The sequence below is a fragment of the Heterodontus francisci genome, chromosome 9 (genome assembly GCF_036365525.1).
Source record: "Heterodontus francisci isolate sHetFra1 chromosome 9, sHetFra1.hap1, whole genome shotgun sequence".
Taxonomy (NCBI): Eukaryota; Metazoa; Chordata; class Chondrichthyes; order Heterodontiformes; family Heterodontidae; genus Heterodontus; species Heterodontus francisci.
Window position 1 is genome coordinate 78735893 of NC_090379.1, and position 144179 is coordinate 78880071.

Below are 144179 nucleotides of genomic sequence, written 5' to 3' on the forward strand. Positions count from 1 at the left end.
GTAGAACGCCTTGGGATTTTCCTTAATCCTACCCGCCAAGACTTTTTCATGTCCCCTTCTAGCTCTCCTAAGTCCATTCTTCAGTTCCTTCCTGGCTACCTTGTAACCCTCTAGAGCCCTGTCTGATCCTTGCTTCCTCAACCTTAAGTAAGCTTCCTTCTTCCTCTTGACTAGCTGTTCCACATCTCTTGTCATCCAAGGTTCCTTCACCCTACCATCCCTTCCTTTCCTCATTGGGACAAACCTATCCAGCAGTCGCAGCAAGTGCTCCCTAAACAACCTCCACATTCCTGTCGTGCATTTCGCTGAGAACATCTGTTCCCAATTTAAGCTCCCCAGTTCCTGCCTAATAGCATTGTAATTCCTCCTCCCCCAATTAAATATTTTCCCATCCCGTCTGCTCCTATCCCTCTCCATGACTATAGTGAAGGTCAGGGAGTTGTGATCACTATCACCGAAATGCTCTCCCACCGAGAGATCTGTCACCTGGCCTGGTTCGTTGCCAAGCACCAAATCCAATATAGCCTCCCCTCTAGTCGGCCTATCTACATACTGAGTCAGGAAACCTTCCTGGACACACCTGACAAAATCTGCTCCATCCAAACTATTTGCACTCAGGAGGTTCCAATCAATATTAGGGAAGTTGAAGTCACCCAAGACAACAACCCTGTTACTTCTGCACTTTTCCAAAATCTGCCTCCCAATCTGTTCCTCCGTGTCTCTGTTGCTATTGGGGGGTCTATAGAAAACTCCCAATAAAGGGACTGCTCCTTTCCTGTTTCTGACTTCCACCCATACTGACTCAGTAGACAAACCCTCCTCGACGACCTCCCTTTCTGCAGCTGTGATACTATCCCTGATTAGCAATGCCACTCCCCCACCTCTTTTACCTCCCTCCCTATTCCTTTTGAAACATCTAAACCCCGGAACATCCAACATCCATTCCTGCCCCTGTGATATCCAAGTCTCCGTAATGGCCACAACATCGTAGCTCCAAGTACTGATCCATGCTCTAAGTTCATCACCCTTATTCCTGACACTTCTTGCGTTAAAATAGACACACTTCAACCCATCATACTGGCTGCAACTTTGCCCTGTCAACTGTCTAACCTTCCTCGCAGACTCTCTGCACTCTGTATCTGCCTGTTCAACAGCTACTCCATCCACTGATCCGTAGCTCCGGTTCCCATCCCCCTGCCAAACTAGTTTAAACCCTCCCGAAGAGCTCTAGCAAACCTCCCACCCAGGATATTGGTGCCCCTCCAGTTCAGATGTAACCCGTCCTTCTTGTACAGGTCCCACCTTCCCCAGAAGGTATCCCAATGATCCACATATCTGAATCCCTCCCTCCTACACCAGCTCTGTCGCCACGTGTTCAGCTGCACTCGCTCTCTGTTTCTAGCCTCATTAGCACATGGCACCGGTATCAATCCTGAGATTACTACTCTGCTCGTCCTGCCTTTCAGCTTCCAACCTAACTCCCTATATTCGCTTTTCAGGTCCTCATCCCTTTTCCTAACTATGTCATTGGTACCGATGTGTACCACGACTTCTGGCTGCTCCCCCTCCCCCTTAAGAATCCTGTAGACTCGATCCGAGACATCCCTGACCCTGGCACCTGGGAGGCAACATACCATCCGGGAGTCTCGTTCGCAACCACAGAATCTCCTGTCTGTTCCTCTAACTATTGAATCTCCTATCACTATCGCTCTCCTATTCTCCCCCCTTCCCTTCTGAGCCACAGAGCCAGGCTCAGTGCCAGAGACCTGGCCGCAGTGGCTTTCCCCTGGTAGGTCGTCCCCCCCATCAGTATCCAAAACGGTATACTTATTATCGAGGGGAACAGCCACAGGGGATCCCTGCACTGTGCGCCTGTTCCCTTTTCCTCCCCTGACGGTCACCTTTATCCTGTAACTTAGGTGTCACTACTTCCCTATAACTGCTCTCTATCACCCCCTCAGCCTCCTGAATGATCTGAAGTTCATCCAGCTCCAACTTCAGTTCCCTAACTCGGTCTGTGAGGAGCTGGAGTTGGGTGCACTTCTCGCAGGTGAAGTCAGCAGGGACACGTGGTGACCCTTACCTCCCACATCCTGCAAGAGGAGCATGCAACTGCCCTAGCTTCCATCCCCTCTGCTCTAAATTGACAAAAGAGAATTAAAAAAATAAATAAAGGAAAACCTTACCTTACCAAACCCTCCACACAAGAGTCCTTTTTTTTTGGTTAGAGGAGGAGGATGGGTGGGAGACACTACACGTGTAGTGTTTTGAGTTTAGCCACTGCCCGAATATATAAGTTCACTTACCCAGCAGTCCCCGTGTCCGCGTCCGCCGAATCACGAGGTAAGTACTTTATAGCTCAACTTACCTTCCCGTTTCTGGCGTGTTTTTTGAAACCTCTGGTCCTGCTGCTCCTCGGGCTGTTCTGGCTCCTCTCACTCTCTCCTTCACGGGCTTTGGCGCGCTTTTTGAAACCTCCGGTCCTGTTGCTCCTTGGGCTGTTCTGGCTCCTCTCTCTCTCTCTCTCACGGGTTTTGGCGCATTTTTTTTAAACCTCCGGTCCTGCTGCTCCTCGGGCTGTTCTGGCTCCTCTCACTCTCTCCCTCACGGGTTTTGGCGCGGTTTTTGAAACCTCCGGTCCTGTTGCTCCTCGGGCTGTTCTGGCTCCTCTCTCTCTCTCATGGGTTTTGGCGTGCTTTTTGAAACCTCCGGTCCTGTTGTAACAGGGTTTAATTTTAGAAACACCGTGTTTTTAGCTCCCCCTTAGTGAATCCTTGTTCACTGTTCCAATTGTAAGGCAAAGAAATCAGACAGATTTACTTAGATTTAAACAAGAAAGGTGGAAGCTTATTAATCTTAAACTCTAATCCCGTTAACAACTACGAATATGCGTCACAACCACGCTAGCATGCATATGCGATAAACACACATGCAGATAGAGACAGAAAAAGTAGAAAAGAATAAAGGGGAAAAGTTTGAGGCAATATCGGGATTATAATTACCGTCCTTTGAGTTCAATGTGGAGTCTTTGGTTGCCGGTAAGACCTGCTGTTCTTTGGGGTCCAGTTCACACTTCAACTTGTTTCGATGTCGGAGTCTTTTCTTGAGGTTTACGTGTCTTCCGTGAGTCCAGTGGCTTGAGAGAAAGTGAGAGAGAGACAGCCAGGAGAGAGGCTTCCTTGTTCCAGCTTCAGTTGCAAACTGCCTTCTGAATTCAAACTGTCCTATGGCTAGTTCAAAAAGCCTAGACCAGCCAGTTAGTCATGTGAGCAGCTGGTTTAACCAGTCCTGGTTTTGTGGATTGTATCATCTTAGCAGTCCCTGGAATGCGCTTCCTTACACCTTCAGTGTCTGGTGATCAAAATCCAGTTGGGTTAATTGGATCAAGAAGTAATTCTTTTGTCTCTCCATGCACTGTCCCTTAGTATGCAAATGTTCTTCCAGCCAAGTGTCTGGCGATCTTCAAACAAGTACTTTCTTCACTCCAGCAACAGTTTAAAATCAATGTTCATATGACAAAATTATTATGCCGTATTTTTGGCAGTTGGGGGTCTGCATGACACTACATTTACCTCAAACAAGAGTGACTGTGGTGAAAATATTCCATGACCCTGCAGGCAGCATTATGATGATTATTATCATTAAAATGCAGGAATAAGGATTGTCAAGATCTATGTAAATGCTATAAAATTCTCTCTCTGTCATTATCTCACACATGGATAAATCAGGTAATTCTACAAAGGTTATTTTTAAAACTAGAATAACCAATAGAGACACTGATCTCTTAGAGATTTTTTTCAATCTCCATCACAGTGGGATCATTTTCTAAGTTTGTGTCAGTGTACTAGGTCCCTCCCATGCTGGCAGCACTTTTATAGAAAATTCATGAGCTTGCTGCCTGCAATATTCCATCCACTGAAATTAATGCTGCTACTGCCTACTCAGAAAACTACCCCTGTAATGTCCTCTCTGTATGTTCAATACAGAGCTCTGCATGAGGCCCCTTTGAACTTCTTTTTCAGTATGTTGATAATGGCATTCATTTTTTTCAAAGAGCTCTTTTGAGCGAGGAATAAAAGTTTTAAGACAGGACAGTTTTTGATTTATACTCATTCTTATTTTCAATGGGGTAGAATTTTAGCTTCATCACATATGCAATAATTTGGCATGGCAGATCTTATGCCCTTTATGGAACACGTCTGATTTTCTCTCATTATGAGATTTCACTTCTCATTAGGAAAACTCAATTAAAATGCATTGGAAAGAGATGGTTTAATTTTAAAACAATACAGCGGACAATATCTATTTTGCCACATGGTAGACATCTACCTCTGTAATCGCATTAATTTTAGCCTAAGTACAGCTCAAGTTAAGCTGTGGACAAATTCAAATACTATAGGGAATAATAACTGATTCTTAATCTCGGGGCTGGATCTTGTTGTCCTCCCCGGCGTTGGGTTCTGTGGTGGGGGAGGCCTGAAGATGGGTCCGGATGAGGCCCACCATAGACTTAGATGCTGGGAGAACCCAGGCTGATCCTCCCGGCGGCGGCAAAGCTCCGTGGTGGCTCTCCGGCTGCTGCGCGACGGGACTGCAATTAAAATATTCAAATGAATAAAATTAATGAATTAACATGGACTTACCTGCGATCTTGAGGGCCTGCAGTGATCTTTGGTGTGGCGGCCGGCACACCCGCGCCTTCAAATCCCCGTCCGGGGAAAGGCGTGTGACACTGGTGGGGAGGGGGGAGCAGGTATGATTTTTGGTGCAGGGCTGGGGGGTGGTGGACAGGGTCAAATGCATGTAATGGGTCAAGGGGATGGTGGGAAGGATTGAACTTCAAACTTTGTGCAGTCTGAAGAGGGAAGGTCGGATGTAAAAGCTAAGTGTTTTGGGGAGGGAAGGGCAAATAGTTAATGTAATTGTTATTCGGGGGTGGGAATGGGGCATAAGAAATTTATTCATTTAATTTTGGGGGTTATGTGTTTAAAAAGTTAAATTAGGCAGCGCCTGCACACAGGCAGCTGATGCCATTGCTAGGGACTAACAGCCTGCCCCCTCCACAAGATTATGGGGGGAGGGGCGGGCTGACCTGGCTATTTAAATGAGCCACCGTGCTTGAGATTGCGGCGGCACTTTGGCGTGTGGCCCTCATGTGCGAGTCACCATTTTTTGAGTTCACTGCTGAGATTGGCTGTGGGCTCTTAAAATCTAGCCCTAGGTGTGTGGTTTTACAACCAATCCCTTTGGTTTCATAGAGGCTTGTTCATATTATCACTGATGGATTGATGTTCATTTAGCTCATTGGAGGAAATAATACATAGTTGAGACTACTGGCCTTGAGGCATCTGTTGTTGAGTCCACTTAGTATACTCAGCCTATGGGGAAGCATTAAGGAGATCAGTGATCTCCCAAGAATGTACCAGAAACACCCAACATCTGTATAAGTATCTGATAACTGATTGCTGTTACAGAAACTATTGATTTCAAATAGAGATGGACCTGACCATTGATCACAATAGAGATTATCCCTATGCTGAATTCTCCAGTCTAACTGATTTTCATATCCCATATGTATCAGAGTTTGACCAGCCAAAGAATATTCCATATGACCTCCTTCAATCACTGTTTTCCAAACCTATAATTAAGCCCATTATATTATGTCCAGTATGGGACTGATATTTCAGGTCCTGGTATATCCTCTGGGATGGAGTTTAGACATTATTGTGACATAAGTCACATGATGTACCGATAAAAAATGTTCACGGCTTGTACAATTATGCTTCAGACACACCAAACAAATACTCTCCAGCACTTCAGTTCCAGCATAAGCCACAGTAGCTCCTCTTATTAAAGATATCAGGAAGATACGTTCAAGCTGTAATTGCAATTATTCTGTGATTGATTAGATCGCTTAATAAATGATCACAAAAATGAAGTGAAATGAAATTGTAAATTGGTACTGCCATCATTTAAATTTTTAGAAGGCAAAGACAGACCAGCAGCATTCTTTGGGATCTCTTTGGGTGATGTATTCCAAATTATAAATGATAGAAACCCTTGAGATTGAGATTGTAATATTGGTGTAAAATCCTAATCAGTCACATATTAATATGAATTTTAGCAACATGTAAACTTGAATGAGTGACTTATGCATTGGCACAAGAGACTTTTTAACATTAGGATAACTGCTATAAATGTTAAGGTATCACAGTTACATAATTTCTTACTCTAGATTTATATCATATATTGTTGGCTTAATTATCTTTGGGCATCAGGAAGACATTGTGCAGAAATTAATCTTTAAAAAATTTCACCTATGGTTATTTGCCTCCGTAAGAAACTAAAGCAGATGGTGAATTGTGCATAGTCTATCGGAAGGATCAAGGTCAAAGATTGAATTGCCACTTCTCTTTATTTTCTTAGACCTTAGATGTTACTGTGCAGATATTTCAGAAGCTAAAGCAACGGAACTGTAGGTATATGGGGACTCAAAATGGTACACAAAGTCAAGAGACTTCCAATACAGCAGCCCTAAATGAGTGACAACCAGCAACTACTGTAGTTGCAATTTGCAAGAGACACTTGTGCAAATATGTTGAATCTATTAACAAATACCCTTGGACTTCTTTTGAAAGTGATCACAGTGTGAACATTAGATATGTGAACTTTAGATATCAGTGATGAAGGGTCACTGACCTGAAACATTAACTCTGCTTCTCTCTCCACAGGTGCTGCCAGAACTGCTGAGTATTTCCAGCATTTCTTGTTTTTATTTCATATTTCCAGCATCTGCAGTATTTTGCTTTTATATTAGATATGTGGGAACTAGATGTTCCGGGATATTTAACTTTTAGAGGAGGTAGGCAAAACGGAAAAGGAGGAGCGGTAACTCTGGTAATAAAGGATGGGAGAAAGACAGTAGAGAGAAATGATCTTAGCTTAGCAAATCAAGAAGTAGAATCAGTTTAGGTGGAGCCAAGAAACAACAAGGGGCAGGAAACATTGGTGGGAGTTGATCATAGGCCCCACAACAGAAGTTATGGTGTAGGGAAGAGTATGAATCAGGAAATTAGAGGCACATGTGATAAGGGTAATACAGTAATCATAGGGGACTTTAATCTTCATCCAAAATGGGCAATCCAAATTTGCAGTAATAGTGTGGAGGACATGTTCATGGAATGTATACAGGATAGTTTGAGATCCGTATATCGAGGAACCAACAAGGGTACAGGCTATTTTGAATCTAGTATTGTGCAATGAGAAAGATTTACTTAATAAACTTGTCATAAAGTGGCCTCTAGGGAAGAGTGACCATAATATGGTAGAATTTTCAATTGAGTTTGAAAGTGATTTAGTTAAGTCTGAAACTAGAGTATTAAATCTAAGCAAACTATGTAGGTATGAGGGGCAAGTTGGCTAAGATAGATTGGGAACCTACATTAAAAGATATGATGGTAGACAAGCAATGGCAAGTATTTAAGGAATTAATAAATAATTTGCAATATTCCTTTAAGGCACAAAACCCCACAGAGAAACTGGTCCACCTGTGGCTAACGAGGAGTTAAAGATAGTAATTAGATAAAAGGACGAGGCTTATAATGTTGCCAAAAAGAGAAGTAAGCATGAGGATAGGGAGGTTTTTAGAATTCAGCAAAGAAGGATCAAGAAATTGATAAGTAAAGAAAAAAGAGAATGAGTAGACTAGCAAGAGACACAAAAACAGAATGTAAACGTTTCCATCGGTATGTAAATAGGAAGAGAATAGTGAAAGTAAATGTAGCCCCATTAGAGGAAGAGACAAGTGAAATTATAATGGGGAATAAGGAAATTGCAGACTCATTAAACAAATACTTTGTATCTGTCTTCACTGTAGAAGATGCAAAAAAATTCTGGAAATAAAAGGGTGAAGAGAGAATGAGGAACTTAAAGAAACCAATATAAGTAAAGAAATAGTACAAGAGAAATTAATGGGACTAACCTCCTGGACCTGATGGCCTGCATGCATGGGGTTTTAAAAGAGGTAGCTGCAGAGATAGTGGATGCATTGGTTTTGATCTTCCAGAATTCCTTTGATTCTAGAACAGTTCCCAAGGATTGGAAGGTGGAAAACATAACCCTGCTATTTAGGAAAGGAGGAAGAAAGGAAGGGGGGAACTATTGGCCAGTTAGCCTAACATCTGCAGTAGGCAAAATGCTAGAATCCATTATTAGGGACGTGGTAACAAGGCATTTAGAAAATTATACTACAATTAAATAGGATCAACAGGGATTTATGAAAGGGAAAACGTGTTTGACAAATCTGTTAGACGTTTTTGCATATGTAACTAGTAGGATGGATAAGGAGGAACCAGTAGAGGTAGTGGGCTGAATTTTACTGACCCCTGGCTTCGGGGTTGTGGCGGGAGGGCCCGGAAAATACTTCCAGGAGAGGACCGCCGCGCTCCCTGACACCGAGAAAGCCCCGCCCCATTTTACCAACAGCGGTGGGACCTGGGAGCAGCTCCCCGTCTGCTGTGCGGCAGCGGCACCCCAATTACCATATGTAAAGCACTACTTATCTTGCCTGAATTTGCATCCCGCTGTCTGTCACTCTGCACTTCCGCATATTTCGCTGAACGGGTGGCTGTCACATGCCATCCCATTCACGAATGAGAAAAGCCGACGGGACAGCAGAAGTACACAAAAACACAAGAACACAAGAAATAGGAGCAGAAGTAGATCATATGGCTCATTGAGCCTGCTCTGCCATTCAATATGATCGTGGCTGATCTTGGGCTTCAATTCCTCTTTCCTGCCCACTCCCCATATCCCTCAATTCCCTGTGAGGCCAAAAATCTATCTATCCCAGCCTTAAATGTATTCAATGATGGATCATCCACAACCGTCTGGGGTAGAGAATTCCAAAGATTCACAACCCTTGAGTGTAGTAATTTCTCCTCATTTCAGTCCTGAATGATTGGCTCCTTATCCTGAGACTGTGTCCCTGTCTTCTAGATTCCCTGACCAGTGGGAACAATCTCTCAGCTTCTACCCCTATCAAGCTGTTTCAGGATCTTGTATCTCTCAATTAGATTGCCTCTCATTCTTCTAAACCCCAGAGAGTATAGGCCCAATTTACTTAGCCTCTCATCATAGGACAACCTCCTCATCCCAGGGATCAATTTAGTAAATCTTCGCCTCCAGTGCAAGTATATCCTTTCTTAAATGTGGAGACCAAAACTGCACACAGTATTCCATGCATGGGTCTCACCAAAGCCCTGTACAATTTCATTAAGACTTCTTTATTCCTGTACTCCAATCCCCTTGCTTTAAAGGTCAACATGCCATTTGCCTTCCTAATAGCATGCTGCACCTGCATGTTAACTTTGTGCATTCCTTGTACGAGTATCCCCAAGTCTCTCTGCACATCAACACTTAACAGTTTCACACCTTTTAAGAAATATTCTGCTTTTCTATTCTTACAACCTAAGTGAACAACTTCACACTTCGCTACATGATACTCCATTTGCCATCTTGTTGCCCACTCACTTAACCTGTCTATATCTCTTTGCAGCCTCTCTACATCCTCCCCGCAGCTTACCTTTCCACCAAGCTTTGTATCATCAGCAATCCTAGATAGATTTCTCTCTGTCTCTGCATCCAAGTCATTAATATAGAGTGTAAATAACTGAGGTTGCAGCACTGATCCTTGTGGCACCCTACTATTCACTGCCTGCCAACATGAAAATGCCCCATTTATGCCCATTCTCTGCTTCCTGTCTGTTAACCAATCCTCTAGCCACACTAATATATTACCCCCAACACCATGAGCCCTTATCTTGCCTATTCATGTTTTGTGTGACACTTTATCTGGGGAATTACTAATGGATAATAAGGAGATGGCAGATCAATTGAATAGATATTTTGCATCGCCCTTCACCATTGAGGATACAAGTAACATCCCAGTATTAGCTGTAAGTCAGGAAATGGAAGGGAAGGAGGAACTCAAGGAAATTACAATCACCAGGGAAGTAGTACTGAACAAATTGTTGGAGCTGCGGGCTGACAAGTCCCTGGGTCCTGATGGACTTCATCCTTGGGTGTTAAAAGAAGTGGCTAGTGAGATAATTGATGCATTAGTTTTAATTTTCCAAAATTCCCTAGATTCGGGGAAGGTTCCGTTAGATTGGAAAATTGCCAATGTAACTCCTTTATTCAAAAAGGAGGGAGACAACAAGTAGGAAACTACAGGCCAGTTAGTTTAACATCTGTCTTATGGAAAATGTTAGAAGCTGTTATTAAAGACGTTATAGCAGGGCATTTAGAAAAATTTAAGGTAATCAGGCGGAGTCAACATGGTTTTGTGAAAGGAAAATCATGTTTAACCAGTTTATTTGGAGTTCTTAGAGGGAGTTACATGTGCTGTGGATAAAGGGGAACCGGTGGGTGTATTGTACTTAGATTTCCAGAAGGCATTAGATAAGGTGCCACATCAAAGGTTATTTCAACAAAAAAATTTAATGGTGTAGGGGGTAATATATTGGTATGGATAGAAGATTTGCTAGCTAACAGGAAACAGAGCGTAGGCATAAATGGGTCATTTTTCGGTTGACAATTTATATAAATGACTTAGATGAAGGGACCGAAGGTATGGTTGCTAAATTTACTGATAGGTAAGAAAGTAACTTGTGAAGAGGACATAAGGAGGCTACAAAGGTTAAATAAGTGGGCAAAGACCTGGCAAATGGAGTATAACATGGGAAAGTATGAAATTGTCCACTTTGGCAGGAAGAATAAAAAAGAAACAAATTATCTAAATGATGAGAGATTGCAGAGCTCTGAGATGCAGAGGGATCTGGGTGGCAGAGTGCATGAATCGCAAAAGGTTAGAATGCAGGTACAGCCCGTAATTAGGAAAACAAATAGAAAGTTATCGTTTATCACAAGGGGAATTGAATACAAAAGTAGGGAGGTTCTGCTTCAGTTATACAGGGCATTGATGAGACCACATCTGGAGTACTGTGTACAGTACTGGCCTCCTTATTTAAGGAAGGATGTAAATGCGTTGGAGGCAGTACAGAGAAGGTTTACTAGACTAATACCTGGAATGGGTGGGTGTCTTATGAGGAAAGATTGGCCAGGCCAGACTTGTATCCACTGGAATCTAGAAGAGTAAGAGGCAACTTGATTGAAACATATAAGATCCTGAGGGGTCTTGACAGGGTGGATGTGGAAAGGATGTTTCCCCTTGTGGGAGAATCTAGAACTAGAGGTCACTGTTTAAAAATAAGGGACCGCCCATTTAAGACAGAGATGAGGTGAAATTTTTTCTCTCAGAGGGTCGTGACTCTCTGGAATTCTCTTCCTCAAAAGGTGGAAGCAAAGTATTTGAATATTTGTAAGGCAGAGGTAGATAGATTCTTGATAAGAAAGGGAGTGGAAGGTTATCAGGTGTAGGTGGAAATGTGGAGTAATCAGTTCAGCCATGAACTTATTGAATGGTGGAACAGGCTCGAAGAGCTGAGTAGCCTACTCCTGCTCCTAATTCGTATGTTTGTTTATTGAATGCCTTTTGAAAATCCAGGTATACTACATCTACTGGTTCCCCTTTATCGACCTTACTAGTTACAACCTCAAAAAACTCTAATAAATTTGTCAGACAGGAACTCCCTTTAGTAAAACTATGCTGACTTGTTCTAATCATACTATGCTTTTGTTAAGACTTCTTTAATAATAGTTTCCAGCATCTTCCCAATGACAGATGGTAGGCTAACTGGCCTGTAGTACCCTGTTTTCTCTCTACTTCCTTTCTTGAAAAGTGGTGTAACATTTGCCAACTTCCGATCTGACGACACCATTCCTGAATCTAAGGAATTCTGGAAAATCATAGCCAGCGCATCCACGTTCTCTGCAGTTATCTCTTTTAGAACCCTAGGAAGTAGGAGTACTCGCTCAGATTGCAGGTAAGTCTGGATATACCGGAGTCTCAACTCTGCATATTTGAAGGCAGGTGGGAGGGGGGGGTTTGTATGACTGTGGGCACAACTCTGTTGGCATGAAGACAGGTACTGCATACCCTCCCTCGGTAAACGGTGGTCACTCTGCGCCTTTGTTTGTTTGTGTGAGTGAAGGAGCAATGGCACTCCAGTCACCCTGTGTGTGGGGAGGGTGCCAGAAACAGTTGGCGTGTAAAGATTATCTGGCTGGTGGGGCAATCGCTGCAGCTGTTACAGTCTTAATGTGTTCATGCTGTGCTACTCTTAGTGGGAGCTAAGATGAGCAATGCCATGCCATGCCACATAGTTGATGCATGAAAGCACCTGATATACCAGTCAACATCAATGGCTGCCCTGTTAGGAACCTTCAAATAAGTGAAGGAACTGAGTTTAATTGCAACTTGGAGATGGGTATGGTTCATCCTGTACTATTTTATCCGTTTCTAGTGAGGATCCATATGCGCCACAGGCAAAACCATCAGGAAGGTGCAGCCCACATAGAGGCCCCTGGTTGTGAGCAGCAGCTGCCCCCAAGGAGAGCTCACCACTACAGATCACTGCTCATCTACAGGTCCCACATGACATACCTACAGATGTCAGAGCACCAGTGTCAGAGGTGACGGCAGATGTCTCTGTGCCCTGTTCAATGATGACCTGCAGCCCATGGGCTTCGGTGGACATCCTATGCCTGTGGCCCTCAAAGTGACAGTGGCTCTAAAATTTTACACCTCTGCATCATTTCAGGGGCCCACTGCAGACCTTTCTGGGGTCACTCAGTCAGCAGTGCACTGCTGTAGCAGGGAGGTCACCGATGCCCTGTACTGGAGGCCCGGTGACTATGTCCGCTTCACGACAGACCATGGGAGACAGGTCCTGAGGACCAGCAGTTCTGGCTCCATAGCAGGATTCCCGCAGGTGCAAGGGGTCATAGACTGCACCTATGTGGCCATCAAGGCTCCTGCTGGGTGGCCAGCTGCATAAGTAAACCGTAAGGGCTTCTACTCGCTCAACGTACAGTTAGTATGTGATCACCATAACCGCTTTATGCAAATCTGTGCCCGCTTTCCAGGCAGCTGCCATGACGCCTTCATCCTGTGCCAGTCCCAACTGATGCTGCTGCACATTGAACTTGCTCAGATGGAGGGGTGGCTTCTTGGAGACAAGGGCTACCCCTTGCAGACATGGCTTCTGACACCAGTGAGACACCCCATCAAGGCTGCGGAGGAGCGATACAACGTCAGCCATGGAGCTTCAGGAACCACCTTTGAGCAGGCAAGCAGCATGCTGAAAATGTGCTTCTGCTGCCTGCATAGATCGGGTGGTGTCCTGCAGTATGAGCCGGAAAGGGTAGCTCGTATCGTTGCTATTTGCTGTGCTTTGCTCAAGTACGCACTCAATAGAGGGGAGGCCTTGCAGGATAAGGACAAACATTAGCAGGACTCCTCCTTGGACGATGAGGACACTGTGAACTTGGAGCAGGAAAGGCACACAGGAGGACAGAGATCATCCAGGCGCCGCATGCAGGACGAGCAGCGAGCAAGAGATGCATGGCAATGCCTCATTGATGAAAGGTTCTCAAGCCGTAGGAACCGCCATGGGCTCTGCAAGCTACATAGCACCCTCGTTCACCTGTGTGCAGCAGTCCACACCTGCAACATCTTTGTGCCCACCATTACTGGCAGCAGCAGACTGAGCCATTGTCCATGTTACTGCATCTGTGTAGACGCACATGAGTGATACTGGCATAGCAATGATGTTATTCCATACATTCGCAGTTCTGAAAGGCCAATGATGTATTGGGAGGATACATGATCGGTACATGCTGGCACACGTCATTCACACAGTAAAAGCAAGACACATGTTAGTGAAGAAGATTTAGAGATTGAACTTTTTGTAGTGTCGTGTCACCCGTGGTGCTTTTTGGAAACACTTGCGGGTCCTCCTTCGCAGTGCCACTGCTTCGCTAGCAGCCTGACTGTAGGAAGGCTACTGATCAGATTGCCCTTTGGCTTGGATGACTTTGGCAGTCATACTCTGTGCGCATGAGGCCAGGAGGTCCGCAACTGGCTGGGGGAATGATCGTTCATCCTCTTCTGGCATTGGACTCTTTGACACCGGATGGCTCCATGGCTACTTACCTCCTCTGCCACCACCAGCCAAGCTGTCTTGGTCAGGCAGGAGGGTCTCTTCTTACCATCACTGGGGAAAAGGACCTCCCACCTAGCCTGCACAGCCTGGAGGAGACTGAGCAGGGAGCATCACTGAACCGTGGGCCACTGTGGAACGCCCCTCTGCCTTCTTTGATTTTTGGTCTGGTCCTTTATATGCAAAGATTATTCCACTGTGTAACTGCTCTAACTTCTAGCTGCAAGGTTTTTTTTTGAACATGTTTTAGAACTAATGCACGGCTAGTGAGGAAATCTGTGCTGTTGTCCTGGTTTTTCATCTATGACAGATAGACACAGATATACATGTATACATATATTTTGCTTCTGCACCAGTTGATCATAATTATTTATGTCATATTTCAGGTTTGCAATGCAGCTAGAAGAGAAACATTATTTCCTGTTTTTTTAAGAGATTGTTTTAATTCCAGTGACATGTCTTTTCGCAAAACAGTTAGCTGCAAAATGAATACAGATTCCAAATACGTATTAGTTTGCGGTTTTTCACATTCAGGAAATTAAAAGCCCATAGTATGTAGTTATTATTAAATGATGCTTTTATTTCTGAAAGTGTATTTGTCTTTTATGATACAATTCAGTCTCACTTTCTGTTATGTGCAAAAGTAAGATTTTTCACCCAGGTGCAGCAAGCTTACAAGAACAAATGTTACACTTGAATGGAAGAAGAGGATCTCAACTGCACAGGACACTGGGACAAATCAGGGTAAGTATGTGGCAGAAAAGCAGAAAGTGTTGGACCTTGGTCATAGACCTGAAAGTTAACTCTGCTTCTCTCTCCACAGATGCTGCCAGACCTGCTGAGTTTCTCCAGCACTTTCTGCTTTTCTGCCAGATTGCCAGCATCCCCCGTCTTCGATACTGAGGTAAGTATTTGGCAGCTGGCAGGAAGCAGGTCATAGAGTCATAGAGTTATACAGCACAGAAACAGGCCCTTCAGTCCTTTGTGTCCGTGCTGGCCATCAAGCACCTATCATTTTCCAGCACTTGGCCCATGGCCGTGTATGCTATGGCGTTTCAAGTGATCATCTAAATACTTCTTAAATGTTGTGAGGGTTCCTGCCTCTACCATCCCTTCAGGCAGTGTGTTCCAGATTCCAACCACCCTCTGGGTGAAAACATTTTCCTCAAATACCCTCTAAACCTCCTGCCCCTTATCTTAAATCTATGCCTCCTGGTTATTGACCCCTCCACTAAGGGAAAAAGTTTCTTCCTATCTACCCTATCTTTGCCCCTCATAATTTTGTATATCTCAATCAGGTCGTCCATCAGCCTTCTCTGCTCTGAGGAAAATAACCGTAGCCGATCCAGTCTCTCTTTATAGCTGAAATGCTCCAGCCCAGGCAACATCCTGGTGAATCTCCTCTACACCCTCAACAGTGCAATCACATCCTTCCTATAGTGCGGTGACCAAAACTATACACAGTACTCCAGCTGTGGTCTAACTAGCATTTTATACAGCTCCATCATAACCTCCATGCTCTTAAATTCCATGCCTCGGCTAATAAAGGCAAATATCCCATATGCCTTCCTAACCACCTTATCTACCTGTGCTGCTGCCTTCAGTGATCTATGGACAAGTACACCAAGGTCCCTCTGACCCTCTGTACCTCCTAGGGTCCTACCATCCACTGTGTATTCCCATGCCTTGTTAGTCCTCCCAAAATGCATCATCTCACACTTCTCAGGATTAAATTCTATCTGCCACAGCTGTGCCCATCTTACCAGCCCATCTATATCGTCCTGTAATCTCAGGCTTTCCTCCTCATTATTTACGGCACCACCAATTTTCGTGTCATCTGTGAACTTACTGATCATACCTCCTGTATTCACGTCCAAATCATTAATGTACACTACAAACAGCAAGGGTCCCAGCACTGATCCCTGCGGTACACCACTGGTCACAGGCTTCCAATCGCAAAAACAACCCTCGACCATCACCCTCTGCCTCCTGCCACTCAGCCTATTTTGGATCCAATTTGCCAAATCTTACCTTCTTAATCAATCTCCCATGTGGCACCTTATCAAAAGCCTTACTGAAGTCCATGTAAACTACATCAACTGTTATTTCCCCATCTACACACCTAGTCTCCTCCTTGAAGAATTCAATCAAATTTGTTAGAAACGATCTCCCCCTGACAAAGCCATGCTGACTATCCTTGATTAATCTCTGCCTCTCCAAGTGGAGAGTAATCCTGTCCCTCAGAATTTTTTCCAATAGTTTCCCTACCACTGATGTTAGAGTCACTGGCCTGTAATGACCTGGTTTATCCCTACTACCCTTCTTGAATAATGGTACCACATTCGCTGTCCTCCAGTCCACTGGTACCTCTCCTGTGGCCAGAGAGGATTTGAAAATTTGTGGCAGAGCCCGTGCAATCTCCTCCCTTGCCTCACATAGTAGCCTGGGATACATCTCATCTGGGCCTGGGGATTTATCCACTTTTAATCCCGCTAAAACCACCCTTACCTCCTCCCTTTCAATGCTAATTTGTTCAAGTATATCACAATCCGCCTCCCTGATCTCTGCACCTACATTGTCCTTCTCCATAGTGAACATAGATTAAAAGTAATCATTCAAAACCTCACCTACGTCCTCTGGCTCCACACACAGATTGCCACTTTGGTCCCTAATGGGCCCTACTCTTGCCCTTAATAAACATATAAAACGACTTGAGATTTTCCTTTACCTTGCCCGCCAGTGTTTTCTCATGCCCCCTCTTCACTCTCCTAATTACTTTTTAAAGTACACCCCTACACTTTCTATACTCCTTTCGGGCCTCTGCTGTTATCAGCCCTCTGAATCTGCCATAAGCCTCCTTTTTTTTTCTTATCCAATCCTCTATATCCTTTGACATCCAGGGTTCCCTGGACTTGTTGGTCCTACCCTTCATCTTTACGGGAACACGTTGGTCCTAAACTCTCATTGTTTCCTTTTTGAATGACTCCCACTGGTCTGATGTGGACTTTCCTACAAGTAGCTGCTCCCAGTCCACTTTGGCCAGATCCTGTTTTATCATATTGAAATCGGCCTTCCCCCAATTCAGTACCTTTATTTCCGGTCCATCTTTGTCCTTTTCCAAAATTACCTTAAACCTTACAGTTATGGTCACTGTCCCTGAAATGCTCCCCCACTGACTGTTTTGGAGGCCTGTAGTACACTCCCAGCAAAGTGATTGCCCCCTTTTTGTTTTTAAGTTCGACCCACATGGCCTCATTTGAGGAACCTTCTAAGATATCATCCCTCCTTACTGTAGTAATTGACTCCTTGATCAATAGTACAATGCCACCTCCTCTTTTATACCCCCCACTGTCACGCCTGAAGATTCCTATACCCTGGAATATTGAGCTGCCAGTCCTGCCCTTCCCGCAACCATGTCTCCGTGATAGCAATAATATCATATTCCCATGTGTTAATCAATGCCCTCAATTCATCTGCCTCACTAGTAAGACTTCTTGCATTAAAATAGATGCAATCCAGCCTTGCATTATTTGCATGTGCCTTAACAGGTCTATATTTGCTCTGCCTTCCAGACTGACTTAGTTCCTCTTCTATATTTGGCTGTGCTTCACCCCCTACTGTACCTCCGCTCTATATCCCATTCCCCTGCCAAATTAGTTTAAACCCACCCCCCCCCCTCCCCAAACAGCACTACCAAACCTTCTTGCAAGGTTGTTGGTCCTGTTCCGGTTCAGGTGCAACCCGGTGACTTGTACAGGTCCCACCTTCGCCAGAAACAGACCCAGTGATCCAGGAAATTAAAGCCCTCCCTCCTGCACCATCTCTTCAGCCACGCATTCATCTTCTCTCTCCTCCTATTCCTATACTCACTAGCACGTGGCGCCAGGAGTAATCCAGAGATTACAACCTTTGAGGTCCTGCTTTTTAATCTGCTACCTAGCTCCCTAAATTCTTGTTGCAGGACCTCATCCCTCTTTCTATCTATGTTGTTGGTACAAATATGTATCACGACCTCTGACTGTTCACCCTCCTCCTTCAGAATGTTCTGCAGCCACTTAGTGACATCCTTGACCCAAGGACCAGGGAGGCAACATACCATCCTGGAGTCACTTTTGCGGCCACAGGAACACCTATCTGTACCTCTTACGATAGAATCCCTTATCACTATAGCTCTCTCACTCCTTTTCCTCCCCTCCTGTGCAACTGAGCCACCCGTGGTGCCACAGACTTGGCTCTTGCTGCATTCCCCTGAGAAGCTATCGCCCTCAACAGTATCCAAAACGGAAAATCTGTTAGAGTGGGAGATGGACCCAGGGGACTCCTGCACTACCTGCCTAGTTCTTCTACTCTGCCTGGTGGTCACCCATTCCCTTCCTGTCTGAGCGGTTTTTACCTGCGGTGTGCTATCCACGATGATCTCAGCCTTGCGGATGCTCCACAGTGTCCCCAGCCACCACTCCAGATCCAAAAAGTGGATTTCGAGTAGCAGCAGCTGGAGACACTTCCTGCACACGTGTTCGCCCTGGACACTGGAAGTGTCCCTGACATCCCACATTGCACAGGAGGAGCACTCCATGCTGCTGAGCTGCCCTGCCATGACTTACCCTTAATTTACTCCATAAATTACTCAAAAATTAGAGATTATTTACACTAGGGACCTTAATTCCCTAAAAAACAGTACTTACTATATAAAAAAAACTATAGACCTTACCGTTCTCTTTACTTTAGTTACTAACTCAGCTATTTAGAGTTATTCCCCAACAGCAGTTACTCATCAACCAATCACCTGGCAGCTTTCCTGTGCATCACTGGTCACTTTGTTTTCAAACTCTCGCTCTCCCCCGGTCTCTTTATGCTCCGGCTCCCCTCCCGCTGTTTCCCGCTTTCTGAATGAACTCTCTCTCTCTCTCTCCCGGTTTCGTTATGCTCCGGCTCCGCTCTCGCTGTTTCTCGCTCGCTGAGTGAACTCTCCCTCTCTCTCTCGGTCTCTTTATGCTTCACTCCGTTCTCGCTGTTTCCCGCTCGCTTTAAATAAGACCCCAACATCTGCTCCTCAGCTGAGCTGACGTCCATCACAGCACCGGATGTCCTGCCTCCCGCCACATAATTTGGAGGGGGAGGGCGGCATGTCGCCATGATGCTAATGCGGGCGGACCTCCATCTTCAAAGTGGGCTGCTGCGATCGACGGCAGACTCATAAAATTCAGCCCAGCGTATTTTGATTTTCAAAAGCATTCGATATGTTACCACACAAGAGGTTGTTACACAAAATTAGGATTCAGGACTGTGGGTCATATATTGGTATGGATTGAGGATTGGTTAGTGGACAGAAAACAGAAAATGACAATAAATGTGACATTTTTGTGTTGGCAGACTTTAACGAGTGGGGTACCATGAGGATCGGTACTTGGGCCTCAGTTATTTACAATCTGTATTAATGACAGCTAAGTGAACTGAGTGTAACATATCCAAGTTTGCTGATGATATAAAGTTAGGAGGATGGAGAAAGGATACTGAGGGATATCGACAGGTTGGGTCAGTGAGAAAGAACAAGGCAGATGGAATACAATGTGGTGAAGTGTAAAGTTATCCACTTTGGTAGGAAAGTTAAGAAAAGCAGAATATTTTTCGAATGGTGAGAGACTGAGAAATGTTCGCATTTAGAGGGACCTGGATGTCCTTGTACTTAAATCACAGAAAGTTAACATGCAGTTACAGTAAGAAATTAGGAAGGCAAATGGTAGGAAAGTTTTTGTTACAAAAGGATTGGAGTATAAGAGTAAAGAAGTCTTACTACAATTATACAGGGCATTGGTGAGGCCACTCTTGGGGCTGAATTTTACAGACCCCCCCGACGTCAGGGGTCATGGCGGGGGGGCCGGAAAATGCCTCCGGGAGAGGGCGCTGCTGCGCACCCCGACGTCGTGAGGACCCAGCCCGATATTGCTGGCAGCGGCGAGGCGTCATGGCAGCCCCTCCACTGCTCGGCGACGGGACCGCCATTAACATAGTGAAATAAATTAAAATAAATGAATTAATTACTTTTACGTTCCCGCCATCTGTCCCGACGCAATATTCGTGCCGCTGGCTGCCACTCCTGCGCTTTCGGATCCCTGTCTGGGGAAACGAGGTGGAACACTGGTGGGGAGCGGGGAGGAGGTAGGTTTCTCAGTGTGGGAGGTGGGGGGAATGGGGTCAAAGTAATATCATTGGCGTAGGGGATGATGGGAAGGGTTATAGTTTAAAGTTTATGTACTTTGGGGAGGAAGGTCAGGTGGACAAGGTAAGTGTTTTGAGTGGGGGGAGAGGGCAAGTAATTATTTTAATTGTTATTGGGGGTGGGAGAGGGACAGAATAAATGTGGGCTGGATTTTACCAACCCCCCCACCCCCGTCATTGGGGGTCATGGTGGGGGGGGCCCAGAAAATTCCCCTGGGAGAGGCCCACCACGGGCCTCGATGCTGGGAAGTCCCCACCCTATATTACCGGCGGCACAAGGCCTCGTGCCATCCCCCCCACCCCGCTCAGCGATGGGAACCTAATTAGATATGTTGTAGTCATTTGGTAGTACTGAACTTGATTATTGCTGAAAACTGAGACATTTTATCTCAGCTTTTTGTCTTGCACTCATCAGGACAATTTGCAAGAATACCAATGTAAGGGAAACAACACATTTATACTATATGAGAAGAGAGTGCTGATTGGTTGGAAAGTGGACTCTGATTGTTAGAGGCATTGCCATGGCGAATGCATCAGTTTATAGTGACTGGCAATTAACTGCCAAGCTTTGTTTGAAATTTAAACCAGGCAGCTTGACTGTGATTAGTCAAGGCATTGTCCTGAGGAATGAACCAGCAAATGACTGTCACTTATTTTGTTTAGCTGAAACAGGTGCAATGTATATACATGTTCTTTCTGTCTGCAAAGAACAGGGCCTTGTGTATTAATATACATAGCTTCCAGTACGTGCAAATGCACTACACTGCGAGCCCTACTGACAATATTAAATTGTTGTCAGCATAATTCTTAGCACACTGAGGAATTTTAAACATAGCTCAATTACAACCAAAACCACTTACATTTCTGATTTCTTCAATCTTTTTGGCTGGTTCATGATTCAATTTGCTAGGATCAGGCCCCACCCAAAAAACTGGTCATGCCCCAGGTCAAAATTGTGCAATTCTGTTGATTGTGCTAGTTTGGGAACACTCATTTAAGCTCTTTTTTTGGACACACAGGCACTAAGAAGCATCTTTTTTTCGTATCAAATAATTTAATTTACAAAGAAACCGATGCGTGTATACTGTTATAACAGTGCTTCTATATTTTTTAAAAGTTTTTTTTTGAGGACTATATTTAAATTGTGGAGATGGATTTGTGGAGAAGACTGAAGATTTCATAAAAGCTGAACTTTGCTTTGTTGTTGAAAGTTCGTTGAAAGGACACTTGACTGAAAACTCTTACTAGAAGAATCAAGGAGTGCTAAAAACAAACTCTATTGGAGACCACCTGTCACCAATTACGATAAATAAACAACAGGAACCTTGGACTAAGGGGAGATGTTTAAAGAGAAGTGATAGGCCAAGATTTATAGGGGTCTGGAGGCTTGACTCTTGAGATATTGTTTTTGGTTTCGCATTGGACAGTGTGTTGGGGTGTGAACTGTTTTGAAGGCGATTGGAGAAAACCAGCCAAGAGAGCAGTCATCATCAGCACCCTCTTCCATCTCTTTGAGAACTTCCTGAGAATCAAGTGTAAGAAATAGAGAAACTAATGCACATTTCTCCAGGAAAGCCTGCAAAACTGATCTTCAACGTCGCCTGCAAAGAACTGTTCTAGAAAGATCCCAACGACAGCTGTCTATGTGTATTTGGGACGACAAACCAAAAAGGGACAACTGACATCTTTCCATATCTTCTCTTTTTTCTTCAAGAATTATCAAGTATTTGGCCAAAGTAGTCTTTTTGTCTTTGTTTTTGTAACAGAGCTCTAAAGACAAAAAAATCTATTTTTTTTTATTAATCAGGATGTGTGTGTGTGTAAGGAGCCCAGGTTAAAGGGAACTTTCATATTTCATTCTGTTTGTTAATGCTTTGCTTCATTACTGGTTATGTCTTGTTTTATAATAAACTGATAATTTTGTTGTTTATTAAAGAAAGCTGGTTGATGTATTTTATTCTGGGATAAAGAGTAGAGTCTATGATTAACCGAAGCAGTAACTGGGTAAACACTTAAATATATGTTGTGCCTGTGAAGAAGAGGAACTAGAAAAGACAGTGCACTCCTCCCACCTCGGTCATAACAATACCAATGAAACTATTAAATGGTTTAATGTCGTTCTTTTTAAGTTATTTTCAGTGATTTTCAATTCGGATACTCACAGGCTGACAATTGGATATTCTTATTAAAAATGCTTACTTCATCTGTACTAATAAAACTGCACCAGGTTACCACTCTTAAATACATCAAGGAGTACTGATTAATGCAAAGAAAAAGAAATTACTTGTTGTATTATGCTGCTCAATTGCACTGATTCATAGAAGACTTTATATTTATGATTATGCAAATGAATTTTATTGGAAATTTCAGCTGTCGCAATTTCAAGTGCATTTTAGATGGAATTTCCTAATTGCATCTAAAGTGGAATCTCTACCCCAATATATCTTGTGCACTGTTTGTCTTTTATTAGACTTCACTACTGTAGTGCTTCCATAGCTGGAGGTAGGTCGACACCTGTGGAAAATGTTTTGACTTTAATAAGAAGGAATAAAGGGATCGTTAGAGTTGTTCAGACTGAAAACTAATGGCTCTGTGGTAATTTTTTCACTAAGGTGCTACATAATTCAAAAGAAGCCAGAAAACCTAGAAATATTCTACAAATACCAACAAGGATCCGCTTTGTCTTGCAAACACATGTTCTTTGCCCCTTTAATAATCCTAAATATATCAAAATTTCTGAAAGATACTTTAAAAAACCGAACAAGTAATTCTCATAGGGTCACTGTACCAATTTAGATGCTATACCCTGGATTTAGTTAAATCAGTTCTGATTAAAATTCTGTGCAGACTCACTATTCCACAGAGACTGGAGATGAATGGCAGCCCAGTGGCTGAGAAGAACAGCACGCTAACAAATGAGATCCAAGCACTCCACAGAGAACAGAATAAATTACTTCAACAATAGAATAGAAGTTATATCTAGAAGATGGTAAATTAAATCTGAGCTAACTTAATAACTTAGCTTGTTATAATAAGTTGCTCTGCCTAAGCTACAGCAGCACACAGACCTATATGCGTTTTATGCCCATTTGGTACAAATATACCTTAGCCTCACTTAGACACAATCTCAAACTAATTTAGAAGTCTGTATTTAGCTTTGGATCCTACAGTAGCTACTACATAACATTGATTTACCAATTTGATAAATACACAGCTGCGCAATTCGCTGGAGGTGTTTGGTTATAAAACTAAATAAACAAGCATTTCAAAGACAAAGGAACATTAGGGAAATGAAGCATTGTTGCTGAAGGCTGACTTGAAACATTTTGCTTTCAGTGAAGGATGTAGCTACCCAAGGCAAGTTAAGTTTTAACAAATAACAGATAAATGCAAATTTAGACCTTATGAGAAAATCTGTTCTTTGTTCCTTGTGAATAGTGCTATTTGCTAAAAAAATAGATTTCGTAACAACGTTTTTAAAAATTATTATTTATTCATGTAGACTGAGAAGTTTCTTAACTGTAGACACAGGCAACAATCTAGAAATTCAGGTGTAGAAAATATCACCTGGTATTTTATCGTTTTATTTTGGACCTCAGACTGAACTTTCACTGAAGCATTGAGACATTCTTCTGGAGGGGATTTTTCCTCCACTCTGAGACTCCTCACAGTACTGTTCCTTTTATTTAAGCTGAAGAAGGACGCCTTTGTGAGCACCTCCATTTTGAGGTGCCCCCTAGGTCTCCATCTGCTCCAGCAGTGCTCACCTCTGCTGGTGGGGCTGCCGGCCAGACATCGCTGCTTGTCCTCCTATTGGGCCTCCCACTTCCCTGTTCTGTCTACCATCTCTAATTGGACAGCAAACGCAGAGACAGCCAATTAGGAAGCTGCCTCATGTAAAATGGCACCACCGGGCGTGCTGCCTGCAAGTGTGGGCTCGGGAACCCCCAGATGGTCCCAACGTTGGTGTCCTGATGCCTGCAGGAAAATTCCAGTGTGGCAGTGTGAGTGGCTTCCGCCTGTGCTGCAATGGAAGCTGAGATATAGGCCATCAGATGTTGCATCATGGGTGGGTCCGCAAGTGCTGTCATGGAGTTGGCCAGCACTGGAAAGGATAGGCTCCAAGCTTGGAACTGTACTCCTCCATGCTCCTGGAATTGACAAAATGCTGTCTTGCAGGCCTGAAAATGCACCAAGATCTTGGTGCACATGAACATCAGCATTCTCCTGTATGCCACTCCATTGAAGTCCTCATCTGAATCCCCTGAAGCAGAACCTGATTGTGACATCTCCCTCTGATATGCTGGCACACAAACTATCCTTTCTGCAGCTTACTCATGCCCACTGACACACCACGTGCAAATCCAGACTTTATACTACCCTCTACGGTAAGTGCCGTGCTCGTATCTGAGCTGATGGCTGCGAGTGTCAGATCAAGTGGCACTGCTTCTTCATCACAGGTCATGTGTAGCTATTGTGCTTCCTCATGAAGTTGCAATGGCTGGTCAGATGGCAGTGCTTGGGTATCTGAAAGCAGAAATACAGAAGGGGAGGTTTGGGGTGAGGGACGGTAGATGGGGTGGAAAGTGAGATGTCCATGGTCACACTATCTGTAGCTTGCACTTCATGCCAGACAGCAGGACAAGAGTGACGTGGGATTTGATAAGGGGCATGAAAAAGGAACATACCATCATCCTCAATGTTCCCCAGACACCAGATGCAACGGCCTCAGACACAGGTGGTCTCATGATGTGGAGCACTTTCTTCTCCAAAGGGCTCAGGTGATGCAGGCGTGCCTACCTTCACTGGTTCTACTGTGCTCCCTCGTGTTATGGGCCACCTTGTTCTGCAAGACAGAGCGAGAATATCAGTGAGTGTGTTGCAATATGTTTGGGTGTTATGCCTGGCATAGATGAATTGCTGGGGTTATGTGGAATCAGTGAGAGGTGGGTGTGAAGCTGTCAGCATTGGTAAATGGGTGAACCCTGTCTGTTAGATATTTCTGATGGATAAGTGATGGCAGTGTGGTTCATTGACCAGTGAGACAGATTGGTGGAGAAGTGGAGAGGTGACATCGTTTGAAGATGCATTCACTGACCTTGATCATCTCTATGAGTCATTGAACATCTTGCAACATTGCAGCCAGGTCCTTGGGGCCAGAGTCCAGGAATTGATCTCCCTGGCCACCTGAACCCATTCCCTTCTCAGAGTTTGCCTTAAGGGCCTCCTTGTCCCCTGCAGAAACATTGATTCACTTCTCCTTTCCACACCCTGGACTAATGTCTCTGGTGTTGCACCAGAAAATGTAGGAGCCCCCTAACTTGCCTGTTGATTCATTTTCTGCTTCTGTTGCAGCCCTCCACCTTTGGCTGCAACAACTTCTGTACAATGAGCGTAGCTCCCCTTTAAGAAACACGTGGTAGCCACACACACTACTGGGCCCCCTGTTGAGCATGCATTCAGTCAGCAGGACTTTGTGTCCTGGGCTGCATGCTGAAAGTATTAGGATGAGGAGACAACACAAAGTTTCCATGCTGCCTGCCTCAATTGGGCTGGGTGGAGGGTGATTGTGCAATGCAAGCCCTGTGCCTGAACTTTGATAAATCTTTCCATCTGGTCTTTGTCTGAAGGTACCTGCATGCAGAGATTACAATTCTGAAAGACTACCACCAAACTTAGCACACTCGTACAGCCAAATTTAGATAGTGATTCCAGGGCATTTACAGCTTTGTCAGTGGCTGTCAAAGCATGGCTGCTTTGAGTGTTTGCATCACTGTGCAATTCTAAGCAATATGTATCTGCCAAATATCCCAACTGCAGTGCACAGATGCTTTGTTTGCCTGGGCTGCTCTTCTCATCAATTCCCCTTGGAAAACGTCCAACAATCAAAAAAAAAAAGAACCCTACACTTTTACTATCTAACTGCCTTCACCAAAGTGCAGTACATTATGGATGGCACTTGTATCCATGCTGGCCTTGCTCCCAAAGGGGGTCATGAACAGAATAGATATTTTGTCTGCTGACATGTATCTTCTCTGTGACAATAGGCACAAAATAATGAGCATAGATGCTCACTGCCCTAGCAATTGCCATGATTTGCTCATTTTACCCAAAGTATAGTGTTACCATTATTTCAAGGCCCAGGAAAGCTGGATGGCTGGATGTTGGAGGTGCAAGGCCATTCACTACAACCAATCTGCTTACTCCATTGATGTGCCCAAGGGCAAAATCTGATCAGAAAAGAGGTGCATGCTGCTAATAAGATCTAGGTGGAGTAAACCACTGACATTGGACATTGTTAACAAAGGTTCAGATCCCTGGAATGAGCAGAAGGAGTGCCAAGGAGTCCAGCATTATTGTAGCTTGCTATTTCTTACATTACCTTGAAAAGGGACCTTGTTGTGGAGCAGACAGGAGGAGATAAATAATCACAGCCTGAGGAGGAAGACAACCTGTACTAGGAGACTTGTCTGCACAGAGTTGGTGACTTACCAACAGTGAACTCTAATAGAACAACAACAATAACTTGTATTTAACATAATAAAACGTCCCAAGGTGCTTCATACAGACATTATAAAACAAGATATGACACTGAGGCACATGAGGAGATAATAGGGTAGATGACCAAAAGCTTGGTTAAGGAGGTAGGTTTTAAGGAGTGTCTTAAAGGAGGAAAGCAAGGTAGAGAGGTGGAGAGGTTTAGAGAGGGAATTCCAGAGCTTAGGACCTTGGCAGCTAATGGTGGAGTACAGCTCCCAATGGTGGAGTGATTAAAATCAGAAAACCACCATCTGTGGTTATTTTGGTGGGTGGATGACGCAGAAGAGTCGATATCCTGAGATATACCTTCATCATCTGTGCCTGCTCCTTCCATTGATGCTGGAAATTGTTCAGCATGTCAAGACGTCTCCATGGAAACATATTTCTGGGCAATGATGAGATTGTTGAAGACCTATATTATTTGGTTCCCCAACATGTTGAATCCAGACAAGACAGACAGTCACAGATTGGAGCGTAAGGGCTTCAGAGTCCCAGTCAAAATATTGGTAATGAATGCTATGTCTAAGCTTAAGACCTCGATCAAGGGCAGGGGAGAACATTACAGGGGGACCTGGAATGGCCATATACGTCATGGTGGTCTGCAGTTCAGTCAGGAGTTCATACAACACTGCATAGATGAAGTCTATGGATCTTGCATAAAAGCCCCAAACTGTAAGATTGTTAGACACGCTCTCAGATGACTACGTGAACTATTGACGCTGATTTACCAAACTCTATCTGTAGGCCATAAAGATCTGATTTCTTGAACTCAACAGCTGAAGAAGCATTTAAGCACAGATTCTTTCTTCTGTAACTCAGTCCACAAATGCTTCTTCTCATTTGTGCTCGGTGCTTCAACAAGTGCTTCTTCCTTCAACTCATGAACTGACCAGCACCCACTCCCCAAAAAACTTTTGCCCCAGTTTGCATGGAGTGGACTTTGTTAAGTCATTAGGTCATTAAACACGATGATGAGAATTTTACATTTGGAAGCAGGAGCAAATATATGTCACGAAGGACAGGGATGATGGCCAAGTGGAAATTGGTGCAGAATAAGATACAGACAGCAAAGAACAAGTTGCAGTTTATCAAAGATGTAGAATGGAAGGCTGGCCGGGAGTGGACTGGAGATGACAAAAGTATGGATGAGGGTTTCATTGACAGATGGGCTGAGATGTTAAAGAGGTGGAAGTAGATGCTCTTTATGATGGAGAGGATATGTGATTGGAATTTCAACACAGGATCAAATAGGATGCCAAGGTTACATACAGTCTGACTTAATCAGAGACATTAGCAGAGGAAGAGGATGGAGTTGGTGATGAGGAAATAAAGTTTATGGAAGGGGAAAAAAATGATGCCTTTGGTCATCTCAATTATTAGCTGGAGGAAATTGTGGCTTATACAAAATTGGATGTTGGATAAGTAGCTTGGCAGCACAGTGCAGTGAATAGGTTGAGAGAGAGTTGGTGGAGAGGTACAGCTGGGTGTCATCAGAACATATATTGGAGTTGACGTCTTGTCTGCAGATGATATCATCAAGAGGCAGCATCTAGATTAAGAAGAGAAGGGAACCTTATTCTTCAGTAAGCAGGTAGGAAGGGCAAATGCTGGAATCAGAAATATACAAGCTGTGTCTTCCAAGTGCTTAGACTAGCAGCCACCTTATGTGAGTGCATGAACATGCTGTATGCAGATACCATTTGTGGGCAGCAAGCTTGGTGTTGCTTGCTGCATTTCATAGGGCACAGGGCAAATATCTTTTGGTGGCAGCAATATGGAATGACCTAAGTGATGGTTATGCATTAGAAAAGTAATTAAGAACATTGTACCTTGTCTCCACTGTTTCTAATGGAGTATAAAATTGGGTAGGGTGTAAAATGAGCTTCTGCCCTGAACTTACACCATTATTGCCGAGTGGGTTAGGCTACAATTGGGGCTACATGTCAAGAAATAGAAGTAGGAGGCTCTGATGTGTGAATTAATAAAGCTGATACTTTTCTATTTATGGGGGTGAGTGTGCATTTTTCTACTGAAGTCTCTGGATCATGCTTGGGATGAATTGGAATGAATTGTTTTGGTAAATAATGACCAATCGTGACCAAATACAAAGGATGTCCCAGGGATAATTGTTTGTGAGGCAGGCAAGTATTACAATTCGTGAAAGCAGTTGTTGATGGTTTGCTCTTTGATTTCTTTAGCTGTTGACCATGGGTCTCATATGCCATCTCCTCTCTCTCACAAGCAACCTCTCCATGCTCTGCAGATGTCTGTTACTTCTTCCTCATCATCATTTACAACTGGGAAGATCACTCCTTTCTGAATTGAGTAATTGTGCAACAGGTCACCATAATTCTTGACACCCTTGCTGAGCTATACTCCAAGGGTCATCTCAATCTGTCAAGGCACCTGAAGTAGCAGTTCAGAATCCTGACTGTCAGCTCAATGATGATGTGAGTAGTTTCAAGAGCTTCATTTTGCTAGTTTTTACTGCTAAGCCTGGATGCTTGAGTAAAGTTATCAGCTTGGTTTGCAATGGTCTCCAAGCAACCATCTGAGAATATTGCTTTGGCTGAACGATGATGGTGTCATGGATTTACATTGTACAAAATAACTATGACACCATCCATGATAGCAAGAGATCTGTATACTTTAGGAATGACAACTCTATTCATCAGTGAATTTGAGGGGGTTTTCAGTGTTGACACCTTGTAACTCTTCTTGCTTCCATCCACTTCCCTTCCATGTCCTCATTATCATTCTCCTTAAAACAGAGGAACAAGTGAATTCATGTATGGAGACATATAATGAGAACAGAAAGTAAACTTTAAGGAGTTAGATTTTACCTTCACCTCTTTGCCAGTAAACTGGCGGAACAGATTGCCTGTTCATTCTAGAACCCATCTGATTTTCATCTCTATTGCTTTTAATGAAAGTGAAAATCAGATGGGCTTAGTATTGTTGGGCAATCCACTCTGCCAGTTTATCACATAAGCAGTCAAGATGAAAATGATGCAACTGCCTGAAATCTTACTTGGTTGAATGATTCACAATCCCTTCCAGTTTTCCACTCTGCTAAAGATCTGAAGGTTTAAAGATGTAGAAGGTTATTTTGGGGACAGGATGAAAATAGGTGTGAGGTGGCTGCTGTGCTAATAAGATACACCTGTTTAAAAGTTTGATTTTAGCCTGCAATTTTGAGGCTAATTTCTGATTACCATGACTTAAACGTGCCTGGAGGCGCGAAACTGGAGACCTACAATCTTCCTGGTGCAGGATATGTGGCCTCCATGCACCAACGGCCACTGAAGTTGTAGAGTACGCTGGCTAACTGACAATGCCATGCATCAGGATGGCTCAGGGACTGAGGGAGAGGGCTGACAGGTTCTCAGAGGTGGCACTGGTGGTCCTGGTGGAGGAGGTACAGCAGAGAAGGGATGTTCTGTACCCACAGGGGGGAAGGAGGCCACAGAGGCAACTAATGGGATGGATGTGAGAGGAGAGCGCAGACGGTCACGGTCAGGAGTCCACCCACATCATGGCCCCAAATGCAGCAGAATATTTAACAATTTCACATGAGTGGTCAAGATAACTCACAAGCACTTCTCTCAATAACTGCATCACTACCAGCATCACAACCTCAATACACTTCATCCTTTATCTAACTATACAATGATATTCACACAACTCACATTTTTGCCTCCTTCACAGCACTATTCCCACCTCAGACACATCTCATAGCTCTTCATCCATGTGAGGCATCACATACATGCAATCACTCACAATAAGATAGCACATAATAGGCACCAGCAGGACCTGACTGGTGGGGGGCAAGGAGAAACATCACTGCATGAGATCATTCCTCTTGATGGGCCAGTGCTGGCAGTGATCAGGAGGGAGTGGCAGATACCATGGCCACAAGAAGACTAGGGGACATACCACTTCCTTACATATTTACAACTACTCCTGATCCCTATTATCTCAAACCTATCTTCAATCACAAGCTCCTTACGATCCCATCGCACACATCTTCTGGTAGTGGTACCACCTGCTACTCCCCAACCCTATTAGCTTTATCATTGCAGGCTTTCAGGAGCAAGATACCGGAGAACACCTCACCCTCTGGAGGAACTGGAAGAGGAGGAAAAGCCATCTCACTCCTCAGAAGAAGAGGACGAGCAGGAGAAGAGTGAGGAAGAAGGCATTGCATTAGTCACTACTGTTGTTGCAGGCACCAGCTCAGAGACTGGCACCATGCATATCCTAGTAGTCTAGAACAAGGATCCTCACAGTGGTGTGCACTATTCAACAGTGGGCAGCAGTCATACTGGGTGGATGAAACACCACAGTTGCCATCTTACTGGGGTGGGGGGGAGCGGTGACGGGATGGAGGGAGGGGGGGGGGTGTTGTTGGTGGGGCATGGTCTCATATTCAATTGCAGCATAGATTAGATACAGATAAAGCTCTCTCTACACTGTGCTTTCAAACACGACCAGGGCAGGTACAGTACGGGTTAGATACTGACTAAATTGTATACAGGTATGGCCTCACCAAGACCTTACATATAATTGTAGGAAAACTTCTTTACTGCTATACTTCATTCCCTTTGCAACAAAACCTATCATACTATTTGCCTTCCTAATTGCTTGCTCTGCCTGAATGTTAACTTTCTGTGATTCATGTACAAGGACACCCAGGTCCCTCTGAATATCAGCATTTCTCATTCGCTCACTATTTAATAAAATATTCTGCTTTTCTATTTTTCCTTCCAAAGTGCATCACTTCACACTTCCCCACATCATATTCCATCTGCTCTGTTCTTGCCCAATCACTCAAACCTGTCCACATCCCTTTGCAACTCCTCACAGCTTACTTTCTCACCTAACTTTCTATGAAACGAAAAGTTATATACATTACACTTGGTCCTTTCATCTAAGTCATTGACATAGATTGTAAATATCTGAGGCCCAAGCACTGATCCTTGAGGTAACCCACTAGTTACAGCCTGCCAACCCGAAAATGATCTGATAATTCCAATCCTCTGTTTTCTGTCCATTAACCAATCCTCAACCCTACTAATCTATTACCCCTAAGCCCATGAGTCCTAATTTTGTGTAACAACCTCTTGTGTGGCACATTATCAACTGCTTTTTGAAAATCCAAATACACTGTATCCACTTATCTACTCTACCAGTTACAACCACAGAAAACTCTTAACAGATTTGTCAAACACAATTTCCCTTCCATAAATCCATGTTGACTCTGCCTAATCATATTACAATTTTCTTAGTACCCTGTTATCACCTCCCTAATAATGGACTCGAGCATTTTCCTGATGACTGCTATCAGGATAACTTGCCTATTGTTCCATGTTTTCTGTCTCCCTCCTTTCTTGATTAGTGGGGTCATGTTTGCTACTTTGAAGTCCTGGGAAACTGTTCTAGAATCTAGGGAATTCTGGAAGATCAAAACTAATGCATCCAATATCTCTGCAGTCACCTCTTTTAAAACCCATGATGCAAGCCATCAGGTCCAGGGGATTTGTCAACTTTTAGTTCTATTAATTGCTCCAGTGCTATTTCTTCAATATTACTAATTTCTTTAAGTTTCTCATTCTCTTGGTTCCCCACTATTAGACACAGAATGCCACAGAATTGCAGTTAACATAAAAGGGAATCCCAAAATCTTCTACTGGCATGCAAGCGGTAAGTGGGTAGTGTTAACAGTCCCTAACGGAATTGTAATGTTTAAAAAGAGAAAGTTGAATTTCCAGTTATTACTGAAAGAATTACGCCACAAGATTTCACTTTACTGTACAAGGGTTAAACAAAGCAAAACACTACTAACTTAAGACTACAACTTGAGAAACGTTTTCCCTTAGTAGAGGGGTCAATAACCAGGGGCATAGATTTAAGGTAAGGAGCAGGAGGTTTAGAGGGGAGTTGAGGAAAATTTTTTTCACCCAGAGGATGGTTAGAATCTGGAATACACTGCCTGAAGAGGTGGTAGAGGCAGGAAACCTGACAACATTTAAGAAGTATTTATCTGAGCACTTGAAACGCCATAGCATACAAGGCTACAGGCCAAGTGCGGGAAAATGGGATTAGATTGGATGGGTGCTTGATGGTCGGCACAGACGCATTGGGCCAAAGGGCCTGTTTCTGTGCTATATAACTCTATGACTCTATGACAACGTGAAACATTTATATTTTAAAGTTAAAATGTTAAGAGAACATGAAGTCGAATGCTGTGAACTGTAAGGCCGGGATTTTTTCCTCGGCGGACAGGAGCCTTCCACTGAGTGAAAAGTTGGTGGCGAATCCGCTTCCACCTGGCCTGGGGATTTGACCCACATTTTCCGGTTCCCTGAGGGAAAACTCCCGGCCTTAGAGTTTACAGCATATGACTTCATGTTCTGTTAACATTTTAAATTTAAAATATAAATGTTTCAAGTTGTAGTGTTAAGTTAATTGTTCTGAGATGGGACCTCAACCCACTTGAGGCAGGAAGTCCTGCCTAATGGAGCTGTCAGCCAATCAGCGGGCCAGCAGCTCTTAGGCAGAGCAGTGCCACCAGGAGCGGTGGCCATTGCTAGGACTGCAGCCCAACTTCAAGAAAAAGATATCGGGGAGCCCCTGAACCAAGGTAAGGTTTTGTTGCCTCGCTGGAAGTAATCGATCAGGCCCCGGCGAGGCAAGGGTGGTCAATTGGGGGGATAGGGGGGTGCTGGGTGTTGGAGATGGTTGGGGCAGTGGGGGAAGCCCTCCATTGGGCACAGGGTGCCTAATCATGAGGGCCCCACCTCCTAGGCCATCAGAGATCCACCTGCTTTCACCAGGTCACTTTTCTGGGGCCTGAGCCGCCTGACTAGCCACGAGTAAAATCCCCGGGGTCATTTAAGGGCCTTGATCGACCTGGGTGGGCGGGCCGTTTTTCGATGTCGCCGCCCTGCGTAAAGTGGCAGTGGACGCAGGAATGGGTCGAGAAGGGCTCCCCAAGCCTCCCGCTCCATTTTATGCACCTCCCACCCCCATACGCACCTTCCCACTCTTTGGGGGAGCAAAGAATTCCAGCCTAAATCTCAACAGAACACTTCTTTTTGACTGTTACTTCCACCCCAAGAATCCCCTATATGCTACAGGATCTTGGTGATTTGTTCACTTCTCCTGGGACCAATCCAAAGTGTACCACAGTGCTTAAGAATTCCCTTTAATTCCTTATTTTGCCAGCTATCCTTAAATATGAGATCTGCTCCCGAATCTGGACTTCCCAGCTTGAGCATGGTCCTTACTCAAAACAGTTCCTGATGGCCTCTTTCTTCCTGAATCCAGCTGCTCCTGAGGCCAACAGATTTCCAAAAGTCAACTTGCTTTTCCAAAAGTCACTGCTTGTCCAAAAGCCAACTGACTGACTGTGTCAGCAAGCACACAGATCAAAAACCCAACAGGCATCACCTGCATCATCTATCTACACATAAAGCTGGTACATGTGGGAAGTCCCAGATAGCAATTTAAACTAATTATCTCCCCAACTCCTGAAACATCTCTTTGATTTCTGATATCCACATGAATAATTAATATTACTAACAATGACTGAGCAATTTCTTCTAAAGTTTCTTGTTCCAACTTCCCAGCTAAATAATCCACCTGCGGTTTTATGGCTCTCATCTCTCTAACTCTGTCTCTGTAAGCACTCATGGAGAGATTTTAAATTTTAAATCTTCACTTTGTTCTGGGAAATCATATGAATAACTTAAACTCCTGATTGAGGTAGCTGCAGACACACTGTCTCCATCAAGACATTCCGAGGATCCCATTGTGAAGGGTCTTCACACTTCCCATTCTGACCTTACTAAATAAACATGGGCCACCCTTTGATTTGTAATCACCCTCGGTTTGTTTGCCAGCTACGCAAACTTGGTGTTTTAATTTGTCTCACATTAAAAAAAATCAATTCTCAAATTAAAAGTTATTTCTAGAAAATGAATACAAACCATGAACTAGGTAATTGTAACAGTAGTAAGAGGTTCTATTAGGGATAAACAGGGTGATGTATGCTCAGAGGCACAGGGCAAGGCTAGAATACATAATGGGTACTTTGTATCTGTGTTTACTAAGGAAGAGGATGCTGACAAAATATTGGTAAAGTGGAGATGGCATAGGTAATGGATGAGGAGTACAGAGAAGGGCTGCAAGGGGAACAGGGTGCTACCCAAGACTTTAAGTATACTGCCCAAGAGTCAGCTACCTGCAAATAACAGAGCGCCAGTGCCATCGTAGGCTATGCCTATCCAGACAGATGATCTCAGTCATTTGTGCTCACAGCCCCCATGGCTGTCCCCTACCTGCAGCTGTCAAGGTCACCGTGGTGATGAACTTTTATGCATCTGGGTCAATCCAGGGATCAGCTGCAGACCTGGGTCGCATCTCGCAGTAGGCAGCTCATCATGCTATGTCACCTGCGATACTGTGCAAGCCCCTTACAAATGAGGAGTCCAGAACCACCATTGCAACTGCCTGAGCTTCCATTGAAGCACTTTGCCATTCCATGGAAGCTGCTATAACAGCAGTAGAAGCTGCAACCTCAGTCAACAGAGGCTCTGTGGTGTTGGGATCCACAGGTCACTGGGTGAAATTGGTCAGTCTCTCCATGTTGGCGAGGATGGATTCCAAGCTCTGTCAAGACCTAGCTGGAGGGAGATTCCTCCATCCTCCTAACCATGATCCATAAACTTTCAGGAAAGCTGTCCATTATACCAAACACTTGGTTTGCCAAACCCAACAGCTTTCTTCTGAAGCTTGGCCCTGCGAGGTCCTCATTTCTCTCAGCACCACGGTGACCTTGACAGCTGCAGGTAGGGGACAGCCATGGGGGCTGTGAGCACAAATGACTGAGATCATCTGTCTGGATAGGCATAGCCTACGATGGCACTGGCGCTCTGTTATTTGCAGGTAGCTGACTCTTGGGCAGTATACTTAAAGTCTTGGGTAGCACCCTGTTCCCCTTGCAGCCCCTCTCTGTACTCCTCTGGCCTCCTCGTGACCAGGAGGACGCATCTGCTGAGGCTCCTTCTTGCTACTCTGTCCAATGTCAAAGTAACCTGCTCTCATCTCAACTCCCCCACTTGCCGCTTGTTGGTTTATCAAGGCTTCCTCTACCCACCTCTGATTCCCAAGTGATGCCAGCAGCCTCATGTATCTCTCAAGAGTCCAGCCACTCATTGTTCACAAATGCAAGCCTCTCAGCACCAGCAATGGCAACTCTGTGCCACTTTTTGAGCAGCTGAGTTTAAATCTCCCATTTCTCACCTCAGGGCTTATGGCGATCAGCAGTCTGGCATGCTTGCAAGGGCCATGCTAATTCACCAGCATTTCACTTGAGCAGCTCCAAGCCCTTATGATAGATGACTCTGGGTTGAATTTTATAAGTGGGCTTAAACAATGGCGGTCGCCCTTGCAGGTTGCGTGCCAAAGAGCCGCTGCAATTCCAAGCAAAGCGACTCATTTTAATAGCTGGGGCGGCCTGCTCCCCCCGATCATGTGGAGGGGGCAGGTTGGCTGTCCCTGACAATGGTGACAGCTGCCTGTGCGCAGGCATTGATGGCATTTTCAAAGGGCTGTTAGCCTTACATGTAAAGTTAAATATTACATTTTTTTAAATGTTTAAAAAATATTTTAAAATTAAATAAAAAAATTAAAGAAACATTAAATGAAAGAAAATTTCTTTTGCTCCTCTCCCACCCACCAATATCAATTAAATTAATTATTTGCCCTTTCCCCCCATCCCACCCCAAACTTTCAACCATAACCCTTCCCACCATCCCCTATATCCGTGACATTCATTTGACCCCATCCCTCCCTCCCCCCTCACTGCACTGATAAACTTACCTCCTCCCCCCTCCCCACCATTGTTGCACCTCCTTTCCATGGATGGGGATCTGAAGACTCGGCAGTTCCGGCTGCCAGGATGTAGATCGCGGCGGCACTTCAGGAGGTGACGGAGAAGTCATTAACGCAGGTAAGTAAATTTATCTGAATATTTAAATTACAGTCCCGTCGCCAAGTGGCGGAGGGGGACACCACGAGGCCTTGTCACCGCTGGCAATATCGGGATGGGCCCTGCTGATGTGGCAGTCCTCATCCGGGGCAATCTTCACACCCCCCCCGCCCCCCCCACCACCACCTCCATAGATCCCGACATCGAGGCCTCTATAAAGTCCAACCTCTGTCACTCACCTTCTATCACAATAATCCCATTGTCGCTCACATTGATGGAAATGGGGGTCTCCACCGCCAACAGTCTCCCCCACACTACATGAAGCCCAGCACCACCCACATCCCCCCAACTCCGGCCCTTCACTCTCTGGCCCTTTTGACATCAAGCAATGATAATACACAAGTCTGCTTGTTGGCATAATCAATAATATAATAAACGAAATGTCAATGAACAACAAACTCGAAAAACATCACCCGAGTGACCCATAAAGTGCAATTAACAATGTGGCGCCTTGCATTCACATCCGCTCCTATGGGGTGCTCCCACTGTAGGTGAGGATGACGTGGAGGCAGCCTGCTCCCTTGTTGGTGCTTGCGGCTGAGATGCCTATGGCTTTCGCCCACGTCACAGAGGAGCCTGTGGGGCTTCCTCCACAGGTTGCTGCGCCTGTGTCATTACAGGGGCAGCCTCTGTCATAGGGCCTTGCTGCATGGTTTGTTCTTGAGTCAGAAGGGCTGAGGAGACAAGGGATGATGGTGGTGTCCCCTGATGGCTGGCTCCCTCATCAGTCTCTTCAACTACCTCAGCCCTTTCCTAGTGCCCTTGAATGCTGGATAATGGGACGCAGCTGGCATCCACTCCGAGCAGCTCAGTGCTATCAGTGACACTGAACGGTCAGTGTGACAGAGAGTTTCACTTTTTCAGCGCAAATCAGCATGCTGCTCCTGCATCCACTCAGAGTGGTGCTGCATATGGGTCCCAAGAGTTGGAGGAGCTCATGCGCTCAAAACCCTGAGACATAAAGGAACACAGGTGCTGCATAGAATCCTCCATTGTCTGCCCATGGCTCCGCAATGCCTCAGGGATCTCCGACATGCAAGAACTCATCTGCCTCAGATGCTCCAGAAAGACCCTCCTTGTGTGTGACATGCGGCGCCCAGCATCTCCGCCCAGTGGAGCATGGCTGTGACTTTCCTCGTCCTTCGAGGAGGACTGGCCACTGCTGACTCTACCTCAGCTTCCTCCTCCTGCTCACTTGTGAGGTGCGGTTCACTCAGTGCTCCCCGTTCTAAGCTAGACTGAGGCCCAACCGATGTGAGTGCGTCTACACTGGTGGACGGTGCTGCCTCAGGAATAAGTCTTCTCACTGAGGAGGTCGGCAACAACTGAGCTGCTACATCTTGCTCCCCCTCTACAACTGACCCTGTGGGAAACACAAGAAGATGATAGTGAGAACTCGGGCTACTCAGCAGGTGCCTCAGCACAACCAACCCACTAGATGACAGTGGTTGTATAGCCATAGCGTGCATTGGGCAGGAGTGATGTCCATAGTCTTCACCTGTAGACTGAGCTATCAAATGACCCTGCTCCGGATGACATCTTATCACGCCATTGCCCATGGCTTGACGCAATGACATCTTTGCCATCTCCAGGGCTGCCTCCTCTATGGGGGTTCGTGTGTAGAGCTGCAGCACACCGCCACCAGTCTGAGACATCTCTCTGGAATTATGCACTCTCTTCTCCTACAGGATGAAAAGAAGAAGATTTTTGAGAAGGCTGCCCTCCCTCATCCATTTGAACATGACGTACACAAGATTTTGTGTTCCTCAGTGATGCCCCCGGCTCAATTGCGGCCCGTATGTGAGGGGTCCTGACATCTTATTGATGTAAATGGCCACTTGATCTGACAATGTTAAGGAGAACTATGGGCACCCAGTCTGCTCAGCTCATGTGCATGCTGGCATCTACGGAGTTAGAGGCCTGTTGCCTGTTGCTTGCCACTCACTTTTCCAAACATTAGCAAATCATTGAAGTGCTTTCTGCACTGCACCCACATCCTCCTAATGACTCCCTGGCTGTTAACCTCCATGGCTACCTCCTTCCATGCCCTTTTGGCCTGGCTGGGAGAGAATAGCACATCTCTCCTCTCAGAGAAAGCATCCGTCAAAGCCTCAAGGGAGGCATTGGAAAAGCATGGCACTCTGAGCTCCCTGCTGCTCCATTCCTTCAGGCAATGGCAAGCCCAGCAATGGCTGCCATTTGCCTTTTAAAACTTCCCTCTGTAACAAGGCCCCACCTCCAGGCTGCTCCCCGAACCACGAATTGGACACAGAACCCAACTCTGGGCCGATTAGGGCCTTTGCAATTAAAAATCATGCCTTGTCATTGTCACTGACGCTGCATGGTGTTATGGCCAGGTGTGGAAGGGGTCTCAGGCTCCCTTCTTGCCCCTTCCTCTTATTTGACCACAACAGGGTATATTCCTTTTAAAGAGTGGTTGTGATTACCACCTCAGTGAGTGTTTTACCTTTTACCTTTACTGTGATTGCGAAAGAACCAATCGGACAGGTTTTCTTGAGTTTAAACAAGAAAGAGGTAAGTTTATTATACTTAACACTGTAATTCCGATGTAAAAATACTAAAGATATGCTACACATTCGCGTGCACATTCACACGAGAATCCCACACATGCAGCGTCAGTGACAAACACACGGCATGATTTTTAATTGCACTGGTCATCTTGGCTGCTATTTTTCAAAAGGTTAACTTGTAGGATTTTTTTTCCATTAAGAATCTAAGGTAAGTTTCCAACCGATGAAATTAATATTTCCTAATTGGCATATAGGGTTTTCCTGACAATGGTGTTGGGACCTGGAAATGATCCAGCCGTTGGGTTCCCGACCCCGGATTGAAAATCCAGCCTGTACAGTCTGAGGCAGGGCAATCATGGCCCACAGCCTCTCAAGGGCATCCCCTGATGACATCTTCAGATTCTCAGCAGCCATCCACTTCACATGCTACTGCCAAATGGGTTGTACATCATATAAGCATCAGAGTAGACGAGAGCACTTATAGGATAGCCCCATGAGGCCAAGTACCCAGGGTGAATAGTTCATTACTTGTAAGTAATGTTAGTTGCATCACCTTTACACTGTTATTTTTCTCTAGACAAAGAGTGATGATGGTAATTGGGTAGTGCTGGAATTGGTCATCTTTTTGTTATGTTCTTCATGGGGAGGGACTGAAAGGATTGGGTGCAGTTGATGGACTCCTTGATGGATCCTGAGTTATGGAAGGCAAGGCAGGTGGCAACAGTGCACCAAAGTCTAATGTTGGAGGACGTCCCTCAAAAGTGGCCTTCAATTTGATGGTGGCATGAGTCCCTCCCAGGTGTGGGCCATCAACCTGGAACCCTCTGGTGCTCCACCTGATCCCCCTCATCTTCCAGCTCCTCCTTGTGTTTCCTGAGTTTGGCCCTCAGGCATAATTGCTAGTGGTAACAGCTGGTCTTTTATGAGCGCCAGCATGTGGAGCATGCAGCAAGTCAGTGCAAAGCTGGAGCCCTCCTCGTCCTTCTGTCGCTCCTGTACTTCTCTCCTCCAGCAACTGGTGCTGCTCTGCCTGGCCTCATCTCTCCTTTCTCCTCCAGACTAAGTCAGACCCCTATCAAAATCCCCATGGCCAACTGCTGCCTTTCCCTTGGTGACTCCTATAAAGCACAGGAACACTGCAATCACTCCCTTCAGGTGAAATCCTCAGAGACGTTCCAGAATAAATGTTGATAGTGTTGTTGACGTCTTGACAAAGTACCCCAAAAAGTCTGTAGATTTATATCAAAAGCCTTCTTTAAATACACTGCAGTAAGTCGATCTCACTCAGGGAAAGCTGAACGTGTCTTTAAGTAGCACACACAATCCTCACCAACAACTTCTTTTATTGCTGATCAGCTGGTTGTGGTTAGAAGAAGTTAGTTAGCCAACAAACTGGTGGGCAACCTCTTTAATGAGGGGTAGGAGCCAATTTAATTGGTAATCAGAGGCTTAATCATTCTTGGGGTAGCCATTCCTAACATACTTTTAAACTGCTTTACCAAGTTAGCATCTTGCATTGAAGGCTTTGCAGCTCAAAACACATCTAGGTCACCTCGGAGGCCACCTAAATTATCTCGGGAAAGTAATCCCATGGTCTCTGCATGCTCTCCCAACCCTGTGACACTGTATTGGTTGTTACAATACTAGCTTTGCAGTGCCATTGATCCTGGAAGCTAAATCGGAGAATGCTAAAGAACAATAAATCACGCCAACATGCTGTTGCTTCCATGCAGCAGGATGGGATTAGTGCCAGTAGCCTACCTGACTGCTAGATTCAGTGGGTCAGAATTCTGAAGTGAATGTTTTGGATGGGTTTGGGGATCATATTTACCTGTCCCATCTCTTCTATTTTATTACTGCAATGCCACCTGGAATCAGGCAGACACTAAAGAAAATCCAAGTCCCTTTCTCCAGGAATCATTCGTCCATTCATTCAAACTGTTGGATTATATTCACAAAATTACATTAAAATTGAGGCAGTCTTCTCTCTGAGTCAAATTTATGCATCTATTCTTTGTTCTGACAAAATATAACCAAGTCCAATTTTGAATGCATGGATCAGAGCATAGGTTGTAGATGAAAAGCATCTCATATTAATGTGGTTATTCAACCAGTCAAGGGATAATGTGAAAGTGAATAAAACAAATAAACCCACCAGACAGGTTCAATTTCAATAAGAAAGATAGTATATAAATTTTACCACGGCCAAAAGCAATTCTTAACAGTGGTTTACCATTACAATAAGTTGCAAACGACATATTGTACTTTATGATATCATGCTAGTCAATCTATATTCTTGAATTTATGCTCTTCATGCTCTTATTCAAGATATTTTTGCGACAGTATTGTACCCTTACATCATCTGCAGCAGATTAAGTTTTGGCTATATGAGACTGCAGGGGTACTTTTAAGTTGCGTTGTCTGATGGGAATGGGGCAGTGGTAGCCTGAAAAATCAGTGCTGTATGTAACCTTCATGCTACTGCTTGCCACCATGTTCCTGGGAGCCTCTGCATGGGCAGCCCAGGTGCCCATCTGTTTCAGGCAGGAGACTCTTTAAATTAGGCAATTTTAGGTACCAACTACATAGGAATACATTGAATATAATTACATTATAATGGGATTGGCAATAAATGCTGGCATAGCCAGCGACACCCATATCCCTCGAACGAATAAAAAAAATTACATAGGATTACATTACATAGGGTATACAGCACAAAAACAGGTCATTCACTCCAACCAGTCCAGGTTAGCATTTATGCCTCACTTGAGTCCCCTCTCATCCTTTCTCATCTAACTCTATTAGCATAACCCTTTTTCCCTTTCCCCTCACATGTTTATCTAGCCTCCCCTTAATTCCATCTATACCATTTGCTTCAACGACTGCCTGTGGTAGCGAGTTCCACATACCACTCTCTGGGCAAAGAAGTTTCTTCTGAATTCCCTATTTGATTTCTTGGTGACTATCTTATATTCATGGCCTCTAGTTTTGCTCTTCCCACAAGTGGAAACATTCCCTCTGCGTCTACTCTATCAAAACCTTTCATAATTTTAAAAACCTGTATTAGGTCACCCCCTCAGCCTTGTCTTTTCCAGACATCCTTTCCTGATATGTACAGCCTCGCATATCTGGTATTATCCTTGTAAATCTTTTTTGCACCCTCTCCAGTATCTCTATATCATTGTTATAATATGGTGACCAGTTCTGTACCCATTACTCCAGGTGTGGTCCGACCAAGCTTTGATACAAATTTAGCATAACTTGTTTACTTTTCAATTCTATCCCTCTGGAAATAAACCCAAGTGCTTGTTAGCCTGTGTCCCTACTTTTAGTGATTGGTGTATTTATACTCCCAGATTCCTTGGGTAATTATTAATGGATGAAGCATGAAATGTTGTTACCTAACAGCCTAACCAATAGCCCTTAAAGGCACTGCTGCATGTTGCTCGGGAGAAAGTACATTTTGTTATTTTTGCGGAGGAGGGACATTAATGCTCCTACCAGTTCACAAAAATCTTCTGGCCCACAGGCAGCTCACCTGCCCTCACTGAGATTGCCTCCTCCAGTGAAGGACAACAATTCTTGCTCTGTTTCACATTGGTGAACACTGGAACCGTATTGCATCTCATTGATGTAATGTAAATGACAAGTGTACTTATTCTTTGAAGATGTCTAGTATCTTGTGAAAGAAGTGAATAACCAATCGCAATATCCAATGATCTACATTCCGTAGGGGCAATAGTGGATGTGCACTTTATCCTTGGCTGCCTAATGTTGGAGATATGCTCAAAGACAGAATTGATGCTGTAGCTTTGTAACTCTAATTCTCTGGCCTGTGCTCCTTTTGACTGTATCTCATTGCTGGAAATGGTGATCTTAATTAATTCATGGGTGGCACAGTGGCGCAGTGGTTAGCACTGCAGCCTCACAGCTCCAGCGACCCGGGTTCAATTCTGGGTACTGCCTGTGTGGAGTTTGCAAGTTCTCCCTGTGTCTGCGTGGGTTTCCTCCGGGTGCTCCGGTTTCCTCCCACATGCCAAAGACTTGCAGGTTGATAGGTAAATTGGCTATTAGCAATTGCCCCTAGTATAGGTAGGTGGTAGGGAAATATAGGGACAGGTGGGGATGTGGTAGGAATATGGAATTAGTGTAGGATTAGTATAAATGGGTGGTTGATGGTCGGCACAGACTCGGTGGGCCGAAGGGCCTGTTTCAGTGCTGTATCTCTAAACTAAACTAAACTAAGTATTACTATCATGTTCTGCTAAGGGCAATTAGGGATGGGCAACATATGCAGGCCTTGCCAGCAACTCCCACGTCCCATAAAAAAATTTAAAAAAAAGAAATGATCCATTCTCAACTGTTAGGATATGTGAGTATTGTTATGTATCTCTTGCTGAGAGAAATGGATCTTGGATTTGGTCCCTTGAGATCAAGACAAACCATATTGACCAACAGTTCATCTGTTTCACTTTTGTACATTGACAATGTCGATTAAAATATTCAAGTAGAAGTGATAATAATTGGTGGTAGCTGCACAACTAGGGGTAATTCACATCCGGAGCTAGTTCTTACAAAGTAATTAAAGGCTGGTTTTTGGTTTCCCACCACCAGGAGTGGCGGCGGGTGCAGAAAATTGTGGCCGCTGCGCACGGGAGCCGCGCTATCGCAATTCCATGGCAGGCGGCCACTTAACATATTGACGGTGGCCACCACCACCCCCCACCCACCCCCAATCACGTGGCAGAGACAGCATTGGTGACTCCGTTCATGGTGTCACCTGATGCCGGAGCAGGTGCTGGTGCCATGTTTAAAAGACTGCCAGACCTGCAAACAGTTCAAAATAATGCAGAGTTGACCCTGTTCCTTCCCTCATAACCAGAAAATATGGCAGAGTTGCCCCTTCCCCCTCCCCCATTATCCCTACACACAATGTAGAGTTGACCCCTTGCCCCCACCATCTATACACAGACAGCAGAGTTGACCACTTCACCCTCCCCAATCTATAAGCAAAATGCAGCCGTGACCCTTTCCCCCTCCTCGGTGGCGCCAGCTTCTCCTGTCATGCAGAACATTCGGAATGGATGGGTAGATCGCGGCAGATGATGTGTTAATGTATCCAGACAGGTATGTTAAATATTTAAACCAGGGTCTCATCGCAGAGCGGCAGAGCGGCAGAGCGGCAGCCATGAATCGTCCCCACTGCCGGGAAGATCAGGCCTGGCAGTTCCGGCGTCGGGTTCCGTAGCAGCCCCTGCTGCTCCGATTCTCCAGCTCCACCTCCCCAACCCCCCATCCCCTGCCACAATGCCCGACGTCGGGCTGGGAACAAAATCTGGCCCTTGGTCTTAGATTCTTAGAATTGTACAGCACGGAAGGAGGCCACTTGGCTTAATGTGTCTATGCCAGCTCTTTTAAAAGCTATCCAATAAGTCCCACTCCCTTGCTCTTTCCCCCAAACCCTGCAAATATTACCTTTACAAGTATGTAACCAAATCCCTTTTGAAAGTTACTTTTGAATCTTCTTCCACCATCCTTTCAGCCGGTGGGTTCCAGATCATAACAACTTGCTGCCAATGTTCTCTCTAATCTGCATCGGTGTGCAGCAGTCCAGAACTTATCATGCAGAGGACTAACAGGCCGCGCACAAGAAGCGGTCCCTTGAAGATGTGCGCATGTGAGGTCGCACAGCAATCTTAAATGGAACCACACAGTATAACAATAGGGCCACACGCAACGCAGGGAAATCAGAGTGAATGTTGCTCACTGCATTAAACAAAAATCTCCTTATCTCTCCTCTGGTTCTTCATCAATCATATGGAAGTAATGAAGCTTTTTTTGGACTGTTGACCAAAAAATTATTAAATTCAAGATTACCTGGCACTAAGAACTGGCACAAAAATAAACTTCAAAGGAATGCAGGAAGAGCTTCCAGACATTGATAGGAAAATATTGTTGAAAAGTATCTCTGAGGAAAAATGAAACTGGCAGTAGCAATGTGGACAGACAAGAAAACGGCACTGCGGTCACCGCCCAATTTGGATTTGTTAATGAGGCTTCCACCTGTTTCCAATGGAGCTCTGGCTACTTAGATCATAATCAGCAAGAGAATCAGAGCAGGGGGAAAGCAAGTGGTATGGCACTTCAGCAGGATGCACGAATTTGATCTGGCTAATGGCCCAATAATAGTGCAAATGAGGCAGCAGAAACACGAAAATGACACACTACTTATCTTGTTATGAACTAAACTGGACCCAGACTGTATGTGAAAAGACCTAAATATATCAAAGAGACAGAATATCATGGAGTGTGGGAAGAGAGAGTGAGAGAGACATGGGAAGATACTGAAATCTGGACTGATTAGAGTCTGCTGTTCTTTTCTGGTTCATTAATTTGCTGAGTGTCTAGCTACTGTATATATGTTCGTATGGCTGGGGAAGCAGTTATTGTTCAATGTCGAGGTTAACAATCCATTCAATAGCTTCAGCTGATGCAGTGTGAATGGATGTGGTGCCAGCAGGAGTGGATCTCTCAGGGAAAGAGTTCAATATGTGGGCGATGGTCTGACCTGGATGGCCACAGTCACAATTTGAGCTGGTCCTCATGGTCCACTTGTGGAGCAAGTGGCCACATCTTCCCTGGCCCGACCTCAAGTGCTGAGCGTTGTCCAGATTTTCCGCGGGAGGTTGAAACCTGGGACTTCACCGCTCGGGTCAGTTACCAGGTTGTGGTTGGTGATGTTAGCAGTCAACCAGGAGGTGCACCGTCAAGACGTGAGGTTTTCATCATTTTGTAGGGTGTGGAGTGTGTTCCAGTAAGGGTACGAGACTTCAGGTGAGTGTGTGGGTTTTTTTATTTGAGGTCCTGTATCAATGGGAGTGCTTTGTTAGCTGTCAGTCAGTGGTGTTCTTTGAGGAGAATGGTTTCCCTGTGGACGTCAGGAGGTTCAATGTGTGCTAGCACAGGAAGCCACTCGAGCTGTGTTGATCTCAATGTTCCAGAAATAATCTTCATGATTTCCCGGAAGAGGACATCTACCATGTTTGTGTGGTAGCTCTTGGGCAAGGTTGAGCAGCAGTACTCTGCTGTTGGGTAGACCAGGGTGAGTGAAGGACTGCATAGTGTGTTGGTTCTGCTGCCCCAGGTGGTACCTACCAGTTTCCTTATGAGATTCACTCTCGTCTTGACCTTCACTCCGGTATTTTGGAGGTTCAAGCTACTGTAACTATCATATTCTGATTTCTTGAAAAATGCCATTATATTGTTAAGATAAAGCTGCTTCTTTACAAGTAAATTAATGTTCTCCTACAGCAAACATTATATCTCCTTATATAAAAGCAAAATACTGCGGATGCTGGAAATCTGAAACAAAAACAAGAAATGCTGGATTCACTCAGCAGGTCTGGCAGCATCTGTGGAAAGAGAAGCAGAGTTAACGTTTCGGGTCAGTGACCCTTCTTCGGAACTGACAAATATTAGAAAAGTCACAGATTATAAACAAGTGAGGTGGGGGTTGGGCAAGAGATAACAAAGGAGAAGGTGCGGATTGGACCAGGCCACATAGCTGACCAAAAGGTCACGGAGCAAAGGCAAACAATATGTTAATGGTGTGTTGAAAGACAAAGCATTAGTACAGATTAGGTGTGGATATACTGAATATTGAACATCAGCAAGTGCAAACCTGAAGAAAAACAACCTGAAAAAATTAAATCTCCTTAAATGTACACTCCTGTAAAGTAAAAGCAAACCTCAGAACATCAGTTACACACTCAACAGAAGTGGACTGCAATATTTTTAAAAGATTGGTTATGTAACTATTTGTTATATTTTATATGCAGTACATCCAAAGGCCATGTGTTGTAAAAATAAATGAGAATCCAAATGTAAATCTTCAGTTCTGTTTGAGCAGGATTAACGTACACTTGTCAATGAGATTGTGCTCTCTAACCTGATATAAATCTTATGTCGGAAATGGAGTTCTCTGGCAAGGATTGAGGGCAATTAAACTGTTCCTGGAAAATAAAGAAAGAAGAGGGGATGAGCAGATTTGCAAAATTAATTTAAATCATGGTCACATCAAGAAAGAACATTACGCCATTGTTGAAATGCAATAAGGAAGAAAGATTAAACAGAAAGATTAAGACCTCTGACTGCTATGTGTTTATTTGAATTAAAAGTTAATTGTTGAGTGACCTTCACTCTTTGCTTTAATATATCATTGGATAATAATTGTGAAATTAACCAGCCCCAGCATATAGTACAAATGCGGCAAATCTACTTTAATGAAATTTGTTACTGTTCAAGTATTCATTCACAGTCTGAGCTCAAAAACATATTCCCACTGCTGAAGACAAGGGACCCTGAAATTCTTGGATTTGAGAGGATGGAAAGCCAGATTTCTTCTGTTGTGTGTGTGGGGGGAGGGGTGGGGGGTTGGGGTTGGAGGTGGACAGGCAAGATTAGGGAGGAACCTGGTTATGTCAAACTTCTACTCATTTTTCTCTGGCTCTTTAGCTTCCGGTAGGTCGGGCTGTAGGTGGATCTTTTGCCAGCCATGTGAAGGAGGCATGTTTGGCAGATGTTTCTGGATTAACACAGAATTCTGCTCTCTATGCCCTTAAAAGGCCTCTAAAAGTTAAGAGCTGGCATGAGTCTCAATGAGATCGTTAAGAAAGCTAGAGTCTTTACTATGGACAGATAATTGATAACAAGAGGGTAGGGTGGGGTGGGTTTAACTACATTTCCCTGGAGGCCTGTTTGCTCCACTGGGAGCAGAAGATGTGAAGAGTACGAGTTTCTTGGGGCCCTTTCTGGGCCTCCTCTCAGCATAGCACCATTCCAATACCCTAGGTCACAGTCACTGCAGATGCCCCAGTCCCTGGTCCAAGACCCTACCACAGTAGGCACTGCATCACACCCATGTCACAGATTGCCCAGAATATTGAGACCAAGATTTTCTGTTAACATTTTCATGCATTTTATTAAAGTCGTTTACAGCCTAGTTGCAACAATGGATAGGCATTGTCAGAATACAGGAGTTAAATAAAGGATGTACAGCATTCTACTTATTCAATAAAGACATTGATGAAGCAACAAGACTCAGGGAAACTATGCAACATTAAGATTCCTCTGGGGACAACGTGACATTGTTCAGTGACTGCAGTGCATGCTGTACATAGGGTGCTGACACCCCTTACTACTGGGTGCTGAAGACTGAGGCTTGCTTCATTGCGCATATCGCTTCATAATGTGATCCACACACATCTATGACACTCAAAGGCTGTATAGCTGTTTTGGTGGCTGGGTTCATTAAGCTTGCCCCCCCCCCCCCACCAAAATAAAGTACAAAGGAGACCATAGCTCCACACAAGACTGAGAGAATCTTTGACCATTCCCCCTCAGCCACCCTCACCTCACCCACCACTTGGTGCCATACTGTCATGTCCTAAGCACTCCTACTGACCCATGCCTGCTACCCCTCCCTCATCTAAGAAAGTGCCTGGCACATGGCAGGCCTTCACTAGCAGCTGGTACCTGAGAATGTGGCACTGGCACTCCTGGTACATCTCAACCCCCCAGTGAATTATCTAAATGGACCAACTTGCTTTATTATTAGATCATAAGATAATTATAGACAAAGAGAGCCATTCAACCCATCTTGACTCATACATCTGGAAACAACTAGCTTCTGTCCATTGCAACAAACCATTATCGCTTAAATGATTCTAGGGTTTTTGCCTCTGAGAGTGCATTCCATGTGTTGATCATTTTTTGCCGGAAGAATTCTCTGAGTTTATTTGCTACTAATTTCATGTCCCCTTGTCCTTCTCAAATTTCATTTGAAGTAATCACAATCAAACTCTCTGACGTTAAGGGTTAATGGTTTGGATCAGGTGAATCCAGAATATTACTGATAAACAGTTTAGTCAGGGAAATAGATATTATTCTCTGCAACTACGACCGGGAGAACCAACAGTTGTGTTGCTTGCCCAGTGCCGGGTTAAAGACATCTCCTTGTAGCTGCTGAAGAACTTGGAGTGGGAGGGGAAGAATTCTGTTGTCATGGTCCACGTAGGATCCAACGACATAGGTAGAACTAGGAATGATGTTCTGCTGAGACAGTTTGAGGAATTAGGATCCAAATTGTAAAGCAGAATTTCAAAGATAATAATCTCTGAATTATTACCTGAACCATGTGCCAATTGGCATAGAGATAAGCAGATGAGAAGGTTAAATGCATGGCTGAAAGAGAGGTGTGAGAGACAGTGGTTTCACTTTGTGGGCCACTGGTACCAGTACTGGGAATGAGGGAGTTGTTCTGTTGGGATGAGTTCCACTTAAACTGGGCAGGGACCAATATCCTGGTGAATCGGTTAACTGGGGCAGTAGATGGGGCTTTAAACTAATAAAGGGGGTTAGGAGGATTCAAAGAACAAGGAACAAAAAACAGTACAGCACAGGAACAGGCCATTCGGCCCTCCAAGCCTGCGCCGATCTTGATGCCTGCCTAAACTAAAACCTTCTGCACTTCTGGGGACCGTATCCCTCCATTCCCATCCTATTCATGTATTTGTCAAGATGCCTCTTAAACGTCGCTATTGTACCTGCCTCCACCACCTCCCCCGGCAGCAAGTTCCAGGCACTCACCACCCTCTGTGTAAAGAACTTGCCTCGCACATCCCCTCTAAACGTTGCCCCTCTCACCTTAAACCTATGCCCCCTAGTAACTGACTCTTGCATCCTGTGAAAAGGCTTCTGACTATCCACTCTGTCCATGCCGCTCATAACTTTGTAAACCTCTATCATGTCGCCCCTCCACCTCCGTCGTTCCAGTGAAAACAATCCGGGTTTATCCAACCTCTCCTCATAGCTAATGCCCTCCAGACCAGACAACATCCTGGTAAACCTCTTCTGTACCCTCTCCAAAGCCTCCACGTCCTTCTGGTAGTGTGGCGACCAGAATTGCACGCAATATTCTAAGTGTGGCCGAACTAAAGTTCTGTACAGCTGCAGCATGACTTGCCAATTTTTATACTCTATGCCCCGACCGATGAAGGCAAGCATGCCATATGCCTTCTTGACTACTTTATCCACCTGCGTTGCCACTTTCAGTGACCTGTGGACCTGTACGCCCAGATCTCTCTGCCTGTCAATACTCCTAAGGGTTCTGCCATTTACTGTATACTTCCCACTTGCATTAGACCTTCCAAAATGCATTACCTCACATTTGTCTGGATTAAACGCCATCTTCCATTTCTCCACCCAAGTCTCCAACCGATCTATATCCTGCTGTATCCTCTGACAATCCTCATCACTATCCGCAACTCCACCAACCTTTGTGTCGTCTGCAAACTTACTAATCACACCAGCTACATTTTCCTCCAAATCATTTATATATACTACAAACAGCACAGGTCCCACCACTGATCCCTGCGGAACACCACTAGTCACATTCCTCCATTCAGAAAAGCACCCTTCCACTGCTACCCTCTGTCTTCTATGACCGAGCCAGTTCTGTATCCATCTTGCCAGCTCACCTCTGATCCCGTGTGACTTCACCTTTTGTACCAGTCTGCCATGAGGGACCTTGTCAAAGGCTTTACTGAAGTCCCTATAGATAACATCCACTGCCCTTCCTTCATCAATCATCTTTGTCACTTCCTCAAAAAACTCAATCAAATTAGTGAGACATGTCCTCCCCTTCACAAAACCATGCTGCCTCTCGCTAATAAGTTTGTTTGTTTCCAAATGGGAGTAAATCCTGTCCTGAAGAATCCTCTCTAATAATTTCCCTACCATTGACGTAAGGGTCACCGGCCTATAATTTCCTGGATTATCCTTGCTACCCTTCTTAAACAAAGGAACAACATTGGCTATTCTCCAGTCCTCTGGGACCTCACCTGCAGCCAATGAGGATGCAAAGATTTCTGTCAAGACCCCAGAAATTTCTTCCCTTGCCTCCCTCAGTATTCTGGGGTAGATCCCATCAGGCCCTGGGGACTTATTTACCTTAATGCTTTGCAAGACACCCAACACCTCCTCCTTTTTGATAATGAGATGACTGAGACTATCTACACTCCCTTCAGGAAAAGACAAGTCCAAAACCAGCAAGGGAAATGTCAAGACCCTAGATCAAAACAGCATTTTGAGCAAAAGTAAGCAGAGTGGGTCAGGAAGGGACAGTGAGAGTACCAAAGCTAATAGGGTATTAGTGACTAAGATGACATGAGGTAAAATCAGAAAAATGTCAAAGCTAAAGACATTATATCTGAATGCAAAAAGCATTCACAACAAATTAGATAAATTAATAGCATGGATAAAAATTAATGGGTTTGATCTAATAGCCATTACAGAGACACAGTTGCAAAGTGACCAAGATTGCAAAGAGATAAGCAAAATGGAAAAGGGGGAGGGGTATCCCTGATAGTAAAGGATGGGATAAAGACTGTAGAAAGGATCTTAGCTTAGCAAATCAAGAAGTAGAATCAGTTTAGGTGGAGTCAAGAAACAGCAAAGGGCAGAAAATATTGGTGGGAGTTGTTTATAGGCTTCACAACAGAAGTTATAGTGTATGGCAGAGTATAAATCAGGAAATTAGAGGCACGTGTAATAAGGGTAATACTGTAATCATGGGGGAATTTAATCTTCATATAGACTAGGAAAACCAAATCTGCAGTAATAGTGTGGAGGATGAGTTCATGGAAAGTATACAAGATAGTTTTTTAGATCCATATATCAAGGAACAAACTAGGGAACAGGTTATTTTAGATCTAGTATTGTGCAATGAGAAATTTTTTATTAATAACCTTGTAGTAAAGGGACCTCTAGGGAAGAGTGACCATAACTGCTACAATTTTATATTGAGTTTGAAAGTGATTTTGTTAAGTCCGAAACTAGGGGTCTTAAATCTAAACAAAGCAAACTATGCAGGTATGAGGGGTGAATGTGATGTTTTCCACTTTGTTGGAAGGATAGAAAAGTAGAATATTATTTCAATGGAGAAAGACTGCAGAATGCTGCAGTACAGAGGGATCTGGGTGCCCTTGAACATGAATCACAAAAAGTTAGCATGCAGGAACAGCAAATATTTTGGAAGGCAAAAGAAATGTTGGCCTTTATTACAAGGGGAATGGAGTATAAAAGTAGGGAAGTCTTGTTACAACTGTAAAGGGTATTGGTGAGACCAGAACTAGAGTACTGCATACAGTTTTGTCTCCTTATTTAAAGAGGGAATTACTTGCATTGGAGGCAGTTCAGAGAAGTTTCACTGGATTGATTCCTGGGATGAAGGTTTTGCCTTATGAAGAAAGGTTGAGCAGGTTGGGCCGATACTCATTGGAGCTTAGAAGGATGAGAGGTGATCTTATTGAAACATATAAAATTCTGAGACGGCTTGACCGGGTATATGCTGAGAGGATGTTTCGTGGGGCAATCTAAAACTAGGGGCAAAGTTTCAAAATAAGGGGTCTCCCATTTAAGATGGAAATGAGAAGGAATTTCTTCTGTCAGAGGGTCGTTGATCTTTGGAATTTTCTACCCCAGAGAGCAGTGGAAGCTGGGTCATTGAATATATTCAAGGCTGAGCTAGACAGATTTTTGATCGACAAGGAAGTCAAGGGTTATGGGGGGCAGCCAGGAAAGTGGAGTTAAGGCCACAATCAGATCAGTCATGATCTCAGTGAATGATGTAGCCGGCACGTGGAGCCAAATCGCTCCTATTTCTGATGTTCTTATGGGACATGGTAACAAGGCATTTAGGAAATCATAATATGACTAAGCAGAGTCAACATGGATTTTTGAAATAGAAATTGGGTTTGTCAAATCTGTTAGCGTTTTTTTGAGTATGTAACTAGTAGGATGGATAATGAGGAACCAGTGAAGTTAGTGTATTTGGATTTTCAAAAAGCATTTGATAAGGTGCCACACAAGAGGTTATTACATAAAATTAAGATTGATAGGATTGGGGGTAATTTATTAGCATGGATTGAGGGTTGGTTAATGGATAGAAAACAGAGAGTGGGAATAAATGGGACATTTTTGGGTTGGCAGGCTGTAACTAGCTTGGTACCACAAGGATCAGGTGATGGGGGAACCAACATGAGGGATAAACATACTTGACCCGTCCTCACCAATCTGGCTGCTGCAGATGCTTCTGTCCATGACTGTATTGGTAGAGTGACCAACGCACAGTCCTTGTGGAGACAAAGTCCTGCCTTCACATTGAGGATACTGTCCATCGTGTTGTGTGGCACTATCGCCATGCTAAATGGGATAGATTTTGAACAGATCTAGCAGTGCAAAACTGAGCATCCATGAGGCGCTGTGGGCCATCAGCAGCAGCAGAATTCTACTCAGCCACAATCTGTAACCTCATGGCCCAGCATATTCCCCCACTCTACCATTACCATCAAGCCAGGAGACCAACCCTGGTTCAATAAAGAGTGCAGGAGAGCATGCCAGGAGCAGCACCAGGCATACCTTAAAATGTGGTGTCAACGTGGTGAAGCTACAACCCAGGACTACTTGCATGCCAAACTGCATAAGCAGCATGCAATAGACAGAGCTAAGCGATCCCATAACCAACGGATCAGATCTAAGCTCTGCAGTCCTGCCACATCCAGCTGTGAATGGTGGTGGACAATTAAACAACTAACTGGAGGAGGTGGCTTCACAAATATCCCCATCCTCAATGATGGGGGAGCCCAGCACATCAGTGCGAAAGATAAGGCAGAAGCATTTGCAACAATCTTCAGCCAGAAGTGCCGAATTGATGATCCATCTCGGCCCCCTCCTGAAGTCCCCAGCATTACAGATACCAGACTTCAGCCAATTTGTTTTACTCCGCGTGACATCAAGAAACGACTGAAGGCACTGGATACTGCAAAGGCGATGGGTCCTGACAATATTCCGGCAATAATACTGAAGACCTGTGCTCCAGAACTTGCCGCACCCTTAGCCAAGCTGTTCCAGTATAGCTACAACACTGGCATCTCCCCTGCAATGTGGAAAATTGCCCAGGGCCACTCAGCTCCTGACATCATTACAGCCTTGGTTCAAACATGGATAAAAGAGCTGAACTCAAGAGGTGAGATGAGAGTGACTGCCCTTGACATCAAGGCAGCATTTGACCGGGTATGGCATTGAGGAGCCCTAGCAAAACTGAAGTCAGTGGGACTCAGGGGGAAAACTCCCCGCTGGTTGGAGTCATACCTAGTGCAAAGGAAGATGGTCGTGGTTGTTGGAGGTCAATCATCTGAGCTCCAGGACATCACTGCAGGAGTTCCTCAGGGTAGTGTCCTAGGCGCAACCATCTTCAGCTGCTTCATCAATGACTTTCCTTCAATCACAAGGTCAGAAGTGGGGATGTTCGCTGATGATTGCACAATGTTCAGCACCATTCGCGACTCCTCAAATACTGAAGCAGTCCGTGTAGAAACGCAGCAAGACCCGGACAATATCCAGGCTTGGGTTGATAGTTGGAAGTAACATTTGCGCCACAAAAGTGGCAGGCAATGACCATCTCCAACAAGAGAGAATCTAACCATCTCCCCTTTACATTCAATGGCATTACCATCGCTGAATCCCCCACTATCAACATCCTAGGGGCTACCATTGACCGGAAACTGAACTGGAGTAGCCATATAAATACCGTGGCTACAAGTGCAGGTCAGAGGCTAGGAATCCTGCAGCGAGTAACTCACCTTCTGACTCCCCAAAGCCTGTCTGCCATCTACAAGGCACAAGTCAGGAGTGTGATGGAATACTCTCCACTTGCCTGGATGGGTGCAGCTCCAACAACACACAAGAAGCTCGACACCATCCAGGACAAAGCAACCCGCTTGATTGGCACACCATCCACAAGCATTCACTCCATCCACCACCGACACTCAGTGGCAGCAGTGTGTACCATCTACAAGATGCACTGCAGCAATGCACCAAGGCTCCTCAGACAGCACCTTCCAAACCAGCGACCTCTACCACCTCGAAGGACAAGAGCAGCAGATGCATGGGAACATCACCACCTGCAAGTTCCTGTCCAAGTCACACATCATCCTGATTTGGAACTATATCGCCATTCCTTCACTGTCGCTGGGTCAAAATCCTGGAACTCCCTTCCTAACAGCACTGTGGGTGTACCTACCTCACTTGACTGCAGCGATTTAAGAAGGCAGCTCACCACCACCTTCTCAAGGGCAATTAAGGATGGGCAATAAATGCACAGCCAGTGACGCCCACATCCCATGAATGCATAAAACAAAAACTTGGGCCTCAGCTATTTACAATCTATATTAATGACTTAGATGAGAGGACTGATTGTAACTATCCAAGTTTTCTGATGATACAAAGTTAGATGGGAAAGTAAGCGGTGAGGAGGAAGCAAAGATACTGCAGAGAGATATAGACAGGGTGGGTGAGTAGGCAAGAACATGGCAGATGGAATACAATGTAGTGAAGTGTGAAGTTATCTACTTACATAGGAAAAATCAAAAAAGCATAGTATTTTTAAATGCTGAGAGATTGGGAAATGCTTACATTCATAGCGACCTCAGTGTCCTTGTAAATGAATCACAGAAAGTTAACATGTAGGTACAGTAAGCAATTAGGAAGGTGAATGGTATGTTACAAAGGGATTGAAGTTTTACTACAATTGTACAGGGCATTTGTGAGGCCACACCTGGAATGCTGTGCGCAGTTTTGGTCTTCTTTTCTAAGGAAGGGCATACTTGCCCCAGAGGGAGTGCAACAAAGGTTCCCTAGACAGGTTCTTGGGATGAGGGGATTATCATATAAGGGGAGATTGAATAGAATAGGCCTATTATTCCTGCAGTTTAGAAGAGTGAGAAGTGATCTAATTGAAACATATAAAATCCTGGCTGAGGAATCAAGAGCATGGGGTTACAGTCCCAGAATAAGGGGTCGCCATTTAGGACTGAGATAAGGAGAAATTTCTTCACTGAAAGAGTGTGAATCTTTGGAATTCTCTACGCCAGAGAGCTGTGGATGCTCAGTCATTGAGTATATTCAAAACAGAGGTTGATAAATTCTTGGGTACTAAGGGAATTAAGAGATATGAGGATAGTGCAGGAAGGTGGAATTGAGGTTGAAGATCAGCCATGGTCTTTTTGATTGGGGAGCAGGCTCGAAGGGCCAAATGGCCAAATCCTGCTCCTATTTCTTATTTCCTTATGTTCTTATAAAATTTGAGAAGGACAAGGGGTGACTGGTCCAACTAGTAGGTGGTAAACTCAGCAAATTAATCTTCACGCAAAAAGTTTATCACCTGCATGATTAAGTTCCTACGCCTTTTCACCAGGTAAATACTGAAAAGACAGTGTGAATCATATGATGATTCATTGGACTGGTAACAACATAAATCAAAGATGAAAAAGGGCTTGTCAGTTGAATTTGCACTTTATCCACAGATGTAATTATGAAGGATCATACATATTAAGCTGGTCTGAAATATTTAGGAATATAAATATTTTTTTCCATAGAAACCAATCAATGTTAAATAGAAGTGAATGGTTTGTTAGAACTGTGGTTCCTGTGAAAAGGAGTGTGACTCCATTTTTCAAGGTTATGTATTAATCATCACAGAATAGCTCTCAATTCCCAATTGATTTAATGTGAAAAGACAGAACAAAACAAAAGTTATGAATTGCTAAAGAAACATCAGTATTCAGGTTAGATTCTAAGAAATGTAGAAATGGAAAAATGCAAGCAGGCATAGCGATTTTTCAAATGAGAAGTATTTTGAAATAAAAGTATGTTTTTCATTTAGAACTACAGAAGAGGAAATTGACAGAACATTGTGTACTTTCAGATTTCATGCCATGGTTCAGCCATTATTTTTATTATGTTTCATTTGGAACTCCCAGTTGCAGCACTGCTTCCCAGGATTAACTCCCTGTTCTTTTTCTTCGATTGTGTTAACTTTCATGATATGACTAATAATACTCAAAAAGTCAATACAATTCTTTACATTCAGCAATTGACCAAGATAGAAATTGGTTTGTAATTTTTTTCATAGCAACACAAATCTCCTAAATTCAGCAGTAACTCAATGATTTTCCTTCCCACCCTATTGTATTTCCAACTTTCCAAGCTAAACTTAGGTGGCATGGGCAATCTGCGGGGCAGATTTGCTCAATGTGATATGCGTAACAAAGTTGTAAGCTCCTTTATAAAGAATAGATTTATGATTTCATTATACACAGTGAACAGAAGAACTCTGCCCCACTGGTGGCTTCTTGAATGTGAGAAAGTGCTAAAACAGCTTGTGACTCAGAAGGCTGGAATTTACATCGGGCAGACGGGAGCTGGCCACCGACGTAAAAGTCAGTGGCGAACCCGCTTCCGCCTAGTCTGGGGATCCGTCCCGCATTTTACAGGTTCCCGGGCTTTAATTGTTCTGAGGCAGGACTTCAACCCACTTGAGGGAGGAAGTCCCACCTCATTGAGCTGCTGGCCAGTCATCGGGGACATGGAGCCAGAACTGCAGGTAAGTTGGGGTTGCCTTGCCGGGGGTAATCGGTCATACCCCAGCGAGGCAAGGGTGGTTGTTTGGGAGGAAGGGGGGGGTGTCTTGGGCTCTGGGGGTGGTTGGGGAAGCAGGGGCAGCCCTCAATCTGGCACCCTGTGCCCGATTGTCAGGGCATCGCCGCGGTGTGCTGAGAGGCCGCCAAGTTTCACTGAGCAGCCTTTCATGTCTCACGGATGCCCGCTTGCCATGGGTACAATCCCCGTGGAGGCGGGCGAAGGCCCTTAAGTGGCCATTAAGTGACCACTTAAGGTCCTTGATTGGCCTGGGGCGGGTGGCCTGTTTCTCACCTTCCCACCCTACGTAAAGTGGGGCGGAGGCGGGAGCGGATCGGGAAGGCCTCCCGGAGCCTCCCGCTCAATTTTCCCCCACCCCACCACCACCATTCAGCTCGCTGGGGTGGCATAAAATTCTAGCTAGACTATGGACTGCTTCTTCCTCTGCTCCACCAACTATTTACAGCAGTCAACTGCTTCCTTTCTCTGCATTATATCTCCTCTGATATTAATCCAACTCTTTCGGATTCCAGCCACTTCACCACTGTTCTGTGAGATAAGAGGGGTTCTCCCCGGCAATATTTCTCCCTTAACTAATATCCCTAAAACAGATCGTCTGGCCATTATCTCATTGCTGTTTGTGGGGCCTTGTCCATGCCAATTACATTACATTACAACAGTGACAACTTCAAAAGTACTTGATTGGCCGTAAAGCACTTTGGGACATCTTGAGGTTGTGAAAGGCACTACATCAATGCTAGTTCTTTTTTTAAAACTTTCTTCCAGAGTGGAGACCCAGCAACAGTCCAGCACTGGCTCTGGAGCTGGTTGCCAATAATGTTAGGGATCCTGTAATGAAGACAGGGACATACATGGCAGTTCAGTGTTCCATCTCACAAGATGAGCAACATGTGTCCGAGGTTGTAGCCAAGAATCTTTGTGATATCATCTTAAGGATTCCCACTGATGCATAACATTCAGGAGCTATTGGCAGCTGAAAGAACACCTGCACCCATCCCTATTCGAGGCAGGTCTCCAGGCCATTGAGAGACTTGCACATGGAAGCATTTACTAATGACTTGGAGTCCTTCTGGCACTGAATTGAAAGAGTAATGAGTGATTCTGGTGAATTTTCACCCAATGGAAATTTAAAAGGCTGGTTTCCTATAGCAATCAATCATGAAATAATCAGTTGAAATACAGAAACTGCCGTGTTAGAAATGGGCTGTGCATTTGAAGATTTTAGCTGGTACAACTGTTACCCTAATGCTGTGCAATAGCTCTGCAGACAGTTTCCTTCCACCCTCAGCAGGTGATCAAGTTGCACTTCAAACTGCATGGGCACATTACTCAATTCCCCAATCCCAGAAAGTTACAAATTGATGTCAGTAGAAAAGACAATTGGGGTGGAGGGGAATTTAAAGCAAGTTGCTGATTTGCTATCACCCATACTGCACCCCAAGTCTAACTTCGCCCTCAAAGAGTCCATTAGTATATCACTTTAAGGCTATAAATACATTTAGGTAAATGCACTTTGCTCTAGAGATATGGATGGTTTGTGTAAGGATAGGTGTGATAAAGTCACCAAAGGTGACCTTCCTCTCAGGATCCTCAGAACCTTTTGCAAAACCAATAACTAGGTATAGCATACAGGATTCCAACCTGCAGAACTGTAGTTATGGCAACTTAAATTGCAGCTGCCAGCAAACCACATGAAAAATGGAGCACCTCAAGTAAACTTAAAACTAGGCCACAAATGAAAATGAAATGAAAATAATACAAATAAAATGAATAGGCAACTAATACCACTGCAAAACAAAATTCTGCAGCTAATATTGGAATTCCCCTTTAAGAGTACAATATTAGAACTGGCTGATGGTCCATTCAATACAATTGCACTGAAATTGCAATCAGTCCCTGAGTGAAACATGGCTTGGCCACAGAACAGCAGTCTCTGCATTATGTGAATAATAGGCCTAAGGCCTGTTTGCCAATTTGTTATCTCCTGTTTGCCTAATTTGTGCTGGTGTTACTGGTGCATTTTTCAGCATCATTGACCCTAATAGTTTCTTGTATTTAGAAATGCTGCAGGATTGTTGATGCATGTGCAAATAGCTACATGTTAAATGATGACTTGTACCTTGTGAAAAGCCACTGATTTGGAAAAAAAATCTATAGCTAGCTGTATTGCTGTTGCTGGTTGCCACTGAGATTCACGTAAGTGGCAAATGACAAAACAAAGCTTCACTATCCTCCTTAATGCAACAGGCCTTGAAAAGTGTCTGAGTCCTCGTGTATCCTGTATGGGTGCTTGGAAGTGGATTGGCGATACTTAGTTTTATGAGTCCTTTGCCTGATGTCTTTTATGCTCCTGGAACGCGAGCTCTTCCTACTGCACGAAGAAAAAGCCAGCAATGTTACAGCAATCTGTTTCTGCCCTAGAAAATGACTTTGAACTGACTAATGCCATGTGTGAACAGGAGTTCCAAACTCATTTCTCCTTTGCATTCTCCCCTTCTGACTCCTGTATGAGTTTCTCATGATAGCTGGATCTGGATGGCACTTTTGAACAGAAATGATGCTGAGAGCACCAACCAAAGACCAATAGGTGCCTAGTTATTTCCACTCATACTGCACCACTGTATGAACATTTCAGCTTAATATTATTTGTATGGTCATTCATACCATTCCTAAAGAAATATTGATCCAACTGTTCTTGCTGTGAGTTAATCCCCCATTACCACTACTGTGGCGGAAATAACTCTATCCGACGTGGAGAATGTTGCCAATTTGATCTGTCAGATAAAAACAAAAAATGCTGGAAATACTCAGCAGGTCAGGCAGCATCTGTGGATAGAGAAGCAGAGTTAACGTTTCAGGTCAATGACCTTTCATCAGAACTGGAACAGTTACAAATGTAATAGGTTCTAAGCAAGTGAAAAAGTGGTGGGGGGAAAATAATAAAAGGAAAGGTTTGTGATAGGGTAGAAGACAGGAGAGATTAAATGACAAAAGAATTGGTGGAACAAGGCCAGAGGGAGTGTTAATGGGACAAGTAAAGAAACAAAAGATGTGCCTACAGGAGGTTTGAATGGCAGAATAGTGAACAGCTGCTGTCCGCAAACAAAAACCAAAAGTAAAACCAAAACCTAGAAAGAAAAAGTAAACAAAATGGGGGCAAAGATTACAGTGAGAAATAGCTGAAGTTAATGTTGAGTCCGAAAGGCTGTAAAGTGTCTAATCAACAGATAAAGAGCTGTTCCTCGAGCTTATGTTGAGCTTCATTGGAACACTGCAGGAGGCTGAGGTCAGAGAGGTCAGTGTGAGAGCAAGGTAGAGAATTAAAATGACAGGTGACAGAAAGTTCGGGGTCACGCTTGCATACTGAATAGAGATGTTCCGCTAAGCGGTCACTAGCTTTAGGTTTGGTGATGACAACACATTGAAGTCGCTGAAGAGAGTAGTAATTTCATGTAAAATAGCTGGAGTAAGCCACTTTATCAGTACTGATGTCGTCTCTTGTGAGATACCTTTACCGTTGAGTAAGCCTTCAATGAAAAAGGCACAAATGAAACTTGATGTAGATGGAGCATGATCAGGCAATTGTTTTTGGAATAAAAGCAAAATACTGCGGATGCTGGAAATCTGAAACAAAAACAAGAAATGCTGGATTCACTCAGCAGGTCTGGCAGCATCTGTGGAAAGAGAAGCAGAGTTAACGTTTCGGGTCAGTGACCCTTCTTCGGAACTGACAAATATTAGAAAAGTCACAGATTATAAACAAGTGAGGTGGGGGTTGGGCAAGAGATAACAAAGGAGAAGGTGCAGATTGGACCAGGCCACATAGCTGACCAAAAGGTCACGGAGCAAAGGCAAACAATATGTTAATGGTGTGTTGAAAGACAAAGCATTAGTACAGATTAGGTGTGAATATACTGAATATTGAACATCAGCAAGTGCAAACCTGAAGAAAAACAACCTGAAAAAAACAAAAGCAAAATACTGCGGATGCTGGAAATCTGAAACAAAAACAAGAAATGCTGGATTCACTCAGCAGGTCTGGCAGCATCTGTGGAAAGAGAAGCAGAGTTAACGTTTCGGGTCAGTGACCCTTCTTCGGAACTGACAAATATTAGAAAAGTCACAGATTATAAACAAGTGAGGTGGGGGTGGGGCAAGAGATAACAAAGGAGAAGGTGCAGATTGGACCAGGCCACATAGCTGACCAAAAGGTCACGGAGCAAAGGCAAACAATATGTTAATGGTGTGTTGAAAGACAAAACATTAGTACAGATTAGGTGTGAATATACTGAATATTGAACATCAGCAAGTGCAAACCTGAAGAAAAACAACCTGAAAAAAACAGTGGGTAAGCAAACTGAACAAACTAAGATGAAATGAAATAAATGCAAAAAAAGATTGTAAAAAATGTAAAAAGGAATGCAAAAAAAGGAAGAAAAAATAACTAAAAATGACTGAAAAAGAAAGTAAAGTGGGGGGCTGTCATGCTCTGAAATTATTGAACTCAGTGGGTAAGCAAACTGAACAAACTAAGATGAAATGAAATAAATGCAAAAAAAGATTGTAAAAAATGTAAAAAGGAATGCAAAAAAAAGGAAGAAAAAATAACTAAAAATGACTGAAAAAGAAAGTAAAGTGGGGGGCTGTCATGCTCTGAAATTATTGAACTCAATGTTCAGTCCGGCAGGCTGTAGTGTGCCTAATCGGTAGCTGAGATGCTGTTCCTCGAGCTTGCGTTGATGTTCACTGGAACACTGCAGCAATCCCAGGACAGAGATGTGAGCATGAGAGCAGGGGGGAGTGTTGAAATGGCAAGCAACCGGAAGCTCAGGGTCCTGCTTGCGGACTGAATTGTTTTTGGAAAGTCAGTGAATTTGCAGTTTCCCCAGTCAGGACATTATTGTATCCCCTTAACAAAACCTGATGTTTCTATTCAGTGTCAGAGAAGTATTAATGGCATCAGGTGTTAAGAATCAGAGAAATAAAAAGCAATTGTCTTAAGGTTATACAGACAATTTGCCCACCCTTCTTGTCAGAGATTAAAAACCCTGCTAAAGGCTGCAAGTGTGATTGATGAAGAGTATATGAGGATAATAGAAGAGATTAGTGAAAAGTGTGAAAAGTATCGGAGGACACCATCACGTCCTATTGTCAGCCTTCCATTGGCATGTGACTTTAACGAGGTAGTTGCCATGGATTTAATGGTGTGGGACAAAGACAAGAATATTTTCATTCTACATTTTATAGACCTAGCAACTAGATTTAGTCTTTCTACAATAATGGGAAAAAAAGGGTGATTATAGACAAAATTATGGAGAAATGGATAGGAACTGGACTTGGGGCACCTGCTAAGTTTCTGACTAATAATGGAGGGGAATTTGCCAATGATGAGTTCAGATACATGTGTGAAAACATGAACATTGTGGTTCTGAATACTGCAGCTGAAAGTCCTTTCAGCAATGGGCTTTGTGAAAGGAACCACACAGTGGTTGATGAAATGCTGTATAAAATCTTAGCTGACCAGCCAAACTGCAAGTTGACAACTGTCCTGGCATAGGCGGTTCATCTGAAGAATTCACTTCAGATGGTTGGAGAATATCAATTGGTCGATGGGCGGAATCCCAAATTGCCTTTGTACTGTGCGACAGTCCTCCTCCTCTAGAAGGTACTACAATTAGTTCAATTTTTTTCTGCACATTTGAATGCTTTGCATGCTGGGAGATGGGCTTTCATCAACGCTGAGGTCTCTGAAAAAATTCGGAGAGCTCTGAGGCATCATGTAAAGCCAAATGAGGCGGAATTTAATTCAGGAAATTTGGTGTATTATAAAAGAGAGGGTCATAGGGAATGGAAGGACCCTTTTAAGGTAATCGGTCGTGATGATAAGACAGTTGTTATCAAGCATGGAAATCAAACTGTTCAGGTTCATTCCTTGTGATTGATCGGGGATGATTACAAAATTTTAGAATCTGAGCAGTTGATAGAGGGAAACAATGCACCTTGTACCTCAAATACTCATGTGTTTTGTGATGAAGGTCCTGAGGAACAGAATGAAGTAGATCAAGGGTTGAATAGTAATGTGAGGGATCATGACGCTCAAGAAAGAGCTATCGCATCCAAAGGACAATTTACCTTGAGTAGGTATTCAGGTGACATATTCCAGAGGGGTCTAATAGATGGAGGGATGCAACAATTGTGGGACGTGCAGGAAAATCTACAGGCAAGTTTAAATATTGGTTAAAAATAGGATGATGGCCAAGAAGCAAGGTCCATGGACTGGCAGAATGGGGTGACAGAGTAGAGGGTAAGAAAGTGCAGTGCAAGTTCCAATAGTGGGTCTGGAAGTGACTCTTGCGTAAGGAGTCGATCACGTACTGGAGAAAAAGCCTCCTATAATGTGCGAGGGAGATCTTCTAGCAATAGTCCTGAAAGTCATCAAAGTGCTAATAGAGGCCATAGTTTGAGCAAATTCCACAATGAAATGAAGGCTAGAGAGCAGTCACGGGATAGAACTAGAAGCAGAAGTCCTCATGATCATGAAATTCTAGTGGTCACCAATAAACTTGAGGATAAACTAGTAAGAGAAGCAAAACACAAGGAATTAGAGAGTTGGAGAGAGTTTGGTGTTTATCCTGAGGTACCAGATAGGGGACAGCCAACCTTGTCACAGAGATGGATTTATACTGAAAAAGTTCTTCCTGATGCAACTTATAAGACTAAAGCAAAGCTAGTTGCAAGGGGTTTTGAAGAGCGAATGGGTGATACCAATATTAGAGTGGACTCTCTTACAGCTGGAAAAGTAATCTTGAACATCTTTTGAGCTCTTTTGCCCACACATTCATGGCAATGTAGATCCATTGACATAAAAGCTGCATTTCTGCAGGGTGATACTTTTCAGAGAGAAGTGTTTCTGAATCCACCCAAAGAGGCAGCAGATGCAGAGGGAGAACTGTGGAAACTGAACAAATACGTCTATGGCCTTAATGATGCTTCCAGGGTGTGGTATTTCTCTGTGAGATCTGTTTTATTGAAAATTGGTTATGTTCAACTAAAAGCAGATCCTGCAATGTTTTATTGGTATCATAAAAGGGAACTTTCAGGCATCTTCATGATGCATGTTGATGATTTCTTTTAGGATGGTACTGTGGAATTTGAGAAATATGTTATTAATAAGATTAGGGCAGAATTTCAGATTGGGAGTCAGGCTTGTGGGGCTTTAAATATATTGGTTTAGATATTAAGCAGACTAAGTCTGGAATAACTTCAAATCAATTTTTAGAGAATGTTACTGCCATCCTGGTTAATTGTGTTAGGTCATCACATAGATGATGATACATCTAAAGCAGAGAGTGAGCAATTGCAAAGCTTGATTGGTCAATTAAATTGGTTGTGCTCTCAAACTAGGCCTGATGCTAGTTTTGATGTGCTGGAGCTAAGTACAATGATGAAACATCCGAAAGTTGAGAATGTTATAAGGACAAATAAAACAATTTAAAAAAAATCTGGAGAAATGTGTACTGAAGTTACCAACCTTAGGTGACCCAAAGAACATGAAGCTAATAATTTTTAGTGATGCTTCGCATGCTAACCTTGCTGATGGGTATTTGAGTGCAGCTGGTTTCATAATATTTCTGATGGGTGAAAATGGGAAATCTTGTCCTTTAGCTTGGGAGGCTAAGAAAATAAAACAGGTCATTAAAAGCACTTTAGCTGCGGAAACACTGGGTCTTGTGGAGGCAGTGGATATGGGGTTCTATTGGTCAAATATTTTGGGTGAAATTCTGAACTAAGAACATATTGAAGATAGGAGACCACTGAATGTTACGTGAATAATCGTTCTTTGTGGGACATTGTGCACTCTACAATAAGTGCGAGTGAGAAAAGACTACATACTGACCTTGCTGGATTGAAACAAATGCTGGAGAGAAAGGAAATCTCCAACGTTAAATGGGTAGATGCAAGTCATCAGCTATCGGATTGTTTCACAATAAGAAATGCTGGTACAAATAAATTATGAGGGGTGTTTGATGAGGGACGTCTCACAATGTAATACTTTGTACCCAATATGGAATTTATTTTGATTTATATTGAAATGTTCTTTCAGCATGTTAATCCATGTTGTATTATAAAATAGTACGGTAATAGTACTGAAGACCTGTGCTCCAGAACTTGCCACGCCCCTAGCCAAGCTGTTCCAGTACAGCTACAACACTGGCATCTACCCTGCAATGTGGAAAATTGCCCAGATATGTCCTGGACACAAAAAGCAGGACAAGTCCAACCTGGCCAATGACTGCCCCATCAGCCTACTCTCAATCATCAGTAAAGTGATGGAAGGTGTCATCAACAGTGCTATCAAGTGGCACTTGCTGAGCAATAACCTGCTCAGTGACGCTCAGTTTGGGTTTTGCCAAGGTCACTCAGCTCCTGACCTCATTACAGCCTGGGTTCAAACATGGACAAAAGAGATGAACTCCAGAGGTGAGGTGAGAGTGACATTGACATTAAGGCAGCATTTGACCGGGTATGGCATTGAGGAGCCCTAGCAAAACTGAGGTCAGTGGGACTCAGGGGGAAAACTCCCCGCTGGTTGGAGTCATACCTAGCGAAAAGGAAGATGGTTGTGGTTGTTGGAGGTCAATCATCTGAGCTCCAGGACATCACTGCAGGAGTTCCTCAGGGTAGTGTCCTAGGCCCAACCATCTTCAACTGCTTTATCAATGACCTTTCTTCAATCATAAAGTCAGAAATGGGGATGTTCGCTGATGATTGCATAACGTTCAGCACCATTCGCAACTCCTCAGATACTGAAGCAGTCCATGTAAAAATGCAGCAAGACTTGGACAATATCCAGGCTTGGGCTGATAAGTTGCAAGTTACATTCACGCCACACAAGTGCCAGGCAATGACCATCTCCAACAAGAGAGAATCTAACCATCTCCCCTTGACGTTCAATGGTATTACCATCGCTGAATCCCCCACTATCAACATCCTAGGGGCTACCATTGACCGGAAACTGAACTGGAGTAGCCATATAAATACCGTGGCTACAAGAACAGGTCAGAGGCTAGGAATCCTGCGGCGAGCAACTCACTTCCTGACTCCTCAAAGCCTGTCCACCATCTACAAGGCACAAGTCAGGAATGTGAAGGAATACTCTCCACTTGCCTGGATGGGTGCAGCTCCAACAACACTCAAGAAGCTTGACACCACCCAGGACAAAGCAGCCTGCTTGATTGGCAAACCAACCACCACCTTAAACATTCACTCCCTCCACCACCGACGCACAGTGGCAGCAGTGTGTAACATCCACAAGATGCACTGCAGCAACGCACCAGGGCTCCTTAGACAGCACCTTCCAAACCCACGACCTCTACCAACTAGAAGGACAAGGGCAGCAAATGCATGGGAACACCGCAGCCTGCAAGTTCCCCTCCAAGTCACACACCATCCTGACTTGGAACCATATCGCCGTTCCTTCACTGGGTCAAAAGCCTGGAACTCCCTTCCTAACAGCACTGTGGGTGCACCTACCCTAAATGGACTGCAGCGGTTCAAGAAGGCAGCTCACCACCACCTTCTCAAGGGCAATTAGGGATGGGCGATGAATGCTGGCCTGGCCAGCGACGCCCACATTCCATGAATGAATAAGAAAAAAATTCAGCTCTGCGAGGTTAAGAGAGAGCATTGGCTGGAGCTTGCCGTTCCTAAATAGCAGTGCTTGCATCAAATCTGCATTGCACACTGACTGACTTCATAATCTGCCTGCTCTACATGCTGCCAGTGGTCATTGGGTGTACATGCACAAAACCTTTTACCAAGATGGCATCAGGAACATTTCCCTCGGATATGCGCATGTGCACCTCAGAGCCCATTTTCAAGCATTAGGAAGCTGCCGAGGGCCAAAACAATGAGTGCTACTGAGCCCAATTTTCCCCCAGAATGACTTATGGTACAAGTTTAAATTATAATTCACAAACATACTACAGTTACAGGCTTATTTCCCATAATGCTATGCTGAGCTATTAATCTGGTCAATTTAGGGACAGGCTGAGGTCATTGAATTTAACAGTTCTTCCTGAGGAAGCTGCCCAGGCACTGGTCTGCATTGCCAAAAAGAGAACTCAGCAATGTGGCAGTTCTTCAAATCACATGTTAAATGGCAGGAGCACTTTGAGCAGTCCTATTCACTGATCATGGCAGAGAATTTACAGCAACTGTCACGAAACCTACAATCCTTCTGTCCTTATTGGAGGAGAAAACACAGAGATTAAATCATGCAACTTCAAGAGTCAGATAATTAGGGATACAGTGCAGAAAATTTGGTCTATGAGTTTACAGGAGCCCATGAATATAGGGGTCCAAATACACTGCAGGCCAGGTGTACTGAATATCAAATATATTGTAGCCCAGATGTACTGGCACCTATGCATCTTAGAGGACAGGTATGCTAGAGCCCAGGCGTATGGGAGCCCAGGTATACTCCAGCCTAGGTACACTGGAGATCAGGTAAACTGGAGGCCTGGATACTGGAGTGCAGGAATAATGGAATGCATGGATATTGGAGATCAGGTATATAGGAGCATGGGTACACTGGAGATCAGTTATATTGAAGCCCATGTATACTGGAATCCAGGTATACTTGAGACAAGGTATACCAGAATGCTGGTATACTGGAGATCAGGTGTACTATGGCCCAGGCATACTGGAGACCATGTATACTGGAGATCAGGTATACTGGAGCCAAGTTATACTGGAGACCTTATGGAACCCTCATCAAAGTTAGCATCACATCTTAATTTCTGCTCAGCATGTTTGGCTGGAAACCATTCTTCAGCCTTTTGATCCACTTTTCACTTTTATTAATTTACTATTTTGAAAACACATTTTTTGATTTGCTTTCCTTTAGTTTTTTTGGTTTGAAAGTGCCACATTTGATTGTCTGGATTCATACTCCCTTGTTATTCATTATTCTCTTTCATTGCTCTTCAATTTTTTGACTTTTTACTCCTCGAGTGTGTTCACATTATTTCTTGCTGTTTAGCTTTTAGTTTTATCCTTGATCTCTCTCTCTATCTTTCTGGTTCTGTACTATTTCAAATATTTTTGCTTTTACCTTTATGTTTCTTTTGATGCTTATTATTTATGTAATTTACTTTCTGGCATAATTTTTCTTCTATACTGGAGGCCACATATACTGGAGCCCTGTATAGTGGAACCTGGGTTTACTGGTGCCGGGTGTACTGGAACCCAGGTGTACTGGAGTCTGGGTATATTGGAGTGCAGATATACTGTAGTCTGGGTGTATTGGATCATAGGTATACTGGAGATCAGGTACACTGAATGTTCTATTTCAGAAACCAGTTGGTGAAGAATAGAACTGGAACTAATCTTTACACACTTTCATATTTATTTACAGAGTTTACACATTGCATGAATGCATCTCCTAGACCCCAGCAACTAAAGTTTTAGAAAAGCAAAGTACTGCGGATTATGGAAATTTAATTTAAAAAGAGAAAATGCTGAAGTTTGGGCTAAAAATGCAGCCACTGTTAGAATCAGGGGAACTTAAACAGAAGAGAAGATTTAGTGGGGAGAAAGAGCAACGGATAGCAGCAGATGGCCGCAGATAAACGTGAACAGTGAGGAGCTCACTAGGGAGCTGACTGCCCAGGACCCATCTTTACACTCCTGTATACCTATACACCAATATACCTAGGCTCCAGCATACTTGCGCTTCAGTATGCTTGGGCTCCAGTATACTTGGGAAACATTATACCCAGTCTCCAGCATATCTGATTTCCAGTATCCCTGTTCTTCTGTATACCTGGCCTTCAGTATACCTGGGATCCTGTATCCCCCGGGCTCCAGTATGCCTGATCTCCTGTATTCCTGGTATCCTGTATACCTTATCTCCACATACCTGGGTCCAGTACACCTGGTCTCTGGTATACCCAGTCTCCAGAATTTATGGGCTCCAATAAAGATACACTCCAGTATACCTGGCATCCAGTATACCTGGGTTCAGTAAAACAGTACTGTAATATAGCTGATCTCCAGTACACCAAGGTTCCACCATACCTGATCTCCAGTATATGCAGGCTCCAGTATACCCAGACTTCAGTACACTTAAGCTCTGTACACCTGGGCTACACATCCATTCAGTCTGCAACTATAATCCTGAGCTTCCAGTCACCTGCCATTTTAATTCTCCACCTTGCTCTCACACTGACATCTCTGTCCTGGGCTTCCTGTAATGTTCCAATGAAGATCAATGTAAGCTTGAGGAACAGCACCTCATATTTCAATTTGGCACTTTACAGCCTTCTGGACTCAATATTGAGTTCAAAAATTTCAGGCCATATTCTCTGTCCCCCATTTTGTTTCCTTTCTCTTTTAAGGTTTCGGTTTTACTTTTGTTTTTCACTTGATTTTTGCTTGTGGATGGCAGCTGTTCATCATTCTGCTATTCGCACCTCTGCTTGACACATCTTTTGTTCCACTGCCACTCCCTTTGGCCCTGCATCACCAACTCTTATCATTTAATCTCTCCTGTCTTCCATCCTGTTACACCTTTCCTTTTGCTCTTTTCCCACCCTCCCACCTTCCATTTGCTTAAAACTTATTTCTTTCTAACTTTTCCCAGTTTTGATGAAAGGTCATTGACCTGAAATATTAACTCAGTTTCTCTCTCCACAGATGCTGCCTGGAGTGGAGTCCTATTATGTAGTGGGTGTTTCCCTCAAGCTAGCGTCTTCTGACAACTCCTGCAACCGAATAGGCCCCAGACCTTTCATCTTTCTCTGGATCACCAGCCGACAATGTTGTGGGGGGGTAGGGGGGGTGCGGGGAGGGGTGCAGATGCTAGGCAAGTCTGCACCTCCTAAAACCATGCCTAGGCTACACAGCAAACAAAGGAACGTAACCTTTCAGCTTGGAAGCTGGAATGTGAGGACTATGTGTTATGGAATGAACAGCGACCACACACCACAGATACTGTATGCAAGACAGCCCTGATTGACCGTGAGCTACATAAGCTTGGTATCGACATTGCCGCTCTACAAGAAACCAGATTAGCCGACACAGGTTCTATTCGAGAGGCTAATTACATCTTCTCCTGGCATGGAAAGAGTGCTGAAGATCGCCTGAGCATGGTGTAGGCTTTGCAGTGAGCACCATCTGACACGGTCAATTGAGCCACCAGTAGCAACCTCGGAGCGCCTCATCTTTCTGTGGTTATCATTTGATGGAGGCACAATCAACATTATATGCGTCTACACACCAACTCCGAACGCCAGCATCTCAGATAAAGAACATTTCTATGACTCCCCAGGTGACGTTCTGAGGAACATCCCAAAGTGTGAGAGACTATTCATCCTGGGTGACTTCAATGCACGTGTTGGGGTAGACAGTGATTCATGACCAACGTGCCTCGGTTGTTATGGGCTGGATTTAAGATCAATGATAATGGACAAGGTCTTATTGAGCTTAATGGACTCTGCGTCACCAACACCTTCTTCCAGGGCAGACAGCGCCACAAAGTATCATGGCGTCACCCAAGTTCTGGTCATTGGCACCAACTAGACCTAGTCATCATGAGGAGGTGTGATCTGCCCAGTGTTCTTCACACCCGCACCTACCATAGCGCAGATTACGACACCGAACACTCTCTTATCAGCAGCAGAGTGAAGATGAACCCCTGAAAGTTCCACAGTTCCAAACACGATGGCCTGCCACGCATCAACATCCTTTGCATACGCAATGATGCCAAATATCAGCACTTCGCACTGTCGCTAGAATGCTTGCTACCAACCAAAGCCTCAACAGGAAGCACCGATGCCGGCATTGATGAAGCTGGGAAGTCACTAAGCTCAATCATCTATGAAGCAGGAGAAGCATCATTTGGTAAAGGCGGAACCTGCAACAAGGGCTGGTTTGAGACCTACTCAGCTGAGATAATATCTGTCATTGATGCAAAAAACAGGCCTACATAATGCACAACATAAACCCAACAGCTGAGACACAGCATGACCTGAAAGTAGCCGATCTCGATGGCAAGCTTCCAAGATGGCTGGGCGTACACCTGCGATTTACTCCGCAGAGCTACTGCGTTGTTTAGCGTGGTAGCTCATTTACATGGTGGGGTGGAACGCACCCCCCCCCTCCTCCCCGATGACATGGGAAGGGGCGGGTGCTCCATCCCTGGCAACGGCATCCGGCACCACCCTGCATGTGGCAGCAGCATTTTTAAAGGGCTTCAAGCCCTTAAAATCCATTTAAATGTTTAAAATTATAGGAAGTGTGAATTAAAAATGAAAAACTTAATAAATGCTTCGATACCCTCTCCCACCCCCCAAGGACAAAACAAATTATTACTTGCCCGTCCCCCCACCCCCACCGACCCCACAAAAAAACTTACCTTTCGGTCCTGACCTTCCCCCTTAAAGTTTATAAACTTTGAACCTCACCCCTTCCCACCACACCCTAGACCAATCAGAAAGGTTTCACCCCACTCCCCCCACCTCCCGCCCTGAAAACTTACCTCCTCCTCCCTTCCCACCAGTGTCCCGCATTGGATCTCTAGTCAGACATCTGAAGGCGTGGGAGTCCCAGCAACCAGCCGGAATATGGCAGTGGGATGGCCAATGGGACCAGGTAGATCGTTAATTCATTAATTAACATATTTAAATCCTGCTCCCTTCGCGAGCAGCGGGGGTGGGGGCCACCACGAGGCCTCACTGCCCCCGGTAATATGGGGCGGGGCCTTCCCGGCATCGAGGCCCATGGTGGGCCTCTCTCCTGGAGGCATTTTCCAGGTCCCCCGCCATGACCCCCGACATCAGGGGACCAGTAAAATTTGCCCCAAGTGTATTGGAGACCAGGTATACTGGTGATCAGATATACTGGAGCCCAGGTATATGTTAACCTGGGTACAATGGAGCCCTGGTATACTGTAGCCTGGGTACACTGGAGCATTGGTGTACTGGAGCCTGGATATACTGGAGTGCATGTTCACTGAAGCACAGGTATACTGAAGTATGGGTACACTGGAGATCAGGTATACTGGAGACAAGGTGTACTGTAGTCCAGGTATATTGGTGCCCAGGTATAGTGGAAATCAGATATACTTGAGATTAGGTGTACTGAAGCACAGTTATGCTTGAGCCCTGGTATACTGGACTGGGTACACTGGTATCCAGGCATACTGGAACCCAGGTATACAGGACCCAGTTATGCCAGAGGCTATGTATACTGGAGATCGAATATACTAGAAATCAGGTATACTGGAAACCAGATATACAGGAGCCAAATATAGTGGAGCCCAAGTATACTGGAGGGCAGGAACACTGGAGGTGTGTTATGGAGATCAGTTATACTGGAGGTCAGGGATCCTGGAACCCGGGGTATATTGGAGCCCAACTTATATTGCAGCCGAGTTATACTGGAGGCCTTAAGGAACCCTCATCAAAGTTAACATCACGGGCTGCATTTTAAAAGCCTGCCACCGAAATAGGCGGCAGGTGAAAAAATTTGCGGCCCGCACACACGGCGCGCATGTCGCAGAGCCACTGCGATTCCAAACATGGCGGCTCATTAGCATAGCCAGGGCGGCCGCACCCCCTGTTGCTGTAGAGGGGCGGGCGAGCTGTCTCTGGCAATGGCGTCCGGCACCAATGTGCAGGCACTGGCGCCATTTGTAAGGGGCTTACAGCCCTCAATGATCATTTACATTTTTAAAGAAACAGTGACTGTATAGTTTAAAGAAATGAATAAAATAATCTTACCATGCCCTCTCCCACCTCTCCCCCTGCCAATGGCATTACACATCATTCCTGCCCTTTCCCCCCTCCGCTGGAATACCTACCGTGAATATTTGACCTTTCTCCCCCACAAAGTTCGGAACCTTTGTCCTTTACACCTTCCCATCACCCCCTTGACCAAAACGAAAAGTTTGACCCTGCTCCCCCCTCCCGCATTGAGAAAATTACCTCCTCCCCCCTTCGCACAGGTGTCGCACCTCCTTTCCCCGAATAGGGATTCGAAGGCACGGCATTGCCGGCCGCCAGAATGAAGATCTCAACCTGATGTCATAATTGCTGCAGCTTGCATATTAATTAATGGTAAGTCCCCATCTGCATATTGTAATGCGGGTCCTGTCGCCGAGCAGCAGGGGGGCCGCTACGAGGCCTTGCCGCCATCTCCGAGATTGGGCCTCATCTGTTGTAATCTGCATGCACCCCCCCCTCACCCCCCGCCACTGTTCCCGGCGTCGTGGACCCTTTAAAATTCAGCCCCACATCTCAATTTCTGCTCAGGTGTGTTTGGCTGGAAACCATTCTTCAGCCTTTTAATCCACTTTTCACTTTAATTTAATTTAATTTTTGCAAAAATGTTTTTTGATTTGCTTTCCTTTAGTTTTTTTTTCAGTTTGAAAGTATCACATTTGATTGTCTAGATTCATTGTCACTTGTTATTCATTATTCTTTTACTTTGCTCTTTAATTTTTTGACATTTTACTCCTCGAGTGTGTTCATTTTATTTCTTGCTGTTTTGCTTCTAGTTTAACCCTTGATCTCTCTCTCTATCCTTCTTGTTCTGTCCTATCTCAAATATTTTTGCTTCTGCTTTTATGTTTCTTTTGACTCTTCGCATTTTTGCTATTCAGTTTCTGGCATTATTTTTCTTCTTTTTCTGTAGTTTTTCTCTGGGCTTCTGTTTCTCAGTACTCCCACTTTTCCATTCTCTGCTTTTCTCCTACTACCTGCACAGCTTCAGAAAGTGTCAGCAGCACTCTAACAACCACAGAAGTGACTCAGTTACATTGAAACTGCTCTATGATCTATATAAGCTAAGCTCTCCGAGGAGGATCAGCGTGTCTAAAAGTTGACTGGTCTTCTGCTGTGATTTCATAAGAAGGAGATACAGTGCAACAATCTTAATTTCTATGTTCATCTACATTAGTGTCATATCTTGAGGGGTATAGACAAAGCAGATGGAGAGAAACTGTTCCCATTGGCAGAAGGGTCCAGAACCAGAGGACACTGATTTAAGGTGATTGGCAAAAGAAGCAACGGAGAAATGAGGAAAAGTTTTTTTTTTCTGAAGTCAGTGGTTACTGTCTGGAATGCCCTGCCTGAGAGTGTGGTGGAGGTAGATCCAATTGATGCCTTCAAAAGAGGATTGGATAATTATCTGAAGTGGAAAAAAAAATGCAGGGCTATGGGGTAAAGGCAGGGAGTGGAACTAGCTGAGTTGCTCTTCTGCAGCGCTGGGCTAAATGGCCTCAAAAACACATGAACACAGGAAATCTGAGCCGAAGTCGAGCCTGCTCCGCCATTCAATATGATCATGGCTGATTTTGGACTTCAACTCCACTTTCCTGCCCACTCTCCATATCCCTCGATTCCCTGCGAGACCAAAAATCTATCTATCCCAGCCTTAAACGTATTCAACGATGGACAACAACCCTCTGGGGTAGAGAATTCCAAACATTCACAACCCTTGAGTGAAGTAATTTCTCCTCATCTCAGTCCTGTATGATCGGCCCGTTATCCTGAGACTGTGTCCCCGTGTTCTAGATTCCCTGACCAGTGGGAACAATCTCTCAGTTTCTATCCTGTCAAGCCCTTTCAGAATCTTGGTATGTCTCAATTAGATCGCCTCTTATTCTTCTAAACTCCAGAGAATATAGGCCCAATTTACTCAGTAACTCATCATAGGACAACTCCCTCATCCTAGGAACCAATTTAGTAAATCTTCGCTGCACCGCCTCCAGTGTAAGTATATTGTTTCTCAAATGTGGAGACCAAAACTGCACACAGTATTCCAGGTGAGGTCTCACCAAAGCCCTGTACAATTTAGTATGACTTGTTTATTCCTGTACTCCAATCCCCTTGCAATAAAGGCCAACATGCCATTTTCCTTCCTAATAGCCTGTTGCACCTGCATGTTAACTTTCTGTGTTCCTTGTACGAGTATCCCCAAGTCTCTCTGAACATCAACACTTAACAGTTTCACACCTTTTAAAAAACATTTTACTTTTCTATTTTTACAACCAAAGTGAACAACTCCACACTTCCCTACATTATACTCCATTTGCCATCTGTTGCCCACTCACTTAATCTGTCTATATCTCTTTGCAGCCTCTCTACATCCTCGCTGCAGCTTACCTTTCTGCCGAGCTTTGTATCATCAGCAAACCGAGATACATTACTCTTAGTCTCTTCATCCAAGTCATTAATATAGAGTGTAAATAGCTGAGGCCCCAGCACTGATCCTTGCGGCACCCCATTATTCACTGCCTGCCAACTTGAAAATGCCCCATTTATGCCCACTCTCTGCTTCCTGTCTGTTAACCAATCCTCTATCCATGCTAATATATTACCCCCAACACCATGGGCCCTTATCTTGCAGATTAATCTTTTATGTGGCATCTTATCGAATGCCTTTTGAAAATCCAGGTATACTGCATCTACTGGTTCCCCTTTATCTACCCTAGTAGTTACATCCTCAAAAAAACTTGAATAAATTTGTCAAACAGGATCTCCCTTTAGTAAAACCATGCTGACCTGTTCTAATCATACTATGCTTTTCCAAGTGCAATGTCAAGACTTCCTTAATAATAGTTTCCAGCATCTTCGCAACGATTGATGTAGTTCCCTGTTTTCTCTCCTTTCTTGAAAAGCAGTGTAACATTTGCTAATTTCCGATCTGACGGGACCATTCCTGAATCTGAGGAATTCTGGAAAATCATAGCCAGCGCATCCACTGTCTCTGAAGCTATCTCTTTTAGAACCTTAGGGTGTTGGCCATCTGGTCCCGGGGGACTTGTCAGATTTTAGTCCCTCAAGTTTCTCCAATACTTTTTCTCAACTGATATCAATATCTTTAATTTCCTTACTCTTTTTAGCCCTAGGTTACTGCCTATTTCTGCTATGGAACTTGTGCCTTCTACTGTGAAGACAGACATAAAATATTTGTTCAATGATTCTGCCATTTCCTCATTCCCCATGATGATTTCTCCTGTCTCTGCCTCTAAAGGAACATCGTCTACTTTAGCTACTCTCTTCCTTTTTATGTACTTATAAAAGCTCTTACAATCTGTTTCCATATAGCTGGCTAGTTTACTCTCATATTCTATTTTTTCCCTTTTTAGCAATGTTTTGGTAGCCCTTTGCTGGTTTCTAAAACACTCCCAATCCTCAGACTTGCTACATTGTAAGCCTCTTCTTTTAGTCTAATACTCTCCTTAACCTCCAGAGTGAGCCATGGATGAGTCTTTCTTGATGAGTTTTTGTTTTTGAATGGAATATACTTTTGTTGAACCCTTTGAATTATTTCTTTATATGATTCCCACTGTTCATTTACCGCCATAACTTCCAGTCAATTTACCCAATTAACCTGTGGGGCGGCACAGTGGTGCAGCGGTTAGCACTGCAGCCTCACAGCTCCAGCGACCTGGGTTCGATTCTGGGTGCTGCCTGTGCAGAGTTTGCAAGTTCTCCCTATGACCGTGTGGGTTTTCGCCGGGTGCTCTGGTTTCCTCCCACAGCCAAAGACTTGCAGGTTGATAGGTAAATTGGCCATTATAAATTGCCCCTAGTATAGGTAGGTGGTAGGGAAATTGAGGAAAGGTGGGGACGTGAAAGGGTAATGGGATTAATGTCGGATTAGTTTAAATGGGTGGTTGATGGTCAGCACAGACTCGGTGGGCCAAAGGGCCTGTTTCAGTGCTGTATCTCTAAATAAAATCAATAAAAACCTCAGCTAGTTCTCACCTCAAACCTTCGTAATCGGCTTTAAGCTTGAGATTCTTGTTTGTGATTGAAATGTGTCACTTTCAAACTTAACATGAAATTCAATAGTATTATGATCACTATTTCCCAATGGATCTTTTACTATGACATTGCTTATTAACCCTGCTTCATTACACAATACGAGATCTAAGATAGCTTTATCTCTTTAGTTCTACAACGTATTGCTCCAAGAAACTGTCACAAAAGCATTCTACAAATTCATCTTCTAGACCACTGTTGCCAATTTGATTGTCCCTGTCTATATGCAGATTAAACTCCCCGACAATTAATACATTACCTTTTTTACATGCTCCAATAATTTCCCATTTAATGTTCTGTCCAATAATATAACTACTGCTAGGGGGCCTGTAAATTACTCCCAAAAGCATCTTTTGAATCTTGCTAAACCTAATTTCCACCCAAATTTCTGCCTCCTTCTGTACTTTAACCATTCCATGATTCTATGATTCTTTATCAATTACCATTCATTTTTCTGTAATCAGCTGGAACTATAAACAAGAGGAAAGTTGATTTACATGTTTTGAAAGGAATAAAGTAACTTCTTGAATATAGAAATTAAGGGGTGATTTGGTTGAGGTTTTCAGGATTTTAGAAGCAATTAAACGGGTCAATAGGGAGAATTATTTTCTGCTGGTGGGGGAGAAGAGGACAAGGGGACATAACCTTAACATCAGAGCCAGATATTCAGGAGAGAAGTTCGGAAATTCTTCTTCATACAAAGAGTATTATAAGCGTCGGCCTCTTTCCCACAAAAGGCTGTAGATGCTAGCTCAATTAATAATTTTAAATCTGAGATTGCTAGGTTTTTTCTAGCCAAGGGTATAAAAGGATATGGAGCTAAGATAGGTAGATGGAATTAGTATACTGATCAACCATGATCTCATTGAATGGTGGAACAGGCTCGAGAGGCTGAATGGCCTACTTCTGTTCCTGCAATCCTATGTTCCTATTGTTACGAAAGTGCTTCAGTCTGGTAATATTTGTTGATGACTCAAGTTTAAAAATTGTGGAAATGGATTCATTTGAACAACTCAAGAGATTCCATGGATGCTGGACTTTGTTTTTTTTTAAAATAGGTCACTGGAAGGACTTGAGATTTTGTTTTTAAAAAAACCCTGACTGGATATCACATGTCTTAAGCTAAATAAACAGCAGGCGCCTTGGTGACTAGGGGAGTTGTTTACAGAGAAGTAATATGTCAAGATTTATAGTCAAGAGTTGGTTTCATTTTGGATATTGTTTTGGGTCAGTTGGGGGTAAGCCTTCTAAGAGAGAGGCCACCAGCTCATCCTTTTCCACCCCTTTGAGAAACCCTGAGAATCCAGAATTGGATGCCACATTTGTCCTGAAATGCCTGCCACACTAATTCTCGATGTCACCTGAAGAGAACAGCTCCAAAAAAGATCCCAGTGACAGCGTCTATGAGTATCTGGACGCCAGACTAAAAGAGCCAGTGGAGAACATCATTTATCTTGTTCTGAAGAAGGGTCACTGACCTGAAACTGCTTCTCTCTCCACAGATGCTGCCAGACCTGCTGAGTATTTCCAGCATTTCTTGCTTTTATTTCAGATTTCCAGTGTCTGCAGTATTTTGCTTTTATCATATATCTTGTCCTTTTTTCCTTCAAGAATTAACAAGTATTTCACAAAGTATTTGTCTTTTTGTAAACAGATCTCTGCAGAGAAAACTTTTTTTTTTCTTTAACTGGTGTGTGTGAGAGTGAGTGAGTGTTGGGCTAATTTAGATGGGAACTTTTATATTTCAGCCTGCGTGTTAATGCTTTGCATCTTTGAATAAATCTTGTTTTATAATAAATTAATAATTTTGTTGTTTATTAAAGAGGCCTGTTTGGTGGATTTTATTCTGAAATAAAAATAGAGTATATAATTGGCTGTATCAGTAACTGGGTAAAACATTTAAATATATGTTGTGACCGTGGAGAAGTGGAACTAGAGAAAGACAGTGCACTCCTCTAGCCTCGGTCATAGCACTATGTATACAGCAGTACGCTGAAGCTTAATGCGTGACCAATTTGGAAAAATGATCTCATCTCTGATTTACATATGATCACTTTCAGTCATCTTGTTTCAGTAGTTCTCAGTCAGATCACTAGATGGCATCATTTGCACTAGAATAATGCTGAAGCTACCAGAAATACAGCCAAAAAGCATTATTTGAAGCTTCAATAATTGAATACAGTAAGTAGACTAAACCATTTACAGCAAAAGAATCTGCCCATTATGGTCCAGAGAAATATACTTACTTCTGACAAAGATTTTCCACTAATATTGTATTAATTCTTCACACATTAATTCTTCAAGTGCTTTGTACCTATACACCCCCATGCAAGAAGATTGATAAGGTGTCAGTAGATCATATGAGCATTGTTGTATACTCAGATGATCTTAAATAAAAGAAAGCAATTGCATTTGTGCAGCACCTTTTCACGTCCTCAGAATGCCCTAAAGTGTTTCACAGACAATAAATTAGTGGAGTTGTTGTTTCGTTTTTGGTAAACGTGGCAGTCAGCAAACAGTAATGAGAAAAAATTGTTTTAACGGTTTTGGTTGAGGGATGAATGTTGGCTAAGGCACCGGGCGAATTCCCTGCTTTTCTTTGAATTGTGCCATGGAATCTTTTATGTTCAGCTGAACACACACTTGCTTTAACCCCGGGGGTAATTTTCATCTCCCAATCAACGCCTAAAAATGAGGTGGAAGTGGGACAAAACTGGGTCGTGGATTGATTCCCTTGTTCTGATTAAAACTGGTGGGGCTCTGGTTAATATAAGCAAATGAAAGACAAATATAACAATTCGGGCGGCACAGTGGCGCAGTGGTTAGCACCGCAGCCTCACAGCTCCAGCAACCCGGGTTTGATTCTGGGTACTGCCTATGTGGAGTTTGCAAGTTCTCCCTGTGACTGTGTGGGTTTCCTCCGGGTGCTCCGGTTTCCTCCCACAGCCAAAGACTTGCAGGTTGATAGGTAAATTGGTCATTATAAATTGCCCCTAGTATAGGTAGGTGGTAATGGAATTGAGGAAAGGTGGGGATGTGAGAGGGTAATGGGATTAATGTAGGATTAGTATAAATGGGTGGTTGATGGTCGGCACAGACTCAGTGGGCTGAAGGGCCTGTTTCAGTGCTGTATCTCTAAAATTAAAATAAACCCCCATTGCCATGTTCATCTCTACTTTGCTACTGCCAAAACCATGGCTGGTACAAGCTGGGAAACCTCCTTTTTTTAAATTATTCTTTCATGGGATGTGGGTGTCGCAGGCCAGGCCAGGCCAGCATTTATTGCCCATTCCTAATTGCCCTTGAACTGAGTGGCTTGCTTGGCCATTTCAAGGGCATGTAAGAGTCTGTGGATCTGGAGTCACATGTAGGCCAGACCAGGTTAGGACAGCCTTCCTTAAGAGACATTCCAGATTTTTTAAAAATTGAATTCAAATTCCACCTTCTGCTGTGGCGGGATTCAAACCCATGTCCCCAGAGCAATACCTGGGTCTCTGAGTTACTAGTCCAGTGACAATACCAGTACACCACCACCTCCCCATTTTCAGCACTATTTAAAAGTATCCTCATCTGCTCTTAGCTGAAATGCTGGAAACTTTTGGGAAACATTTTGCTTCTGTTTAATTGTTCTCACTTTAAAGTGTTCACACTGACTATACAATGTTTTGAACTCTTAAGGGGCTCCTGGCAAGGCATTTTTTAAAAATGGGGGTCTTGGTAATTCCACTGTGGAGGAGGAGTAGCAGCTATAGAAGGAAGGAGCAAGCAGAGCTGCAGATTCATAGCAAGCAAATAGGAGTGTGCTCACAGGAATCCATACCATCTGCCCAGGATAACAAACTTGTACAGCTGTGAGGTGCAGTGTATAAGGGGGCTGTGTTTTCCAGGGAATCTTCTGCAACAAGACCTATAACCAACTATCACAGCTAGCACACTATTGCCTGTCACTGTTGAGGTCACTGTCAACCTCAACTGCTTTTCCTCTAGCTCCTTTCAAGTTGCCTGAGGTAACATAAGCAACTTCAGTCAGTCTGCAGTTCATGCTTGCATTAAGCAATGTATGCCATATTTTCTGGAGCAGACATTTTCATTACTTTCCACATGGATATCTGGAAACAGAAGAATGGAGCTTTGGGGTTTGCACAGTTTCCAGTATTCTCCCAAGTTCAGAGCACAGAATCGTTACAGTGCAGAAGGAGGCCATTCGGCCCATTGTGTCTGCACTGGCTCTCCAAAAGAGCACATTCCTGCAGTTCCATTCCACTGCCTTCTCCCCATAACCCTGCACATTCTTCCTTTTCATATAACTGTCTAATTCCCTTTTGAATGCTTCAATTGAACCTGCCTCCACCACGTTCTCAGGCAGTGTATTCCAGACCTTAACCATTCACTGTGTGAAAAAGTTTCTCTTCATGTCACTTTTGCTTCTCTTACCAAATACTTGAAATCTGTGCCCTCTTGTTCTCGATCCTTTCACGAGTGAGAACAGTTGCTATCTACTCTGTCCAGACCCCTCATGATTTTGAATACCTCTATCAAATCACCTCTCAGCCTTCTCTTCTCCAAGGAAAACAGTCCTAACTTCTCCAATCTATCTGCATAACTGAAATTCCTCATCATTGGAACCATTCTAACCATTCTTGTGAATCTTTTCTTTACTCTCTCCAATGCCCTCACATCTTTCCTAAAGTGTGGCACCCAGAACTGGACGCAATACTCCAGCTGAGGCCGACCTAATGTCTTATACAAGTTCAACATAACTTCCTTGCTTTTGTACTCTATGCCCCTATTAATAAAGCCCAGAATGCTTAATGCTTTATTAACCGCGCTGTCAACCTGTCCTGCCACCTTCAATGACTTGTGCACATATATACCCAGGTCCCTCTGCTTCTGCACCCCCTTTAGAATTGTACCCTTTATTCTATATTGTCTCTCCCTGTTCTTCATACCAAAATGAATCACTTCACAATTCTCTGCATTGAACTTCATCTGCCCATTCTACCAACTTGTCTATGTCCTTTTGATGTTCTACACTAACCTCCTCACAGTTCACAGTGCTTCCAAGTTTCGTATCATCTGCAAACTTTGAAATTGTGCCCTTTTCATCTTTGACTGGGCCCATGTTGTCCAGCAGGCTCTTTCACGTAAACCACATTGCCTTCAAAAGTCACAGAGACTTCTACTCCATTAATGTGCAACTGGTGTGTGATGGCCAGCAGTGCATCATGCAGGTGTATGCCTGCTTTGCTGCCAGTTGTCATGACATTTTTATATTGCAGCAATTCTTCATTCCCAACTCTTTGCCACTGCACAGGCAAATGAGAGGCTGGCTGACCAAGGGGGGGGTGGGGGGGCGGCGTGGGGGGAGTAATTTTGCAGGCAGTAGCATATATTAAGGGTGTGATTCCAGCAAGAATAAGATGCAGTGAAGTGTTCTGCTGTGACTGGAGGAGTGTCACGGAAATGAAATTGCAAATAATTGATAATACTGAGGCTAAAGTAGAGCAGTACAATGTTTTTCAGAGAATAAGAGAGATGTGAAGGGGACTCTTATCTTGACAGTCCTGGTGAGGTTGTTAAATTTCTTCCTTCTCTGCAACCAGGTCCTGGTAACGATGTTGCTGACTTTGAAGTGCTGTGTCACTTCTCTCTGTTGCTGCTCACTCATTTGTCCTGTTGCTCATTAGAGAGAAAGATAACAGCTTTCTGCTCTTCACTTATTCTATAAGCCTCTTCAATGATTGTATCAGAGAATTTTGGACCCTGGATGAAGCCGTGCTATTTGCTACTCAGGAAGTTATTTTCCAACAACCATCACTGAAATATGCACCTCCTGTTTAAGGGTCACAGACTGTCTTTATTAATATCTGCTCCACTAGATTTCCCATCTTCCCAATTGGCAAGCTGCCTATAAGGAGCACAATTAGAGCTGGCAGCTTATCGATTACATTTAAAGGAGCTCCGGCCATGAAAATTGATGGGGCCTCCTGTCAACTGAATTGGGTAGGCAGAGTGCCATCCATCTGACATGCGCCCAAATTGAAAATCAGCGCCAGCATCTCCAACAATATAGTACTCTCTCACAAGTGAATTAGAACATCAGCCTGAACTATCAACTTAGCTCCTGGAGTGGGACTTGGATCCACAACTTTTAACTCATAGGCAAGAATGCTGAAACAATCTGATGCTATTTAACACACTTGTTGTGGCGGAAGATATATTATCTGCTCTTTCCTCTCAAATAGACTATACTTTATAGAAAACTACAATTTGTTAAAATTTTCAATTTTTTTCCAAATGGCAGATGAAGGTAAAAGTCTACTTCTGTCCAACAACAAATAATGCCATACTTGTATTTGGTAGCCAATTTGAAAGTTGATCTCTGCCAGGAGCAGTATTGGGTTGGATATGGAGCTGATAGGGAAAGCCCCTATGTGGCTTAATACCTCTTTAGAAATCTACTGATAGGAAGGCTGCTGTGTTTCTGCAAAGAAGAGGTAAATTCTTCATACAACATTAGATTAATAAATTGATGTTTATGACAGAAAGGTGAAGCTGAAAAAAAGAGTGGTTTTGTATATGCCGTACATACTCATATGATTAAAGAACTGTTGGGTGGTGACTAGGCATACAACAGAAACCCTTTTCTGTTCTCTGATTTCATATTAAGAAAGTGTTTATTTAGCAAGCAGAACTGGATCAAGCATTCCATTTTCTTAACACTTACTGTAGTGCATTAGATCCAACAAAAATTTACAGTCTGTTACTTAGGTTGTTTATACAACTCCTTCATTCACTGTCCTATCTGGCATCACTGCATATTACAACAGCAAAACATATCAATATATCAGCCAGTTTGAAACAACCAGAAGCAGAGTGTAGATTATTTTCTAATAAACCAACAAGCTTTGATAAGGCTTTTGACCGCCTCAATGTTAACAAAAGATTAAAATATTTGGTCGAAATAGAATGAATAATCCTGTTAAAAGCCTCAGATGGGCATTAGAAAACAAAAGAACAATCTCTTGATGAGACATCCTGTAAACATTTTTGATTCTGTTACCTATCGCTCCAAGATATTTTCATTATTGAAAATGCAATGCATCTGCTTTTCCTTCATTTAAATATATCTTCAAGTTGATAAACACTTATCACAACTTGTTGGATACTTCATTAGTCTGACAGACTAAATTTTAAAATCTGTTTTGCATAGCATTGTAGCTTTATATTCAGAGAGTGCTAGCTTCAAAATTAATCCCTTTGACTCCAAAATAAAACAAAAGTTAAATATTTAACATTGTTACAACCAGGTGAGAAAGGTGTCTAGGGGTCCCTTTTAGTCTTCAAATGGTCTTATTGTAACAGGGTTTATTTTTTAAACACACTCTGCTTTGAGCTCCCCCTTGGTGAATCCTTGTTCACCGCTTTCCAATTATAAGGCAAAGAAATGAGCACAAACAGGTTTCCTTAGGTTTAAAGAAGAAAAGTGAAATTTATTAAAACAAACTCTAATTCAGTTAACGCCTACGGATACACGCTGTGCCCCACACTTGCATGCATACGCTCTACATACTTGCAAATAGAGACAGAAAAGAGCAGAAGAAAAATAAAGTAGAAAGGTTTGAGACAATATCAGAAGAGTTTCTTGTTACTGTGCTTTGAGCTCACTGTAGTTCTTTTGTAGGTAGTTTTGCTTTTCATTAGGGCCCAGTATTCTTCTTAAACCTTGTTCAATGTAGGAGACTTTTCTCTCTTGTGGTTCATGTATCTTCAATGGGTCTTCGGTTACATGAGAAAGAGATGGGAGCAGACAGGAGAGAGGTCTTTTCAGTCCAGGAGCAAACAGCTTTCTGAGTTTTAATACTCTGTGGCAAGTTCAAATTCAAAAAACTCCAACCGCCTGTTAGTCATGTGACTAAACTGGTCTGACCAGGTCTTCTGTGTATTGGGGAAGCAGGGACTGGTTCCTTTGTTCCAACACTGTCAGCCAATATGCAAAAAATGTCTTTCCAGTGAGGGGCCTGGCAATTCCTTGTGATAGGCCCTCTTTTCTACCCAGCAACAATTGTAAGTTTTAATGTTCATGTGGCAAAATAATGTGTGTCTCATTCTTGGCAGGTGGGTTCCTGCATGGCAACATATATACTTGAGGGTAAGTGGAAAATTTTACCATTTCATCAGTTTGTGAATCATCAGTGGCTTCTGAGCAGATCTGAAAGATGTAGCTTCTTTAAAATATGTAAGTTAATAATATGGTTTTATATAGATCTTTTTCAATATGGTGGGCCATCTGCCAGAATGAATGACAAAAAAGAAATGCTAGGTTTGCATCTTCAAATTCTTGAATTGAATTGTATTTGTATAGACAGGAAGTAGTAGAGTTAGGAAACTGTTTCATAAAATAGGCACCGTGGGTTGACAATTGGATGAGAAGTGAATGGAAGGCAATTATTGTGTTGAGAATTAAATTTATCATCTTTATCACATTTCGCACGTTGGCATGCAATCTGCTTTCATAACAGCTTCTGAGTATGGATTATCAGTATGTCCTTAATATAGATTTGGCTGAATGGGTTCAATGTTCTTTAATGCAGGATTAAGGGAGTGATCTAACAAGGGCTGTTAATGCATAGGGGCTGTGCACACTTTCAGTGGAGAAGACTGATCGAGCCACCAGAATTACTGAGTAATTAACTCATTCCTCACATCTCTTGCTGCAAAGTATTGAGGTGGGCCTCCTTTGTCTACTGCTTCCTCTCCTTCCGCTTGATCTTCCTCACCTGATGAGGACTGTGCTGCTGCTGTTCCTCCTTCAAATGAAGGCCCCACTAGGTTGTGCAGTGTACAGCATACCACTATTATGTGGGAGACCTTGGGGGAGGCATATTATAGGGAGCCCCAGGCCTGAGGAGAGACCTAAACATCTACTTCAACAGCTATGGTGCATTGAGTCATCCTGATCGTCCCCTAGCTTTATCGTTGTGTTGCTTGGGTGTGGTGGGGCTGTGGAGGGGTGTCATGGACACTTGTCATCTGGCAGTTATCTGGCCACCTTTCCGGAAGTATTGAGTACTGGTGGGGTAGGTGGTAGACTGTTGCAGGATAAATGCATTGTGACAGTGGCCTAGGTACCTTGGACATATTGGCATGATCCTGTTTCTGTAATTGAAGACTACTTGGACATGAATGGAGTGATTCCCTCTTCAATTGATGAATTCTGCTGGTTGGTGTTCAGGTGCCCTGATCGCAACATATGCACAATCAATGACGCCCTGGACACGAGAAAAGAGAGCAACTGCTGCAAATGCCAAGTTCCCTTGTGTTGACTGTTGAGGTCAATGGGGATGGCGATGTACTGGTTGGTGGTAGTGAACAGGGTGTTGATGACCTGCTTAATGCAGCTGTGAACTGCAGACTTGAGATGCAGCTAATGTCCCTTGTAACAGCTTGAAAGAAGCTGGGGCAAAAATGTTAGTTGGATTCCCTGGTCCAGCAGGTAGCAGTTTCTGTTGTAGGAGGTTGCAGAGATCTGCAACAGCCTGCTGGAGAAGTACAATTTCCTGCTGCACTGCTCCTTGGATAGATCCAAGAAAATGACACTTGGCCTGTGCACCTTATGTGCTGGGTAAGGCCTCCTATGAGCAGTCCCCTCATCTGCTGACTTCTAATCGGCCCAATTGCTGGTTGCTGATGCTGTTGCTCCTCTTCCCCCAGCTGTTCCTCTAACTAAATTAAACTGATGATGATAGCACCCATGACAAGTAGACAAAGCTTACTACGAGTAAGTAAGGCAACAAAAAAAAATCTGGAGGCTGGAACCTCTCCTCCCAATCCAAATATCACAAAGACTATGAACCACTTACATGCAGTTCAGCGTCTCTTTAAATACTGCTTCAGAGGCTCTGGAGACTAACCCACTAGGTTTTAATGGTGGGTTGGGCACTGAGTAAAAGTGGTGTTGGGATCCTAATTGATCATAGGATCACAATTTACATGTATTCATGAGGCTCCCACCTTCCTCTGGTAAGCAGGTGCTCAGCCAACTCTGAAAGCTGCTCGGTTAACATGGTGGTGGATGGGAGTGCGTCGGGAATGCAACAGTAAGTACTCTATCACTGGTTTCCCTAAAACCAGTAACAGGGCCACAATCAGCACATTTATACCTGCCTGGGGTGCCCATGTTAGATTTTTGCTTACGCCAGTGTTCTCAATGAACCATCTGAGTCTCAAGTTGTGCGAACAGTTGATGTGTAAGGACTCAGAATGAGCAGCTCTCATATATAAGGAATAAGTAACCAAAGCACAAGCTGAGTAAAGAGCCCTTTTGTGTGAGGCTTGATAACCACAAGCAAGAAAAAGAGGCTGATGAGCAGTTAGTGACTCATGCCATAGCTGTCCCATCAGCAAGGAATTCTATTAATGTGAGTAACGCAGATGGATGTTTTGTCGAATTAATATAAAATGTGTCATAGTGATAAATGTTAGTTTATCCTGAAATCTGATCTTTATGGACCAATATGGACTGTCTGAATTAAATAAAGAACTGGCATTAATGAAATTCACCTCAGGGGTATCTTGGTGCTGAGTCAGACACATGTGAGTAAAATGCCAGTGTAAACTGTGGACTTGCAACCTGAATTCTACCCAATACTTGCCAACTTTTGGTCCTTTTGGCTACTGCATTCCTCTACCACCTGTTTATCTCCATCACCCCCATCCCTTGCAGATTTGATTTGCTGCTGGGCAAAAAATTATAATTTTAGTAATAGTTACATTGAACATATACACCTTTCCTGAATAAGTTAAGAAAAGGAAGTGTGGCTGTGGTGTATACAGGTTGACTGCACAGATTTGCCCGAATAATTTTCAGTGGTAAATCTTGATTAGAGCGTTGGATCTCAACATATTCCAAGTGTGACAGTACTTTACATTCATACCAAAAACACTGCAAGTTACACTGGATGCTGTTCTTTAAGTTTCACTTCCTTCTGCATTGAAACATTTCTCAGTTTTTATTTTAAAATAGAAGGAATTGTCTATGCAGATACTGCTGACAAAACCATCTTGTACTATTTAAAATTAATTCAGCTGTTACTGCCTAATGAACTTTAGCTTAATTTTTTTCATTTTTTAATTTAATGTTTTCAATCTTTTCTTTGTAAAATTATGAAGCAATTCATTGAGTTGACCAATCCAGACTCAAAGTTGTGATATGTGGATTTAGGAAACAGCTTCTTATCTTTCAAACTAGAAGGTTTTGCTTATTTACAATCTTCTGCACCATGTGGGATCTTTGAAGGAAATGCTGCCCTTCTCCTAAAGTGGATGATGAATCACTGCTGTCACTCTGCTTCCAGTATAAACACTCTGCCAAAGCCATGGGAGTTCTGCACAAAAGCAGATTCAAGGTAGAGTAGGTCCCTCTGGTGCTGCAAGTGTTGCTGCCTGAACACCCTGATAGATAACTAGTTAACATTCATGTAATTAACCTTATAGGGTTAATATCAATGTACTGCTTGGTAGAGAAATCCACTCTTAGACAGCAACAAGCACATTCTTAATTCCCTGATGGGTCAGTGAGTTCATACAGTGAATAGCTCACAGGTTGCACTTCACCACCTTTGTTACATTAGATAACCTCAACTGGGGCAATATTAACACCACAACTGCCTTCAGTGCCATTGGGTTAGGCAGAAGAAAATTAGGCAAGATTCTCTTTCTTGCAAACTTGAAGAATCCCTGCAGAAAGTGCATGTGTTGGGATATTGGGTGAAGACAAGATCAAACAAGACTGTTGTGTCCCTACTTGTGTTCATGTAGCTTGCTCACATGAGTGGTCGAGACCTGAGTGTCTCCATTAGTGATTGTGTAGCTTGCTGACACTTGCGGTCAAGACTGTAGCTTGCTAACACTAATGGTCAAGGCTTACACATAAATAATAGTCACTTATTCATAGGTATAAGTGGTGTGATTAGATGGGAACATAGGAACAGGAGTAGGCCATTCAATCCCTTGAGCATCTACCACCACGCAATTAAATTGTGGCTGATCTGTATCTTAACTCCATTGGCTACCATGGTACCATATCCCTTACCTAAGAAAAACGGTCTCAGTTTTGAAATTTTCAATTGGCTTAGTTTCAGCAACATTTTGGGGGAGAGGGTTCCAGACTTTCACTATCCTATGTGTGAAGAAGTACTTCCTGACATCACCTCTGACAGCCCTAGCTCTAATTTTAAGGTTATGCCCCCTTGTTCAGGACTCCACACCAGAGGAGATAGTTTCCCTGTATCCACCCTGTCAAATCCTTTAATCATCTCAAACACCTCAATTAGGTGACCCCTTAACCACCTATACTCAAGGAAATGTTTATGCAACCTGTCCTCATGATCTAACACATTTAGCCCCATTTTCATTCTGATGAATCTACACTGCAGCCCCTCCAAGCCAATATATCCCTTCTACGTAAGATACATACATACCCTTTATACACCAAAAAAAACATATTCAGCAAACAGTCAATGTTTTCAGCAGAAGAGAAGACAAATTTAGTCAGGAAAAACAACTGCAACAAGTGCCTAAGAATTGAGAAATGGCAGTGTCTGTAATAATTTGTAAAGCAATCTTGTATGTATAGTTTAAAGGATTAATTAGAATGGGTGTGATTATATTTTCAGCTGGTGGAAACTAATTTCAAAATGATGGTCGCTGTAAAAACTCACGAATGGCAAGAGTTCAAATTTGCCATTTTACTTAGTAAAGCAATGCTATGTGACTCAGGGATAGCAGCACGCCATCTCACAAGGGGATACTGCTATCTAAGTATCCGATTTTCCCCAGAAGTTGGATGAGCTATCAGCAAAGTTGAAAGCAGTAAGAGGCTCATCTTATCACATCTTGGTACTTAACAGGAATATCCTGAGCACCAAGTTCCAGCAGCAAACATGCCAACAGAGGTCGAGCCTCAGCATGTTGGGATGCCAGGTATATATTCCAAAATGTTTTACATGCTGGATGCTCCTCAAAATATATAATCAAATGCATGGAACAGTCACAAGTGACAGGTCTGATGAACACATAGCAAAAGCGCTGCAATGTATGAACTGTGAGCAGTGGATCTCTGAATATTTTAATATTTCATTTTGAGTATTTACTGCCTTCAGGGAAAATTACAGGAATACAGCTGGCACTCGATTTTCTGCCAATTTTTGTGAAGTGGAAAAAGGCTACTGGCCATGCCCAGGCAATGTTATGGCCAATATGTCTCATCTGTCGTAACAGTGTTAGAAAGCTCTATTTCTTTCGCTCACTTTCACAAAAGATTTAAAGTGCTCTTAAAAATTATGATATAATAGTGCAATTGTACAACAAAATATCAAATACACAGTACAGTATTAAATCATTCCTGAATTTTGATATTTAGCAAACTTACCTGATGGAATGAGCCCTAATTTAAGTATGGGAAATTGAGGATCACAAGACACTTGCGATTATTATATAATATTTGCAATTATATGGAGCTTGAAATAGAAAAATATTACGTCGGCAAACATAATGGTGAGCCGTCCCACAAACAAGATAAAGAACTAGGTAAATTGTTTCTTTGGTACTTATCTTTCACAATGTTCTGCTCATCTTCAAATAGTCTCATGGAAGCAAGTGCTTTTCAAATATGCAAAAGGAAAAGAGAGTAATAACTTGCTTTTATATAGTTTCTTTCATGACCTCAAAATGTCCATAAGGGACTTCGTAGCCTATGAAGTATTTTGAAGTGTAGATTATGAGTTTATATGCTGATATGATACTCAAACTCCCAACCTTTTGAAGCTGCTAGCAAAAGTGAGCCTAGCTGACACATAGAAAACTGTTAAAACAGAGAGGGCTGGATTTTGTTGTCCTGCTGCCAGGAACAGCGGCGGGTGCAGAAAATGGCAGCTGCCCCACACAGGACCCATGCCACCGCACCATCACGATGCTGCAGCAGGTGCCACCTGATGCAGGGGAAGGTGCTGGTGCCATTTTTAAAAGGCTGCCAGCCCTGCAAACAGTTCAAAATCATGCAGCATTGACCCCTTTCCCCCCCTTCCCCATACAAGTCCTGCAGAGTTGACCCCTTCCCCCCTTCTCCATACAAATCATGCAGATTTGACCCCTTCCCCACCTCGGTGGCGCCAGCTTCTCCTGGACGGGAAATGAAGGCGCGTGAGTGCCACACAACATGCTCAAGATTGGAACTGAAGGTAAGATCATAGGGATTTAAATCTAAATTTATGCAGAGTGGTATTTTAAATATGTAAAGTAGGGTCCTGTCGCAGAGCGGTGGAGGTGCTGCCATGGAGCCTCGCTACCGCCGGGAACTTCGGGCCCGGCAATCCTGGCGTCGGGCTCCGTCGTGGCCACTGCCGCTCTGATTCTGTGGCCCTCCCCCGCCATGAAATCTGATGTTGGAGTGAGAACTAAATATGTGGGTGAAGAGTTCAGCTGGAATTTGAGAAAGTCTAAGATTATGCATAGATACTGAGAGCAGGATTAAAAGTTTGAATGATGCTACATGTGCCATTCTCTTTATATGAGCTTCCATTGCATAATATTGTTCTTAATAAATTGATATTATTACAGTTCTCCAACTCGTATTACAGTAATAATAGAACAGAGTGCTTCCTGCATTGCCTGATATTTTGTGGAGAAATATTTTCTATTTCATCATAAAGTTCCATTAAAAATGGAAAACTGCAAGGCAGTGCAGCAGTGTTTCCCGTGGCAACCGGCTGCCATTCAATTCCTTTGTACTGCTGATTCTGACACTGCAGCTGCTCTATACACAGCTCTCCTGCCCTTTTTCAATCAGAAACACATTTACTGTCTCAGTTTTGGCGGAAGCAAAAAGAGAAGGTGAATTAAAAGCAAACGCGCAGTTAAATAAAAATCTAAGTCTAATATTGAAAATCCTACAAAAAAATTAGAACATGAAAATTATCAATAATGATCTCCCCAACATCTGGCGTCAGTACTGCTGACCATAAGAAAGGAAAAAAATGATGATTCCGTGTTTCAAAGGTTTTGCCTAAAGCTCATGTGTTATTTTAATATTCATTTGCACGCTCAAGTTTTTCTTTATGTTTTTCACTCTCACTGTTTGCTGATTATTTTGTCTTTCTCTGCGCCTCCTCCTACAGTTTGTTCTTTCTCGGTTTTTAGTATTTTTTTTGCAAAGCAGGTTTTCCAGTTTTCTCTGCAGGCTGACCAAGCAGGTAGCCTGCTGGGATTCCTGTTATTAGAATGCACTAAAAGACAACAAGGAAGTTCTTCCACCATGCCATCCTCCTACGATCTTGATTCGTCATCCTTCAGTCTAGCTCCTGTTTGTCTGTCATCTCTCACTTCCCTCATTGTCTTTGGTATTAGGTGCATGGCCTCTTCACTTACACAATTGTACATCTCTACTCCATCTAATCGACTGGGGAGATGTCATTTAAGAGAATACTTTTCATTACAGTTTATTAATTAGCATGGCGAGATGAGCAACAAGATTATGAGGGGTGGAGGTATTTTTCATGTTACTACACATATGATGCCTTAAATTAATGAAAGGTTGTGAGACATAATACATACTCTCCATTTATGTAGCTGATCAAGGGTGCAAAATTAATTGCCAGCAGCACTGCAGAGACCTAGTGCTGCTTTACCAGGGCACAATGTACCACTAGCCACTTCCTGTTTGTGATCCTGAACCTTTCTCTCTTGACCTTTTATCCCCACACTTCGCAAGGGGGTTTTAGGCTTGAATACTGTTCTTGAAGCACTACAAGAACAAAGTTGAGAGCATGTGCACTCATGGCCCTCCTGTTGCGAGTTCTGCTTAAACCTGTGAGCCACAGGTTACCTTGATATCCTGATCACCAGAGGCCTCTACAGCATCTTGGGGCATCTTGATCTCTCAGGCTTCTGTGCCCCCTAGCTAGTCCTCTGTGGCCTTTGGTAGCTGTATGCATACCCCAATTCTCCCTTGCCGGTACCGTTTCCCACAGACCTTGAGCTGCTCCCTCCAGCTCTTTTTTCTCCTGCTCCCGTTTCAACCTACTGCTGTGGCTCTCTGGCTCCAGCCCGAGCCCACCAAAGACACTGTTCCAGACTCCAAACGGATTTCCAGATGCCAAAAACTGTCCCAGCCCAGCACTCTCCACCGTCACTGCCACCTACTAGCCTGGAGGTGTGCACCCTGAGGAGAATGTCCGATGAAACAGAAGCTGCTCCAAACTCTGAAGAAGTGCTTGTTCATTGGTTCACAGCAGGTGACAAGGTGACAGTGCGATTGTCAATGTAAATTGAATTCTCATCATCATGATATAATTGAGGAACATTTACACATTTACAATGAGAGCTGATTAAGAGAAAAATTCAGTGCTCACATTTGAACTTGCGAAATATATATATTAGGTTTATGTGGATCATGGTCTGATTTAATGTGTGTGATATAGTCAACCATTTTGTATATGAATAGAATTAGAAATGGGATCTTTCTTAGCTTTACTTTCCTTCCGAAACTGCAAATGTGTTAACATGTCTACTCACCGAAATATGAATGTAACTCCACCACTAACAACAACACTATTTTCTTTGCAAATTGATTGGACTAAAATCATTAGTTATGCATGGTGCGGGCTAAAATATATTTGTATTTCTTTTATATAAGATTAACTGTGGACATAATGTAATAAGGTATTAGCTTTACTTGTTTAATAAAACAGAAAATGCTGGAAATACTCAGCAGGTCTGGCAGCATCTGTGGAGTGAGAAACAGAGTTAACAGCCAGGATTTTCTTGGAAGGAGATAAATCCCGATGTCCGGACCATATGGGGGCTCCGAGCCCACACTGGCGGGCAACGGGGCCACAGCAGCAATCCTGGAGGTGGCCTCTTAATTGGCCGCTGCCGGGCCCGTCATCCAGTAAAGGACAGCAGGCTGGCTCTCCACGTTGCTGGCCTGATCAGAGGATCGGCAGCTCTGCAGCCTGAGCAGCACCACAGAGAGGGGCGGCCACTGCTGAGGCTACAAAGAGAACGAGAGGGTACCTCCACTTTGAGATATCCTCGCAGGGGAGTGAGAACTTTTTTTTTGCTGAGGCCAGGCAGGCCCTGGCGATCGGGGTGGAGGGTGGTGGGTGTGGGTAACCCCACTTGTGGCGGCGTTGGGGCCACTCAGGCAGCCTTTGCTGCCAGAGGCCCCTTCTTTGCGCCATAGAGCCTGTGGCTTCAATGGCACCCCCACCCCAGGAAGCTGCCTCCTTGCAGCTGGTGGCCTCTGCATGTGGCAGATGGCCCCTCAAAATGGCCCTTGAAAGACATTTAAATTAGTTGCCTGTTAATCTATTAATTGTGTGTCAATGGTTTGATTATATGCAGGTGAAGGGTGCTAATTGGGGCCTTAGTTGGGCACTTATAAGCAGACACTCATTGAGATTGGTGAAAGGGTTTGAATGTGGAGTTACATGTTTGTAATCCTTTTATTATGCACAATAAATATGAAACTGAGTAAATATAGGCTCCAGCATTATCCTTCCATAACAAGCTTTCTGGAATTTAACACTGCCCTCTTCCTGTAGGCGGGCAGCCGCTACTCTATTGGTTCCACCACTGGTAAAATGGGCCGGCTGCGGGACTGCGTCAGGGAGCCGTACCAAAATGGCTCCCGGCATTTTTCCAGACCTTCCACCTCCTTGCTTACCGCCCGGGGGCTGGTAAAATTCCTCCCACGGTTTCAGATCGATGAGTCTGTGACCTTTCATCAAGGTCAAACATGAAACGTTGGGCTGAATTTTCATTCCCGGGTCCCCTACTGCCATCGGGATAAATGCAGGTTGGAACCTGGAAATGCTGGCAGTGGGACTCCGAGGGAGATTTTCGAGGCGGTGTCTCTGGGAGCCTGGTCCGATTAAGGGTGGTGAGCAGGCTCCACAGCTAGGAGAGCCAATCTGAGCACCTGAGGATCTGGGTAGCCAGCAGCCCCAACGGGAGAGTTGGGCTCTGCCGATATAGATGGGGGAATGAGAGGGCACGTCAAGATGGAGGCGGTCTCTGAAGAGTTTTGAAACTTTTAAAATAAAAAGTAACCACAGCTGCCAGGCCAGCATGGTAGAGGGGGAGCCCCTCCACAGGATGGCCTGCAGCCGCAGCTGTGGCCCTCTAACAATTGTGGCTGCCAGGTGAGGTTGGGCGGGGATGCTAAATGAGGCCTCATTGGTCCCCTGGTCTGCTGCCCAGAGGCAGTCTCCACTCATTGGCCGGGCTTCAGCCTCAGCAAGGGGGCTCACCTACCTTCTGGAAAATTCCAGATGGCGTCTGATGACTGCCCTCAATAGGCACTTTCATTTGCCTCATTAGCTGCACACCTCTGGCAGGTGGGTAGTCGTCACCCCTCCAAAGCAGCCTCCATGAAAATATGGCATTGGTAGGAACTAGCCAGCAGACCAGCATGCTGGCTGGTAATGCAAAATTGCCGGCACACCCACCTCCAGTCCCATCTCCTCAGCTGAACGAAAATTCAGTTCGTTAACTCTGTTTCTCTCTCCAAATTTGCTGCCAGACCAGCTAAGTATTTTCAGCATTTTCTGTTTTTATTTCAGTATTTGCTTTTTGTCTTTTTACTTGGTTTTTGGATGAGCTGCATTTTCCTCCAGCTAAGGACTAGGAAGATCAAAGCCATTATCCTAAGGCCTGCCAAAATCTCTGTACCCTTGTCACTGATTCCTTCTCATCCCTGACCATTGTCTCAGACAGAAACAGACATTGTCAAAGCCTCAGAGTCTTACTCAACCACAAGCTGCCTACCTCCACCCTTGGAACATTGCTTGCCTCTATCACTGTCTCAGCACATTTTCTACTGAAATCCTCATCCACACCTTTTCTCACCACCAGTCTTGACTGTTCCAATGACCTCCTGGCTGGCCTCTCATTCATAACCCTCCTTAAACTTCAATTAATCCAAAATTCTTCTGCTTATATCTTATCCCACACCAATTCCTGCTCACCCATTATCCCAGTCCTCACTGATCTGCAATAGCAACCAGATCGCAATCCCGCCAATTTCAAATTCTCACCCCAATCTTTAAATATCTTCATGGCTTTACCACTCTACCTTTGTAACCTTCTCCAGTGTGTGAAATCCTTCATTCTACCTCTGACTTTGGTCTCTCATGCATCCCTCCTCCCTTCGCCCCACTGTTCCTCTCCACCCCTCTCTCTTCCTTTAAGACCATTCTAAACAACCAACTCATTTCCCACATTTTTGGTCGTCTCAACTGATAGCTCATTCTTTGGCTTGCTTTTTATTTAATTTTTCCATAGGCCTTTGAGTTGTTTGTCTGCATTAGAGATGCTGTCTAAATGCATGTTGTGTAGAATTCGGGAGAGGAGAAAGTTAATGAGTGGATGAAAAAGAAGTCAACGCATCTGTCTCACAGTTGTTACACCTCAGATATGCAGCTTTGGCACAACTCCACAGTATCAGGCCTGCCAGGTGCACACAACATCATCACCAGCGATGGCTGGGGCAGACCCTCCATTTATGTTAACAACAGGACTAGATTTTTATCATGTTGTTGCACATAATTGACAATTTTACATAATGCTGGATACCTCTCAGATTTCTTGTTCCACAGGGCAAAGGAATATAGTGGGCAAATTCATGCAAAGATTCACAGCAGACTGATTATGGTCTCTTACAGCTTGGATTTGTGTTTGAAAGCAGCTGCTTGCAAAAAGTGAAACTTTATCAGGAGCTGTAACTCAGCTGAAAGGCACAGCCTCTTTGTTTTAAGTTTCACCCAAATATTCACACAGATTTATACGAAGAACGATGGACACAGAAACACCCTCTTGCCCATCCAACCTGTCCCACACAACTTGTCATGTCTTTTGTATCACAGTGTATACATCTAATACCCCACCTGAAACCATGTGATTGTCAGGGAGAGGCAAGAAAACAGATGAAAAACACAACATCAGCATCTAGAAGGTCTCAGTCTCTGAGAGTAGACATGTAGCTGCAAGCCACAGTACCTCAAGGCTGTAAATGACTAGACAGGAAATACTAGTGCTCTGAGACCCAGCCAGGTGTCATGCACTTCGGGTGTGCTTTTCCTGTACAATACCTGGGTCGGGATGGGGGAAAGGCAAGAAAATGAACCCTAATATAGATGATCCTTGAATTAAAATAAAATCTGTTCTTTTTAAAGAATATCAAAGTTAGGAGTCTGATGGCAGTTGCTGAGCTGGCCCGACGTGTTATGCGTGTTAAGTCATCATGCAATTTTCCATCACAGTGTAAGTTGTTGATATGCTGAACTGGATCGGCCCACTTGGAAGCTTACCAACAGAGCTGAAGTTTTGGTTGCAGATTTGGGAGACACAAAAAAAGGAGAAAACATTTTGAACACGAGTTCTCATCAGGATTCCAAGCCTTGCTTTAGTTTACTTCCCATCCAAATCATACAAAAATAATTTTGGTTTTGTGCAAAAGCCCATTGTGCCAGGTTCATTGAAAGCTGGGACTTAATTGCATAGCAGATTATTTTATTCAGTAATTTTTTTAGGTGCAACAACAATTTACAGGGCTGTAGCATTACTGTTATGGTTCTTTAAGCATTTCAGTTATGACTTGGGTATGTGCCACAGTGGCAATTGTAAGTATTTCCGATTCCACTGGTATTTTCACCATGTGAGTCTAATTACTGGGTTGGATCTAATTACTTAATTAGAAATTTTTGTGCAATTTCTGGGTCTCTAGATTACTACAATATTCGCCTCAGCAGGGTTTCTAGTTTACAAATAGAATCTTAATGTTCTTCCTCCCTCAAATTTTAAGTATTTTGAATTTTGTGGGGAACTAAAATCAATTCTTCAACCAATGCACTCAGTCTGCAGCATGCAGTAGCTGAAATTTATTGAGCGCCTGAGCTAGAAGGGACCTTACAAATATGATGTTCTGATTCTGTACCCAGATGTCTTCATATTGCCATGGGGAATCTCTGCTATAACTTCAGGTAAGCCATACACATGATTGTAGGTGGAGGTTTAAATAAGTTATATATGAAGCATAATGGTTGGGTTAGAGACAGAAAACATTGAAATAAAAAATAAACAGTATAAACAGTTAAAGCAACAAGCACTTGGAATAAAACCTAGAAAATTTAGATTTGTATTGTTTCAGATATGCAACACATTTGGTAAATGGCTGATAACCAAAATGTTTTATCCAAGCTACTATCATAAGAAGCAATGCAGGAGGATCTGTTAAATAAAATAAACATGAGGAACTGAACAAGATAGTGATTTAGCTCACCGGCTTTAACCTCTGAAACCTAAGTAAGAACTGGACCCAATCTGAAAGGTTGTAAGTTAACATGACTGCTACATAAAGTGGTTAGGGGAGTTTCTACCAAGCTGCTACAGCAGAAATCTGTTCTAAGTTGGCAGTTTCACAGAGGCCACAAGATGGCTGATGTAGGAAGTGTAAAATATCACAGGAGTGAACAGTGCTCTTCTATGGTTGGGTTTAGGCTGATTATTGGGACAGAGTTAAAGCCCCATTCACCTTCAATCTAATTGTGCTCTGCCAGACATAAACAAAAACAAAAGCAAAATACTACAGATGCTGGAAATTTGAAATAAAAACAGAAAAGGCTGGAAATACTCAGCAGGTCAGGCAGCATCTGTGGAGAGAGAAACAGAGTTAATTATTGGGCCCTATTTTAACTCTGTGTAATTGAATGGGTTTGTATTTGGGTTAAAATCTCTCCCAATGTTTTAGCTCAATGACCTTTCATCAGAACTAGAGAAAGTTAGAGATGTAACAGCAAGTACAGAGGCAGGGAAAGGGGGAAGGGGAGGAAAGAGTATTAGAACATAAAACATAGAAGCAGGGGTAGGCCAGACAGCTCCTCCATCCTTCTTCACCATTTAGTAAGATCATGATTAAACTTTTACATCAACTCTGCCATATCACATGATATGGGAATAATCAACTATTCAGCTGAAACGGAGGAGGAAGTTTTCTGTAAAATGTTAAATATAACATCTTTTTGAAATTTCATGCTGTTTTTCCATAACAATGCTTGTTTCTAAAAATATCTGCCTTTCCAACACAGCCAAAATATAGGTGAGATAGTGTGAAGACCATGGAGGCTAAGTTGGACAGCCCCAAAAATGGGTATGGGGATCGCAAAGCGCAATTAACCAATGCCTGTTGATTGAAATGCAGGCAGCATGCCATTTTCCTGCTGCCTGCTCATTAGCATGATTGGTGCATGCAGCCAGCGCTAGCCATGCTGTTCATTGGCTGCATGAGTCAGCCAGATGCCCAAAATTGTACCTTCGTAGTACCACTTAAAGTAGCACCAGGCATACCTAAACATTAGGTGTCAACCTGGTGTAGCTACAACACAGGACTACATGCATGCCAAACAGCACAAGCAGTATACGATAGACAGAGCAAAATGATCCCACAATGATCAGATCAAAGCTCTGCAGTTCTGTCACATCCAATCGTGAATGGTGGTGGTTAATTAAACAACTAACCAGAGGAGGAGGCTTCACAAACATCCCCATTCTCAATGATGAGGGAGCCCAGCACATCAATGCATAAGACAAGGCTGAAGTATTTGCATCCATCTTCAGACAGAAGTGCCGAGTGGATGATTCATCTCAACCTCCTCCTGAGGTCCCCATCAACACAGATGCCAGCCTTCAACCAATTCGATTCATTCCACGTGATATCAAGTAACGGCTGAAGGCACTGGATAGTGCAAAGGCTATGGGCCCTGACAACAGTCTACTGTCAATCATCAGCAAAATGATGGAAGATGTCATTGACAGTGCTGTCAAGCAATAACCTATTCAATGATGCTCAGTTTGGGTTCCACCAGGGCCACTCAGCTCCCGACCTGATTCCAGCCTTGGTCCAAAATTGGACAAAGGAGTTGAATTCCAGAGGTGAGGTGAGAGTGACTGCCCACCACTGCCCTTCTAGAGAACCACATCACGCATGGTTGGCATGGGCAGATCCATATTTAGCAGAACCCCTAAATATTTGTGTCTCCTCATGCAGATCATGGCATCTTGGAGGGAATTTCGTCTGCCAGCGCCACTGGAATCCCTGAGGCTGATGAGGAAGAATCCTCAGAGGGTGCACTGTCACATTGTTTCCTTCCATCTTCCACCAGTGCAGATACTCTCACCTTGGTGGGTATGCACTCGAGCAGTTTACAGAGGCCGTGACTGGTGAGGCCACTGACAGTCGGAGGATTGTTGGTGGCCAGGCCCATGCTGAGCCCCAGACTGATGACAACCTCTGGTGTCAGCAGCACAGAACATGCTGGAGTTGCAGAGAGAGGGAAGGGAACTTCTGGTGGGGTTGCCAGAGGCCGTGTGTAGACACGCGCGGATGATGGAGGAATCCAACAATGCCATGAGTGCTGCCATGTCTCAGGCATGCAAGCGCATGGCTTCCTCCATTGGGAGGTTGGCAACCCTCCTGGTGAGCCAGATCCCAGAGATGCGTGCAGATTTGCATACTCTTGCCTTGGCCATGAGTTCAACACAGCAGTGGCAGGGTGAGAGCAAGAGTGCATTGTCACCAAATTTGCTGACAAGACAAAGGTAGGTGGGAAAGCAAGTTGTGAGGAGGACACAAAGAGTCTGCAAAGGGATATAGATAGGTTAAGTGAATAGGCAAAAATTTAGCAGATGGAGTATAATGTGGGAAAATGTGAGGTTTTCCACTTCAGTAGGAAGAATGGAAAAGCAAAATATTATTTAAATAGAGAGAGACTGCAGAATGCTGTGGGACAGAGGTATCTTGGTGTCCTCATACATGAATCACAAGAAGTTAGCATGCAGGTACAGTGAGTAATTCGGAAGGCAAATGGAATGTTGACCTTTATTGCAAGGGGAGTGGAGTATAAAAGTAGGGATGTCTTGCTACAAATGTACAGGGCATTGGTGAGACCACACCTAGAGTACTGTGTACAGTTTTGGTCTCTTTATTTAAGGAGTGATATACTTGTATTGGCGGAAGTTCAGAGGAGGTTCACTGGGTTGATTCCTGGGATGAAAGGGTTGTTTTATGAGGAAAGGTTGAGCAGGATAGGCCTATACTCATTGGAGTCTAGAAGAATGAGAGGAGATCTTACTGAAACATATAAGATTCTGAGGGGGCTTGACAGAGTAAATGCTGAGAGGATGTTTCACCTCATGAGGGAATCTAGAAATAGGGGCAGTTTCAAAATAAGGGGTCTCCCATTTAAGACAGAGATGAGGAGGAATTTCTTCTCTCAGAGGGTCGTTAATCTTTGGAATTCTCTTCCCCAGCGAGCAGTGGAGGCTGGGTCATTGAATATATGCAAGGCTGAGTTAGATAGACTTTTGATCTACAAGGGAGTAAAGGGTTATGGGGCAGACAGAAAAGTGGAATTAAGGCCACAATAAGATCAGTCATGATCTAATCGAATGGTGGAGCAAGCTTGAGGGGCCAAATGGCCTACGCCTGCTCCTATTTTTTATGCTCTTATGAGTTGAGGCACCTGGTATCTTCTCCAGGTTCACGTCTGTCTATGGTCAGCAGTGAGGTGCAAGTGAACCTTGAAAGGCAAAAGGAAAGGCTGACCTCCACATCTGGGGGCTCCCCTCAGGGTGCTCTGAATGTGGACAGTGACTTCTCAGCCCCTTCGCCAGTGAGCCCAGCTCCAGTAGATATGACGACTGAGGAGGATCCTGCACCTGTGCAGGAACCCCTCAGCCAGGTCTCAGGCAGCCAGAGGACACCCACCAAGTCATCCTAGGCCAAGGGACAGCCCAATCAGCAGCCTACTTCCATGTCAGCTGCCAGCGCAGGGGGAGCACTTTGTAGAAACACATGGAAGTGCATGAGGAAGAGCACCTAGATGCATTTGGGGTTCCACGGATGTGTGCAACTTGATCTTGTTATTGGGTATTGTGAACATTTAAATAAATGGAGGTCAGCTTCATTGTTGAGAATCTCTTATGCTTTCCCTGCTGACCTGTCAGATATCACCTTCATACTTGCCCCCTCAATGGGCTGCCAGTATAGGGGCAGGCTGCATATGGGCTCCTTCTCAGCTTTGTACCTGCACCAATGGGCACAAGGTGCGGGAGTTTGATAGGAAAGAGGCAGCACGCAAAATACAATGAGATGAGTATATATTGAGTTCCCTTGGAACGGGCATCATAGTGGTAGATCCTACGTATGTAAGAGATTATCCTGAGCCTCCCTTACATGTTTGTCAATAGCGAGCTGTGGGCTGGAAAAGCTGTGGCATCTGGGACTGCTGAACTATGTAGGCATTGTGGCTGCTTCCCAGGAAATGGGCACACACCTGCAGGAAACGCTTTCCGTAGTCGAAGACCAGATGAACATTGATTGAATGGAAGCCCTTCCTGTTGATGAGGGTGGCTGGCTGCTCTGTGGGAGCCTTGATGCCCACATGAGTGCAATCTATCACACCTTGCACCCAGAGGAATCCAGCAATGGCCCCGAACCTGATGGCCCTCTTGGTCTGACTGTCAGGGTCGGTCCGGTAGCCCACATAGTCACCGGCCCTCTTGAACAGGGCATTGGTCACCTCCTTGATGCAGCAGTGGGCTACTACCTGGGAAACTCCAGGCAGCGCCTCCCATCCCAAATTTTCAGACCCTACCCCTCCATTCCCATTCCCGCTGGCTGGATAAAATCCAGTCCTCTGTTCCTCGCTGAGTTTCAGGTAGGAGAATTGCTCCTTGAATACTGTGAGCAGATATGGCCTCCTGCTGAGAGCTCTTCTCCCCCTCATCTTCCTCCCTCTTCCAGCAGCTTGTCCTGCTCTGCATGGCCTTTGCTCATTCTCTCAGTCGTGCTCTATTCCAAGGGGAATGGCTACTACTGCACCCATGTCATCAAGCAACTGGTTTGTTAGGAAGCCTTGAAATCAGCACAACATCCTTCATCACCTCCCACACAACTCCCTGTAGACTTATATTACTTGAAACAATTATGGAAAGCACCAAACACCTGTAGCATTGTAGCAACAGCCAGACGAAATCAATCAGCAACTAACCTGCAAGTAGTTGATGTTCCCTTTAAATAACACTGATCAGAGGATCCTTTATGCTGCTGAAAACGTGTACAGCTGTGCGAGTTTAAAATAGGGTATTAGCTGGAATGTGAAGCTACAAAATTGCAGTCCTCGCGTCAAATCAGCATTGCCCACTGATTGACATCATGATCTTCTTGCTCTGTATATGTATGGTGGAATTTAGTTGGGTGCATGCTAACACCTTCACCAAGATGGTGTCTGGTGCTATTCCTGCCGGAGGTGTACATGCGTACAGCAGATGCTATTTTGGTTCTTGAAAGGCTGGCTCAGGTCTACAAATGAAACCCGACCCGAGCCCGACAGAACCACATCTGACCTGAGCACGACCTGGCCCGAGTCCTTTCATTTTTTCCTGCACCCGACCTGACCCAACCATCAGTTAACCTAGCTTCCATTTATCACTTTGTTGCTTATCTGCACAAGCTTAAAAAAACTGTAACTAAACAACCTTTCAAGTCCAAAATGTACATTAACATTGCAGCCACGTACCGGAGGTGGTGATAGAGTGTGTCCGACCCAGCCCAACCTGATCCGAGCCCGAATGCTGGACCCGGAAGTGCGACCCGACCTGAACCCGACACACGTCATCGGTCCCATCAGGTTCGGGTTGGGTAGCCATGCTCTAATCCATAGAGCCTAAACATTGAGCGCCATCAGCCCATTTTTGTGATACCATTTCCTGTGGGATGAAACACCGTACTTCAGTCTTTAACATGTTATCTCTGGGAGAAGGTCCTTAATGACTGAAACAACTTGTGTACCATACGCTCCTCAAATACTTATGCACAATGTGTACATTTTAGTAACAGTATATCTGATGTCTTTATCTTTGTGGCGGATATCAGTAAAGTGAGGAGATTTTATGATACAACGGAAAATAATTATCATAACCAACTGATACAAACCAATTGTTTTTTGAAATTGTCTTACATTTAATCAGGAAACATTGTGTTCATTAGATGGTTGTTCCTTGTGAAATGAATCTTCCTTGCAATAACCTCAATCTACAGAAATATATCGAACCAATTTTGAAAGCAATGATTAACAGTTTCTAGTTTCAGGTTGTAAGATTGCAGACTATTTTAGTAATCACAAGAGAGAATCTAACCATCTCCCTTTGACATTCAATGGCATTACGATCGCTAAATCCCCCACTATCAACATCCTGGGGGGTACCATTGACCAGAAACTGAACTGGAGTAGTCATATAAATGGTATAGCTACAAGAGCAGGTCAGAGGCTGGGAATCCTGCAGCGAGTAACTTACCTCCTTTCTCCCCAAAGCCTGTCCACCATCTACAAGGCAAAAGTCAGGAGTGTGATGGAATACTCTCCACTTCCTTGGATGCGTGCAGCTCCAACAACACTCAAAAAGCTCGACGCCATTCAGGACAAAGCAGCCCGCTTGATTGGCACCTCATCCACCACCTTCGACATTCACTCCCTCCACCACCGACACACAGTGGCAGCAGTGTGTACCATCTACAAGATGCACTGCAGCAACTCACCAAGGCTCCTTAGACAGTACCTTCCAAACCCGCGACCTCTACCACCTAGAAGGACAAGGACAGCAGATGCATGGGAACATCACCACCTGCACGTTCCCCTCCAAGCCACACAGTATCCTGACTTGGAACTATATCACCATTCCTTCACTGTCGTTGGGTCAAAATCCTGGAACTCCCTTCCTAACAGCACTGTGGGTGTACCTACCTCACATGGACTGCAACAATTCAAGAAGGCAGCTCACCACCACCTTCTCAAGGGCAGTTAGGGATTGGCAATAAATCTGGCCTAGCCAGCGACGTCGACATCTCATGAACGAATGAAGAAAAGGAGCCACATTTGAACAGTCATCTCTAGAAAACTGGAGGCAACATTTATTTCATTATTATTCATTAACTCTGCTTCTCTTTCCACAGATGCTGCCAGACCTGCTGAGTGAATCCAGCATTTCTTGTTTTTGTTTCAGATTTCCAGCATCCGCAGTATTTTGCTTTTATTTATTTCATTATATTGGTGACAGTCAAACAGTACTTAATACACATGGGGCTGGATTTTACATCGGGCAACGGGAGCTGGCCACTGGCCTAAAAGTCTGTGGCGAACCCGCTTCCGCCTAGCCTTGGGATCCGTCCCGTATTTTACGGGTCTCCAGGCTTTAATTGGTCCGAGGCGGGGCTTCCACCTGCTTGAGGGAGGAGGTCCCGCCTCATTGAGCTGCCAACCAATCATCGGGCCAGCAGCTCTTAGTCCTAGCAACGCCACCAGAAGTGGTGGCCACTGCTGGGACTGCAGCCCAGCCGAGGACATGGAGCCAGAACTGTAGGTAAGTTTGGGTTGCCTCACTGGGGTAATCAGTCGGGCCCCGATGAGGCAAGGGTGGTCATTTGGAGGGAAAGGGTGGGGGGGCGTCTTGGCTCCCGGGGGTGGTTGGGGAAGCAGGGGTGGCCCTCAATCGGCCAATTGTCAGGGCCCCCCCCCCCCACCCCAGGGCGTGGAGAGGCCGACAACATTCACCAGGCGGCCTTTCCCGGCTCCAGGTTGCCCGCTTGCCATGGGTAAAATCCCCGTTGAGGCGGGCGAAGGACCTTAAGTGGTTGCTAAGTGGCCTCCCGCTCTAATTTACACCACTCCCTGTCACCATCCGGCTCGCTGAGGTGGTGTAAAATCTCGGCATTGGATTCTCTTCATTGAGTACCTCAGACAGCAGTACTCTGTGCAGTGACACCTGAGGTTAACAGGTCACTCTAATTGTATTACTCTGAGATTTTATAGCTGCTTGAAGTTACTCCTTAAAGAATATGACTTTTAATGACAGCTGTGTAATACTAGCAAATACTAATTTAACCAATCACCTTTCAAGTTCTAGCCCATGAGTCCCAGTAATCAAAGTAGTCCCTTGCTATGAGGCCTAAATGTGATTGTAGCCAAAGGTGCAGTAAAACTGCTTTTTATAACTGTCCTTATGAAGAAGATCTTTCAAATTCATATATAAATATATAGATGTTTAATAATTATAAACATATACGTACCACATGGACCTTAAAAGAGAATGCTGGTTCACCCGAAGTTTGAAAAATACCGTACTACATTCTATCTCTATTGCAGCCTAATCACATCCTTTGTCAAAAATAATTATCCAATTCTTTCTGGAGTTTGCCAACAACAGCTTTGTCCTCACTGTGTCCCGGGGCTGCCTGCTCCACACAATCACCATTCTTTTTGTGAAGTCGTTAAATCTTCTGAGCTTGTGCCCAGCCATTCTGATTATGCCAAACAATTTATTCTGGTGACTTTAAAATCATGATGAATTCAGTAAGATTTCCCTTTTTCCCAGTGCAAACATTCCCTGTTTCTGAGAGTTTCATCATAGCCCAGATACCAAACAACAACTCAGGCACCTACTCTCTATTCTCATTTTAGTTATCCTTCTCTGGACAACTTGACTGGGTTTTAGGTGGGGGGGAGATGGTGGTGAGTGCAGGGACTCCCTCAGCCATATGTTCCCACTTCACTGATTCTTACAGTCAGAATAGGTTTAAGGGATTAAATGGCCTATGCCTTTTCCTATGGTCTTATGTTCCTATGTTCCAGACATAGTTATCTGCCAAATGGTGGGAGTAGTGCTCACCTGAAGGTCCAGGCTGGCATTGCGGCCTTATCCTGCGAAGAAATATTTTATTTTTAAAAGCATTTTACTGTAGCTGTTTCACAGAGGCGGGGTGGGGGTTAGATTTGTAGGTAGGTGAACCTGCACCTCCACTCTTATACTCTTAACTCTAAAGTCCGACCTGAACCCATCCGGGTGAGGAACATGGTTAAAGCTCACAACTCAGTATGCTTGGTATTCTATTAACAGTTTATTGTCCCACCGATAACTTATAAATATCAGTACCCTGTTCCCTTCAAGTTAAATCAATAATCACAAACACTGTCCCTTAATTTCCAAACTGCACTCACCCTGTCGATCACTCAGAGGAGTATGTTCCCATCTGTGTGGATGATCAAGTCCACCCACTGTTATCCTTGCAAGTTGCTCTTCTTGTCCCTGAATACATGTTCCTTATGGTACAAAAGTCACACCCATGACAATGATTGATGCAAACCCCTCTCATTTTTGACTGTAACTTCTTAAATCTTGCAACAATTCCACATCCTGGGTTGGTGAATAATCCATTAATATATGAAGGTGTGTCGATGGAGAAGACTGTGGTTTATCAGCATCATCAGATTAGTGAATGAGTTTCGTGCTAATGGAACAGTTTTTGGCATTAGCACTTCTGAGGGATGTGAGTGCCCACCCAGACACACTGGAACCCACAATTCGTTAGTCTGTAAGTGCTTTTAACAGTTTGGCTATACGAGTTCAATGGTTGAGATTAGTCACTTAAACCTCGATAGACAAATACCATTGTGTTGGTCTGATTGCATCAGCTATCTCTTGACTAGTATATTCATGAAATCACTCGATTCTGTTGTATGATCAATTTAGGAGTGATGTCCCTTTAAGAATTCAGTATGTTAAGGAGCTACGTAGCAGGATGTAGTCTTGTGACGAGAAGCTGCAAGCACTCTGCATTGCAACACCTTGGACCCATGTTCTGTGTATAGTTTGCTCTGTATTGTATGTATTAGTTTTAGCTATTAATAAACCTTCTAGAGAATTCAAGAAACTGGAATCCACGTACCTCATGGTGTTGCTTAAGATAACACAAAGAAACACATGACAGATTGTGTCTGTGTCTCTGTGTGAATAATTTCAGTTCAGGTCCCAGTTTATTTTAAGAGTTCAGTTAAAAGTCCTATTGGTTCCTGGGAAACAAAACTTGGCCCATTTCTGGCGATTGTTAATTTACAAACTACCTTTGCAGTATCCTTTAATGCAGCTTGATCCTTTAATGTCAGTTTACTTTAAGTTAAATGCGTTCTTGCTTAAGGACTGGCCACAGAGTTTAACTTCTTTCTGGTATTTACCCACCTACCCCAATGCCTACGCACAGGACATGCTGGTTGCAGCAGATCTTTTGGCTTCTGTCTTTTATCTGGTGCCTTAGGTGCACGTCTATAAGTATGGATTCTGGCCATTGGCATGAAAATTTCAGGTTAGCTGCAGAGGTGGGCACATCTTGACACCTACACCAGGATGAGCATATTTTTGGCCCCTGGATATTTCCACTGCAGTACAGTGACCAGAATTGCACATATCAGGCCCCCCACCCCCGGAGCGATCCTTCAATGTTTTTCAATTAAAGAGTCATGAGCCGGGATCCCCAACCCTTTAAAGATGGGGATCCTGCCTCCATGAGCTACCGGCCAATCAGAGGGCCAGCAGCTCAGCAGTATCGGCAGTGTCACTGGGAGCGGTGGCTACTGCCTGTACTGCAGCGGCCTCGGACCCAGGCCCAGCGCTGGAACTTAGGACAAGAGAAAGGTGAGGCGGGATCACCAGGGCCAGTCCAGAAGGCCCCAGTGAGGGGGGTTGGGGAGGGGTGGTAGTGAAGTCCAGAGGGAGGGGAGACCCGGGGGGTAAAGTTGTTTGTGGTGGGGCTCCCCTGTGGACCACAAATTGCCCATGAAGGAGAGAACCCACTCCCACTAAGCCCACAGGGAGGGCGCCTCATCTTGCAAGGCGTCCTCCCCACGCAGTGGAAGCCTCTACCGTTGCCGCTGGTAAGATCACTTAAGGGCCTCAATTAGCCTCTGGGCAGGAAGGCTGGCATCGGCCTAACATGCACCCCGGGAAGATCACTTGGCGAAGGGCCCTCTGCCCCACTGCCCCACCACCCATCGCGATACTCGGTGCCTCCTCCCCCACCCGCCTCCTTCCCCGCCTCAGGGGAGCTCATAAAATCCCAGCCGCGCTCCAGGTGAGGTTGAACTAGTACATTATCCAGGTTCACTATTATCCCTTAGACCATGGTACAAAACTCATTGCCACCGTGCCGCTGAAGTGGCTTCCTGTGTGGCCCACATGAAGAAATGCATCAGGGACAACACAACATGTGCAGACTATCCTGACATTACACAGGCCAACCAGCTGATGCAAAGCCAGGATACCAAATTTAGACCAGGCAGGTCTAGGCAACGAATTCATCAATCACTCAGCAAACTACAAGTGTCAAGCTGCAAAATGGGTCCTGCACTAGCGTTACTTAAAAAACTAGGCACCCAAATTACGGGTAAGGTAATTTTTAGGAACTTCTGCTTTTGCTACTTGTTTAGAAGTACTCTGAAGTGTTTTTGGAGGTGCTGTGGTGGGTTCCTTGATTTGCCAGAGAGCATTGCTTCCTGTATCCTCACAGAGAAGGAAAGAGTAGGTTACCTGTCCATACAAAGGCTACAGCTGGTATGGGGGTATTTGTGGCAGTGCCTCTAGGTCTGCAACACAAGGAGATCGAGATGGAGATTGAGCAGAGGCTACGGAAAGGACAAACTCTGTACAATGCCCTTTGCCAACTTGAAGCCAGACTCCTCTATGCTCCTTGACAGTGACAGGAGGCAGTCTGGCAGGTTAGCACATGCAGCCCAGCATCTTGGTGTACATGCCCATCAGCGCTGTCCTGTATACAGCCACATCTAGGTCATCATCTGAGTCCTCTGCGGCAGAACATGTATGTGACCTCGCCCTCCTCCAGTGAGTGAACAAATGAACTACCTTTTTCCCATGGCCTAGCTGCAGCCCACTGGTGCCCAGATGACTCACCATGTGCTGATCCCAACTTTATACTAGTCTTCAAGTTATGTTCAGTGCCAGTATCTGAGTTAGTGGCTGCGAGTATCAGATCAACTGATGGGGTCTCTCATTAGTGCAGTGCTGTTGCTCTCTTGCTTTCTCCTGTGGCTGGCCAGGTGGCAGTTCTTGGTTATCTGAAAGCAGGAAATTAGAAGGGGAAGGTTGGTCTGAGGGAAGGGGGTGGGGGTGGGGGGGGGGGTGGTGGGGTGGTGTTAGGGTGAGAAGCAAGAGGTCCATGGTCACACCGTCTATAGCTTGCACAACATGCCAGATAACAGGATGAGGGTGAGCTGGGAGTTGAGAAGGGCCATAAAGCAGGAACATGCTGTTACCCTCAATGTTCTCAGTAATGCTGGATGGCACAGGATATGTCGCAGATGGTCCCATGATGCTGAGAGCTATCTCCTCCCTAGGGCTCAGGAGATGCAGGTATCCTTGTCCCTCACCGGTGCTGCTCTTTTCCCTTCTATTGTGTGCCATCTTATCCTGAAAGACAGCAAGAGAGGGGGTAGAATGCCAGTGGTTGTGTAGCACTGTGCTTGGGTGATGTGCCTGCCAAAGCTAAATAGTTGAATCTATGTGGAGGCAGAGAGAGGTGGCTGTGAGGCTGGCAGCATTGGTAGGTGTGTGAGGATGAGGTGGAATATCTGGTTGTTAGGCCTGAGTCATGAGTGTCAGCGACTGTTTCTGGGTGAGTGATGGGCATGTGGTGCATTGAGCAGTGTGAGAGGTTGGTGCTGTGGTGGGTAGAGATGTCATGTGAAGGTGAATCACTGATGTTGACCACCTTTGTGAGGTCATTAGACTTCTTGTGATACTGCTGCCAGGTCCCTAGCCGCCTGCTGCCACTCCCTTCTGAGGATTGTTCTTGAGGGCCTCAGGACCCCTCAAGGCATCATGGCATCTCTCCTCCTGTTCACCCCCCATCACTAATCCCTCCACCACTGCATCTATCACACTGGAACCCTGTCTCTGCCCTGATATTCAATTTTCCATCATTTAAATTCCACCAAAAAAATTCATTGCAGCCTATCTTTAAGAAGGCTGATTGCACCACAGTTTCTGCTGAGAGCAGAGGTAACTAGCAGCCCAAGGAGGATGCCAACAGTGCAGGACCACGGTCACGTGCTCCAATCATGTAGATTTTCACTTGTTATTCACTTTCCCTGCTCTTATCACCTTGTATTTCTCCATGTTAAACAAGATCTGCCACTTGCCAGGCCAATTTCCAGTCTTTCCAGATCTGTTTATACTATGTCCATTGTTATTGGCAGCATCTACCCTATTTTGTGTTGTCAGCAAACCCAGTTAGCTTTGGTTCTGAGTCTATTTGGAATGATTTTTGATGTATGTTAATAAAATGGGCTTAGCACTGACCCGGAGGCACATTTTCCATTCTGAGGTGGTTTTATCCACAATTACACTGTGCTTCCTCAAACTCTGATTATTTCTGATCCACTCCAGAATTTTTCACCTTATTCCATGCTTCTTAGCCTTGCAGACCAAGAACCTGTGTGGATCCAATTCATATGTAGATTGTAAAGACATTCGTCTCTACATGAATGATTAAACTTTGAGAGACTGCAATCTCCAGTCACGAAACAGCTTTCCATTTTGGCCATTAATATACGTGGATATACGTTCAAGACACTTGCACAGTGGTAGGACTCCATACATCTTCCTCAGCTCTGTCAAAAAGTAAACATAGTTGAATAAAAAGTCTAATGCCATTTTAGCTGTGCTGCTCTTTCTGCTCTGAAAGTAATACAAGCTGGCTGTTTTATAGCAACAATTCTAGTAATAATTCAATTAATTTATATTAAATTTACAGTTAATTTGAACAAAACACACCATCTTTCTAGTGCCTGCACAACGCTTGTTGCTGAGTTGGGATGTTTGGAATGTTGTCCTGCGTAAAGGAAATTTTAAATGGCATTTTCCTGTACAAGCAAGAATTCCAGTCATGTTTGGGAGTCCTGTAATCCACGATCATCTTCATTCAGGATTCGAGCAACTGCAAAGAATGACTAACAAAATGAAAGTTGAAGGCCCTCTTCCCTTATTTAATATAATTAAAATCACAGAATCACAGAATTGTTACAGCACAGAAGGAGGCCATTCGTCCCATCGTGTACGCACCAGCTCTCCAAAAGAGCAATTTACTCAGTTCCATTCCCCCGCCTTCTCCTCGTAATCCTGCACATTCTTCCTTTTCATATAACAGTCTAATTCCCTTTTGGATGCTTCAATTGAACCTGCCTTCACCACACTTTCTGGCAGTGCATTCCAGACCTTAACTACTCGCTGCGTGAAAAAGATTTTCCTCATGTCACATTTTGCTTCTCTTACTCATTACTTTAAATCTGTGCCCTCTTGTTTAGTTTAGTTTAGAGATACAGCACTGAAACAGGCCCTTCGGCCCACCGAGTCTGTGCCAACCATCAACCACCCATTTTTATACTAATCCTACACTAATCCCATATGCCTACCACATCCCCACCTGTCCCTATATTTCCCTACCACCTACGTATACTAGGGGCAATGTATAATGGCCAATTAACCTATCTTTGGCATGTGGGAGGAAACTGGAGCACCCGGAGGAAACCCACGCAGACACAGGGAGAACTTGCAAACTCCACACAGGCAGTACCCAGAATTGAACCCGGGTCACTGGAGCTGTGAGGCTGCCGTGCTAACCACTGCACCACTGTGCCGCCCCAACCTTTCACGAATGGGAACAGTTTTTCTCTATCTACTCTATCCAGACCCTTCATGATTTTGAACACCTCTATCAAATCACCTCTCAGCCTTCTCTTCTCCAAGGAAAACAGTCCTAACTTCTCCAATCTATCTTCATAACTGAAGTTCCTCATCCCTGGAACTATTCTCGTGAATCTTTTCTGCACTCTCTCCAATGCCTTCACATCTTTCCTGAAGTGTGGCACCCAGAACTGGATGCAATATTCCAGCTGAGACTGAACCAGTGTCTTACACAAGTTCAACATAACCTTCTTGCTCTTGTACTCTGTGCCCCTATTAATAAAGCCCAGGATACTGTCTGCTTTATTAACCGCTCTCAACTGTCCTGTCACCTTCAATGACTTATGCACATACATACCCAGGTCCCTCTGCTCCTGCATCCACTTTAGAATTGTACCCTTTATTCTACATCGTCTCTCCATGTTCTTCCTACCAAAAGGAATCATTTCACATTTCTTTGCATTGAACTTCATCTGCCACCTGTCTGCCCATTCCACCAACTTGTCTATGTCCTTTTGAAGTTCTACACTATCCTCCTCACAGTTCACAATGCTTCCAAGTTTCGTATCATCTGCAAACTTTGAAATTGTGCCCTGTATGCCAAGGTCTAAGTCATTAATATATATCAGGAAAAGCAAAGGTTGCAATACTAACCCTTGGAGAATTGCACTACAATGGCCACTACACTATGGCCACTGCCTCCACAATTTGAAAAGGGGATATGAGGATAGTGTGGGAAAAAGGCATTGAAGTGGATGATCAGCCATGATCATATTGAATAGTAAGGCAGGATCGATGGATGAATGGCCTACTCCTGCTCCTATGTTCCTATGATTTCCTCCCTCATTTCCCTTGGTATCCTTGGATGCATCTCATCCAGTCCTGGTACTTTATCCACTTTAAGCACAAAAACCATTACTCTTTGTTTCCTGTCACTCAGCCAATTCTGTATCTATGTTGCTATTCCACGAGCTATAACTTTGCTCACAAGTCTATTGTATGGCACTGTATCAAACACGTTTTGAAAGTGCATGTACACCACATCAACTGCATTGCCCTCATCAACCCTCTCTGTTACCTCCTCAAAAAATCCAGCAAATTAGTTAAACATGATTCTCCCTGAAGAAATCCATGCTGGCTTTCTTTAATTAGCCCACATTTGTTCATGTGACTATTAATTTTGTCCAGAATTATTCTTTCTAGACGTTGCCCCACCACTGAAGTGAAACTGACAGGCCTGTAGTTGCTGGGCTTATCTTTACACCCTTTTTTGAACAAGGGTGTAACGTTTGCAATTTTCCAGTCCTCTGGCACCACCCCCAAGTCTAAGGAAGACTGAAAAATTATGGGCAGTGCCTCCACAATTTCCACCCTCACTTCCCACAGTATCCTTGGATGCATCTCATCTGGTCCTGGAGCTTTATCCAGTTTAAGTACAGACGGCCTATCTAATGCCTCCTCCTTATCAATTTTGAACCCTTCTAGTGTCTGAATTACCTCCTCTTTCACCATTGCCCAGGCTGCATCTTCTTCCTTGGTAAATGCAGATGCAAAGTATTCATTTAATACATCAGTCATACCCTCTGCCTCCATGCGCAAATGCCCTTTACGGTCCCTAATCAGCCCAACTCCTCCTCTTACCACCCTTTTACTATTTATATGTCTACAGAAATCTTGAGGATTCCCTTTAATGTTAGCTGCCAGCCACTTTTCATGCTCTCTCTTCGCATCTCTTATTTTCTTTTTGGGCATAATAAAATGTAGGATGGTCCTAGACAAGGGTCCTTTCATGAACTATTCATGAATATTCTTTCTGCACAGTTACTTTCTTCCCAAATGAAACTCCCTTAACTCTACGGCATCTATGATAAAGAGGGGTGGGTATGTTCCAAACCTTCACCTTTCCTGCTCCAACACTGGGTGCGATGATATGCACAAAGGTAACCTGGCATGAATCTCTCCTTTGTTATCTTTTATGTTGTTGCATATAGAGGCTGGTACCTCAAGTGCAAAATTGAAAAGACAATGGGGTAATTTGTAATTTTAGCAGAAGATCATTGGAAATGGCAGAGAAATGGGGTAAATGGCCATTTATGCCATATCTCTAGGATTTATGGCATTCTTCTGTAAAGTCACAGAACTGAATAAGGAGAATCCACATGGAGATTTTGCTGCCAACCTTTTAAAGTATGATTCCTACAAAATAAAATGTTTATTTTACATTTTTTCAAGATGATGAACAATTGAGAGGCAGGCGGGATATAGAAGGTTCAGAGGGGAAGTGAAAAAACAAATAAGAGAAGCAAAGCGAGAGTATGAGAAGTGAACCATGCTAGAAGTCTAAAATAAAAGCAAAATACTGTAGATGCTGGAAATCTGAAATAAAAACAAGAAATGCTGGAAATACTCAGCAGTTCTGGCAGCATCTGTGGAGAGAGAAGCAGAGTTGACAATCTGATGAAGGGTCACTGACCTGAAATGTTAACTTTGCTTCTCTCTCCACAGATGGTATTTCCAGCATTTCTTGTTTTTATTTCATGCTAGAAATATATTATTTACCATCACTTTTCAGCAGGGCTTTAATGAGAGGTAAATCTAGCTGGGATTATAACATAACTCACAAGGATGAAGTTCATGTTTGGTTCATAAAAGTCCAAGTTCCATGATACATATAATTAGGTTAACCAACAAATTATCAAACTTTTTTTTTATCAGTGATGTATACACTCAGGATTTCACTATTCCTATATCTGTGTTGACTTTTCCCTCTGCTGCTAACTACCAAGATTATGATGGCTGAGCTTTGCTATGTAGCTTTATGTTGAATGATAGGAAGAAGTACACCGTTTATATTAGGTTAGGTTAGGATCAGCTGACAGGCTTGAACACTATGAACACTAGTGCTTTGGCTTTGAGGTATATATTACATAAATGATTCCAAAAATAAGATCACAAAATCAGAGAGCAAAGAAGGAGGTCATTTGGCCCAGGGTGCTTGTGCCAGCTCTTTGAAAGAGCAATCCAATTAGTCCCAGTCCCTTCCTCTTTCCACATAGCACTGCAAATTTTTCCTTTTTAAGTATATATCAAAATCCCTTTGGAAAGTTATTTATTAATCTGCTTCCACCATTCTTTCAGACAATACATTCCAGATTATAACAACTCGCTGTGTAAAAAAAACTGCTCATCTCCTTCTTGGAATTCACCGCCCCCCCATTTAAGATTTATCTTAAATCTGTGTCCTCTGGTTACTAACCCTTTGCCCTCTCCCAATTAACTGTATCAAAACACCTCATAATTTTGAACGTATCTATTAAACCACCCCCCCCCCATCCCCACCCCCGAAGTCAGGATCACTGTGAAGTGGGTTGGGAGCAGTGTGAAGCAGACCAGGATCAGAGCAGTGTGAAGCAGACCAGGATCAGAGCAGTGTGAAACAGACCGAGGTCAGAGCAGAGTGAAACAGACCCTGGATGACAAAACAGATAGAGAGTAAGATGAAGCAGAAAAAGGGTGTATATGACAGATGTCAGGTAGATAGTACAATTGAGAGGCAGGCGGGATATAGAAGGTTCAGAGGGGAAGTGAAAAAACAAATAAGAGAAGCAAAGCGAGAGTATGAGAAGAGACTCACGGCTAACATAAAAGGAAATCTAAAAGTCTTCTGTAAGCACATAAATAGTAAAAGGGTGGTAAAAGGAGGAGTGGGGATGATTAGGGACTTAAAACGGGATTTATGCATGGAGACAGGAGGTATGGCTGTGGTACTAAATGAATACTTTGCATCTGTCTTTACCAAAGAGGAAGATGCTGCCAAGTCATAATGAAAGAGGAAGGTAGTTTGAGACACTGGATGAAGCAAAAAATTGACAAAGCAGAGGTATTAGTTAGGCTGGCTGTACTTAAAATTGATAAGTCATGAGGACTGGATAAGATGCATCCAAGAATACTTAGGGAAGTAAGGGTGAAAATTGCAGAGGCACTGGCTATAATCTTTCAATCGTCATTAGTTACACGTGCAGTGCCAGAGGTCTGGAGAATTACACCCTTGTTCAAAAACTCTGAACATCCTCGGGGTTACTATTGACCAGAAACTGAACTGGACCAGCCACATAAATACTGTGGCTACAACAGCAGGTCAGAGATTGGGTATTCTGAGGTGAATAACTCACCTCCTGACTCTTCAATGCCTGTCCACCATCTACAAGGCACAAGTCAGGAGTGTGATGGAATACTCTGCACTTGCCTGGATCAGTTCCAACAACACTCAAGGTTTTCGATACCATCCAGGACAAAGCAGCTGGATTGATTTGCACCCCATCCACAAAATTAAAGATTCACTCTCTCCACCACCAATACACAGTGGCAGCAGTGTGTACCATATACAAGATGCATTGCAGCAAATCACCAAGGCTCCTTCGACAGCAGCTTCCAAATCCGTGACCTCTACCACGTAGAAGGAAAAGGCAAAAGTCACATGGGAACACCACCACCTGCAAGTTCCCCTGTACCTCACACATCATTCTGACTTGGAACTATATCACCGTTCCTTCGCTGTCGCTGGATCAAAATCCTGGAACTCCCTTCCTAACAGCACTGTGGGAGTACCCGCACCAGATGGACTGCAGCAGTTCAAGAAGGCGGCTCACCATAACTTTCTCAAGGGCAATTAGGGATTGGCAACAAATGCTGGCCTTGCCAATGACGCTCACATCCCATGAAAGAATTAAAAAAGGACAAGCCCAACAGCTATAGGCCTGTCAGTTTAACCTCAGTGTTGTGAAAGCTTTCAGAAACGATAATTCATGACAAAATTAATGGCCACTTGGACAAATATGGATTCATTAAGGAAAACCAGCACGGAATTGTTAAGGCAAGCTACGTTTAACTAACTTGCTTGAGTTTTTTGATAAGGTAACAGAGAGGGTTGATGAGAGTAATGCAGTTGATGTAGTGTACATGGACTTCCAAAAGGCATTTGATAAAGTGCCACATAACAGGCGTGTCTGCAAAGTTATAGCCCAAGAAATAAACGGGACAGTACAGCATGGATACGAAATTGGCTGAGTGACAGGAAATGGAGTAGTTGTGAACAGTTGTTCATCGTATTGGAAGAAGGTATATAGTGGTGTTCCCCAGGGGTCGGTGTTGGGACCCCTGCTTCTCTTAATATATATTAATGACCTAGATTTAGGTGTGCAGGGCACAATTTCAAAATTTGCAGGTGACATAAAACTTGGAAGTGTTGTGAATTGTGAGCAGGATAGTGATAAACTTCAGTAGGACAGAGGCAGGCTGCTGGTATAGGCGGAGAAGCGGCAGATGAAATATAAAGCAGAAAAGCGAGAAGTGATTCATTTTGGTAGGAAGAATGAGGAGAGGCAATATAAATTAAAGGGTACAATTCTAAAGGGGGTGCAGGAGCAGTGGGACCTGGGGATATAGGTGCCCAAATCATTGAAGGTTGAAGGGCAGGTTGAGAAAGTGGTTAATAAAGCAGATGGGATCCTGGGCTTTATAAATAGGGGCATAGAGTAAAAAAAAAGGAAGTTTTGATGAACCTTTATAAAACACTGATTCAGCTTCAACTGGTACAAAAGGTGAAGTCACACGGGATCAGAGGTGAGCTGGCAAGATGGATACAGAACTGGCTCGTTCATAGAAGACAGAGGGTATCAGTGGATGGGTGTTTTTCTGAATGGAGGGATGTGACTAGTGGTGTTCCGCAGGGATCAGTGCTGGGACCTTTGCTGTTTGTAGTATATATAAATGATTTGGAGGAAAATGTAGCTGGTCTGATTAGTAAGTTTGCGGACGACACAAAGGTTGGTGGAGTTGCGGATAATGATGAGGATTGTCAGAGGATACAGCAGGATATAGATCAGCTGGAGACTTGGGCGGAGAAATGGCAGATGGAGTTTAATCCGGACAAATGTGAGGTAATGCATTTTGGAAGGTCTAATGCAGGTGGGAGGTATACAGTAAATGGCAGAACCCTTAGGAGTATTGATAGGCAGAGAGATCTGGGCGTACAGGTCCACAGGTCACTGAAAGTGGCAACGCAGGTGGATAAGGTAGTCAAGAAGGCATACGGATTGCTTGCCTTCATCGGTCGGGGCATAGAGTATAAAAATTGGCAAGTCATGTTGCAGCTGTACAGAACCTTAATTAGGCCACACTTAGAATATTGCGTGCAATTCTGGTCGCCACACTACCAGAAGGACGTGGAGGCTTTGGAGAGGGTACAGAGGAGGTTTACCAGGATGTTGCCTGGTCTGGAGGGCATTAGCTATGAGGAGAGGTTGGAAAAACTCGGATTGTTTTCACTGGAACGACAGAGGTGGAGGGGCGACATGATAGAGGTTCACAAAGTTATGAGCGGCATGGACAGAGTGGATAGTCAGAAGCTTTTTCCCAAGGTGGAAGAGTCAGTTACTAGGGGACATAGGTTTAAGGTGCGAGGGGCAAAGTTTAGAGGGGATGTGCGAGGCAAGTTTTTTACACAGAGGGTGGTGAGTGCCTGGAACTTGCTGCCAGGGGAGGTGGTGGAAGCAGATACGATAGCGACGTTTAAGAGACATCTTGACAAATATATGAATAGGAAGGTAATAGAGGGATCTGGGCCCCGGAAGTGCAGAAGGTGTTAGTTTAGGCAGGCATCAAGATCGGCGCAGGCTTGGAGGGCCGAATGGCCTGTTCCTGTGCTGTACTGTTCTTTGTTCTTTGGGTGGGAGGAGGCCCTTAAGTGGCACTTAATTGGCCACATAAGGGCCTTGATTGGCCTGGGGTGGGTAGGCCATTTCTTGCTGCCGCTGCCCCGCGTAAAATTGCAGTGGGGCAGGAAGGCATCCGGAATTGATCCCCCACCCCCCCCCGCATCCCAATCAATTTCCACCCCCCCACCCCTGTCACGCTCATTGGAGGGGGGCGTAAAATTCCGGCCACTGAAACTCATTTGCATATCACTAAACACAAAATCTGTAATGGACCTGATCAATGTAATTTTAAAAAACTGTTTTTAAACAGTTTTCCTTGACATACTTCAGAGTGGTAAATTAGTGCAGTTGATCGACAGCTGAAAATGGGTTTATCCCCCCAAAAAAGCATTTTTAATTAGAGTGTCAATCCACCCCTGGGAGTAACCCGACTTCAAGTTGCTGAAAATGACTTAAAAAAAATATATAGATCTATTTGCTGGTAATATTGGGTTACAGTAGTCAGTTTTTAGTAAATTTCAAAAAATATATCTTCAAAAGCTTTTAAAACATGCACTCAAAAGGTCCAGTTTAATTTTTAAAGCCTCTTTGAAGGTGTGCTGAAACCTGCAATGGTAATTAATTCGTCCTGGGGTCATGGCAGGGCCTGCTTCTAGCTCAATGTTTTTAAAACGAGTGCAAAAGATTGCAGAAACTCAAGCTGCACCAAATAAAATTTGTACTTAAAATTTCACGATCATTTGTGCTAGTTATTCCAATTTTGGGCAAATTACGTGGAGGAAACCGGTGCAACCAAGTGAAAACTTTTGCTGAAGGTCTTTCATAACTGTGCTGTGTTAAAGATCGAACCTTGGCTGCAAAAGGAAAACAAGATGCCCCAAAGTGACTGAACGACATGAGTACCTTGGGGATTTACCACTACATGCTCCATTTTGACCAAAAATACCACAGCCATAAATTATTCAAGCACTGTGTTCATTTAACTAGGTCTATTTGAAGGAATGTTAAAATGCCCATAGTGTGGAATAGATTGCTGTCCATTTTGAGAGTTTTCTCTGATGGTAACAGCCGAACACTTCTGTGAGAGAATAGAAATTGAAATGGCCTGCCTGCCCCATAATCTATTTCCAGTCAGCATCAGAGAACTAAGTAAATGATGCCATGGCAACTGTTGAAGTTAGTTCTACAGATCAAGCCATATGTAACTGCAGTGAGAATACCTGAGCAGCTTTTGAATTCAGCAAGCTATGAAAGAGGCTTTCTACAGTCTGTAAACATTTTGCAATGAGCCTGTACAGAATTCAGAAAAGACACTCAGTGCATGGGTGAGAAATTAGGCTCATTAACATCTGTTTTGTGGGCACTACAGTGCCCTTAGAGTTCCAAAATGACATCTGTGGTGCGTGCATACCTTTGCGGGTCAAGTTGAACAAGACACCCTATTGGCGCAGGTGTTAGTGCAGTAAATGCACAACGCTGATTTGATGCCTGTGGTGCCATTTTGGATCTCAATGCTCCAGCTAATGCCCTCTCTTAACCACACACAGTTGAACACGCGTTCAACAGCAGGACCGACCCCACCAGTGCTATTAAAAGGGATTATCAAATATTTACAGGTTAGTTGCTGGTTGACTTTTCTGGCTGTTGCTGTTGCAACGATTCTATAAGTGGTGTTTTCCATATAAGTTGCAAATTACAGGGAGTTGTGTGGCAGGTGCTGAAGGATGTTTTGCTGATGTCAGGTTTCTGCTCAAACCAGTTGCTCACAAACATGGGTGAACCAGTTGGCATTCCCCTTGGAATACAACACAATAAACGGTGCACACAGAGTACGAGAAAAGCTGCTGGAAGAGGAAAGAAGTGGAGGGGGAGAAGGGCTGTCAGCAGCAGGTCATATCTGCCCAGGATGTTCAGGGAGCAATTCTCCTACTGAACCTCAACAAGGAACAATGTGTGAAATGTCTGTGCTTCGGCAGGGAGGTCCTCATTGAAATCCATCACATGCTTCAAGCACAGCTGCAACCTCAGATCAGGCCAAGCACCACATGGTCAGTAGCTTTGATTGTGACCGGTGGCTACGAACATTTATGCATCTGACTCCTTCCAGGTTGGAGCTGGAGACATTTGCAACATTTCGCAGCTTATCATCCATTGTTGCATAAGGGAAATCACTGAGACTCTCTACTCAATGAGAGCTGAATACATTTCATTCTCTCTTGGCAGAGACAAGAAGGCAGCTTCACTGTGATTACAGGTGCAGGGTGCCACTGACTGAATGCATGTTGCTTTACGGGTGCTGCATGGCAACTTGGCTATATACTGGAACAGAAAAGGATTCCATTGGTTGAAAGTCCAGCTTGTGTGTGACTGTAGGCAGCAAATCTTGGAGGCCAATGCCTGGTATCCTGGTAGCAGTCATGGTGCCATCATAATGCAGCAGTCCACTGTACTAGCTGTATTTGAGCCACTAGAACAAACCTGAGACTATCTGCTGACCATATGCCTGATGACTCCAGTGCACAACTCACATACACATGTGTAGCGTGCACACAATGAAAACCATGCTGTGTGATAGAACAGGCCATTGAAATGCTGCAACAATGCTTTTGCTGCCTTGTCTGCTCTGGAGGAACTCTGCAGTACTCAGCAGAGCAGTTGTTAAGATTCATAGTGGTCTGCTTCATGCTGCACAACATCATCATTGCTACCAACTATATGGTGAGCAGCTTAGCAGAAAGAACAGGAGGAGAAGGAGGATGGTCTCCTTCTGCCTGGACTGTTCATGAAGAAATCATTCGAGTGCTATATTCGTAACTGTAACCCCAATTCCCCATTCACCAACAGTCCCACACCTTACCTTCCCTCTGTCACTGATCATCACTGATCATCACAGTGTCTGCTTAACCAGAATGCAAAAATAAAAAGCCACCACAATGTAAACATTCCAAACCAAATTTACAAATGAAACCATGTCATATTCCATACAAAAGTCAACTAATCACCCTTATGCGTTCCCCTAATGCCTGTCTTCCATGTGCCTTTTCTTGTTATAGTGCTCCTATGCAATGCTAGCCCAGTTGCTGGTGGAAGGCTGCTGACTTTCAGTGGAGGAGATGGCAGATTGCCTTGGAAGATGGCCGCAGGTAGTTCTGGGTCTAGAAGGCTTGAATGTGGACTGCACCATCTCAGTGTATGTGGCAGCAGTCTGGATTGGCTGGCTGACAGGCAACAGCAAGAGCGTTGGTGGAGTGGCAGGGGTGGGAGGATGAATGCTGTCATCCTGAGAGACGACAACAGATTTGTGCTCCATGGAGCCATTGCCACTCCCCAGGTCGGTGCCCCAGCAGTCCTAGTAATCTGTTAGATTGCAGATTGCTGGACTGTTGTGACAGTCAGCCAGCCCCTCTGCTCACTGAAATCCACAGCCATGATGGCAGCAAGCTCAACTGACATGACTTCAGTGTTAGCATCCAATGCAGCACTCAGATGTTGGATGGCTTGTGCTTGTGCTGCAATGGAAACTGAGACATCAGCCATCAGATACTGCACCATTTTTGCTCATGGAATTGACCACCACTTCCATGCTGGGAAAGATGGGCTCCAAGGTCTGCACAAAGCCCTCTGCCAAATTGATGCTGCACTCCTTGACATTAAGTGCTGACTTTCTGTCAGGACACCCAATGCACCAAGTATTTTGTTGTGCATGCCCATCAGTGTTCGCCAGAAGGCTGCTCCATCAACATCCTCATTAGAGTCTTCTGTAGCGACACTTGTGTACGGCCTTGCCTGCCTGGTGAGCTGGTGCCTGTTCTATTCTTGCCTCCTGTTTTGGCAGCATGCCACTTGAGCCTGATGTCCAACCGCTTGCAGTTCCTACCACTACGCTGTACTCTAAATTATAAGCAGTGCCAGTATCTGAGTCATTGGCCGGGATTTTACCATTGGGAGGAAGAGCTAGGAGGCAGGTGAGCCAGTAAAATGCTGAGGAGCCGCATCAGGATAGTCTCACTGCTGAGAAAGTTTCCGGCTGGCAGGGATGGCAGCAGCTTGGCTGCCCGCCGGCTGGAGGCAGGCTGCCAATTGGCCAATTTGATTAATTAAAGGCCCAATCAAGGGCCATTTTTCTGGCAGCGGAGTGGCCTCCTGCCATGTGGGGAGTCTGCCTGCTGCATTGAGGTGGCCTCCTAGCAGCTTCCCGGGTGGGGGTGCATTGTCTCCATGGCCCAAGGAGGGGGCTGCCAGCGGCAAAGGTCACCCACACAGCCTGTTTGGCTGTAGCAAAAAAATTAACTCTGCCACTGCTGTCAGTCCACTTCAAAATGGAGGCGCTCTCGCGTTTCCCTTGTTGCCTCAGCAATGGACACCTCTTTTGGTAGCGCTGCTGAGGCTGCAGAGCTGTTAGGCCTCTGACTGGGCTGAAAGCGTTCAAGACTCACCTGCCTTCCTTAATTAGCCACCTCTCCCGCCTGCCGGCTCTTACTTGCCTTCTCCTGGCAATTCCGCGGGGGATGTCTGGCCTCCTGCCGAGTGTGCTGGCCACCTAAACAACTTCCCAATGTCAGAACGTACCCTCTTCTGGGAAGATCCCGCCCATAGAGTCATAGACTCATAACGACACAGGAGGCCATTTGGCCCATCAAGTCCGTGCTGGCTCTCTATAGTACAATCCAATCAGTCCCATTCCACTGCTCAATCCTGGGCTGGCTTTTGTTCTCCCACTGCCAGACGTGGTGACGGGTGCAGAAAATGGCAGCTGCCCCGCACGGGAGCCGCACTGCCATGTCGCCGTGATTACACGGCGCGCGGACACTTAACATATTGAAGGCGGCAGCCCCCAATCATGTGGCAGGGGAGGCATTGGCAACGCCATTCACGGTGTCACCTGATGCTGGAGCAGATGCTGGCACCATTTTTAAAAGGCTGCCAGCCCTACAAACGGTTCAAAATAATGCAGAGTTGACTCCCCCCACCCCATACACTAAATAATGCAGAGGTACTTTAAATATGTAAAGAAGGGTCCCTCCACAGGGTCTCGCTGTCGCCAGGAAGATTGAGCCCGGCAATCCCAGTGTCAGGCTCCATGGCGGCTGCTGCCGCTCCGATTCACGAGCACCTGTCCCCCCCCACCCCCGCCACAAAATCTAACGTCAGACTGGGAACCCCGTAGTTGGTGGCTGTGAGTGTGAAATCAAGTGACAGTGTGTCTTCATCACTGTCTTCTTACTGTTTCTCCACTAGCTGGGCAGGTTTCACTTCTTGGGCATGTGAAAGGAGAAAGACTCAAGGGTAATGTTACGGTAAAAGGAGCAGCAGAAATTAAGAGGTGCATGCATACATCATCTGCAGGTTGTAAATCAGAAGAGACTATGGGAGGAGGTGGAGGTGGGATGTGAGAAGGAGGGTTAGGTATGAGCATTCTATCATCTTTGATTGTTGCAGCTCCACTGCTGGTCACAGCCTCAGCATTGGCTGTTCCAATAATGGCCAGCACCATTTCTTCCATGGGTGTTAAAACCTGCAGGGGTGCCTGCGCCCCTCTGGTTAGCTCCTGCTGTCTCCATTTGTCTTGCAAGAGAGAGGGAAGTGTGTCACTGAGTGTCATTTGAGCAATGTGGTTGAAAATTGAATAGCCGGCAGTGTGTGCATGCTGTGGAATGTGGGTGTGATGCACAGCAGTGCTAAGTGTGTGAGGGCGAGCTGAAGTGTATGTTAGGTATGAAGCCCGACTAATAGAGATTGTTGGTAGGTGAATGATGGGGTTGTGGTGCATTGAGCAGTGGCTGAGGCTGCTAATGCATTTATAGATATGGCATTTGAAGTTGCACTGACTGACCTTGACCACTCATGTGGGGTCATTGAACTCTCTATGGCAACATCCAGTCCCCAATACAGATGCTCTGTGATGGAAAAATGCCCTGGTTGTTTTTTTATAGACAGCCTGGAATTTAATACAAGAAAGAAAGACTTGCATTTATATAGTGCCTTTCACTACCACTAGATGTCTCAAAGTGATTTACAGCCAATGAAAAACTTTTTTTTGAAGTGTAGTCACTGTTGTAATGCAGGAAACACAGCAGCCAATTTGAGCACAGCAAGCTCCCACAAACAGCAATATGATAATGACCAGATAATCTGTTTTTGTGATGTTGATTGAGGGATAAATATTGGTCAGGACACCGGGGGTAACTCCCCTGCTCTTCAAAATAGTGCCATGGGATCTTTTGTGTCCACCCAAGCAAGCAGTGTAATGTCTCATCCAAAAGGCAGTGCAGCACTCCCTCAGTACTGCACTGGAATATCAGCCTTGAATTTTGTGCTCATGTCCTTGAATCCAGAACCTTACAATTCAGAGACAAGAGCGCTACCAACTGAGCCATGGCTGACACAAGAGCAAATTGCTGCAGATGCTGAAAGTCTGAAATAAAGACAGAAAATGCTGGAAATATTCAGCAGTTCTGGCAGCATCTGTAGAGAGAAAAATAGAGTTAACGTTTCAGATCAATGATCTTTCATCAGAACTGGAAATTGGGCAGCTTTTCCTCCAGTGTGTCCTTGGGCAGTCGGGAGATGACATCACCTCGAGCTTGCACTGTTGGGATCTTTAATTCAGAGGACTTCTCCTCGAACTACACCTTAAACAATAGACTATATAGATAGTGTAGATCTCAGTGGAAAAAGACTCTTTAGTCGCTATAGGATTTCTCCACATTTCCCAGGTAGATCAATGTCCTCTTTCTAAAACTTCCCAGTGCTGATGAGAAAAAGAAACTGCAAGCCGGCAGTGAAAGATTTTCCCTTACTTACATTGAAGATGATTCTGAGTGTGTCTTTTTGCCTACATCAGGGAGGAAACTGAGAAGCTGTGGCACTGAGGCTAATGCAAGTTCTGAACCTTAATATCCATCCAGCACCTGTGAGTGAGTGGGAAGAGGAGCTTCCATCACTGGTTGACCACTTACTGGAGAATTCAGAGGAGTCTCTGGCCCAATGCTTGGAAATATGTTCTTGTGGCAACTGACCTTCCGACTGGCCCAAAAGTGGGGGGTGGTGACACTGCTTCAGCATTCTGCAGGACCTGGAGGTACAGTTTACAGGGGCAGGCAACTAACTGGTTGTTATCCGGGCTGCTATCTCTATTAGGTATTGCCACCCACCCCCAGGAACTGCCAGCCAATCGGAGGGCTGGCAGCTCAGCAGTCACAGCAGCTACACTGGGAGTGGTGACCACTGGTGGAACTGCACCTGGAAGAAGGGGACACCATGGAAGTATATTGCCCTCCCAACCAGGTAAGTGGGGTCTTTGGATGCCAGGGCCAGTCAGGCAGGCCTGGGCAGGGGGGTGTTGGTGAGGGCAGGTGGCGCCTTTGCCGTGGGAGTGGCCATTGACACTGGCGGGGGGCCCTCTTTTTACCTGGTGGTTTCCCCACATGGCGGAGTTCACCCCACCAGCTGCAGTGGGAAGAGGCCCTTAACTGGCCAAATGAGTGCCTCAATTGGCCTCTGGATGGGAAGAGCTGTCCCCCACCTTTCCTGCCATTAGCAAGACAGCATGGCAGTGGGAAGACAACCCCCATCTTCCCTCGCCATTTTAGGGGCCCACCCGCCTCTCTGCTCATCCCCAGAGGGCTGGTAAAATCCAGCCCAATCTGAATGGGAGAAGAAATTGGCCCACTTTGCTGAAGTGATGGTGCTTGCCACTGACTTTGAAGAAAGCTGCCCACAATGATCTAGCAATCTCTGTGGTATTAATTTCCCCTTTCCCAATGTTATTTTGAATCTGGTGCCAGGTCGATGGGATCTCCAGGCATCCAGCAACTGTGATGATATCGAACAGGGTAAGCAGTCAATCACATTGAAGCATTCTCATAGACAGTAAACCAGGAAATAACTTTCAAAACAGAATTGGATAAATAATTGAAGGGGGAAAAAATTACAAGGCTATGGGAAAAGAGCATGGGATTGGGATAAATGTGATAGCTCTACCAAAGAACCAGTACAGGCAAGAGGGCTGAATTGGCTCCTTTTGTGCTATTATCATTCTGTGAACGTCTTGTGGCACTACATCCAGGTCTTTGGGGCTTGACCTCAAAGGCTAAGTGTGCCCATTGCCTTTTCAATGTGTGTCTGGAAGGCATCCTGGCCCTCTGAGGTTACAGGACATCTCTCCTCCTTTTCACCTCCTCCATCAAGACCTCCAGAGTAATGTTTGAAAATCTTGGAGACCGCTCTCTCCCATGTTGTGCCATTCATCACTGTTTTCCCAGGTCAGTTTCATTTTCTGTACGACTCTAGCCACAATGCACCTCCCCTTTAAGAGGTGTAGCCTCATTTTAAGCAGTGCAGGCTAGCTTTAACTGGTGCTAGCAAGTTACGATTTTGGGCCCCCTGCTGATGTCTGCAGTCACTCAACAGTGCAGTTAATGCTGGCTGCACACAGCAATCAATCCAATGAGTGAAGTTGGCATGCTGCCTGCAGTGCAATCAATCATGCATCGCCATCCCCATGTCCTTTTTCGGGGGCTATCTAATTTAGCCCCCCTCAGAATTTTGTTAGCTTAATCATTTTCCATTTAAAATTTAACAGTTATTTAAAATAATGTGAACTGCAATCATTCATCAATTGGAAGTATGACATGTAAAATTTTAGGACACGTTGATGACATTTACCAACCAATCAAATTTCATCACCTTCCTCCATGACAGCAGATGCTGACCTTTACAGCTTCTTTTGAGCCTTCATGCATTACCTGCAGAAATTAACATTAACTGTTCCACGCTGCTATTAATGTCATCTGGGAATAGGGATTCATGAATTCATTTATTATACAGACTAGAGACCCATTTTACACTCTTAGCACAGGAGGGTTGCTCCTAAAAGCTGGTATTTTTGGAAGCTGGCTGAACTACCTCTGTGGGTGAGGGATGGCTGCAAGCGACAGAATTGGAAATGTCACTGGGAACAATGAAAGACGACTGAGGACATCTTCAAGGAGAAAGCTGAAGGCTGAACATTCATGATTTGCACAGACATTGTGCACGACTGGACCAAACAGCTGGCAGGAAATATTTGATACAAAGTAGCACAACACCAAAAAAGGTATTAATTCCCATCTGGTATTCTCATTTGCTCAAGAATAAAAGTTAAACTATATCAGCCTTGTTGCAGATGGGAAACAATTACAGAGATTATTCCACCAATTATACCTAACGCTTGGTTGTATGTTGCAAAATTAAGGTCTGAAATTTCCTTCAAACCTGCACCAAAACAAAGGTGTCAGTGCAACATCATGCTGATTTTCAACACAATAGATTAAGGAAATTTGTATGCAATTGTCTAACACTGGGTTTTACGCTATGCCTGGGTTTCCTCAATCTTTTGCACTGAATCAGTGAACTCTCTACTGAAACCCTCTGCTGCTCATTAACATAGCTCCGCCCCATGCAAATGACAAGAACACAAGGTTCCTGCATCTCCTGCCATTTCGATTGAATTGTAAATTATAGCTGCAGCAGGCCCCTAAAAACTGGATTGTTCCTGTTTTTGGGGATGAGCGTCGCAATTTGTGATTAGTCAGCACCTAGTCTTGCTGAGTTAGGCAGCAGCTAAACTTCGTGCTGTCTCCTCATTTGAATGATTATAGAATTCAGCCGAGCATGACCCGCATTGCTGGCTGGCTGAACGCTTAACTGGGGGTCGAGCAAATTGCATGGCTACCACGTGTTCCAGCTAGTCTGTACCTATTAAAGGCAACCTGCCCCTCTTAGAGGGGAGCTTCACTAATTACGAGGAAGCTACTGCTGACTGCCAGTAATGCATGTGGCTGTATGGAGAAGGATGCCAAAGCGAGCAACAGGATGGAGAGAGAGGGCTCCCAGGTTCTTGGATGGGGCACTGGAGGCCTAAGTCCAGGTGGTTGACAGGAGGAGAGAGGCCATGGACTGAATTTTTGGGCCCTCTCGAGGGTGGGAATGGAGATCCGATCCGCAATTTAAGGCCAATTAAGGTATTTGAAGAACTCATTCGCAGGGGCTGTTGTGATTTTCACAGGAGTGCATAGGCTACATGCACTGTGTGAGGGAGACCTGTGAAGGGAGGTGGGTACAGATTGGGGAGCCAGTCATGACTGCCCCAGGGAATTAGCTGGGACTCATAACAGTTTAAACAGTGCAGAGGGGACTTAGCCATTGGCAAACAGGTGCCCTTGGCGCTGTGCAGGTGCTGGGGAGAATGGGCAGCAAGCGCTCGGGCAGTGCAGGGAGTTGTCATCCTCCCGGCATCGCGGGATCAGAAGAGTAAGGGGGCAAGGCTGCCAAGGACAATTGGGCAACCAGCTGACCACAAAAAAGGCAGCAGCTGGCAATGGGGGCACGACTCTCAGATTTTGGGCTCAGTGGCGATGAGGAACAACATCATCCGCAGGAAGGGCAGTGCCTCAGGCATCAAGAGGGCAGGAGAGAGGAAAAAGGGGCAGGAAGGACATGGAGGCCATACCCTCAGCATAGGATCTACTACCGAGGAAAGAGCTAGCTTGAGATGACCGGGAACCAGTGCCGCAGATGACTGTAAGTCTGTGCCCTCGTCGCCGAAGCCCTTGCACCTCGCAGCACTGGTCTCCATGCCATGCCAGTAGCTGTTTAAGTCACTGAGGCCTTGAATGTCTTCTCTTCTGGCTCCTTCAAAGGATCAGCTGAGGACCTTGGTGGCATCTCGTAAGTGGCTGCACACTACTGCATCTCGCTGGTCACAGATGCCCTATTTGCCAGAGCTGGACAATGCATTCATTTTACAACAGATGAGGCTTTGCAGGCACAGGGGGCAGTGGGTTTTGCCTCCTCTGCTGGATTCCCCCAGGTGCAGGATGTAGTATAAGGATCGGAAAGGGTTAATCTTGAGAGTGTGTAAAGAATACCTCCTACCATGGTGACGTAAGAGATCATATGTGAAAGATTTGACGCTGGATGCAGCGTGGCTTTTGGTGAAGTAACACAGACTAGTGTGAAGATGTATATAGTTCTAATATAATGAATATCAATGTTCTAACTCACCCCAACTGAAGTATCTCAATCAGCTAGACTAAGTAAGGTGACAGCGTACCAAACCAACATACAACATGGTGATCGGCAGTGAGATCAAGACCAACAAGGGTTCCTTCCAGGCTACACCCAGATGAAAGAAGTTCAAAAAGCTGACCTGAAGAGCCAAAACTGCAGCATTTGAAAAGGCTGTAGAAAAGCTCCAGAGCTCCAGGTACAGAGAGTCGGGGTATCAGCGGTAGAAATCCAGTCCAGCGGGGTGCAGACTTGAGTCAGAGAACCAAGCAAAATTTAAGGATCTGGTGAGCAACCTTGAAAGAGAGTAAAAAATCCGTCCATGCCTGTATGAGCAGGCAGCACCGGGAAAGTCCGTAGTGAAAGGCTGATCCGAGGTCTGCGCCATTACACATGGCATCCGGAGAAAATAAAGCAAGCAACAAGGCTGCAAATACTTGATTTTCTATAAGAACAGAGTTGAAAGAGATAGCGGTAATGCTATAAAATGGAGTTTAAAATAAGGAAGGAAGTAATTCTTTGTCTAGCGGTGAGATTTTGAAGGCTGAAAGGCCATAGCAGGGAATCAGTGCAGTGTTGAGTAAAACGCGTGGGAAACTTCCGATACTGGAGGGAAGAACACGAAAGTGAAAGCAAAACTAATTGAAGCAAGAAGACTAGATTCTCAAACATAGAGTGATTTGGAGACATTGAAGGACCAAATCAAACCCAAAATTGGTCACTCTGGGGAAAAAGGTCCCTCAAATACAGTAGAACTTCTAAATTGGACAGCAAGTCTGAGCAAGAACAAGTTAACACTTTATTATATTCAATTGGGGCTATAGCAGATGATATCATTCCAAGACAAAGTATTCATGAAACATTTGCCAAATTCGAAAAAGTTTTAAAAGCTTTTGACTCTTATTTTAATTTGCAGAGCAATAAGATTTTAGAAAGCAAGGTTCAACAGAAGAGTCCTGAAGTTGGGCGAAACAGTTGACTCTTTCATCAATGACCTATACAAGCTTGCAGAGGGATGTGACGGAGACCTTAAAGCAAAATTGAAAAGAGAACGTATTGTTGTAGGCACTGCTGATGAGTCCCCATCAGATCTATAGCAGTCTAAAGAAGACCTCACCCTGGACAAAGCTATTCAGCTGGTGAGACAAGCAGCGGTCAGGAAGAACAGCAGATCAATCCTTAGAGGTGAAGAAAGACCTTGGTTCAGGAAACCTCCAGCAACTGTACAGTTCCTTAACCAGAGGGCTGTGGAAGAGGTACCAGGAAAAAAGGTACACTGGAGGTGGAAGGGTGGGGAGGGGGGGGAAAAGTGAAAGACGCCATTAAACCCTGCCAGTAATGTGGCGCCAAAAGTAACCACATATGCGAACACTGTTCTATAAACATAGCAGAATGCTTCTACTGTAAAAAGATAGGGCATTTTGGTAAGACGTGTCAGACAAAAATATCTACTCCCGCAGGTGCAAAAGAAAAATCTTTCAAGAATAGAGTGGTCAACAAAGTTAAACAATCTTCTTCAGAAGAGCAACCAATATACTTGCTTGGAGAGATCAATGATCCCAGTCAGGCATTTTAGTCTGCAGATATACATGTCAATGGACATATCACTAATTTTAGATCAACACCGTTGCAAGTGTAATAAGACAAAGAGCCGTGGTTATCAACACATTTTCTGCAACCAACAGAAACCCAGTTACGTGGCCCAGGAGCGGTTGAACTCAGAGTAAAGGGGAAGCTACAGGAAACACTCCAGTCCAAGAGAAAGTAAATATTAGAAACACTGTATGTCCTAAAGAACCAGGAGTTCTGTCTTTTAAGTCAAAGAGCTTGTCAAACCTTCATCTTATAAAGAAAGTAGAAGAAGCTAAACAACGAGAATCTGGGAGTCACTTCCAAGAAGAATTTCCAAAATTGTTTACCAGTCGAGGCAAACTGAAGACCAAATATAATATTGCATTGTGAAAAGATGCATTATCCAGAGCGACGGTCAACCATCCTCATCAACAGGATGTCAACTTCATTGACAAAATTCAGTCCTACTCGCAGGTCACTGCATCACAATGGCCAGCATGGCCAGCAAGTTCAAATAAACTCCAACAAATCTGTTAGGTGCAGATGCAAGATGAAGAGTGCATCGATGTCCACCAATATTGCAAGCAAGGTTAGCCACAACAGAGTCCTTGGGTAAGAGGATAAAAATCTTCGTTGAACACAGAAGACGCTGTATCATAGTGGATGATATGTTGGTATATGACAAGAGATAGGTGATTCCAGAGTCACTTTGGGTAGAGATCTTGGAGAAAATACACCAGGGTCATATGAGCATAGCTAAATGTAGAGCAAGGGCTCAGGCGTCCATGTGGGAGCCAATATCAAAGGATATTGAAGAAGTGGTCTGAAATTGTCACGTGTGTGCAATTCACAAACAGGATCAAAGAGAACCTTTGATCTCGACCCAATTCCCAACCAAACCATGGGAACAGTTGGTGATGGATCTATTCATCTTCGATGGAAAATCTTATCTAATTGTAGTAGATTTTTTTTTACCACAATTTGCAAATGAGTACTTCAAAAACTTTACAGAAATCAGCGGATTTGTGCTTATAACCAGTTCCCCTAGATTCCCACAATCTAATGGAGAAGCTGAGCGAGCAGTCAGTACTATTAAAGCACTGTTAAAGAAGAATCAAGAATTCCAAACAGCACTTCTGATTTATACAACTACTCTGTTGTTATGCGGATTAGCACCATCTGAGATGTTAATGGGAAGAAAACTTAGAATGCAACTTCCAATTTTACCTGAGAAATTACTACCGGGGATACAAATCCAGGATTATCAGAGTTCAAGACAGAGAAAAGTCTTACCAGACTAAACAAACCCATAATTATAACAGGAAATTTCGTACCAAGAACCTACTGAAGTTGTCAGAAGGGCAAAAGGTATGGGTACGAGACCAAAACAGAGAAGGAGTTATTCTCCAGAGAGAGGAGAATCAACAGTGATCTTATTTACTAAGAACCTCAGAAGGTACTATATAAAGAAAGGAAAGGAATTTTATTCCTTTACATCAAAAAAGTCAATTGGTCATACATTTGGACGAATCAGATGATGAACCACAAATTCAGTAAATTCAAGATACTACAAACCACAATGAAGGTCATCCAAGTCAAGAGACAAGAGTTCAGAGAAAGACTACCAACCTTCCACATCTAACAACAACAAGATCAGAGAGAGTTGTGAAGCCTCCTGACGGAATGAATCTATGAAATCAGAAACTTGGGTTGAGATGGGTAGTATGTAAATAAAAAGTGAATGGATGTAAATATATATTTGGATAAGGACTTGGTGGGAAACGTAGTATAAAGGTCCAAAAGGGTTAATCTTGAGGATATGTAAAGAATGCCTCCTACCGTGATGATGTAAGAGATCATGTGAGAGAGACTTGAAGCTGGATGCAGCATGGCTTTTGGTGAAGTCACACAGACTAGTGTGACGACAAATATAGTTCTAATATAATTAATATAATATAATAAATATTGATCTAACTAAGCCAGACTGAAGTAGCTCAATCAGCTAGATTAAGTAAGGGGGCAACATACGAAACCAACATACAACACAGGGCAACATCGATTGCACCCATGTGGCCATTAAGGCACCCCGTGACTGGCCAGTGAGATTCATCAACAGGACCGGCTTCCACTCCCTCAACATCCAACTGGTCTGCGACCACGACAAGAGCTTTCTGCATGTGTGTGCTCACTTTCCTGGCAGCTGCCATGACTCCTTCATCCTCCTGCAGTCCAGGCTGCCACAGATCTTCACTCCAACCCCCAAAGTCTGTGGGTGAATTCCAGGGGACAAGGGATATCTTTTGATATGGCTACTCATCCCTCTACGAGAACTCCAGACAGAGGCACAGAGGCAATCCAACCACTTGCTCACTAGGACAACCACTGAGCAGGCCATTAGTCTTCTCAATATGCATTTTGGTACCTGGACCAGTTGGGCGGTACCGTCTAATTCACTCAGTCATTGTGGTCATCTGTTGCGTCCTCCACAACATGGCCCTCCAGAGAGGTGTGCACCTTGAGGATGGTGAAGCCCTGGAGCCATAGCTCATTGGAGGAAAAGGAGGAGCAGGTGAAGAGATGAGAGAGGAGGAGGAAGTGGAGGTGGAGGGGGAGGATAGAAACATAGAAAATAGGAGTAGGCCATTCGGCCCTTTGGGCCTGCTCCGCCATTCAAGAAAGATCATGGCTGATCATCTAATTCAGTACCCTGTTCCCACTTTCTCTCCATATCCCTTGATCCCTTTGGCATTAAAAAATATATCTATCTCCTTTTTGAATATATTTAATGACATGGTCTCCACTGCCTTCTGTGGTAGAAAATTCCACAGGTTCACCACCCTCTGTGAAGAAATTTCTCCTCATCTCGGTTTTAAATGACATACCCCGTATCCTGAGACTGTGACCCCTGGTTCTGGACTCCCCAGCCATCGGGAACATCCTCCCTGCATCCAGCCTGTCTAGTCCTGTTAGAATTTTATAGGTTTCTGTGAGATCCCCACTCATTCTTCTAAACTCTAGTGAATATAGGCCTAGTCGACCCAATCTCTCCTCATACGTCAATCCTGCCATCCCAGGAATCAGCCTAGTAAATCTTCTTTGCACTCCCTCTGTGGCGAGAACATCTTTCCTCAGATAAGGACACCAAAACTGCACACAATAATCCAGATGTGGTCTCACCAAGGCTCTGTATAACAGCAGTACGACATACTTGCTCCTGTACTCAAATCCTCTTGCAATGAAAGCCAACATACCATTCGCCTTCCTAACTGCTTGCTGCACCTGAATGCAGAACACTGAGGTGCCCCAGCTGCACAAGGAGGTGGCTGGGCATGGTGCAGGATGCCATGAATGTCAGGGATCATTTGATTCAGGAATGTTTCAACTGAGTCCCTCTGACCTAGGATGAAGTGCATGGTCGGGAAGTCAGTGTGAGGTATCTGTGCTAACACATCCATTCAATACGCAGCCTGTAACATCTAAACACTTACCACCAATGACGGACACACATCTGCTCACTGGCTTTACCCTCACCATGGAGGAACCATTGATCTCCTTCACCACCTCCTACCACTTTTCTTGTCACATAGCAATAAAAGGAGTTCAAACGTGTGGCTTAAAGAGTCATTATTTATCCAGTGCTAAGAAAGGGAGATAGTTGGGCGGCACAGTGGCGCAGTGGTTAGCACCGCAGCCTCACAGCTCCAGCGACCCAGGTTCAATTCTGTGTACTGCCTGTGTAGAGTTTGCAAGTTCTCCCTGTGTCTGCGTGGGTTTCCTCCGGGTACTCCGGTTTCCTCCCACATGCCAAAGACTTGCGGGTTGTTAGGTAAATTGGCCATTATAAATTGTCCCTAGTATAGGTAGGTGGTAGGGAAATATAAGGACAGGTGGGGATGTGGTAGGAATATGGAATTAGTGTAGGATTAGTATATAAATGGGTGGTTGATGGTCGGCACAGACTCGGTGGGCCGAAGGGCCTGTTTCAGCGCTGTATCTCTAAAACTAAAAACTAAAAAGTGCACGTGGACAGTAAGAAGACACCCCAGTGACCCACTCAGTGATCCACATAACGCGGTGGCTTCCTCGCTCGGCCACTCCTATATGGTGGTCCCCCTTGTGGCCTCGGAGGAGGTGAAGGCAGCCTGCTCAGTCATCTTTGCTTGCGTCTGAGATGCATGTTGCAGTTGTCCTTATCGTGGAGGTGCCCATGGGGCATCTCCAGAGGCTGCTGTACCTGCGTCATTGCAAGGGCAGCCTCCATCACTTGGCCCTACTGCACAGAGGCTCCCACTGTTGGAGTAGCCAAGGAGGCCAAGGATGATGAAGGCAGCCTGTGAAGGGTGGCACCCTCCTCCTCCATGACATCCTCAGCCCTTGGTAGGTGTACTAGATGCCTGGAGGAGGATATTAGCTGGGTGCAACTGGCATCCACTCGAAACATCTCCGCATCACCAGCGCCAGTGAGCACTCCAGGCTACACATTGTGGCATGCATCCTGTGGACATCAGTGCGCAGTTCAAACATGCACTCCCAAGTGCTGTCACATGTGGCTGTCCACAAGATTGACCACTGTCTCTATGGAGGAGCTCATGCATTCATTGCCCTGAGCGATGGTGGTGCACATGAGCTGGATGGATTGCTTCATCCTCTGCACATGATAATACAATATGTGGGAGCACATCTCCTACTGCTGTTCTAGGTTGAGCCTCCTTTCCAGTGACTCCTGAGGCCCTGCATCTGTGCCCAGCTAAGCAGGGCTCTGTCTGTCCTTCTTCCTCAAGGGTGACTGCCCACAGCTCCCTCTGTTTCTGGTACCTCCTCCTGCCCACGAGTGCCATGCTGCTTACCTGGTGACACTCTATCCACGTGCGAGCAACCACTGAGAATGACTGCGCTGGTGGACTGTTTACATGGCAGGTGTGACGGTGCTTCTTCTGTTTCTTGCTGCTGCTCTTGGGAAGCTGACTGGGAGGGAGAGGGTCACCATGGATGTCTGCACCTGTTGGATACACAAGAAAAGATCATGAGAGGTAGCCTTGGAGAGCAGAGGCCTTTGCAGTGCTGAGGCCTCCCAATGTAACTCAGTGTTCAGCATGCTGTCAGACAGGGTGGAGTGTGTGTGTGTGTGTGTGTGTGTGTGTGTGTGTGTATGTGTGTGTGTGTGTATGTGTGTGAGTGTGTGTGTGTCCTCTTCCTGTCAGTCTGCAGGAAGAGGACCACCCTCCTCTCCCTCACGATCTCCAACATAGTCTCTAGGTCTGCAGCAAAATGAAGGGCAGGCCTACCTCAAGTTTCAGGTCTCCTGCTCTCCTGGGATATCTTGGAGAAAACAGCAGATTCAATTAAACAGCAGCCACAATAATGGCTACCATGGTCTATTTAAATCGCATCTGCACTTCAACAGTCCAGCCTCTTTTCCCACCTCCGCGGCCTCTAATTGGATGGTGAACCCATATCCATATCGATTAAGGGGTCTCCACTGTGAATATCGTGCATCATGTTAAGAGCAGGCTCATGTCCTAGCAATCCTCCCGACATGCATTTCCCGCCCCTGATGCAAAACTTCAGCGCCAGAAAACCCTCAACAATCATCCTGAGAAGCAGGTGACCAGGGAGGTCAATTCCCAGAGTCTGATCCCGAGGACCTGGCAACAGTGCCAGAAGACTTTCAATGACCTCACACGGATGGTCAAGGTCAGTGAATGCGTCTTCACAGGATATCTTCCACCCACCACACTGCCAACCTGTCACACTGCTCATTGCATCATATTCCCAACGCTCACCTAGCAGTAATCTCTTGCAATCAGTAATCATGTCTAACATTCAGATGCTCCACCTCACCCTTACACAGCCACCAAAGATGATAGCCTCACAACTACCTCTTGCAGCCTCCACGTATCTCCCAGCTATTCAACTGTGGCAGGCACTTAACCCAAACACATCGCGACACACTCACTGACATTCTTCCATCTCTTTTTCAGGACAAGGTGGCCCATAGCAGGAGGAAACAGAGCAGAGCCAGAGAGGGGACGAGCACCCCTGCATCACCTAAGCCCACTGGAGGAGACCGTACTTAATAGCTGTGACAAAGGCCGTTACATCTGGCATGGCAAAAACACTGAGGATGACAGTATGTTACTTTCTTACTGTTATAGTGATCTGCCTAAGGGCAGGTCTTCAGCTCACTTCTCCATGTCTCACGGTCTTGTGCTTTCCTCTTCCGTTGCTTGTAGGAGCCTCCCAATTTCAATTTCAAGTTGTCTAACATCATCGTTCTCTTTCTCCCCTTTGATCTACTTCCCTCTAATCTCCCTTCAATCACCTCTTTTAGTAAGTTCTCATGCCTCGGGAGTATGGCCATTCTAACCTTGTTGCCTTTTCTTGATGATATTCACTAACGATCTATCCTCCTCCAGCATCCTGAGAACTTCTTCATTGCTCTTGCGTTCTCTCCAAGTGACCCACTCCATCCTTCTCCAGAACCACATTTCACAATTTTCCAGTCTTTGGATGTCCGCTTACTGCCTTATTCTCCATCCTAAATCCCATCTCACCCTCATCCTGCTATCTGGCATGAATTGCAAGTTACAGATCGTGCGAGCATGGACCTCTTGCTTTCCACCCCATCCCACCTTTCTCTCATTCCAACCCTCCCCTTCTGATTTTCTCCTTTCACATATGCAGTAACTGCCACCTGGCCAAACACACAGGAGGAACGGCGAGAGCTGCTACAGACCTCTGAGGAAGAAGTACTGTCACTTGATCCGACAGTTACAGCCACCAGCTCAGATACTGGCACTGCGTGTGCCTTAGAGGGTAGTATAGAGTCGGGATATGCGTGTGGTGACTCACCCAGCATGCGTGGGCGGCAACAGGGCCAGGGAAAAGCTCAGTTCATTTGCCAACTCCCTGCAGGGCAGGTGAGTTCTGCTGTTGAGGACTCAGATGAAGATTTCGTTGGGCCACCTACAGGAGAACGCTGATGGGCAAGTATACAGAGATGCTTGGTGCATTGGCAGGCCTGCCAGACAACACATTGTCACTATCAAGGGGCATGGGGGAGTCCGTCTCCAACATGACAGAGGGCAGCATGCAGAGCTTGGAGCCCATCCTTTCCAGCATGGAAGCGGTGGCCAATTCCATTACAGCACTTGTGGACCTAACTGTGATGCAGCATATGGTGACCACTGTCTCGTATTCCACAGCAGCAAAGGCAGAATCCTTTACAACTGCTGTGTCAGGTCAGACGAGGTCATGAGATCCATGCTTGCTGCTATGCAGGTTCAGACTGCAGCTATCATGGCTATGGATCTCAGTGCTCAAAGGTCCATGCAGGCTGTAAGGGTAGTCCAGCAATCTGTCCTCCAATGGATTACGAGGATTACTGAGGTCCCACCCTGAGGGAAGTGGCAGTGGCTCCATGGACCACAAAACTCATGATAACAGCATTTGTGCTCCTACCCTACCCCTCTGCCAATGCCCTTGCTGTTGCCTGTTAGCCAGCCAGTCCAGACTGCTGCCACCCATGCCGAGATGGTGCAGTCCAAAGCCGGACCTTCAAGTCCCAGAGCTGCTCGAGGTGATTCTGTAAGGCCATCCGCAGTTTCCCCCAGTGAACATCAGCATGCTTCCGCCAGCCATGCTGCAGCACTGCATAAGAGCATTAGGACAGGCAAAGGCATGAAAGACAGGCACTGAGAGAATGCATAAGGGTGAGTAGTTCAGTTGTTTTTGTATCATTGGATGTTTTATTTGATAAAGTTGCTATGGAAGGATTTTTGTTTGGTGTATCTTATTTCAGGGTTTTGTTCAAGTAGACACTGTGTTGGAAATTACCAAATGGATTGAAAGCTGGGAATTGTAGTGGATGGTGGCGATGGGATGGCATCCTAAGAGAATCGGAGTCTCAATAGGTGCTTTCCAACCATCTGACAAGAACGAAGGGGGCCCAATGCCTTGTCCCTGCTTCCTCTTCCTCCCCCTTCCGAGATGGTCTCCATATGCCTGGTGGCAAGGGCTGTGTCCTCATAATAGCAAGGTTGTAGAGGACGTAGCAGACCACCACGTACTTGGAGACATGCTCCGGTGAGTATTATAGGGCTCCCCCCGAGTAGTGGAACTGTTGTTTGAGAACACCAGTGATCTGCTCCATGACATTCCTGGTGGCAGCTTGGCTCTTGTTATAGGCGTGTTATCCTCATGGAATTGGGTGGCAGACAGGAGTCATAAGCCATATGTACATGGGTTATCTCTTGTCTCCAAGCAGCCAGTCTCTGGTTCTTCATGGTGGCCCAAAGATGGTGGGAATGGCAGACTGCCTCATGATGAAGGCTTCGTGACTGCTACCAGGGTAGTGGGCATTCACCTACATGGTGTTCTGGGCAGGGCCGCACACCAACTGCATGTTGTTGGAGTGGAACCCTTTGCGGTTACGATACATCTCTTTACATGTGAGGCCTGTGGAATGATGCGCATGCAGTCGATGGCTCCCTGCACCATTGGGAATCCCACTACCCTGGCAAAGCCTCCTGCTTCTCCTGCTTCTCTGTGGTTAGTGAGAAGACAATGAAGTCTTCTCTCCTGGTGTACAGGGCCTCTGTCACCTCCCTGATGCAGCGCTGGACAGTGAACTGGAAAATGTTGGCAATGTCACCTGCTCCTGCATAGAAGATTCTGATTGCTTAGAAGTTGAGAGCAATAGTGACCTTGACAGCCACTGGCAGCACCCACTGGTATCCTCACCCTGCTGAGAGGCTGTAAGTCCTGTTGAAGAAGGTGGCACAGTTCAGTGACCATCTCCTTAGTGAATCACAGGTGCCTCAGGTATTGCTCCTGGTTGAGGTAGAGGTAGGAGGAGTGCTGCCTAAAGACTCTTGGTGAGTCAGGCCTTATGTAGAAAGCCCTCCTCCTCCTCCCTCTCTGCTGCCTGTTCTTCATGTCCCTATCACGTTGCAACACAAGAGGGACTGCAATTACAGCCCCCATAACTCTAGCAGGCTTTCGGTACTCCTCTGACCTCCCTGTCGCAATGCAAAAACACTCTCTTCAAAATCCAAGAAGTCACCAAAATTCCTCCAAGAACACATCACATTTCTTTCACAATGTTTGCAGTGTAGGTACTCATTTGGAAGCTTGCATCAAAGCTGATGTAAATTTTGGTGTAACTTGTAAGTTGCAGAGCTTTGTATTGAATAGTGGTCCTTTATCAAACATTCCACATTAATTTGAAGATTTACAGTTTAACAACACAGCAGTGTTTATTATGTCAAAGAATTGGAACATGACACCCTCTAAAAGATAATGGCTGCCGTACTCAGACAGTGCCATCATACTGTTAGAACTGCGGGGAATTGGACTTCTGTTCACCTTGTGGTTATGGCATAAACCCTCCCATAAATTGTGGGATCAGCTGGATTTAAATGCTGAGAAGCATGCAGGCTGTATAACAATAAATACAGCCCGCAACGTTGAAATTTTGTGTGGAGAAGAATTTTTCATTGCTTGCGACATTATAATAGCCCAAGAGACCCTGGAGAGTGGGAGAGGTTTTGGCAATTCCCTCCTGGTTAGAGGAGGAGGTGGAAGAGCAGCAGCAGTTGGACAGCCCCACAGGCAGCTGCAGTGGTGCGACAGAGGAGAACACCAAGGGGTGGGGCTGCATGAAAGCATCCATACCCCCACACATAGCAGACAGATCCAGAGTGACATGCAGCCTAAAGCTGCCATGTAGCGGGAATTCCCCGTCGTCTCCCTGCCTTCCCTGACCCTGCACCCCCTCCCCCCCAGCAGTGCTGGCCTTTCTGCTGCATCTGTTTTTTATTGAACGTTTTAAAAAAGTTGCTGAGAGGACACCTTCTTGTTAAAGCGCCCTCTGAGATACTTACACTCTACTGCTGCCTGCTGCTCCTCTCAAGCTGGAAAGCCTCTGATTAGCCCTCCAGCTTTAAGAGCCTGCCTGCCTGCCGCCCTGAATTGGACAGGGCATTTGTCTCCATGCTAATTAAGGGGGAGCTTCTGTGGAAATCCCAAAGAGTGTTTATTTTTTCCTAAGGGCGGGTTCGGGACTCGGAAACAGTCCCGACTCATGTTTCGCACCCCTGGAGGGAAGATCCAGACTGCTGTGACTGCCCTGCACCACCTGTTACAGCAAGACCTCCACCAATATATCCAAAAACCTGGGAGCCCTTACGTGTGCCGCCTCTCACTGAGTGCTCAGCAGCAACAATCATAGAATCTCACCAGAAAAAAAAACTTGCTGTCAGAGTTGTAGCCTCAATGTAAATAGATAAATCCCACCATATAGTAGGCAAGTGTCTGTCAGCACTGAAACATGCATGGACAGCTTGACAATGAGATTCATATGAGGTGTGACCAGCAAAATGATTTGGTCCTCTCACAGATCCATTGGAGTGGGCATCCCGCTCATCTTGCCTCCCCAGACCCCCAGACAGCATTAGAAATGAAAATTGACCCCCTTTTTTTTAGTTTTGAAGCCGATTTGGTTCCCATAAAGCCACTATCCATCTACCACAGGCTGTGGGTAAGCATTAAGGGACAAAGGGGGTTCATTTTCTACTTCATCACCTGGGCTCTAACCTGGAGGAGCAGCTCACTCACTCTTTATAGACCTATCGATTAATTTCAAACAAATAAAAATCGAGTTGGTTTTACATAAGGCGGGCAATCCACTTCAACAGATTGCTGCCCTGATGACAGAGTTGAAAATTACCCCCAAGGGTTTGTATCAATTTTGCAGTACAATATATGAAGCTTTTTCTTAGAAATCTGCTGCTGTACCTGTTGGCCTGTAATCATTGCTTTTCTTTCTGTCAGCTAGTGAGAGTTAATTCAGTTTTCTCACAAGTTCTTGATTGATGGATAAAGCTTTCTTGTTTCCACCAGGTCCCTAGTGGATATACAATTTCATCTTCTATCATCATTTATCACTATCACAGCTTCCTTCTTTACCATAGTCTAGGAGCCTATCTGTGAGACAGAACTCCCAACAATGTCATTATAACCGCAACCAAACCAACATATCAACAGGCTTCCAAGACAACACAGTTGACACAACTACAGGACCTCTTGGATCTTTAATAGATGTTGGCAACTTGACAGATAAGCAGAGAAGGCAAGATAATATTTTTATATCACTGAAAATCAGAAACTGGTGTAAACAGAAAAATATTATGCTCATGATTTAACATTTCCAAGTCCATGAAGGGGGACTGGACAATTGGATCACATATCAAACATTTACCCCAAACTGAGATCTCAACATGATGCTGCATAACCTGACAGATGCTCTGCTTGAACCATTCCCCACAAATTCATAGATC